Raw genomic sequence first — 144,179 nt, forward strand, 5'->3', positions numbered from 1 at the left:
GGAGAGCACATGTTGCGTGTCGAGGTCCCCAAGCCACCCCCCAAATAACTCATAATGCACACTTAATTTTTGTTTAAGGTTTTTGGCATAATTTTGGCCACAACTTTATTTAAATACAAAACCGTGAGTGGTTGTTTAGGCATTGGTTAAGACTATCTGTCCCCCCGCCTGGGGACAGAACTGACTTCCGGGCACCACCGAAAGACAGTGCAGGGGAAAGCAAGTCGGGGAGAAATGGAGCTGAGTCACAAACCCTCAATTCTCATCCGCATGCTCCCCGAAGGCTTGCCGGCCCTAGTCCCATTCCAGGGATTGGACGAAAAGATGGCAAGCCCCAGGATTCCTTTAACGGAATTCCCTTTCCGCATCAACCATGGAGGGGCAGGCCCAGCCTATCCTAACCCCTCCTCCACCAATTTATAACCAATGCCTAACCGCAACCTTGCAAGTTGTGATGATTTGCTACGCAGTAGGCAAAAACCAAATAGCCCAGCCAATCAGCCAGATGGACAAAATTCCTACCAAGCCCCTGCCCCAACGGCAGACGACCCCATGACAGGCATAGCAAGGTCAATGCAACAACCCCTTACTCAAGGGCGGGTGGGCGGGTGATCCGTTGCACGCAGCAAAGAGAAAGCTCCAGGCTGCGTGCAGAGTATTTAAACATTTTACCCCTCCCACCAAAATTGCAACATAACTTTTACCCCAGCAACCCAGTGAACCAATCACTGCCCCAGGCCATCTTTAGAGACCCTGCCTGGTAACAGAGGGGTGGCTCAGCAGACCCCACCGCAACACGTGCTCTCCATGAAGGAGAACACGCTTTGCGGTGGGGGCTGACAAGACACCTCACGGTTGCTGGGCAAAAGAGTTTGGCCATCTTTAAGCAGGGGTGGGCTGTTACTGGGGAGATTTATATGTTGCCATTTATTGATTGACAGCCCTGTTTGTTAAATACACTGCACGCAGTGACGAGCTTCCTCTTTCACTGCGTGCTTCGGATCACCCGCCCTCCCTTTCCTAATGTTAGGCTGTTTGCTTGACCTTGCTATGCCTGTCATGGGGTCGTCTGCTTTGGGGCAGGGGCCTGGTAGGAATTTTGTCCATTTGGCTGATTGGCTGGTGCCATTTGGTTTTTGCCTACTGCGTAGCAAATCGTCACAACTTGTAAGGTTGCGGTTAGGCATTGGTTTGGGAATTGGTTGGTGGAGGGGTACGGATTTGGCTGTGCCTGCCCCTCCAAAATGCTGCTGCTGCATGGGTATTCCGTTAAAGGAACCCAGGGGCTCGCCATGCTTTTGTCCGAACCCCCTGGCAAGGGGCTAGGGCCACGCAAGCCCCTGGGAGCATTCTGGGGAGAGGTGAGGCATGGTTCCCAGTCCCGTCTCTCTCCCCAGGTGAGAGACTTCGCGGGGGGTGCGAATGTCAGAGCTGTCCCCGGGCGGGGTCTGTTAGCCGCTACCAATGCCTAAGCAACCACTCACATTGCTGTATTTTTAATAAAGTTGTGGCCAAAATTATGCCAAAAACCTTAAACAAAAATCAAGTGTCATTGTGTTCTTATTTGGGGTGTCTTGGGGACCTCGACACGCAAAAGATGCGCAATCTTCAAACAACTTCCACATTTTCTTCTTTTTCTGCCCGCTGCTGATTGGTGGCATCTCAGCACACAATTTATGGAGAGTTCTTGATTCCATCCCCTGCTCCACTGTTGGAATTCCACATCAAATTTTGCAAGCAGAAGTCACAAATTGGAAGAGAACTTTGCGTCTGGATTTCTATGCTGTACGTCAGTCGCAGTTAAGGAATGCAAATCTCATCTTCAAACATTCTTCTGTGTTCTAAATACCTCCCCCTGCCACGCTAAAACTACAGGCAATTATTATGATCCTCATCTTTAATACCCAGAGCTTTCTTCCCCAAACCCATGGCACGTAGTTTGATTGTCTCATAAACAAGATTACAGATGAAACAGAAGCAAATATTCATCTATCACCTCCCGAGAGGAGATAGGGAAAAGCTGGCATTCAGATTCATTGTCAGTGGTTGATTGCTGAGATTTTATGAACTCATCTATCTCCTTCTCTCCATCTCTTACAGTACAATTGAAAATAATCTACAATGTAAAACTCATCCCTTGCAATCAGCTTGCTGATATGGCGTCACTAGGCAGAAGATCTTAAAGGTGTCATTCTCAGTTATATTTACTTATTCAAGCCTGCCTGAGGAATTTGATTCTTTGCAGATTCTGATACCTGGTATCCTCATCTAATGTGTGGGTTGTAACCTAGTTATCCATTAGCTTTCACACTTCCCAAATGTTCCACTGTAGTTGCAGGCTTTAAAAATATGTTTTGAAACGTATTTTGAAATGTGCATGTAAATGCTTTGTGTTGAAGGGGTTCTTGTTTTGCTGTTTCTGTTTCAACTACTTATTTGTGCTTTCATCTTGCATTTTTGTCTTGTGAACTGCCCTGAGATCTTTTGATGAGTGGTGGTGTATCAACCAACCAACCAACCAACCACTCAAACAACAGCAACAACAAAACAGATTAATGCAAGGAAGAAAAATAGTCTGATTTGACTATGCCTAGTCACAGTGAGCCTTTCAAAATCAAGGGAAATGGAGATTAGCCAAAAGGATGTTGTATAATAGGGGCATGACTGTACCACTTCAGAAAGAATTGGGAGGACTGTAAGTGTGAAGTCAGCCCCACATCAAAAGCCTGTCCCCAGCAGGTGGAAAACTTGCATATCAGAAAGAAAAGTAGACTAGAAGTCTTCTCTCTCCCCTTGTCTTTCTCTCTCCATCCAGAGCCACATCTAAAATGGACTGTCTGACATTTCTAACATGTTCTATATATATAAACTGAAGCATTGCTGCCTCCAACCATGGAGGCAGATTATAGCCATTGTAGCTAGTAGCCACCAATGCCTTTCTCCTCCATAGATTGGTCTAAGTCCTTTCTTTTCTCTGCCCTGAATCGTCTAACATTCAGCTTCCTTGCATGTCTATGGGTTTTCGCGTGATGAGAGAGGAAGAGAAGCTTTTGCGTGAGCAGGTGGCGACAGCCCCAGCCCCCAGGGATCATAAGGGAAGAATAAAGACTCTGACAACGTTATAAGGAATTAAATTAGGCCACAACTTTATTAAACTTCTGAATGTAGGAAGAGCTTGGCTTAGGCCTTGGGCGTGTATCCCTCCCAGCCCCCCAGCCGGCGGGAACTGGGGCTCATCAGGGTAAATGGGATATGGGTGTGCTCTGCGAGATGTAAGTGTAGCAGACAGCCAAGCCCATATCCTCACATGCAGGTAGTTCACTGACAACCTTTCAGTGTATGGCCAGTGACACTCATATATATAATCCTTTTAAGAGGAGGACCCTGGAATCGCAGCCAGAGAGGGGTGAGTCACCACTTCACGCTCCCCCCCCCATAGGGAAGAAAAGTCTAAAGGATTCCACCCAAGGCCATAACCGCCCAAGTTGTGACGAATTGCTATGGGGAAGACAAAACCTGCCAATGCAGGAAAATTTCTTCCCAGTCCTTCAACAGCAACCAGTCAAAGACCATAGCAGTGCCTGCTAAACAGGAAGAAAAAGTTAACCTTCAAACAAGAAAACATTAAACAAAGGGAGGGTAGGGAGGGTGAATCTCCAGAGCCGACTGCCTGGCTATTGTCGGCTCCACCTCCTATTTATAAATGGGGCTGGCCCCACCTCCCAGCAAGAAATTTGATTACTGAGGCTGGGCGTGAACCTCCAAAAATTAACACTGAGAGGCAGGCCAGTCCCTGTTTGCCAGTACGTTCCCTGGGAATTGTAGCACCATGTGTGATCCCGCAAAGGGCACCCACAATGGAAAGTGTGAGTGCTCCTTATCTACCCAGCTTCTCCCTGACATTCATCATTTCACACACTTCTATTTGTTTCTCTGTTGGTGAAATATACTCAGAGTCGAGTGCGGATTTCATGCTCTTTATTCAGCTCATAGTAGTGAGGAATGAACCCCCAAAATATCTGCTTTATATACATTATTTACACAGTGGGCCGCACGTGATTGGCTAATACTGGGATTCTCCCATGGGCCAATCAGGTTGAGGATTCATTTCTACCTGGAGCTGGATTGGATGGCTCCTGCGGACCAATCATACTGCTGTATTGTTCTAGGACCAATCAGACTGCTGCCTTTTGGATCCTATTCAACTCAGTACATAACAGATGATCATCTCAAAACAGGTTTTGCTTTGAACTCCTCTTTCCTCCAAGTCTTCTTGGTGTTTGATTTCTCCCGCTGTTTCCCATAGTCAACCTATAGTCAACCCAAGGCAAATCACTTTGTATCCATTTCTTCTGGGGACAAAGCTAATCCACAGAACAAGAAGATCTTCTCCCCCTTCCAATTCTATAAATTCCCTTCTCATATACAAGCTCAAAATAGCCAGGCTTTTGCACCTCATGGAGGTGTAGAGGGCCCCCAGATCTTGGGAAATTTGTGTGGGTGACTTGTAGGGTGCGACCATTAGGGGAAAAAACCCAAGTGCAGAAGTAGTATACAGTCTTGAAGATCTTTGGACCCAGGCCCAGCCAAGCATGTTTGGGAAAGATTGAGTGCTGTGCCAGCAGAGAAAATATGAACATCTTTGTCTGTTGACAGGAATAAAATGTAACTTGTCACACAGGCTGATATCCTGTATTGATGGCCCTTTGTAAGATACACAGATGCTACTGAGTCAGATACATAAATATTGATGGGATCACGGAGTGTTTCCTAGCTGTCTTATGATTCCTCCCCCCCCCTTTTTTGATAAAAAAAGAGGTAATTGTCTTCAGGGTTGAGAAATCTGAAAGCAGCTCTAGGTTCGCCACCTGGCAAACTGTGAGTGGAGAGTTTGTCAACACTTTTGTAGAACTTTAACTACAGACATCCTCTAGTCATACTGGGGTGGATTCAGCTAGCCTGGCACACTAGCAGAAGCCAGTGCCATGAGTGTAAGAGGACTTCCCCACCTTTTCTCCTAAATCTACTCGAGAGAAAACCCAGAACAGCATGTGTGAGGAGGGAAGGAGAGACTGTTCTATTTGGTAATAAAAAATGCTCACACCAACAGAATGATCAGAAGAGCACAACACTGATGTCTTCCCAAGTTTGTTTGTGTTTTTTGTTTTATTATTATTTTAGCTATTCAACAAGTTAGCTATTCAACAACAATTAGCTATTCAGCAAGTCATGGATTGTTGTTGTTTAGTCAATCAATTGTGTTCGACTCTTCGTGTCCCCATGGACCAGAGCATGCCAGGCACTCCTGTCTTCCACTGCCTCCCGCAATTTGGTCAAATTCATGTTGGTCGCTTCTATAACACTGTTCAACCATCTCGTCCTCTGTCGCCCCCTTCTCCTTGTGCCCTCAATCTTACCCAACATCAGAGTTTTTTTCTCAGAGTAGTCATGGATAAAGGTAAATGTAAAGGGACCCCTAACCATTAGGTCCAGTCGTGTCCGACGCTGGGGTTGCGGTGCTCATCTCAGTTTATTGGCCGAGGGAGCTGGCGTACAGCTTCCAGGTCATGTGGCCAGCATGACTAAGCTGCTTCTGGTGAACCAGAGCAGCGCATGGAAACACCATTTACCTTCCCGCCGGAGGGGTACCTATTTATCTACTTGCACTTTGACATGCTTTTGAACTGCTAGGTTGGCAGGAGCAGGGACCGAGCAACGGGAGCTCACCCGTCACGGGGATTCAAATCGCCAACCTTCTCATCGGCAACTCCTAGGCTCTGTGGTTTAACCCACCACGCCACCCTGTCATGGATACCTGATGATAAATATTCAGACTCATCTGAATATAAATGGGCTTTGATTTTCTGCCACAAAAGTGACTCTTTCTGCTGCATAGATTAGTGGTGGAGAGGCCAAAGACTGGACTCCCTTGTGGACAACCTTCCCCATGGCACTGGTGGGCGGGGACAGATGCAAATGTGGGTGGAGCCAGAGGTATGACTGTCATCCTTCCAGCCATGCAAATGCCAGAGGTTGAAACAAAGAGAACCTTTGCTCAATTTTGCACCTGGCTCTGCCCACCCTTGTGATGTGGCTCCCATAATATTTTCCAGAAGGGAATATGGCCCTTGCCCTGAAAAAAGCTGGTGGGAAGAACAGGGCATGTGAAGGGAGGCAGTGTAAGTATTAAGGAGAATTTGGTTTGGTCCACATTTTAAGCAAGCCAACCCACTACATGATTCCTCAACTTATATGTGGATCATGACACAGTTAATAATCAGATTGTGCACTTCTCCTAAATTCGAGAGAGAGCTTTGGTTTAAAAAATGGATGGAGATGTCTATTTTATTGGGGAAATGCATGCAAAAAATAATAATCAGATTTTAGGAGGAAACACATAGCGAAGTGGGTAAAAATCAGTATTTTGCAGGAGGGTGCATATAAAATGTGAGTTTTAGGGAACACTGCATACAAAATGTGTGCCACTTAAATGCATTTTTTGTGTTTTTTAAAAAGAAAAGTCCACAGAAAATAGGATGGGATTAGACATGTGGATGAAAACATACAAGACTGACATGGAACACAAATGTGTTGAAGATCTTCCCGTTCCTCCTACCCTGCTCCTTCCCCCATGCTTTCATGAGGTTACGTGGGATGTTAAGTATACAGTAACAAAGTTTGTGTTTCTCTACCATTTTACCCCAATCAAATGACCCACAGTATTTCCTTTCTGCTCATGCCATATGCATTTAAATACCTTTCATACTATCTTGGAAGCATCCTACCAGCTGGTTCTGGTTCTATTCCAGTGCATGTTTCCTTAGCGGCAGGTAAAAAGGACGCAATGAAAAATTAATATGCATACAGCAAGAAAATCCATTTAAATCAGGAATGACATGGGACCAGCAAAGCCATCTTTGTCGGTAGATGTAACGATCCAATTCTGTGTATATGTCTTGTAGTAGAAGTTAAGAGCTAGGGATAAGCTTGATAGCCCTGTCCTTTCCATGTTTGGTAGGACATAAGTACCACTGTACTCAACTGGATTTGCAGTGCAATCCTGTACCTGCCCGGAACATCATCCCAGTGGATTTTAACTACTATAACCTGGTCAGAAATACCCCCGTTTTTAGGAAGGCGATTCAGAGGGTCATGGTGGAACAACTGTAGTCATTCTTGGTTGGAAGTGATGATCTGAATCCATGCTAGTCTGGGTTCTGGTTTGGGGAGTGAATCAGTCTTGATTGCCTTCATTTATGACCTTTATAGAGAGAAGAAGAAGAAGAGTTTGGATTTGATATCCCGCTTTATCACTACCCGAAGCAGTCTCAAAGCAGCTTGCATTCTCCTTTCCCTTCCTCCACCACAACAAACACTCTGTGAGGTGAGTGGGGCTGAGAGGCTTCAGAGAAGTGTGACTAGCCCAAGGTCACCCAGCAGCTGCATGTGGAGGAGCGGAGACGCGAACCTGGTTCCCCAGATTACGAATCTACTGCTCTTAATCACTACACCACACTGGCTCTACTCATTTTTCTCAATATCCCATCTACTTTTGATACTATTGCCCGTGGTATCCTTCTGGGCTGTGTGTGTCATAGTCAGGGTTATAGGCAGTTGGAGTCCCAGCTTGGTACGTCGGGACCAGGGTAGAGGACAGGATGCAGGAATCAGCAGTCCAGGGGGCAGGAAGCCAAGAGTCCATGAATCAGGACACCAGGAGTCAGGAAGCCAAGAGTCCGAGCGTCAAGAAACCAGGAGTCAGGAAGCCAAAGCACAGCTAGGTGGGTAGCGTGTTGCGGTGGCAAAGAGCCAGAGGGAAATGCTGGTCTTATATACCCCTCCTGGCCCTTGCCACCAGGTTCTACGAGTCTTTTGTCAAGCCTCACCTGTGCGGCTGCGCCTTGCCCTTCCAGGCCAAACTCAGGAAGGCCCCAGTCCTGCGAGGCCCTACCAGTCACAGGGCCTGGCTCCTGCACGCACTCCTGACAGTGTGGAGTGGGCATTGGTGGCTCTGTGCTATAGTGACTCAGTTTCTACCTCCAGGTTTGTGTCCAAAGAGTAGTTTTCATGTTTATGGAGTGCCACAAGCTGCTATTTTGTCCTTAGTGCCATTCAGAAGCATTACTGCCTTCCGTTGTGAAGGAAGAGCATAGCCATCCTGGCTAGTAGCCATAGGTAGCCCTCTCCTCCAGGAATTTGTGTCACCCTCTTTTAATCCCTTCCAAATTGGTGGCCATCACTTCCTCCTCAGGGAGTAGGTTTCATAAACAGCCTCTGCCCAGTATACCTGAAGGAGTGTCTTCACCCCCATCGTTCAGCCTGGACACTGAGGTCCATCTCCGAGGGCCTTCTGGCTGTTCCCTCACTGCATGAAATGAGGTTGCAGGGAACCAGGCAGAGGGCCTTCTTGGTAGTGGCACCTGTCCTGTGGAACACCCTCCCATCAGATGTCAAGGAAATAAACAACTATCTGACTTTTAGAAGACATCTGAAGGCAGCCCTGAAGGGAAGTTTTTAATGTTCGATATTTTAGCCACTCAGAATGGCTAGGGAAACCCAGCCAGATGGGCGGGGTATAAATAAATAAATAAATAAATAAATAAATAAATAATAATAATAATAATAATAATAATAATAATAATTTGCTTTCTTCTTCTTCTTCTTCTTCTTCTTCTTCTTCTTCTTCTTCTTCTTCTTCTTCTTCTTCTTCTTCTTCTTCTTCTTCTTCTTCTTCTTCTGTTGGGAGCTGCCCAGAGTGGCTGGGGAAGCCCAGCTAGATGGGTGGGGTATAAATAACAAGTTGTTGTTGTTGTTGTTGTTGTTGTTGTTCCAATCCAGCATGTGAAATCCTTTCTTTCATCTGTCCTGACAATCTTCCAACAATCAGCTTCAGCATACTTCATTGCTCCCTTGGACAGCTCTCTCCGTCAGAACGTTCTTCCTGATGTTTAGTTAGAATCTATTTTCTTGTAACTTGAATATATTGGTTGGGTTCCTACCATTTGCAGTGGCAGAAAATAAGCTTGCTCCATCTTCCATGTGACAACCCTTCAGATGCTTGCAGACAGCTGATGTGTTTTGCTAACGTGTTTGACATTCATCCAGTAAGGCTTTCTCAGCTATTGCACCTACACGCTTAAAGAGCTTTCCCTGCTGAAGTTCTGCTTGTCTTGTAGCAGTTCAAGGCAACTTTAACAGCAAAAATGTGCTACACAACTGATTTGGGTACAAATCAAATCCAGGAGCCATCGCTTAAACCTACTCCTTGCAGTCTCCCTCATCACTTTGCACCACCTGTTTTTCCCCCAGATACAAATCAGATCCTTTTGTGTTCATTGTCTCTGCAGTTAGTTTAATTGCATAACATCCATCAAAATTTCCTCCCCCGCAACCTGTGGATGCAAGGATTTTGCCATGCTTGCCTCCCGTTCAGGACAGCTATCTGAGCCTTCTGCAGCAGCAGCAACAGCAAATATTCCATGTTCGTATAGGGCTCATTCAGACTGCCTTTTGTGCTGTGTTTTAAGACACAGGTCCGGGATGTAGAGTCAGTGTCCAAGCTTTTATTTTTTTGTCCTGCGCTTTCCTCATGAAAACCCTGTGTTTTACCACTGAATCAGAGCAAACAGCCACAGATTGCCATTTGCTTGGATTCAGCAGTAAAACACGGGTTTCCCCACGTAAAACGCCAGGACGAAACAAAAAACACACTCGGACATGGAGTTTTCAAGTGTGGACCTGTTTCTGGAAATTGTGGTGCAATTGTGGTACGTTTCCGAGCACAATTCAAAGTGCTGGTGCTGACCTTTAAAGCCCTAAACAGCCTCGGCCCAGTATACCTGAAGGAGCGTCTCCACCCCCATCTTTCAGCCACTGAGATCCAGCGCCGAGGACCTTCTGGTGGTTCCCTCATTGCGAGAAGTGAGGTTACAGGGAACCAGACAGAGTGCCTTCTCGGTAGTGGCGCCCACCTTGTGGAACACCCTCCCTTCAGATGTGAAGGAAATAAGCAGCTATCCTATCTTTAATAGGCATCTGAAGGCAGCCATGTTTAGGGAAGTTTGCAATATTTAATGCTGTACTGTTTTTAACACTTGATTGGGAACCGCCCAGATGGGCGGGGTATAAATAATAAATTATTTATTGTTATTGTTATTGTTATTATTATTATTGGAAGCCTGGTTGTGCCCTTCATGAGTAATAACCATGGATATTTGTAGCCTTAGACTGAGGCTGACAGAAGTGGCAATATTTTCATCCATTTACCAAGTTGTTGTTCAAGAAGCAGAGACAGGCATTTGAAGAAGCTGAAAAGTGTCTGCTTTGGGATGCTTGAAAGAGGGGGAAAGCCATTGCCTCTGTCACAAATCACAATGCACTTCTGTTCTGAATCCGTCCCTTTGAGAAACATATGGCCAGTTGGGAGTGTGGCAATTTGTGGCAGAAAGAAATCAGAGCAATTATTAGGATGGACAGAAAAAAAAGGTGTTGGCTTTGTGTGTATTATGTGCCATTCTTTCCAGCAGCCTTTTGAGTCCCTCTTGCTGATGTAAATTTGACAGCAGCGCAGTAGAGGTGCTTTATTATTCTCTCTGGATCATTTTTTCCTGTAAAGTGAAACAACAACAACAACCATCAGTTTTCTCCTCTGGAGGGATTGCAAGAAAGAAAGGCACCCACAGAAAAACACAAAGCCATAGAGAATTCAACCATCCCTGTGAATACTTCTGACCCTTCTTCTTTGCTTTCTCCATCTTAAGTCATATGTACTTCATGTTGTGATAGGCTCTCTGGCCCTGTGGCTCACATGCATGCATTAGAAGGCACACATTTCACTGTAGGAAGTTCCAAATCATTACTAGAAGGCTATGAGACTTTTTTAAATTCATCAGTTTATAAAATGTCTTTTAAATAATAAATACCAGTATACAAACCTAGACAGCATCTTAGAAAGCAGAGACATCACCTTGCCAACAAAAGTCCGTATAGTTAAAGTTATGGTTTTCCCAGTAGTGATGTATGGAAGTGAGAGCTGGGCCATAAAGAAGGCTGATCGGTGAAGAACTGATGCTTTTGAATTATGGTGCTGGAGGAGACTCTTGAGAGTCTGCAAGAAGTTCAAACCTATCCATTCTGAAGGAAATCAGCCCTCAGTGCTCACTGGAAGGACAGATCCTGAAGCTGAGGCTCCAATACTTTGGCCACCTCATGAGAAGAGAAGACTCCCTGGAAAAGACCCTGATGTTGGGAAAGATGGAGGGCACAAGGAGAACAGTGTTCTTGAAGCTACCAACATGAGTTTGACCAAACTGCAGGAGGCAGTGGAAGACAGGAGTGCCTGGCATGCTCTGGTCCATGGGGTCACAAAGAGTCAGACACGACTAAATGACTAAACAACAACAACATACAAGTGGGACTCATAGAATCAGGTCATCTACTCCAACCCTTTGTCTGCAATGCATGAATCACAGCTAAAGGATTCCCTGGGGTCCCTTCCAACACCACAACTCTTTGGGGTGCCGTAGGCTTGATAGGGAGGCCCCAGGGGCCACACCTGACTCCTGGGCTGGTGGTTCTCCACTCCTGTTCTAGGCTCTTAGCTCAGTTCAGGACTCAAGTTGAAACCCTTCACTTTTCTGCCGGGGAGACATGAGGGAATAGGAGTCACGACTCACAGAAAGGGCGCCTTGGCAAAAGCATGAACAACCTATAAAAAGAAATGGAGGTATTTGCTGGCCTTTCATCTTTGATATTTATAACTGGAGCCCTCTTAAAACATATTAGTGGCTGTGAATCTCCAAACGCCTTGTTCAGTTCTGATTTATTGACGGAGCAAGTCACAACAAAATCCCGCTATAAAAATAATGCCTGCTATATTTCATTGCTTTCTGTTCAGGCTTTCCTTTCCTTCTGCTTTATTTACCTCAATTTTTAAAATGAAGACCTGAAGGTGACTAATAATTTGAGCCAGGACATGCTGTGCTGACAACCGAAGATCAGGTCCCTGAGTCAGCATTCCGTCTGGAGGCAACAGAAGGTTTCATTTAAATATGTAGGAGAAGGGCAGCATTGGGGAATGACTGCTTCCATTGCGAGAACCACCTCTTCCCATCGTGGTCAAAACAGAACACATGACCACAAATAATTTGCGGCCCTATTTAGGGAAGTTTTTAATTTCTGATGCTGCATTGTTTTTAATATTTGGTTGGAAGCCACCCAGAGTGGCTGGGGAAACCCAGCCAGATTGGTGAGGTATAAATAATGAATAATAAATTATTGTTATTGTTATTGTTGTTATTGTTATTTGCATGCAGCCCTATATTTGCAGGAGGAGTGGGCAGGCTCAGTCTTTATTGACAGCAGAACTCCCACCCATGCCTGTGCCAGCCCATTGGCAAATTGCAATAACAAGGAACAACAGATATCAAACTTAAAGATTTTTCAGTAAACCCAAAGTATTTCAGTGACAGCAATAGATAGCAGTGCAATTTGATTAGTTTTGCAATATAGTGGGGATGGGGAACCAGGCACCTTCAGATACAGTGGTACCTCAGGTTAAGTACTTAATTCGTTCCGGAGGTCTGTACTTAACCTGAAACTGTTCTTAACCTGAAGCACCACTTTAGCTAATGGGGCCTCTTGCTGCTGCTGCGCCACCGGAGCACAATTTCTGTTCTCATCCTGAAGCAAAGTTCTTTACCTGAAGCACTGTTTCTGGGTTAGCGGAGTCTGTAACCTGAAGCATATGTAACCCGAGGTACCACTGTACTCCTGTAGTTCAACCTCCTAATTTTTCTTGGAGACTCCTAACACCAAGCTTGGCCTCATTGCATATGAATAAAACAGCCTGCATTGTGTGCCTGCTCGTTATTTCCTCCATGGAATAAACTAAAACCTAAATGTCTCTACAATATTTCCTCTTCCCCTTCCTCAATTTGAATGATTGGCCACACAGCTCCTTAACCATAGACTGAGACTCTGTGGTCCTCCAGGTGTCTCTCAGACTACAACTCCCATCACCCCTGACCATTGACTGTGCTGGGTGGGGCTTGTGGCAGCTGGAATCCAACACAACCTTGGGCCCGACATTGACAACCCATGATAAGGAAATACACGTATATTTAACATCCTTCACTTTGTAAACTTTTTTTTCCATTTCTGTTGTTGAAGTTTACAAATCTTTGTGGCTCCCAGATTTAAAGAGTGAGAGAGATGCAAGGAGAGAACAATAGATGAGGTATGAAACAATCTTAAGAAAGTACACCATTTGGATTAAGATGGAAGTTGTTCCTTTGATCACACAGTGTCACATGAAAATGTGAATTCACGATGGGAGGAAAGTGTTCCAGTGTGAGTGCTTCCCTCAGCAGAAGTGAGGCGAGGGTACCATGGACAGCTCCCTACAGGGTTGAGGCTAGAGATTTCACAAGAGCAGAGCTCAGATGTTGCTTCAGCAGCAGTTATTCTCAGGCTGAGCCTTAAGCAGGGGTTGCAACTCAGGGGCCAGATCTACCTTCACTGAGAGGAGTGTCTTTGTCTTAAAACCAGCAGTTGTTGACTTTGACAAGAGTAGGGGGGACTCTGGTTGCACTGAGGCTTCTGAGTTTGCTTCCTTGAGTTCAAAAGAGCACTTCTTATGGCTGGAAGGGTACTGGCACTGTGTGCTCTTATTGTGGAAGTTCTTCCAGCTGGTGAGATACTTTTGGGGCTACTCCTCATGCCACACAGAATTCCCAGCCTCATTCCCTGAAGAAGATAAAATCTGACATCAGGGTCATAACAAAAAGCTCTCATTACAGTGGTACCTCGGGTTAAGAATTTCATTCGTTCTGGAGGTCCGTTCTAGAGGTCCGTTCTTAACCTGAAACTGTTTTTAATCTGAGGTACCACTTTAGCTAATGGGACCTCCCACTGCTGCCACACCGCCATCGTGCGATTTCTGTTCTCATCCTGAAGCAAAGTTCTTAACCCAAGGTACTATTTCTGGGTTGGTGGCGTCTATAACCTGAAGAGTCTGTAACCTGAAGTGTCTTTAACCTGAGGTATCACTGTAGTGTCAGTGGGGGCTTTCCTTCCACTGTGAATGTTGTTGTTTAGTCATTTAGTCGTGTCCGACTCTTCGCAACCCCATGGACCCGAGCACGCCAGGCACTTCTGTCTTCCACTGCCTCCTGCAATTTGGTCAAACTCATGCTGGTAGCTTCGAGAACACTATCTAGCCATCTCATCCTCTGTCGTCCCCTTCTCCTTGTGCCCTCCATCTTTCCCAACATCAGGGTCTTTTCCAGGGAGTCTTCTCTTCTCATGAGGTGGCCAAAGTATTGGAGCCTCAGCTTTACGATCTGTCCTTCCACTGAGCACTCAGGGCTGATTTCCTTAAGAATGGATAGGTTTGATCTTCTTGCAGTCCATGGGACTCTCAAGAGTCTCCTCCAGCACCATAATTCAAATAATCCACTGTGAATAGCTATTTTTAAATTTATTCTGATCAGGGGGCAAAGGCTTAATGCCCTATGATGGTCCCTATACAGCTCACCACCTCCCCCACATTGACTTTCTAAAAAGTCCAGATGCTATGTGACAGCAGTCTCTTCACAATTGGTCCTGAACTAGTTTTGGACACAGGTACACAGGTACCTTACAGAGACAGGTAACCCTGAAAAGCAGCCCAAACAATTATGTACCTAAATATATAACGAAATACTTGCTTGGATTTCTGCCCTGCTTCCGGGCTCAGCTAGCTGCTTACCTGCAGCCAACCTGACAGGATCCAGGTCTTCTCATTCTGAATCTGACACCCAACCAGCTTCAAAACACTAGTTCTTCCAAATGAAGCAGATTGCTTCTAATTTGGAAACAATCAAAGCATACCTTCCCCAATACTTAGCAGCCACTCACTCTCCTCTGGCTCTCCATCCTTCATAATGATGGATAACCCATCTTCTGTTCTGTCACTCCTGACATTTGTTGCTCAGCAACTCAGAGAAGCGAAAACAAACACCGGGAATGGCCCTTCTCACTCATCATGTGGTGCATATTTAGTGATGTGCCAATTCCCAAGAGCATTATACAGAAATTAGCTTTCAGTGTGGAGAAGCTAATTGTCAGGGAGGGGAGTATACCTTGCTTTGCCTTCCATCCAAATTCTAAACTTGCTCATAGGGATGTTGAGCAAATTCTGGGCATAAGGTGTTGTGACAATGTGCATCCCCCTCCCCCAGGTTAGAGATGCTTTGAGGAATTCAGTTTTTGGCATTCCAGTACAAACTGACCCAATCCGCCCCTCCTGAACTAAAGTGCAGATTGGAACTTAATTGTTCTTCGGATTCTGCACTTCTGCGAATTTTGTAATACTGTTGTCAGCTCAGAAAAGCAGAACGCATGGAAAATTTATATTTAAGGATGAGATATTGGGAGGAACCCAGGAAGTTGTGGTTTTTATTATTATTATTATTATTATTATTATTATTATTATTATTACTACTACTAGTACTACTATTATTACTATTACTATTATTATTTCCAAAACCAAAAAAAGAAAAATTACAAACATCAAATTCAACATCCATATTCATTTTCTAACATAAACCTATTACATAATTAAATAAATTAAAGTATACCTAATTACTCTAAAGGAATGCGGGTGGCGCTGTGGGTTAAACCACAGAGCCTAGGACTTGCCGATCAGAAGGTCGGCGGTTCAAATCCCCGCGACGGGGTGAGCTCCCGTTGCTCGGTCCCAGCTCCTGCCAACCTAGCAGTTCGAAAGCACGTCAAAGTGCAAGTAGATAAATAGGTACCGCTCCAGTAGGAAGGTAAACGGCGTTTCCGTGCGCTGCTCTGGTTCGCCAGAAGCGGCTTAGTCATGCTGGCCACATGACCCGGAAGCTGTACGCCGGCTCCCTCAGCAAATAAAGCGAGATGAGCGCCGCAACCCCAGAGTCGGCCATGACTGGACCTAATGGTCAGGGGTCCCTTTACCTTTAATTACTCTAAACTTCTCTTTGCTGTATACAAATACAACACAGTTAAAAAAATTATGTTAAAGCTTTTATATTAGAAATAATATTTCAAATTCCCCTATACCCCCCGTTTCTGGGAGGAACCCAGGACGTTGTATTCCACTGTGTCAAACCATTGGCCCAACCATCTTAGTGCTGTCTACACCAGAGGTGGTTAACCTGTATCCTCCTTTGATATTCTTGGACTGCTATTCCCATAGTCCTTGATCGTTGCCCATGCTGTCTGAGACTGATGGGAGATGGTGTCCCAAAAATCTGGAGGACCACAGGTTAGACACCCTTCATCTACATTGTCTGGCATTGACTCTTCAGGGTTCCAGAGAAGGGACTTTTCCTTCCCAGCCATACCTGGAAATTGAACCTGCATGCAAGACACGTGCTCTATCACTGACCATTCCTAATATCCTCAGGCATGACTAAAAACACTTTGGATCCCTGCCCTAGAGTTTTTACTCATGATTCCAACCGGTCTCAGATTTATGACGATGTAGCAGAGTGCATTTTCAATGACCAACCCTGAGATGGCATCTTTGACCATCGAATGACCTCTTTAGCTATGGATACCTCTAGGGCTTCCTTTCCTTATGTGAGGGATTGCTTTTTAGGGGTGCATTTGTTTTCAGAGCAGCTACTGCCTTCAGGGATCTGTTATGCAAAGCAGTTGTTGCTCAGAAGAGAGACGGCAGACCTTTTGGCATCTGGGTTGTAACATGTCTGTCGCAAGAGGCAAGGGACATAATGGGAGGTGACAGATGACTGAGAGGTAAAGAATCCACTGTTGGGAGAAGAAATAAACTTGCTGTGGAAGAAACTCTATTTTTCCCCCAAGTTCCCATAAACAGTTGCTTACCACCATTGCTTCTCAGGGGACCTTCAGAACGTCTTCTGAACTGGACTGACAAGAGTCACAAATCTCCCACTGTAGGAGGATACAAAACAACAGGGTTTTGTTGTTGTTGTTTTTAATATAAGTATGTATTTATATCCCACCCTTCTTTCCAAAGGCGCCCGGGAAGGCAAACAGCAAGAGATAACATGATCAAAACATCTTTCCAATGCAGATGCAGACTGGGAAAGGTCCCAACTTAGAAGGCTTGTGAAAGAGGAAGGTCTTATGTAGGCACCAAAAGGACACTAAAATATTAGACTGTCTAATGTTGGGAAAGATGGAGGGCACAAGGAGAAGAGGATGACAGAGGACGAGATGGTTGGACAGTGTTCTCGAAGCTACCAGCATGAGTTTGACCAAACTGCGGGAGGCAGTGGAAAACAGGAGTGCCTGGCATGCTCTGGTCCATGGGGTCACAAAGAATCGGACATGACTAAACGACTAAACAACAACAACAACAATATTTAAGGAGAGGGAATTCCAAAGGAGAGGTAACACATCCCTGAAGGCTGGATTCTTATGCGGTGCATAATGAACCTCCTGATAAGGTGATGTCTGTAGCATTGTTTTATAAGTATTAATACAAGTATATTAATACTTATAAGTATTAATATAAGTATTGATACAAAAGTATTTATATATAGTTTTGTGCAGTGCTTAAGGTATCCGTTTATGTGCTGGTAGCTAATTGACAGCCAGTGTATACATACACCAGATGCAAAAACATCAGGTAGGACCTGTAACAAAACGTTGTAATATCAAGTGCTCTTGTATAGGTTTCTATCCATTCCATTCCTTCATGCAGTCCCTCCTCCCTCCTCCTCCCCGATCCCACTGTGCATGTTCAGTCATCAAAATGCTGCAGGCAAGTGTCTCCTAAAAGCAAAACATAATGTCTATAAGTTTATTAATTGGGGGGGAAACATGAGGATGTGTGGGGAAGGGGAGATGAGTCTTTGGCCTGATCCAGCGGGGTTCTTCTTATGCTTTAGACTGATCCATCCATCTCAAGTTTCAAGCAAGAGTGGTCTCTTCCCAACACCAGCTAAGAAGATACCCTGAATGCCAAAGTCACTGAAAGGTCACCGTAAGGGTGGGTGGGAAGCATGGATGTGAACGTAAAGTATTTTGCGTTCCTGTAATGGCTTTCTGAACTATAACCTCCAAGCTAGTGTGTTCCTCCTGTAGATCCCTCTCCAAATTGTTGTGATGTTAGGTTGGTTATCCAACATCTGAATAAATCCAATAAGAGCCAATGGCTAAAAAACTGTTGTGGAAGAAGTTGAAAAGCCTGGAGGCTGATGTCAATTTGTATCATTATCTCGTCCCCACTGTGAGACTGCTATGTAGGTTGTCCCTCTGGACAGTCCTCTGGCTTTGTTTTGTTCTTTCAGATGCACACATGGTCCTTCTTCTCTGAGCATACAGAGCCTGAGTTTTTCCTCTGACATCTTCACTATTCTGGCACTTGTCTGTTTGATGGCAACTTCAGCATATGCAGAAGAGTTCTGTGCTTTTCTTTCCCACCCTTCAATGTTTGCTTGCCTCAGTAGCCAGGGCGGTGCACTTGATCTGTTGTCACACTCCAACTCCCATCATCCCTGATCCTTGATCAGTCTGGTTGGTGAAGATGGTTGTTGTAGCTGTCTCCTTTTCTCATTATATTCCTTCCCTTCCCTGCCCTCTGTTCTCAAGTCCTCCTCATCTGTCTCTGAGTCTTCCAGTGTTGTCATCTGAGACACAATTCAAAGGAATTTTGACTTGGACATTTTTTAAAAGGAAGTTATTTTAAAATTGGGCAATAATTCAGTCCATGCTAAAACGCAGAAGCATGACTAATTTAAAGACATTTTCAGTGGTGGCCATTTCTAATAATTGGATCCAAGGATGGTCTGAAGGCACATGAAACCACCACCTTGGTGTAACCAAGCAGATCTGGGTCTCATCAGTTCCTGGAAACAGGCCATCAAGGAATAAGATTGTCAGATCAGAAGTATCCTAGACTCTGAGATTTCAGGGTCCAAACCTGAGACCTAGGAGCAGCCACTGGTTATGTCATGGGTGGTGGGCGCCGGTAGTTTTTCCTCTGTGGTCCCTCAAACCCCAGAGCCCTGGAGATGGAGGTTAATTGGGAGAGGGGAGGAGAAAGCAAAGTAAAGCAGATCTACTCCCTGAAATTCCATGCAATAATTTACAACAGGCTGCTGCCAGGCTGAAACTTGAGAGCTTCACACGTAGTCCATATATATCTGGCAATTTTATCCATATGTATGCTACTCTGAGTTCCATGATGGAAGCAAGGCAGGATTAAATATTGGAGGAATATATCTGATAGAATCCAGCCCCGCAAAACTGGAGAAAAGGAGGCAGCCATTAGCCTCGATATGTTTCAGAGCAGATTCTCTTGGAAATGTTGCTTGAGAGAGGAAATGCCGTGGAACTTTGGGTGTGTGTGTGTGTCAAAAGAAGATTAAACCTAGTTATTAGAACATTTAGGAACTGACACTCTCACTAGACATGTGTATATGTAATAAAGACTGGTGTTGATGCAGACTTGCTGCAATTATCTAGTTGATCCACTTATCAGCTTACATTTTGCAGTGCATTAAAGCGCATTAGTACACCAAGTGCTCCTTATCTAGAATACACTTATTATTGTTCCCAATGATGTGTGAAATTAGCCCCTGTCGGAAATAGTCTTCAGTATTTATGTATCGTTGGAGAGTGGGGGCAGCAAGGTGGGGGGATGGAGAAAGAATAAATACTGACAGCTTGAGTTTATAACTCTTAACTCTCCCATATAACTGATGTCCAGCCCTTCTGTGTTTATGGCCAATAATCCGATACACTAATATGTTTACGGGGGCCAGGTTCTTGTATTAAATTACAGTCATACCTCATGTTATGTTTGCTTCATGTTACGTTCTTTCAGGTTACGTCCTGCGGCGACCCGGAAGTACTGGAAAGGGTTACTTCTGGGTTTCGCTGCTCGCGCAAGCTCAGAAGCGCAAAATGACGTCATGCGCATGCGCAGAAGCGGTGAATCGCAACCCGCTGTGCGCAGACGTGCCACTGTGGGTTGCGCTCTTTTCATGTTGTGAACGGGCCTCCGGAAAGGATCCCGTTCGCAACCAGAGGTACCACTGTACAAGGTCCTTAACTTTGGTCCAGGATATTTAAGGACTTCCAGTTCACAGTTGTTGTTTTTTGACAAGATATGAAACTTCTCACGTGCACCAGACTTCTTAGGCCCATGAGCACATGTGGATTTTTGAGAGATTACTATTAGGTGCCACCCCTCTGCTCACTATTTCTCAGTCTCCCAGATCAGCCCTGCTGACCCAGAGAAACAGGAAGACAGCAAACAATTATGTGCACATGCCACTTTAAAATCCAGGAAACACTACCAGAGAAGAATGGCAAACTAAGCTATTGGACTACGCCAAAATGGCAAAACTAACCAGAAAGCTCAGGAACCAAGAAGACCAAACTTCAAGAAAGAATGGGGAAAATGTATAATTTATGTAGGAGACCACTGTAATCAGATGAAAGCATTAGCATGGTTTTAATAACACTTGTAATATATCAAACACTATGGACAATATGTGGAGATATAAAATATGGATGATGGAATAATATGCAGTTGAAAATGTTGACAATATGACCAGGGAGGTGATGGTGGGAAGTCTGGAGAGTCTGACAAATCTCTAAATACAGATATTTATTTGGTTTTGTTGTATCCTTACACTTGTAAAATCAAATAAAAAATGATATTTAAAAAATCCAGTAAACACAACCTAAGTTTTGGAAAGCACATAGAGATGAAAGTACATAGAGGTGAAAGAGGAAGTGGGGAAAGAGCCACTCCTCCAACTTCCTCCTTCAGCACTATGTACTTCGCAAGGGGGGGAAAGGTTAACCACCCTCACCACCTTGTGACCAAGGAAGCAGTAGTTGGATGAGGAGCTCAGAGGCTTTCTGGGAACCAGGTAAAGACGTCAAGGGCAGCATTGTATACATACGTCCCACACTGGTGACCCCAAAGATTCAGGCAATGTTATCTCTCTTCTTAGCTTCTTTCACAGAATACAATGGGATGAACCCTGTTCGTATTCTTGCAGGTTTCCCACAGGCAACTGGCTGGCCACTGTGAGAACCGAATGCTGAACTAGTCGAGCCATTGGCCGGATCCAGCTGGACTCTTCTTATGTATCTGATCTGAGCAACTTGGGAAAAGAATGAATGACAAAGAATTCCAGTAAGTTATTCTTCGAGTGAAGAAATACTTCTCTCTCTCTCTCTCTCTCTCTCTCTCTCTATCTGTATCTGTGGCCAGTTCATTTCGTTTGGCAACCCAGGTTCTAGTATTTTCAAGCACGCCTTTTCTTTCTCTCTTCATTTTCTCTGCAGCATTCAGGGTTTTCTCAAACTTTCTGTTGTAGCCCGCATCAACTCCAATGGAATGAAAGGCCTGGGGCAGACTGAGGTCACTTGCAAGGGAGATGCGATCCCAGTGCCATTGAAAACAAAACAAAAACAGTGGCTCTAGGTGGATCCAGTTAGTTTGCTGCTGACCTCAGGCAATCTCTTCACCTGCAGATGTTGGTTCTGAGCTCAGAGGCTGTTGAAGGTGAAGGCAATCTTGGTGATGTCAAATATATCCCTTCCCTGTGGGTGCTGTGGAAAAGAGGAGATGAAAGTGTGGAAATAACCAACGGAAGATCAATAGAAGAGTGAGCAACACACAGGGAGGGGATCAAAAGAGCACAAATCAAGGCAAAGCACTTGTTCCTTGGCTTCTCTTGGGTGGTTTACTTTATTACCACCTTCTGTGACTTGCTCTAGATTGACAGCCCAAGTGGCTTATCTTGAATTTTGTGCAGTTCTTCACTGGAAAGGAATATGGAATTAGATCTCTTTCTACTCTCCATAAGCGCCAAGTCAGTATCCTGCTATTTCCTAGGCTGGATTTTTGCATGATTTGCATTTAATCAGTATTCCATAAACTGTATTCTGTATTATGGACAATGCTATACATTTATTCATGCATTCAGATCAATAGCTAGCTAGCTAGCTAGCTAGAGAGATAGATATAGATGATAGATAGATAGATAGATAGATAGATAGATAGATAGATAGATGATAGATAGATAGATAGATGATAGATAGATAGACAGACAGACACTTATTCTGGGGTTTTTTTAAATCAATTTTTAAACTGAAATTTTATTAAAGAAAAAAAAGAGAAGAAAAAAAAAGAAGAGAAGAGGGAGTAAAAAAAAGAAAAACACCCCCAATCAGCTCACATTAACAATGCAGTAACCATCAATACAGCCATCTTGATTTACACATATCGCTCAATATATGCCATCCAAATGTTTGAATACCTACCCAAGATAAGTTGATGTTTATAATAAATGTGTTCCAGGTCATTAAGGTCTTCAGACCATTGCATAATAAACAGTGGGTGTTTATACTTCCAGGATCAAAGTATAAGTATAAGGGTCCAGCCCAATGATTGATGTACTGAGATGTAATGAATTTAGAGGTGCATGACAGCTTTTGTGTTACCAGAAACTCAAAGAGTGATTGTACTAACTTTTCCATTAGGAGTATAATTGAATAGTCTAAATTTGGTTCTCCTTTATAGTGTTAATTGTCTGACTTTGTTTTGGAAGCCTTGCTCATCTTGTGTGTGAACACTTACTATAGATTAGTGCTGCCTCTTAAACTCAACGTTAGTCCATTAGGAAGTTGTATATTGTATGTTGAGAATTTTCAAAAATCTAACCAGCCCTTACTTTGATCCAGCAAACTTTAATTTGGGGTAATTCAATCCGAGATTGATTATGAAATAATTAAATGTTCTACACATATGTGGACAAACCTAGACAGCATCTTAAAAAGCAGAGACAACACCTTGCCGACGAAGGTCCGTATAGTTAAAGCTATGGTTTACCCAGTAGTGATGTATGGAAGTGAAAGCTGGACCATAAAGAAGGCTGATCGCCGAAGAATTGATGCTTTTGAATTCTGGTGCTGGAAGAGACTCTTGAGAGTCCCATGGACTGCAAGAAGATCAAACCTCTCCATTCTGAAGGAAATCAGCCCTGAGTGCTCACTGGAAGGACACATCCTGAAGCTGAGGCTCCAGTACTTTGGCCACCTCATGAGAAGAGAAGACTCCCTGGAAAAGACCCAAATGCTGGGAAAGATTGAGGGCACAAGGAGAAGGGGACAACAGAGGACGAGATGGTTGGACAGGGTCTTTTCCAGGGAGTCTTCTCTTCTCAGGAGATATGATATCTATCTTCAAATATCTTGAGGGCTGTCACATGGAAGATGGAACAAGCTTGTTTTCTGCTGCTCTGGAGGGTAGGACTCGAAACAATGACTTCAAGTTACAAGAAAGGAGATTCTGACTAAACAAAAGGGGGAAATTCTGACATTAAGAGCTGTTTGACATTAGAATGGTCTCCCTCGGGAGGTGGTGGACTCTCCTTCCTTGGAGGTTTTTAAGTAGAGGTTGGATGGCCATCTGTCATGGATGCTTTAGCTGAGATTCCTGCATCACTGGGGGTTGGACTAGATGACCCTTGGGTCCCTTCCAACTCTACTGCTATCTCTATTCTACAGCCAAAATGATCAGGGGTATGGAGTGACTTCCCTATGAGGACAGGTTGCAACATTTGTACACAGGCAGTTTTTTCCCAAGGCTTCGGCTACAAGCAAGTAATTGATAGCATTGAATCAAGGGAAGTGCAAACAGCAGCCATACAGAGTTTGAAGAGGCAGATAATGTTTCTGTGAAATCTGTTGCTTGGGGCTGGCTGAGAAAATAGATCTGAGGAGCCAGCTTCATGTCCCTGTATCCAGGAAAAAAACAGACCCTGAGGAATTGTGTTAACACTTTTTCTTTTTTTCTTTTTGGTACTTACTGAATCCCTGGCAGGAATAATTGCTTGAACACAGAACTTAAGCCAGCAGGAAGTTCTGATAGCCAGCTGTATAACATAAACTCGCATGAAACTAATATTAAAAATAAAATAAAATAGATGGTTGAGCACTAAGGTTCGATTGCAGCCTATGCCTCAACGAACGCTCGTGCGCACACACACACACACACATATATAAAGGAGGAAGTGGGCATGAAATATAATGCTATGAATACGCCTTGCATTTACAGACCCAGATAAATATAGATTTGACCTTTGTTGCTGGAGTTGAACCTTGAATACCACACTCAGGCTACACATAATAGTCCAGCGTCATTAGCCCAACCTGCACATTTAGAATAATAAGCTGGAAATTGCATGCTATGTCTATGCGATAGCTGTGACAGGCCCATTGAAAGCCCCCGAAAATCCAGCTTGGGAGAAAGCTGCAGATTTCTGTCCATTATTTTGCTAAAAGCACCCGTATGCCTAATGAGATGTATCTCAGACTAATGAACATCTCTGCGCTCAAAATGATCAGAAGCTCTCAGAGAGCAATTCTTGATAGGATTTTTTAATAGGATATTTTGGGATGTTCCTTATGTTCATTGTGGTGCACAAGGGAAGATAGCCTGCACTTTTCAGGTTTTAATTCTGAGCGTCCGGGTCAAACATCAAGTTCATTGTGGAGCAGCTGTACATAACTTTTTCCGTGGGCAGGGCTCTATAGAGCATCTTGGTGGGGTTCCCAACACAGGCCAGCACATGGTTTCTTGCTTTCCAAGGGAAGAGAGGGATGGGGAAGTCTGGAGGCTGGTCACTACTGAAAGAAGCCGTGCACAATTAATTCCCTGTGCCTGATTATAGCACCCAATCCTACCCTTCCAATTTAAACCAGCAGTACCTGACTTCAGTGTTTCTGAGCCAATTAATAAGCTAATTGCAATCTCACACTTATTTCTTCTCCTTCCATACAATCCAGATCTTGCGAAAGCCTCGTTTACCCACCTAAATCTTGGTCGCCTGCAATGCAGCTGAAGCATTTAGGAGACAGATGGAGGATCTGTATGTCAGGAGCTCGTCCTACTCTCGAGTAGGACCCTGGCAGAGACACATGCCTAACTGGCATGTTCTCTCCCTCCTGGTCATTTGTTCGGGAGCTTCGAAAGCTTTCTTCTGCCCAAACATCACAGCGACCGATGCTAGCAGACATTGGCACACTTAGGGATCCGCAGAGTCTTCACAGGTTGCGTAACAGACCTCAGCAACTCAGCATTTTGGCTAATCTACTTTATTTACATATAAACATACACAGAGCACTGCAACATGGCTCCCTCTCTCTCTAGCATCAGACAGCAAAGAGAAAAAACAAAGGACAATAGTCTCACTTCACGGAACACAGTAATACAAACATCCTGTCTCCGTCACTTCCCACTTTGTGGAGTCAAAACATACACCATCATGTGAAAGACAACAATCCCATGACTGCAATCACGGAGCAGGAATTCTAACACTGTATTCAGCCTGGAGGTCACATTCCCTTCTGTTCTGCAGACCACTGGCCTGTCATGGGCAGGTCCAGAGGTTAAAGTGGGAGGAGCAAAAAAATTTACAGAAGGCTAAATTTGACATGCACTCACCCCCCCCTCCTCTACCCAGCCAAGATAGAGCCCTGGTTAGAATCCAAGTACACATTCCCACCAGACCTAGATACTCAGGGCAGGGGCAGTGAGGGGTGTGGCAGAATGGAAATCAATCTATGTCTGGCGCAGAAATGAATCCAGGAATCAGTGTCCGCTGTTGTTGCTTTCAGCTTGCAATTGATAAGAAATGGACTACACCCCCCCCCCCAATTTGCTTTGTGTTTCCTCTGAATGAGGTGGAATAGCATAATGTGAATGAGACATGTAATTTGCACAAATAATTGATTATGCAGTTAATTGCATCACTAGATAACTGTGTAAATTATGTGTTTTCTCCACACCTAGCAGCAAAAGAACAATGTAGTTTTGGGTGGAAGACAAACTGCAGCAGCAAGGAATCAGTGCTGTATGCGATGAATGAATGGTGGAAGGGAATATGATGTATTTTTATAGCCCAAATCGTTTAACGTGTGTGTGTGTGTGCACGCACACACACATTTGCACGTATGCATGCATGCACGCACGCACGCACGCGCACACACACACAATCCCTTGAGAACCATCTCTTAGACTGAACAATCTTGTCTTCACTTTTGCATAATTTCCCTGGGTGTCCTTAGGCAGGTCTCACTCCCTTAACACCCCCGGTTTGTAAAAAGGAATATTAATGATCTCAGGGCTATTGTGTGTAGGTGAATGGGATAATTATCAAGCCTTCACTGAGTAAAATATCAGCCTGAGGTAACTGTCCATCCACTTCCAAGGCCTTTAACAAATGCCTCCTGGTCTTAATAGCTCGTGATTAATTCTCTTGGACATCTTAAAATCCAAGACTAGATCGCTTTTTAAAAAAAAGAGCCTCTGAGACAGGATGATCTACAGAAGGTATGGGGGAAGGGCTGTTGGTTGGATATTTTAGCTGCTGTCATTTGTACTGAGATCGCTCTGAAAGGTGGTTGTGAGCAGAATGACAAAAAGGGCAGCAAATACCACTGAGCAGGCATTTGACAGGCAATAGTGGACTGATTAATGCGGTGAGCACTTGATGGATTTAAGACACATTGGGGTAAATTCTTCTTAGTATTGGGAATCCAGAGATAAGATCAATACTTTCAACACATCCAGTAAACTGTCGGTGGAAAATGCTTCCCCCAAAGAAGTGCCATTGTTTTAAAACACCAAATCTGAATTATTCCTATTTTGATTTACACCCCACTTTCTATTACCATGCATATTCAAAACTGCTTACAGACCCACAAAAGTAAACCAGTCAACCAATTAAAAGAAGCTCAGATGGACCCAAAGCTCCCAATTAGCAAGGCTAAGGTCACATTAACACAATGCATTCAAAGCATTATGACCACTCTGAACAGTCATGGCTTCTCCCAAAGAATTCTGGGAGCTGTAGTTTGTCAGTGAAGACATCCCAGTCCTTTCACAGAGCTACAATTTCCAGATTGGTTTTACAATCAATCCCTCTTCCCGGGGAGCTTTGGGAACAGTAGCTCAATCGGTTAGAACCTGGTGCTGATAATGCCAAGGTTGCACGTTCGATCCCCATAAGGGAAAACTGCATATTCCTGTATCACAGGGGGTTGGAATAGGTGGTCCTCAGGGTCCCTTCCAAATCCATGATTCTATTATTCAAGGAACAGGGACCCCCTCACAACTCTCATTAAAGGTAAAGGTACCCCTGACCATTAGGTCCAGACTCGGACGACTCTGGGGTTGCACGTTCATCTCGCTCTACAGGCCGAGGGAGCCGGTGTTTGTCCGTAGACAGCTTCCCGGTCATGTGGCCAGCATGACTAAGCCGCTTCTGGAGAACCAGAGCAGCACACGGAAACACCGTTTACCTTCCCGCTGGAGTGGTACCTATTTATCTACTTGCACTTTGATGTGCTATCGAAATGCTAGCTGGGCAGGAGCTGGGACCGAACAACAGGAGCTCACCCCGTCGTGGGGATTCAAACAGCTGACCTTCTGATCGGCAAGCCCTGTTAGTTTCTGTTATCACTGTGCAGCTGCGTGGAGTCACAGGACTCTGTTTACATTCCAGAGACCTTGCAGTCTCACGGGAAAGGGAGACGGGATGTGACGTTAGTGGTTTCCTGTTTCCTTTGTTCCTTTGTTCAGTTGCTCTCTGCTTTCATAGAGAGAGGATGTCTTTTCTGTTCTGCGTAGTTTAGAAATAAAACCCTTTACAATGTAGCCAAACCTCTCGTCTCTTCCCTGTGCTCGGAACCCTGCTGGATAGAATGTGCTTGAGGCCTTATCAAAGGCTCAGGTCATTAAACACGTCGGAGGCGATTTCAAAGGCTCGGTTCGGAGGAAGATGAGGCCTTATCGGCTTGGCCGAGCGGAGTTCCGACAAGCCCTAGGCTCTGTGGTTTAGACCACAGCACCACCCGCGTCCCTATCACAACTCTCATTACCCTTAGCCATCTACAGTTCCCAGAATTCTTTGGGGGAAGCCTTGAACGTTTAAAGTGGTACCATGTTGAATTAAATGTATGGTGTGAATGTGGCTTAAGTAACAGTAGCATTGCAATTGGGTAGCCTATGTAGTGCGCTTCAGTTGTTGTTGGATTGCAGTTCCCAACATCCCTGGCCTTGCAGTCAGGACCTGAATGCACCAGCACTCCTCCCACATGTGATTCGCAGCAGCAACGACTGATGCTCAGAGCCATCCTGCCTCCGACAGTGGAGGTGGTTACACAGCCATTGTGGCTCAGACTTTTTGACTGGAGATCCTGAGAACAGAACCTGGGACATTCTGCATGAAAAACGTGCTTTACCATTGAACCACTGGCCCTCTCTTAACTGGAATAGCTCTGTCAGTAGAGCATAAGACTCTTAATTTCAGGGTTTGAGCCCCACATTGGGCAAAAGGTTCTTGCACTGGATGAATCACATGGTCCCTTCCCACTCTACAACTCTATGATTCCATGATTGTATGGTTGGGGAATTTGCACACTTGTTATTTGTTCAGACGTGCATGGCTTGATGTAATAGCCAATGTGATCTGAACAGTCCCATGTTTGGGTGAAGAGCAACACACTAGGCACCTTGCATGACTTTGGCATTCCAGGTTGCTGATGATTCAGCATGTTGGTGGTTCCATCTAAAGTTCTCAATGGCTTACATCCAAGATACCTTGCAGACCACCTCCTCCCATATCCAGATGTCAGATTCTTAAGATCTGGTGAAGAAGCTTATTTCTGCTTTCTTTCTTTGGCAGGAGCACAATAGGTTGGGACTTGGCCTTACTTCTCCAGCTCAGAGATCACCCTCTCAGTGTAGCCCTCGCCTATTCCAGCTTTAGGAAATGACCCTTTATATTTACAGTGGTACCTCGGGTTACAGACGCTTCAGGTTACAGACGCTTCAGGTTACAGACTCCGCTAACCCAGAAATAGTACCTCGGGTTAAGAACTTTGCTTCAGGATGAGAACAGAAATTGTGCAGCGGCGGTGCGGTGGCAGCAGGAGGCCCCATTAGCTAAAGTGGTGCTTCAGGTTAAGAACAGTTTCAGGTTAAGAATGGACCTCCAGAATGAGTTAAGTTCTTAACCTGAGGTACCACTGTATAGGCTAGCCAGAGAGGCTGCAGAAAACCTCAGGATGCTGCTGTCCTGCCATGTGAGGAGCAGGGCATCTCTGTAATAAATTCCAAATAACTAGCATCTAGAAACTTGGAATTTTACAGCTGGTTGATAGTTTGTGCATTTGGGCAGCACAGAGGCACCATTCCTTTTCTCAGTGATGTTGCATTCATTACCTCAGTTGTATTGTACAGTGGAACCTCGGGTTACGTACTGTCCTTACGAATGCTTTGGGTAACGAGCTCTGCTAACCTGGAAGTAGATGCTCCTGGTTGCAAACTTTGCCCTGGGATGAGAGTGGAAGTCACGCGCCGGCAGCGGATACCACTGTATCACCTTATGGAGCACATAGGTAAAGGGACCCCTCACCATTAGGTCCAGTCGTGACCGACTCTGGGGTTGCAGCGCTCATCTCGCTTTATTGGCTGAGGGAGCCGGCATACAGCTTCCGGGTCATGTGGCCAGCATGACTAAGCTGCTCCTGGCGAACCAGAGCAGCGCACAGAAACACCGTTTACCTTCCTGCCAGAGTGGTACCTATTTATCTACTTGCACTTTGACATGCTTCCAAACTGCTAGGTTGGCAGGAGCAGGGACCGAGCAACAGGAGCTCACCCCGTCGTGGGGATTCGAACCGCCGACCTTCTGATTGGCAAGTCCTAGGCTCTGTGGTTTAACCCACAGCGACACCCGTGTCCCTTAAGGAGCACATACTGTTAGGCAAATACAGTCACAGCTGTATCAGTTTTAAAAATTTCAATTCTTCCCAGCTTGTCCTTAGGAAGGCAAATAGGAAAGGGAGAGGGTTTCAGACAATTTCATGTTATTTGGTAACATCAGTTACCAAAGGAGCACTGTAGCAAACATTGGCATTTGAGGGAGATAAGCTGCTCTTCAGAGCTTTTCTAAGCAAAGATGTGATAACATAATAGACTAGGCTATTATGGCCTCATTGCTTTCCAAGGGATAGCAAACAACCTTGGAAATCTCAGAACTGGAAATGTCTTTATTGCACTTTGAGGTTGATTGGGTTGTCAATCAAATGTTGACGCCTTACTCAATTTGCGTCATTTTTCACTTCAGAGGTGCTTTGACTCTCTTATTACTCTTTGAGTTATTTTTCAGCACCTCCTAACTAACTTTGGCAGAAGCAGCAGAAGAGGGAGAATGCAGACATAGATCTTTTTGCTGAGAGTTTTTCCATCATGGGTAGGGATGGGAAGAGGAATTAACTAAATCTGGGTTCTAAAGCAGACTCACCTCACTTGCACTTGCACCTAAAGTGCCAATTGGGACAGAGTTCTGCTCTGGAATATTGACCCAGGAAACTGGTGCTGCATGGGAAGAAGCTGCCTTAATTCCCCATCTATTTGCTATTTGCTATTTGGTGCACCTTGAAAATGGGTGGCAGCTGTCTAAAATGGGACTGCTAAAAGGCCTGGGGCAGAACTCTTGCTTGGTTCAAATTTAAAGGTGAACCAACCTATTTTACACTTTCCCCAAAAATAAGAGAACCGAGATGCAGCCATCCTTTGAAATTCATGCTTCTCTGAATTTTGCAATGCAATTCACCAGCCAAGTACAAAAACGTGCACCCTAAATGGTGCATAAAAATGCATGTGTTGGTGAAAGGGACATTAAAACGTGCTGTGCTGGGGAAAATGGCTTTGCAAAAAAGAAGAAATCAATAGGCAAAATTGCATATAAATATTTGTATGTTAGGAGACGTTTGCACTGAAATGCTGGTGAATTTTCACAAAGACTTAGTTTTTATTTTTGCAAACTGATGTGGAGATCTGAACTGAAGCTTGGGAAAATAAGAAACTGTGAGAAACGGGAGCTGACAGGTAGGCTTGTCTTTAGCTGCAAATGCTCCCTGGAAGCAGTGGGACAGGATGACATTGTGTCACTCACATTGACGGTGTCATTAGGACAGCCGGGATTGTAAAATAACCTTTCACTGGAGGCCTGATGAAGAGTAGGTGGGCCAGTGTAGGGTTCAGCAATGGTTAAGTTACAGTAAATTTGAGTTTTGCACGTTCTCTTTTCTGACTAGAGTTTAGTTTGGACTCGATGGCCCTTGTGGTCTCTTCCAACTCTTCTATGATTCTATGATTCTAGTTTACATTTCCATATTCAATTTTGTTTCCCATATAACCATTATTTGCATATACAGTTCCTTATTTCATGTCCTGCATAATGCACTACTGATTTCTTTTCAGCATTATCCTCACATCTTTTATAAACTGAAATGCTTTCGTTGATCTCCTGCTAATGTATTTAAAATAAATCTTTCTAAACAGAGGATATCTTCTTGAGTCTTGTTTGGCTACCAGCTTCTCACACACTGGTGCAAATGTAGGACCTCATTTTCAAGCAGTATAGCTAAACAGATGGGTGCCCCCATGGGCCTCTGGGGAGACCAATCTATTTTTGCTCTATAGTGGTCCTGAGAAGCTTACAGGGATATTGAATATCAAAAAAATGGCAGTCTCTATTGGGATCTTTTTTGCCCAGGTCATTGTATGTGTATTGGGAAGTCGAGAGGGTGGTGGAGAATATTTGGAGAACACTTGGAGAAAATTCTGCAAAAGTGGCTTCCGTTTGGGAGTGGCAGAGAGACAGACCTCTGAAATGTTCTCAGAAACCTATCAAAATTTGGCCATGCTCTTGCCACAATCTCTCACTGGATCCAGGAAGAATCCAAACAATGGGACAGATGGTTGTTCTCCTAGCAAGCCTGGCTTCCCCTCCCAGACCTTCCCACTAGCCAACTGCTTCCCTAAAACACACAATTGCAGCTGTCCCTAAGAAAACTTCATCTTACACCATCCTCTGGGATTTTGTTGCCTCATTTGCTGCTAATCGGTGTAAACTGCCGGTCCTGCCCCCGTTTCACTTAGAAAGGAAGGCAAGAGAAAGGAAGAGGTAAGTGTGCTTGACAGGCTGGTGGGAAGAGCTGGTGAGGATGATGGAGGCTGGTAGAGATGGATGTATAGAATCACAGATTTGGAGGAATCATCTAGTCCAATACTTGCAATGCAGGAATCACAGCTAAAGCATCCATGACAGATGGCCACCCAAGCTCTATTTAAGAACCTCCAACAATGAGGAGTCCACCACTTTCATTGCCTTGATAGAGTCTTTGAATCTCTTTTGTCGACCACCAGCATTGTTTGTTGTTGTTTAGTCATTTAGTCGTGTCCGACTCTTCATGACCCCATGGACCAGAGCATGCCAGGCACTCCTGTCTTCCACTGCCTCCCGCAGTTTGGTCAAACTCATGTTCGTAGCTTCGAGAACACTGTCCAACCATCTCGTCTTCTGTCGTCCCCTTCTCCTTGTGCCCTCCATCTTTCCCAACATCAGGGTCTTTTCTAGGGAGTCTTCTCTTCTCATGAGGTGGCCAAAGGATTGGAGCCTCAGCTTCACGATCTGTCCTTCCAGTGAGCACTCAGGGCTAATTTCCTTAAGAATGGATGCGTTTGATCTTCTTGCAGTCCATGGGACTCTCAAGAGTCTCCTTCAGCACCATAATTCAAAAGCATCAATTCTTCGGCAATCAGCCTTCTTTATGGTCCAGCTCTCACTTCCATACATCACTACTGGGAAAACCATAGCTTTAACTATACGGACCTTTGTTGGCAAGATGATGTCTCTGCTTTTTAAGATGCTGTCTAGGTTTGTCATTGCTTTTCTCCCAAGAAGCAGGTGTCTTTTAATTTCGTGACTGCTGTCACCATCTGCGGTGAACCACCAGCATTTTGCTTGCCATTTTAAAGTTTGGAGTAGAGTAGTTGTATTGGAAGACAATAATCAGGCATCCGCACAACATGACCAGTCCAACAAAGTTGATGTTGAATAATCATTGCTTCAACACTGGTAATCTTTGCTTCTCAAGGCAAATCTTTAAAAATGTAGTATAAACACCGATAACTGGGAAACACTGGTCTGCGAGAAAAGCCTTTACCAAAGGTGTCATGGACTTTGAAGACGCTTGAACTCAAGATGAAAGGGAGAAATGTGCTAAGAGGAAGGCACACTTGGCAAACCTTCACCATGATCAACTCCTGCCAATGTCCCAACTGTGAAAGGATGTGTGGGGTCCAGAATTGGCCTCACAGTCACTTACAGACTCACTTTTAAAACCGTGTTTATGGAAGACAATCTTACTTGGCTATGAGTGATCGCCAAAGAAGACGACCACCTTCCTAGGGAGTCTATTCTACTGTCAAACAGCTCTTACTCTCAGAAAGTTCTTTCTTGTGTTTAGTTAGAATCTCCTTTCTCATAATGTGAATCCATTGTTTTGGGAGGGTAGGATGCAGATGAGCTATCGCATTTGACTTTAGAAACTGTTCTGGGCTCTCCTGATTTGTGATAGAAGAGTATGGATCAGTCTCAAGTTAAAATGGGAATTTGCCCATCTATGGCACCAAATGCTGAAGCCACTTAATAATAGATATTTTTGAGATGCAGGATTCAGTCATGTTGATGATGTATTCTCATGACATATTAAAGAATTTAAATGGACAATAAACTGAACTTCCATGATACCTTATTTTCTCTGCAGCAAAGCTTTATGATATAGAGCTTTATGGTGTAAATATCTAATACAACTTATGCTATCAACTTCAGAGACAGGCATATATGATTAATGAGCACTAGAGGCGTGTGATGACATTACTATGCCCCTTAGACAGAAGATATGTCTGGCTCTTTTCTTTCATAAGCCCAGCAGCAGCAAAAGGGGGAGATAAATGAACCACAGTCACAGAGTATTGCGAAGATTGCTTCTCTTCCAAATCACCAGCTCACAGTGTAAATTGCAGCATTTCACATCAAATATTCCAGGCGTTAATTCTCCTTCCTTTTTTAATATTTAAGTTTAATTTGTGCAATTTGATCAAGACTTATACAAGGTAGAAAAATAGAACTGTGACATTTTGGGAAGTATTTGTGTAACCTTTAGGATTTTTGGAGGCAATGGGATGTTGCCGAAGCTTTGCAATGACAGAAATGTTGAGAGTTATAAGTGTGGTGAAGCAAGTGTAGAGAGAGAATTCTCTCTCGTAACGATAGAACTCAGGAAAGGGTGTAAAGAAAATCATCCAGGCATTGAAAGGATGTGAGTGAGGATTTCCTATTCTGCACAGACTATCCCCAATACCTGCCCCTGGTAAGAAAACAACAACAACAACAACAACAACAACAACTGTCTCTTATGCCTTGTTACACTGCCGTTTCTACAGGGATATATGCTCAGTATTTATTACCCCTGCTATGCAAAAATCTCCAAATGAATCCGTACTTCAATGTCTGAAATCCCTGGTAGAGGACCAGGTGTCGGAATTCAAGCCTTAGTCAGAGGAATTGGCCACTCTCCAGGTGCCCGGCTTGAGTTCCTTGTTGATCTCCCCCGTCAGCGGCTCCCGGCAAGACAAGGCGAGATCTCTATTGGCGATCCTCCTCAAACGTGAGAAGAACACACCATCCCTCCCCTGCCATCCCCAGGGAGGGGAGAGAGACAGACAGAAATGTATTTACATGCCTTTATTTCTGTCTTTCCAGCAGTACAGAGAAAACATGTCTGCACTCTCTCAACATCAACAGCAGAGAGAGAATAACTCCTCCCATATACTTCCAGTACAGGGTCATGTGACACTCTGAGCTAACATCCGGTGCTCAGTGCACAGAATAGACTGTTCCTTTGTTCCCACGGTACAGTCCCAAAACATCAACATCCTGTTTGTCTTTCAAGCCATCTGGAGCACTCAGCATTGCTCCTTTTTTGTAACATCCTCCCCCAAAAGAATCTATGCGTGTTGCGGCAAGTAAAGCGTGATCCAGAGAAGAAAACAAACAGTTGTTATACACATAACACTCCCCTGTTGTCTCAGTTCCACCCTTGGAACTACCCGCCACTGGTTTCCCCAGTGTACCTCTCTGGTTGTCTGGCTTCCAAGGAATGAGTGCATCTGTATTACCTTGGCTAGCAACTCTTTGTTGTGTCTTTGTCTCTGACTTAGACACAGCTCCAACCTGTCCTCGGTTGTTTACAACAGCAACACATGCAACAGCTGAGTTAGCAAACTCTTTTGAGTACCTTTTGGGTGGTTCACCCTTTGTAACTCTCTCAGACCTGCGTATGAGGTGCTGATCCTCTCTGCTCACTGGTTCAGTCTCAGGACTCTTAGGAGAACCAGTTCCAATAGTAAACAGTGGTTCATCCTTCACCTGTGAAGGTCTATTCATTGTGTGAGATTTCCTCTCAATGACTGTGACAACTGAGCTCTCTGAGCTATCACTGTCGCTCTCAGTACCACTGTAATCTGTAAAATCATCATCATCATCTGAATTGTCCTCTGTGGGAAATGTGTGTACTATCACTCTCTCCTGTTCAGGAGCACTCTCTAGAAATCTTGTGAGAATCACCTGACCAGATTCAGACAAAATTACTCTGTAGAGACCCTTTTCATATCCCACAAAAATGCCTCTGGCATTCTTTACTCCACCTGGAGCTTCTGTCCTCACATGAGACCCAAAAACCTTGAAATGGGCAACAGAAGGTTTTCTATGGAACAGTTTCTCAAAAGGAGAACTTCCCAACTCTTTTGAAACCTTTCTCACCCACGCATAACAAAACGACATTAGCGACTCCGCCCAGAACTCATGTGGCAGATGTGAACTAAGCAATTGCGCATTCATCCCCTTTTGCAATTCTTTGTTCACCCGTACACAGACACCCCTGTTCCACGCTTCCGCTGAAACAGCAACCTTGTGTCTTATCCCTTTCTTCTGCAGGAACTCCTGAAAATCCTGTAAAAGAAAAATTTGCTTCTCATCTGTTAAAAGACAATCAGTGTTAGCATCATGCATATCTTTAACCTTGTCACAAAACTCCTGAAACCTTTCCAAGGCTTCCTGTGGCCTCTGTAACACATAAATCCAGACAAAGTTAGAGAAATGATCCACACACACAAGATAAAATCTTGCATTGCCTCTAGATGGTTCTAGAGGACCAATCACATCAGCATACACCCGCTGAAACGCTCTGTCGACCCTGGCCATCTTCTCGGCGCTCGTTTTGGTCACACCTGCGAGAGAAATCAAGTTAGACTCAGAATTACATTCCATGTAATCACTTTGCTCATAAGTCAACAAATACAGTCCATCTTTCTCTCTGGCAGAAAGATACAACTCTCCATCTTTGAAGATCTTGCAGCTCTCAGCATCATAGGACAGTTTCAGTCCTTTCTTTGCAATCTGCGAAACAGCGTCTACGCAGCGTCTCACAAATCTCTCGCGCATACTGTAAATTCTGAATATGCACCAATTGGCTATCTGAGACACACAGAATTATAGCCGTCCTGGCCTTTAGATTCTGTGATTCCCAACCTCGCGTTGGTGCTGCAGGGATGGGGTTATCAATCACATCAAATATCCTCTGATTCTGCAGCAGGGCCTTCATCTTTACAGACCAAGATGAATAATTGTCATTAGTCAGGGGAGGGGGATAAGGTAAACCTCCCCCCTTCTTGGCATCCATTTTGAATCCAAGTCTCTGCTCTCACTTTCGAGCCAGTAAAGTCCAAAAGTCTGTTTTGGGCTGTTTACTGCCTTCGCTGGCAGGGTGACTGCAAGCTTTTTCAAAGTCCTTGCTAAGATAGTCAAAACAATTCAACTTCTCAGGCTTTCTGACTGAGCCAGTACCTTTCCACTGTACTGACTGTCGTTGCCTTCAGACAGGAAATCTTATCAACCACAAGAATTCCTGATATGCAAGCCTTTGCTCTCAGAGCTGTTTTTCCAAACGCAGCTCCTGTGAACCAGAGAATGAATCAATCTGCGTTCACACTTTTAGCCCGAAATTCAGCATACTTTTTGGGGCTCCGTTGCTCGGAAAACACCCCCTCTCGGTGTCCAGCCGTCTGTTCAGCTTCTGGCTGCAATGCAGACGTTATCTTCTTTCCTTGGTGCAGAGGATGGCACACGATCCATCAACCTCTCACCTCTCATGCTGATTCCCATGGATCAGATAACCAGTGGCTTCTGCTACCAGTTGTCGGAATTCAAGCCTTAGTCAGAGGAATTGGCCACTCTCCAGGTGCCCGGCTTGAGTTCCTTGTTGATCTCCCCCGTCAGCGGCTCCCGGCAAGACAAGGCGAGATCTCTATCGGCGATCCTCCTCAAACGTGAGAAGAACACACCATCCCTCCCCTGCCATCCCCAGGGAGGGGAGAGAGACAGACAGAAATGTATTTACATGCCTTTATTTCTGTCTTTCCAGCAGTACAGAGAAAACATGTCTGCACTCTCTCAACATCAACAGCAGAGAGAGAATAACTCCTCCCATATACTTCCAGTACAGGGTCATGTGACACTCTGAGCTAACAACCGGTGCTCAGTGCACAGAATAGACTGTTCCTTTGTTCCCACGGTACAGTCCCAAAACATCAACATCCTGTTTGGCTTTCCAGCCATCTGGAGCACTCAGCATTGCTCCTTTTTCGTAACACAAGGATCCTGAGATCATGTTAAGGAATTCCTGGGCCAGCCTATGTAAAATGACCTGGCCAAGCTAGGGCCATTCAGAAATAATACAGGGCCATTGAGAGCCATTGACAATGCCAGAGAACTCCTCCCCACCCCCTTGCCCTGAGGCGTGAACAGAGGATGGGGACTGGAAGGTTGCCAGGGTAACTGGGCGTGAGGTGACAGGAAAAAGAGAGTTTTTAGCAAGGTGTTCTGGGAAGAAAGAAGAAAAATGGACTGGGATCCATTTTGAGCAGGCTGGCTGAAGGCTGGCTGAGAGAGATTCCTTGGACTCAATCAATCTCCTTTATTGGCATAGTAAGAGAATGTTGTATACATGGATGGGAACACGACACAGGTAACAAAACATAGTAGGAGGCACTTTAAGATAATCTTTCACCTTGGACTCCATGGCTACACTGCTGTGGGGGACAAGCCCCTCTTGAAATGGCCCTGCTGTAAGACCTGGACTCCCTCCATATGGACTGAAGGAGATAATAGGTGAATAAACACCTACAACAGCTACAACAGATAGAGGGGGAAGCACCCAACTTTTCTAATAAAAATATTGGTCATGCTGCAGTTTGCATGGCTACCAGTAAGACAACACTCCACACCACATACAGTGGTGGTCAATAGCTCGAATTATTGTTAACAAGCAATTGATGTCATGGAAGAAAAATTGGTCTATCAATGAATATTAGTCATGAGGGCACAACAGAATGCTATACTTAGCATCATCTGAATTTGTGCTGTGCTGAAACCAGTCCAGCAGTTTCAGATGTTTTCTTCCATTTCCAAGGAGGCATCAGTTTTTCTGCCTCTTTCCAATGCCACTTTTGAATTTCTTTAGAAATGCTGCTTCTGTAATAGTGGTTTGTTATGATCTCCCATTGTTCATCCCCTCGCGGGAGATGAACCTGCACCCCACATTTGACATTGGTTACGTGTGGGAGGCATCCCATGTTTAACATCAGTTTCATGTAGAACCTCTAACTGTCTCCAAGCGTCGAGGGAAGAAAGGCATGAGAAACAGATCACAGACAGAAACTCACATATGCAGCTGCATTTGTGATACAACTAGATTTGAGGGTCTGTGTACCACAACATCATTCCAGTGTTCCGTAGAAAGTCATGAGCGCCATTCTAACGTCGAACCCAAGCTGAGCTACATAATGAAAGTAGTTGGGCTGAAATTAACTCTGCGTTCAATATCCTGTTTGTAATAAGCAAGCACCTCATTAAAACAGCCGCTGGAAATGAAATGTCGTGCAGGCAAGTGGCTTCTGTTCCCTTAAAGAAGATGTTGCAAGGGTCAGGGATTGAGAAATGAGGGATTAGCCTCTGGAGGAAATGCTGGAGTCAGCAGGAGAACTTCCTCAAGAACGGCTGCTTCTTCTCCTTTGCTTTTAACAGATTAACAAGATGACAGGCCCATGCACCAAATAGCTCACAATCTGAAATTAGGAACATAGGAAGTGACATTATGCAAATCAAACCATCCATCCATCCACGGATCAGCAGAGAATCTCCATAGTTCAGTGTAGTCTTTCTCAGCCTTATCCGGAGATGATTGTAACCTGATCGTCAACGATCAGTTGTGTATCTTAAGCTTTCTTCCTGATAGCACATGCAGCATTATTTATCTAATAGTTTAGTGGAGGCAGAGCACAGCCATCATGGCTAGTGGCCATTTTTAACCGTATCCTCCATGAATCCAATCCATGAAGGCATCAAGAAAGTCCCTGAAATAAATATAGAAATTGTATCGACCAAGTACACGGGCCCCACATAGCACTGCCCGGTTTTGTGATATTGGAACTCCAGAGGTGGTTGTGTGGGTGGATAGCCAGCAGGGGCATAGCGTGGGGGTGCCAGGAGCACGGTGGCCCCAAGGACACAATTTTTGAGGGGGCGTGAACTAGGCGCTGTGATGGCCTAGGAATCAGATTCAGAGGCTGGAGCTGAGGAACCCCAGCCTGCACAGGAGTCCCCGCCTCCGGGGCTGGCTGAGGTGGGGCTGGGGTTTGAACCTGAAGGGCCCTCACCTGTGCTGGATCCTCAGGAGCAGACACCAGCTGAATCCGCTCTGGCTCCGGAGGTGATGGAGGACCCATTACCTGCAGGTGCTCCACTATCAGCCCTGTCAGGGGAAGGTGAGGTTGCCTCTGGGTCCAGTAACCCTCCAGCCTCTCCTGAGCTGCAGAGGCTCAGGGCAGAGAGGCAGAGGGAACTAAGTTCCCTCAGGAGGAGTGCTCGCCTCCAGGCCAGGAGAGGCGAGTCACCTGTGGGCCGGGACCGCCCTATGCCTCAGAGGAGATAAAGGCCAGTCAGCCCAGTCCCAGGTTGCGGGAGCAACATCGTTGGTAACCTGTTCCTGCCAGACCCTGTCCTGCTCTTCCAGAGTTCCTGACCACACCCAGCTCCTTGCCTTGGACCCCGCTTCGCTCTTGACGGACAGCCTCCATACCCTCGACCTAGGACTGGACTCAGACCACGCCGCACGGTAACCCCCCCCCAGGACCAGCAGAGGCGCCCTCACACAGGTGACCCCAGCATGCCCTGGCCCTGGTGCTCCTCTCTACCTGCCAAGGGCTGCATAGGCCGACTGGGCTCCCCGCTGTGTGGGGTCAGTAGCCAGATGTATCAACTAGGCTGTTCGGAAGAGGAAGGAGTTACTGGGACCCAAGGAACAAAAATCCCATAAATGCTGGAGAAGATATTAGCAATTCAGGTGTGGGTAAAGGCACCATATGCTCCCCAGCCCTTTGGCTCCACCTTAATGATGCTACGAATAGCACACACCTTTGCTGAGGTAAAGAAGGACAGATGGCATCTCTCGCTCACCTCTCTCTTCTCATTTCCTTGCCCCCCCCAACTTTGCCTTTTATCCGAAAACCTTTTATATCCTTTTGAGGACTCCCTTTGCCATGCAACATTAATCACTTTCCCCCTTCTCTCTTTTTGTTTTCATTTTCCGAGCGGCGAATTGATACAGCATGATGTAACAAAGGAGGCGAGGAAAGCAATAAATTGGTTCGACGGCGTGTAGATTACACAAAACAGACATGCAATTCAATCAAAGAAGGGCACAAATCAGAAATTATATCGGTCTAGTTTTCTTATTTCACTCTCTCTAGTCTGCCTCGTAAGCCTTAATATATTTTCCCAAACATCCCTACTGAAGGTCTGATGTTAATCTTTCAGAAATGATAAGCCTCTGCCGTTCACTCTTGGATATTATGAACAGTAATACTTTGGGCCTCGGCGGTCCACATACATTATCTTAATAATATTAGTAACAACCCAGTAAGGTGGGTCAATATTGTTACTCCCTCCCCTTCTAGGGGTGTGGCCAGGAAATTTGGCATTCCGCAAGACCATCAAGTGATGTCACAGCAAAGGCATTATTTCAACCAGGGATTTTGCTATGTCACTATGGCCTCATCCACATAATATATTCATAGCAATATTACGCCAATGACAGCCATGGCTTCCCTCAAATAACCCAGGGAGCTGTGGTTTGTTAAGGGTACTGTGAGTTGCTAGGAGACCCCCATTTCCCCTCACAAATCTACAATTCCTAGGGTGGTTTAACAGTCCATCCTACTTCCTAGGAAGCTGTGGGAATTGTTGTCATGAGACAAAAGTTCTTAAGAGCAGAAGCAGTAAGGCAAGGCCTACACAATCATTTCAAGCCTGCTAGGTGTTATGTACTGAAGTTCTCACCCTGGGCCAGCAGGGGGATACTGTAGACAGTTTTCACTCAGGTCCACATATGCAAATAAGGGATTGAAAGTGACGTTCAGTGATTGGATAGTTACAGAAAATGGTTACAGTTGCGTTGTACTGGAGCTCTATATAAGCAGGCTGGCTGAACCCTTCAGCTCAGTTCTGCTCTGGCCTGTGAATAAACAAGAGCTGTTTGAAGAATCGCTGTGTCATCTGATATGTTCACCCACAACCTAACACTAGCAGTAATTGTTAGCAGCAAACTTCCACATCACTGTGACTTGTGACTCATCTTGGGTTCCCTATAAATGTAACCAGCCTCAGTCTGTCTTCAGTTCAGAGTCTGTCGTTCAGAGTGACAGTGTGTTCCTGTATTGTTGCAGACAGAGCAGCTCCAGGACTCCAGTTAGTCAGTAACTAAGATCTGTGCCTCTGTGAAGACTAAGAAAGCTGTTATGAGCACTCTATGTATGCTCTTTAACTATGCTGTTTATGAACAAGTTTATTTTCTCAAGGAAATGTTTTATTCTGTTTATAAAGAAGACTCTGCATTGAACAATTGTAGCTCTCTGAGGAGAATAGGGGGCACCCAACAGCTCTCAGACGCGGGTGGTGCTGTGGTCTAGACCACTGAGCCTAGGGCTTGCCGATCGGAAGGTCAGCGGTTCAAATCCCTGCGACGGGGTGAGCTCCCGTTGCTTGGTCCCTGCTCCTGCCAACCTAGCAGTTCGAAAGCACGTCAAAGTGCAAGTAGATAAATAGGTACCACTCCGGCGGGAAGGTAAACGGCATTTCCGTGCACTGCTCTGGTTTGCCAGAAGCGGCTTAGTCATACTGGCCACATGACCCGGAAAGCTATCTGCAGACAAACGCCGTCTCTCTCGGCCTATAGAGCGAGATGAGCGTGCAACCCCAGAGTCATTCGCGACTGGACCTAACTGTCAGGGGTACCTTTACCAGCTCTCAGCATTCCTCCTTTATTCCACAGCCTCCCTCCTAGTTGCTGGACCGATGATGTACAGTGGGAGGCATCTGGTTCTTCAGCGCAAGAGGAAGATGCTCATGAGTGTCCGGTCTCATAGGCCCTGGCAGTTTTGGGAGGTCCCTCTGGGAGTTCTTGCTGCTGTTTCCATATCAGAACATGGCATATATCCTGGGCCATTTTCTCCTCAGAACTGCACCCAACCCAAATAGACAGCCCATGACACTCAGAGGGAAATGGCATGAAAACAGTGGTGTGATCCGTTAAGAATCATTCACAAATGGCAGGGTTTTTTGTCATAGTATAAAATGCAGTTTCACGAGTACATTGTTCAGGAATAGCAGCTGAACAATTTTAAAATGGGGGGGGGGGCGTTAACTGGGTTGTTTTTGTTTTTATTTTGATTATGTATTTTGCTGTTTTATATAGTATTTTTTCCTGAGAACCGCACTGAAAACTGCGGGTATTGGGCAGTATACAAATTTAATAAGGAATAATAAGGTGTAAGCAATGAACAAAAGAGGGAGCAACAATATCAAAATAAAAGGTCCTTTGAGAGGGACAACCCATCTTTATATTGTTTGAAAATGAGGCCATTCCTTGATGCCTCCATTTTGATGGCTACATGGCGACACCAGAAAACTAATTAAGGTTAGCTTTGTAGTGTTGTCATAAAGCTAGTTCAGACAGAGGCCAAATAGCATTTCCCTCATTCTGGATTAGGTTGGTGAGACATCATCAGATGTACAAACCTGCATGTCTCTGTGGCACAGAGGTGACAAAATGCCATGGCTGACTGTCTGGATTTGAGCGAAGAGCAGAACAAGGTCAAAAGTCGGATCCAGTGGCCTTGGATATCTGAGATTAACAGAAGACCTTTCTCTTTGTCTTCCTTAAACAAAGGTCTTTTAAGTAGAATGTGATTCCAGGAGTTATACTGGGCAGATTATTAGCAGAAGAGGAAGAAACCACAAGCACTCAATCCACAGACCCATAAAATACCAGTTCTTTCAGTAACAGGCTTAAAAAAATTATTATTTTCACTCACTATCCTAGCTGCCCTCAGGAATAATAAATGCAACAGGAATTAATCTGGTGTGCATTCATGCAGGAGATATAGACTCTTAAAACATAATGCCGGCTTGTAACATTTATATAAAATACCAATAAAACACTTTTGGAAGTTTTTCTGCATTGCATTATATTTGAGGACAGAGCTTTGTTGCTTTGCTCGGCGCATAGTGTCAACAAAGATTTCTTTCAGCTAATAACCTCCTTTTGCAGGCATATTTTAATTCTTTAAAAGAAAAAATAAGCTGACATCCTTTGTTAAGACATTATATATATACACACACATATATAAACTGCAACAGGAACATATTGAATGGGTTCAGCTACTGTAAGTATGTAATAGCAATTGTTCACATGCTATCTGTCAGGGAACTGTCATCTGAGACGAAGGAGGTGAAAGGGCTCATGGAGGGTGAGAGAGACCACTCAGCGGAGGAGGGGACCAGCAGGGGGAGAAGTGGAGTTACAAGGGAAAGTGAGTCGGAGGGAGGGCTCAGAGATACTTCAAGCGAGAACAGTGGAGAGGTTTCAGGACCTCCCGTAGGGACACCCACTCCTCGGCGGAAACTGTCATGCCGAGAGTCCAGAAGACGCGTTTCCGTTAAGGAGCTTTTATGCTGGAAGAAGTTCCGTAAACGCCCACTGTCCGATTCAACGAGCGACTGATGGAGCCATGCTTAAGGAGCTCCATCACAGACAGAGGTTTGGGAACTTAGCCAAACTCTGAGGGATCAGGATTTTACGCACAAGCAGCTCACCATCCCATCACAGCAATCGGACAGTCCCTGAAAGCAGCTTGTGCAGAGAGGCATCATGAGCAACCCAGCCGGAGCCGGAGGAGCAGCAGGAGCTGGAGAAGGTCCAACTCTGGAAGAAAGGTACAGAGTTTTGGAACTCCAGCTAGCAATGCAAACGGCGAGGCTAGAAGAAAGGAGGGCGCAGGATGCAGAAAAGGCAAAAGGCGCTACACTAGCAAGAAAGATGCCAGGAATGGTGCAGAAGTTTGGGGGGGACCCCAGGAACTACCAAGCCTTTAGGACAGAGATGCAGTATGCTCTCGAACTGCAGTTTAACGACTTTCCCGATGAGGCATCGCGAGTGGCGTTTGTGATTGGCCATCTCGAAGGGGGGGCGAGAGACTGGGTCCGGCCCCTGATGGCAGGGAATAGTGACATGCTGAAGGACGCGAGGAAGTTTTTTCGCGCCATGGATTTGATGTTTTCCAGCAAGATTGAACAGGGGCTGGTGCGCAGACAATTGATGGCTTGCAAACAGGGGAGCCGATCGGTTCGTGAGTACTGGACTGAGTTTACAATGTTGATACATAAATTGGGGTGGGACCTATCGGCGGAACCCATTCAAATGCTCTTTGAAGAGGGGCTTTCTTCGGCGGTGAAAGACGAACTTTCCCGGGCGCCCAGGGCGGAGTCTATGGACCAGCTGACCAAATCAGCGCTGACCATTGGAGCGCGCCAGGAGGCAAGAGCCTTGGAGAAGCGGGAGGGGAAAGGAGAGCGTTGGAGGGATTTCCGCATTCCAGAGATTCCAGAACCCAGTTTCCCGCCCGGAGAGCCGATGGAAGTTGGAACAGCGCGCGCGCGCGCAGTTTCAAATCCCAGTGAAGGGAGGAAGAAGGAGGGAAAGAGCGCCAAGAAATGTTACCTCTGCCAGCAGCCAGGTCACTTTGCCAGAGTCTGCCCGCAAAGAAAGGAATGGCAAGGGATGGCGGGAGCTGTTGGGGGGAAGGAGGAGGAAGTCCAGGAGCCAGTAAAAGCCAACGCCTGTCTGCCTCTGTCAGGGCACTGCAGACAGGTCAAGGAGCAGTAAAAGTGCCCACTCCGGAACCTCCAAGACCAGCTCTAGTAATAGAGGTGCTGCTAGAGCTGGCAAACGGATACCCACTAAAGACCAAGGCGCTGTTGGACTCAGGCAGCTCCTGTAATTTTATGAGCAAGGAGTTTGCAGCTGAACACCAGATACAGACACTCCCTTTAAGCAACCCCCTGCAGGTCACCACGATCGATGGGAGGGAGCTGTTGGGGGGAGAAGTTAGCCTACAGACCGTCCCAATGGTTATGAGGGTGGCAAGGCACACTGAAAGGATAGCGTTCAATGTAGCCACCCTGGGAGGGGCGCCAGTCATTTTGGGAATGAGCTGGCTAGCGTTGCATGACCCGCTAGTGGGCTGGCATCAGAGAGTGGTCTCCTTTGGGTCAGCACATTGCCTGGAACACTGCAAAGAGGGAAAGGTGCCAGAAGGGGCAAAAGCCTCCCTAGCAGGGATGGAAGTGGCGGACAAAGGGAAGGTGCCCAAACAATACGCTGACCTGAGCAAGGTCTTCAGCGAAAGGGAAGCAGATAAACTACCACCGCATAGAGACTTTGACTGCCAAATTAACCTGGTCCCTGGGGCCCAGCTCCCCGTGGGCAAGCTGTACGCCATGTCAGACAGGGAAATGCAGGAGTTGAGGGAGTTTATTGACAAAAACCTGAAGAGAGGTTTCATCAGAGAGTCCAGAGCGGTGGGGGGCAGCCCAGTGTTTTTTGTGGACAAAAAAAACACGGATAAACCGAGATTGATCGTGGACTACCGGCGGCTAAATGCCGTGTCAGAACCAGTGACTTTCCCCATGCCCAGGATTGATGACATTTTGACCAGGGTGAGGAAGGGAAAGATATTCACGAAACTGGACCTGAGAGGAGCGTACAACCTGATACGAATAAAGAAGGGGGATGAATGGAAGACAACGATGTTCACCCCCCTAGGGGCTTTCGAATATCTCGTTATGCCCTTTGGATTACAAGCAGGCTCCGCCTGTTTTCAATCGCTCATGAACCATGTACTGGGACCTTTGCTCTACAAGAATTGCGTGGCCTTCCTCGATGACGTGCTGATATATTCAGAGAATGAGGAGCAGCATGTAAAGGATGTCAGGGAAGTGCTGAGCCAGCTGCAAGCAAACCAGTTGTGGGTGAAATTGGAGAAGTGTCAGTTCCACGCCAAGGAGGTGGAATTCCTGGGGTACCGCTTATCAGACAAGGGATTAGCCATGGATCCAGGCAAGGTACAGGCGGTGCTGGAATGGAAGACACCGAAAACGAAAAAAGATGTGCAAAGGTTCTTAGGGTTTGGGAACTTTTACCGTAAATTCATCAAGAACTTTGCCCACTTAACGGCTCCCATCACGGACTGTCTAAGCAGCAAGAAGAAATTCGTTTGGACGGCGGAGGCGGAGCACGCTTTTGAGGAATTGAAAAAGGCATTCGCTTCGGAAGAACAGCTCCTGCATGTGGATTTACAAAAACCCATGAGAGTGGAAACTGATGCCTCAGACCGGGCGGTGGGGGCGGTGCTGCTTCAGCCAGGGAGCAATAAGTCGGAATGGAGACCGTGTGCCTTCTTTTCGCGTAAGCTGAACAAATCCGAGAGGAATTACACGGTATATGACCGAGAACTACTCGCCATTCACGAAGCGTTCCGGAGATGGAGACACTTACTAATTGGCGCACAGCATAAGGTGCAAGTGTGTACGGACCACAAGAATTTGGAGTATTGGAGAACGGCACGAGTGCTCAACCAACGACAAGTGAGATGGGCCCAGGAGTTCTCCAAATTCCATTTTGAAATCTGCTATGTGCCAGGTCCAGAAAACATCAGAGCGGACGCTCTCTCTCGCAAACCTGAATATTTGGAGGGGGAGGGAGCGCCAGAAGAGAGACATATTATCCCAGAGGACCACTGGGTGTGTGGTGCGGCCTGGGTGGGGCAAAGAGAACTGGTAGAGGGAACGGTAAATGATGAGTACGCCCAGGAGAAGTTTAAGGAGAGAGGGAGAAGACCCCGGAGGTTTTGAAGAAAGAAACGGGGCATTGTATTACAAAGGGGCGCTATATATACCCGAAGGGGAATTGAGGGGGAGAGTACTCAAACAGCTGCACGACAATCCCACAGCGGGGCATTTTGGGCAACACAAGACCATGTGGTTGGTGACCAGGGAGTTTTGGTGGCCCAAGGTGAGGGAGGATGTACGGGAGTATGTGAGAAGGTGTGACCAATGCCAGAGAGCCAAAGGAGAAAGGCGGGCACCAGCGGGGTTATTAGAACCGTTACCCACACCAGAACGACCGTGGGAGGCGGTGTCGATAGATTTTATGACTGATCTGCCCAAATCCCAGGGGAAAACCGCCATACTAGTCGTGGTAGACCAGTTAACTAAGATGGGTCACTTTGTAGCTTGCTCACATGCAGTCACGGCGGAAGAGACAGCAAAATTGTTTGTAGAACATATTTTTAGGCTGCATGGCGCCCCCTTGAGGCTGGTTTCCAACAGAGGGAAACAGTTCACGTCCAGATTCTGGAGGAAGCTTATGAGCTTGTTGCACGTAGAGGTCAACTTTTCGACTGCCAGGCACCCTGAGACCAATGGGCAGGCGGAGAGGGCAAACGGTATCCTTCAACAATACCTGAGGTGTTATGTCAATGACAGAGAAAACGATTGGGTCGAAAAGTTGGCACTAGCGGAATTTGCTTACAATAATGCAGAGAATGTGTCCACAGGGATGAGCCCCTTTTTGGCTAATTATGGGTGCCACCCCAGGGCGTTTCCAGGGGAAGGAGGAGAGAGATGGAGTGTTCCGGCCGCTGAACTTTTTGTAGAAGAAATGGAAGCGATCCATCGTCAACTCCAACACAACTTAGAAAGGGCCAAAGAAGAATATAAGAGGCAGGCAGACAAGAGCAGAAGGGAAGGTGAAACAATTAGGGTGGGGAGTCGGGTCTGGCTATCAACCCAAGGGTTGCCGTTCAAGGGGAGTTGCAAGAAATTGAGACCCAAAAGATTGGGACCATTTGAGGTCATCCAACAGGTCAACCCAGTGGCTTTCAGACTCCGGTTACCGAACCACATGAAACTGCACCCAGTATTCCACAGGTCATTACTGTCACCATACAGGGGGGAAGGTGAAGGGGTGTCCACACGGGGGCCAGCCATAGAAGAAAGGGAAAGCCGCAACTATGTGGCGGAAATCATCGACTCCAGGTGGAAGGGTAATCAGGTGGAGTATTTGGTCGCGTGGGAAGGGGAACCGGAGTCAGAAAACACCTGGGTGAAGGCAGAGGAGGTCCATGACGAGGTCTTGATCGAAACGTTCCACCAAAGGTTCCCCAGGAAACCTCAGACAGTAGCGAGGTTCCGGAGGGAGTACTTTGGCACCACCGACGATGAGGAGGAACTGGAGGGATTCAGGGAATCGGAGTTGGAAGGGGGTACAGACTCCGAGGAGGAGGAGTACTTGGAAACCGGGAACAGCAAAAGGTGGAGGGAAGTGTTCGAAACTTCGGAAGATGAGGGAGGTTCCTTCAGGGGTTTTGCTCCCTCGCCTCCCGCAGAGGAGGGGAGGGAAGGGGGTGAAGGGGGCCCTAGAGGGGAGGTGGATGTCAGGGAACTGTCATCTGAGACGAAGGAGGTGAAAGGGCTCATGGAGGGTGAGAGAGACCACTCAGCGGAGGAGGGGACCAGCAGGGGGAGAAGTGGAGTTACAAGGGAAAGTGAGTCGGAGGGAGGGCTCAGAGATACTTCAAGCGAGAACAGTGGAGAGGTTTCAGGACCTCCCGTAGGGACACCCACTCCTCGGCGGAAACTGTCACGCCGAGAGTCCAGAAGACGCGTTTCCGTTAAGGAGCTTTTATGCTGGAAGAAGTTCCGTAAACGCCCACTGTCCGATTCAACGAGCGACTGATGGAGCCATGCTTAAGGAGCTCCATCACAGACAGAGGTTTGGGAACTTAGCCAAACTCTGAGGGATCAGGATTTTACGCACAAGCAGCTCACCATCCCATCACACTATCCTATGCCTTGTGGGATATTCTCAGGAGAAGAAAACGCTGAAGAGGCAAAACACTGAAGAGGCAACCCCAAACAAATCCGCAGTGGAGTCCCTAAGATGGTTGGATGGCATCTTGTACACCTTCTGGCAACTCCTGCAGCCAACTTGGTGCCAAATGCATTGCTCTGCTTTCCTTTGGACTAGGCTTGCACCCCAGAGAGTTCATTTCGGTGTTGCTAATGCAGCAAAAGCAACATGGGAGGCAGGAGTTACAAGTTACAAAACCATATAACACTGGTCCTGAAAGACCTACACAGGCTCCCAGTACGTTTCTGAGCACAATTCAAAGTGTTGGTGCTGACCTTGAAAGGCCTAAACGGCCTCTGCCCAGTGTACTTGAAGGTGCATCTCACCCCCATTGTTCTTCCTGGACATTGAGGTCCAGCTCCGAGGGTCTTCTGGTGGTTCTCTCCCTGTGAGAAGTGAGGTTACAGGGAACCAGGCAGAGGGCCTTCTTGGTAGTGGCACCCGCCCTGTGGAATGCCTTCCCATCAGATGTCAATGAAATAAACAACTATCTGACTTTTAGAAGACATCTGAAGGCAGCCCTGTTTAGGGAAGTTGTTAATGTTTGATGCATTGCGGTATTTTAATATTTGTTGAAAGCTGTTTTCTTGGCTCCCAATCTTCTGTTGGGAGCCGCCCATAGTGGCTGAGGAAACCCAGCCAGATGGGCAGGGTATGTATGTATGTATGTATGTATGTATGTATGTATAAACAAACAAACAAACAAACAAACAAACAAATATTTATGGTCTCTGCAGCCACAGCTTGCACTGTGATTTGTTGAATGGTCACTTTAAACTGTGAAGGTTCATTATTGTTTCACAAGTTGTGTATGTCTTTAAGGGCCAGGGCCAGGGCCAATAACGAGACCCAGTCTTACAGCTATGAAACATAGCAGGTGCTGCTGAGTTGTGTTAATCAAGCTGTGTCAGCAATTGGGTATAGTATATAAGGAGCAGCACCTAGCTCTCCCATTACCCTGGGGGATGGGTTGGTGGTTGGGTCTGGTTTGTTGTTGATGTATTTAGTGTATAAGGAGTTTTTGTTTTTGTTATTAAAACCTTGTTTAAGTTATTTTTGAGTCCCTTTTTAATGCATGGTCTTCCCAGCAAGCTCTCTGCAGCGCTACTAAACTGCAAATAGCGAACATCTTTGTCCAGCGATTTGACTTCACTCCCAGAGGCACACTCCCTTTTCTCTCGACGAGCTTTATTCCTCTGGTTTATCATGACCACCGTTATTAACATTGGGCTTCAGCAAAGCAAAGAATTTAATCAGACAGTGCTAAGTGGCTTCTGATTGGCACAACTGTTTGCATTTGGTAAGTGTTGGGAAGGCAATAATTTGCAGATTTGGTTGGTGCCGCAAGAGTGAGTGGCATTCTGCCACCCTATTTACTAGATCTGATGGACCAAGCAGTGTTGTTGTAAAGCCAGTTCAGAGGGAGGCCAGCAGCATTCCCCTCACTCTGTATAGGCTTTGTGAAACATCATCTGATAGCCAAACCTACATGGCTGTGGCATCCATCTGGGAGGATAGGTGCTGGTGGAATGTTCTCAGCGCCCTGCAGGTATCATTCTGCCCATCCTCAGCCGGTGAGGGTGGGGCAGGGGTCTCTCCCAGGCCTATTTCAAGATGAAGGAGATTGAATCTGGGACCATCTGCATGGAAGCAAGATGCCCTATGACTTTGCTACTTTGCTCAGCTTTCTGCTACTCTTTTGTTTGCATAGGAACGTCTGGATTTTACGTTAGGTGAAATTTGGAGGCAGCTCTATAAACAGGTTTCATTACAAAAATGCTGTCTATTAAAGCGAACTGCTGAATGAAGTCTGAATAAGGGATGCTCTTCTGAGCTCTGATGCGATTACCATGGTTACCAAAAGTGTCTAGAGCCTAGTACAATTTTTCACTTTATGTTCCTATTTTTTTAAAATATATAAAAAAAATAAACAACAAAAACAACATTTACTTTTTGTGAGCAAATGACAAGCATACTATAAGAGTCACTCTATGGGGAAATCTGTAGAGGTCATGCCCAGGGTTAAACTGTTGGTAGAAATCATTTTTAGTGTTTTAATTGAAAGAGAATATATTCAGTATATTTCCACCCACCACAACCATTATAGTCTTATCCTTGGCTGAGATGACACGACTTCCAACAATCATGTTTGCAAAGGATCAAATGGAAATGGGAACCTCTCATCTTCCCGTAGAGGAGAACTGCCTGTGTTAAAAGACTCATTTGGAACATGGGAGCAGTAGAAAAAAACACACAAGCCAAACAATTTTTGTTCTACCTGAGCTGCCGCTGCCACTTCCCCCAGGCACCACAGACGTTCTAGGATGTTTCTTCTCCTTCTTCTTCACTACTACATGGCTTCCCCACTGCCATATTTGCACCTCAAAATAACAAATGGCAAGGCAGAATATTGCAGATTATTTGTATCTCGGTGATGCAAGATAGAGACTCTTGAACAAAACCAATGGATGCTGGCCAGAGGACATTTGGCAATGTGTCATTTGCAGTGGTAAAGGTAAAGGGACCCCTGACCATTAGGTCCTGTCGTGACCGACTCTGGGGTTGCAGCGCTCATCTCACTTTATTGGCCGAGGGAGCTGGCGTACAGCTTCTGGGTCATGTGGCCAGCATGACTAAGCCGCTTCTGGCATACCAGAGCAGCGCACGGAAACGCTGTTTACCTTCCCGCCGGAGTGGTACCTATTTATCTACTTGCACTTTGATGTGCTTTCGAACTGCTAGGTGGGCAGGAGCAGGGACCGAGCAACGGGAGCTCACCCCGTTGCGGGGATTCGAACTGCCGACCTTCTGATCGGCAAGTCCTAGGCTCTGTGGTTTAACACAGTGGAGACTGGTCTATTTGGGTAAATGGGGCTCTGCCCCGCCAATCTCAGTCTGCCCTCAGTTAGGCCCCACCTACCTGCCTTCTTGAAACAGATCAAGCCAATGGCTCAGCTAGCCCAGCATCCTGAACTCCCAGTGGTTAGCCTATGGGAAGCCCACAAGTAGATCCTGAATGGAACAGCACTCTCCCCGCCTGATTACCTTGCCAAGCATCCTGCTGTCCTCGGAGGGCAAAGGGATGGTTACTGGAGGCAGGAGTTACAAGTTACGAAACCATATAACACCGTTCCTGAAAGACCTACATAGGCTCCCAGTATGTTTCCAAGCACAATTCAAAGTGTTGGTGCTGAACTTGAAAGCCCTAAACGGCCTCGGTCCAGTATACCTGAAGGAGCGTCTCCACCCCCATCATTCAGCCCAGACACTGAGGTCCAGCACCAAGGGCCTTCTGGCGGTTCCCTCACTGCGAGAAGCAAAGCTACAGGGAACCAGGCAGGGGGCCTTCTTGGTAGTGGCACCAGCCCTGTGGAAGGCCCTCCCACCAGATGTCAAAGAAAAAAGCAACTATCAGACTTTTAGAAGACATCTGAAGGCAGCCCCGTTTAGGAAAGCTTTTAATGTTTCATAGGTTATTGTATTTTAATATTCTGTTGGAAGCCGCCGAGAATGGCTGGGGAAACCCAGCCAGATAGGCGGGGAATGAATGAATGAATGAATGAATGAATGAATAAATAAATAAATAAATAAATAAATATCATTTAAGCCAGCTTTGCCTACAAAATGGCATTGCCTTTCTAGGAGACAGAACAGGGCTTTGCTTCTCTAGGTTTAGGAAGCTGCATTTGCATTGGAACATGTATGGAAGTGAAAGCTGGACCATAAAGAAGGCTGATCGCTGAAGAATTGATGCTTTTGAATTATGGTGCTGGAGGAGACTCTTGAGAGTCCCATGCACTGCAAGAAGATCAAACCTCTCCATTCTGAAGGAAATCAGCCCCGAGTGCTCACTGGAAGGACAGATCCTGAAGCTGAGGCTCCAATACTTTGGCCACCTCATGAGAAGAGAAGACTCCCTGGAAAAGACCCTGATGTTGCGAAAGATGGAGGGCACAAGGAGAAGGGGACGATGGAGGACGAGATGGTTGGACAGTGTTCTCGAAGCTACCAGCATGAGTTTGACCAAACTGTGGGAGGCAGTGGAAGACAGAAGTGCCTGGCGTGCTCTGGTCCAGGGAGTCATGAAGAGTCGGACACGACTAAACGACTAAACAACAACAACAACAATTTGCATTGGAAGGTCAACATTTATTTGTACATCACAGATCGTTACAGTTCAACAGAAGTTACAACCCTTAAATGCCACCAGTTTTGGTGCCAAGTTCTCAGTCTGGTGTGTGGGCAAGAAAGACCTTCTTTTCCCGACGTCTCCATTCAGAAAATTCCCAAGTCGTAAGCAAATAGATAAGTAAAACCCCTTGCAAAACACCCAGCCAATATACTTAAAATAAAATCAACAATTTATGCTAAGCACATTTCAAAAATTAAAGGAGACAACCTAATTATTTTGCCAGTGGGGAAACGACAGAGAAATGAGTCATGCTTTCATAACTCAATTGGGCTTTCTTAGTACTGGTTGTATAATTACTTTAAGAAACTGTGTTATTTGTTTTCATTAGCAGTAATTGAACAATAAGTATGATACGGAGGATTTCCCCCCATTTTGAATGAAGAAACCCAAGGAATAACATTCAAAAGGTGGATTCACTGCTCCGATAATGCATGAATACTAACATTAATGCTATTAGAACAATGACAATGAAGATGACTACTTGACATACTTCAAAGCTGCATTGGTTTTAATTGCAGCAAATAATGTGATGCTTCATTTGCTCATTAATGATAAGAACATAAGAAGATCCCTGCTGGATCAGGCCAAGGCTCAAGTATTCTAGCAGCCTTTCCTCACCAGATGCCGAGGGGATGCCTTGGCGGCCAACAATACATCCTAAAGGAGAGAATTTCATAGTCTGCACTCCATGAAGCACTTTCATTTGTCTGTTCTGAATCTTCTAACCTCCTTGGACGGTCCAAAGTTCTAGTATTAGGAAAGAAGGAGACAGACTTTTCTTCCTCCATACTATGGATAATGTTGTTCACCTCTACCATGTGCCCCCTGTTACTCACCTTTTTTTCTAAACCAGAAAAGCTCTGAATATTGCAACCTTTCCTAATAGGGAGTTTCTGAACCTTTTCTAATACAGTGATACCTTGGTTCTCAAACACCTTGGTATTCAAACAACTTGGAAACCAAACACTGCAAATCCGATTTACGAACTTTTTTCGGAATCCAAACATGCTCCCTTTTGAGTCTTACGCTTCCGATTTGGGTGCCACACTTCCATATTGAGTGTTACGCTGAGGTCTGTCTGTTTTTGCTATTTATTTTGTGGTTTTGTGACTCTCTCTTTTTTGTTTGTTTTTGTGACTGTGTGGAACCCAGTTCAGCTACTGATTGTGTGAACGCAGTACATTGTTTATTGCTTTCATTTTATGGATGAATGAGTAAAACTATGTTAAATTGCTGTTTTAGGGGTTGTTTTTAAACGTCTGGAACAGATTAATCCAGTTTGCATTACTTTCTATGGGAAAGCACACCTTGGTTTTGGAACGCTTTGGTTTTGGAACGGACTTCTGGAACGGATTAAGTTTGAGAACCAAGGTACCACTGTATCCTATTTAAGGTGAGATCAGGATCTTGAAGAACTTTTTGCCTCACTTCCTACCACAGCCTACTAATCCAGCTCTTATATAACTATCTGGAGTGACATTCATGAGGGGCTGCCTTTGGGAAGAGAAGATTGGCTTTCTCTGCCCTTCTCTCCACATGCAAGTACTGAGAGACTGACACGCCATACCCTCCAACGCGTCAAAGGCAATAACCGGGATGCAATTTTCTGGGACGCCATCTTCCCTTTTTCTCTCGCAAGAGGATGGTGGCCATTTTGGACACCTTGAAGTGATGTGATTTCATGCCACAACCCCCCCCCCCAAGTACTTTTTGGGAGGGAAATCATGATGTGAAATTGCGAGAGATTAAAGGTAACGGTAAAGGGACCCCTGACCATTAGGTCCAGTCGTGGCCGACTCTCAGGTTGTGGCGCTCATCTCACTTTATTGGCTGAGGGAGCCGGCGCACAGCTTCCGAGTCATGTGGCCAGCATGATTAAGCCGCTTCTCATGAACCAGAGCAGCGCACGGAAACGTTGTTTACCTTCCCGCTGGAGTGCTACCTATTTATCTACTTGCACTTTGACGTGCTTTTGAACTGCTAGGTTGGCAGGAGCAGGGACTGAGCAATAGGAGCTCATCCCGTTGCGGGGATTTGAACCGTCGACCTTCTGATCGGCAAGTCCTAGGCTCTGTGGTTTAACCCACAGCACCACCTGCGTCCCTGCGAGAGATTACAGCAACCAAAATGGCAGTTGTCCTCTCTCAAGAAAAAAATGGGGCATCCTGGTTTTTCTGGGACTCTTGCAGGATGTGACATGTGTTTGACAAAGCTGCACGTGATCAGTAGGAAAGTTGAAGCTGGTGGTGGTCACCATTATAGACAACAAGCTCATTACCTCAGAGCAGTTTGCATGATGCTTTGTTGTTGTCTCCTTTCTGTTAGGCCCTGGATTCTTCAAAACAGATTAGCAATGAGGTTCCCATTAAAGTTTAAAACAAGTTATTAATTTCCCCAGCCCTGTAAATTCTTTGTTGGTTGAAGCCTTTATGTTAAAAAAGGGTGTAAGTTTCAGTTTCTGAGTGCCAGTCCATTTGAGAGAACTGCTGTGGAGCTGAGGTAAATGAGATGAGGCCATTTCCCCTCCAGTCACCACACAGTTCAAGCTTCAGGAAGTCACAACCTGAAAGAGATAACTTTGGGGGGAAGGGTCTCTGTTTCTGTGATTTTATGACACTTATATAAGTTATATCATTTATGTAATATCCTCATTCAGGGAGCCCTGACTGATGGTTGCTACTGCACTCCCATTATAAAGTGGGCACAAAGTTCAAGGGCTGTATAGGCTTGATCTATAACAGGCATCCCCAAACTTGGCCCTCCAGCTGTTTGGGGACTACAATTCCCATCATCCATGACCGCTGGTTCTGTTAGCTAGGGATGATGGGAGATGTAGTCCCAAAACAGCTGGAGGGCTGAGTTTGGGGATGCCTGATCTATAATGAACCCTTGGTTTCTATAATAATAATAAAAAAGCAACCCTGAATAAAAATACGTCTCTCGCTCAAACTCCACTTTCATTCGTTAAGATGTTGGAGATTCTCTTTCTTTTCTTTCTTTTTTAAAAAAGTCTTTATTATTAAAATAATTCAGCATTAATACACATGTTACGAATATACAAACATACAAACATACATTTCATACAATCCTTAAAAATGTTCATACATACCCACACTCAATCCCACAGATACTTCCTTTTCCCATCACCATCACCATCCCTCACCCCTCACCCCACCTTTGGGTTAGACTTCCAATCTACTCAATTGCAATTTCTTTCCACTTCTATTACTTTCTTTCACACACCTTTAACCCAATTTTCTGCTTCTTTTTCTATTACACATTGTTATCCATCTTATTTAGTATTTCAGTATTTAAAACGGAACTTGTTTATTCTAATAGGAGTTCTGATTTTTCAATATGGTTTTGCAAGTATCCTTTAAACACCTTCCAGTCCCTGTCTATCTTCTCTTTTGAGATCCTTCCAATTTCTCCCATTGTTTTGGATATATTGTAATATTCCAATAATTTGGCAAGCCACTCTGTTTTTGTCGGTATAATACCACTTTTCCAATTTTTCGCAATCAATAGCCTTGCAGCTACTGTTGCGTATAAATATAATGTCTTGTCTTCTTCCTTTAGACTTCCTGGTACTATTCCCAATAGAAAACCTTCTGAAGGTTTTCAGATCAGAACATCAGGAGATTCTCTTTCATTACCAGGTGTCTCACAGAACTATTCCTGTTCTTAGTCAGCAGTAACAAAACAAAAACAGCTCTGACTTTTGAGGTTCGAGTAATGTGGCAATGACATTTGTTTGTGACACCAGCAATGCAGAGAGCAGAGGCAGATTTAGGTGACCGGGGACCAGAGCTTCAGGGGTGCCACAGAAAACACTTCAACCATGATTTAGAATGGATCGCAAGAGGTGGAAAGGCACCAAATTTTGGTGTTGCACAGGGCACCGCTGAAATGTGAGACCCAGAAGTCCACCACTGTAGAGGTCTGTTCAATGCCTCTACATGTGAGAGCTATCAAGTGTAAATCATGTTTAAATTAAAGGTACCTGTGAATGTCGCCTGTGACCAAATTTTCTCTAAAAACATGCCAACTGGCAACATTCAGTAAAGGTAATATCATGGACCATCTGCCTGATTCAATGGAAAGCTGCTGAAAGAATCCGATGTAATCAAAGTATACGCTCTAGAAGAAGAAAAGTGAAATGGATCAATATGAATAATTGTGTCCCCTGCTTTCTTTCCTCTCAGGAAAAATTCTCACTCTCCTTGACGCTGCGAGTGGAAGACAATGAGCAATTTTAGACTTGTCCACTCTCTGTTTTCTTTGCCACACTATTAACAGCACCGCTGACCCATTTGCAACAAATAAGTGTAACTTTCTCCAGCAAGCTGGAGGATCACGAAGATTCACACTCTGCCGGCAAGAAACCGTCCCTGTTTCTGGTTTCTTAGCACCTCTTTTAAGATCTTGCATAAATAACATATTGATTTCCGACGAAAGTAAGGACAAGAGCTCTTTTTCCAGTAGTGCCTCTAGGGTGTTTGAAGATGTCTGGATTATTTGGCTCTTAAGCATCCTCCTCATTGCAAATACGTCTCCGCCGCGAAATCTGTCTATAATCTCAACGTTATCAGGAGAGAATTAAATATTCCTCTAGTCCCTGATGGGCCCAAATGATCAGCTACCAGCAAAGGCAGCAAGTTAGCAAGGAAGATACTGTGGTTATAAAATGATTTTCATGCAACGGGTGATATAAATGATATAAATGATAAAAAGACCACAATGCACAACAAATGTTTGTGAGGTGAAGCTTGCAGGTGACCAGTGTAGGGGTTAAGAGAGCAACCTGTGGACTAACACCCAAAGACGACTTGCTAATTTTGAGAGTCTCTGTGTGATGGTGTTGGCTTCTGTATTCGCTGAAGGAAATTTGGGTCCAGATCCCTGTTCTGCCATAAAACTTACTGTTTTCTGTTTTTTTTTTTTTTTTTTGAGGGGGCATCACCAGGAGTGTACACATGGCCTCCATCACACATTTATTGGACATGTGACGGGATCAGATTTCTCTCAGACGGAGGACAGAAGGCAGATCCGGACCTGCCTTCCTCTTGACCTTGAGAGGCAGCCAGATAAGGCTGGAGCAGAGCCTGTGCTGGAATGCAACTGCGGCTCACAAGAGGCACAGAGAGGCACGAAAGAGAAGATTGACAGCCTGTCTTCTCAGGGAGAAGTTGGAGGGGATCCAATGAACCCACGAAGTCGTCGCCGGGGGAGGGTGTTTGACAGGAAACAAAATAAGAAGTGCAAGGGTCATAGGTTCAGTTTATTCTGCCAGAAATGGAAGGATTCTTTAGAAGGGTCAACTGAGTGATGATGCTGGAGGTTTGGCTAGAGTCATCTGGAGCTAATTGCTTGTTTTTGCAATAAATCCTCCTTTTTAATTACGTACGTTTACAGTGTTATCAAGCCAGGAACCTGGACTCCTAAAAATCAGGTAGCCCAACCACTGCCACGCCTGCTTGCCGCTACACCTGCTGCCATTGGCTTTCCATTTGGGAAGTGGCTGTGTACACAAGCCAACACATGTGCATATAGTGCATGTGTCTAATGAGGGAGAATCTCGACTACTTCAGAATTCCATTCCACATGTTGATGGTGCAGGAATACCACTACTATTGCTGCTATTATTGATACTTTCATTTGCTACAGCCACATTCAAGCACTTTGAGGCCCCATTCAGTTTAATGGGAGTAATTAAGGCTACAATCCTAAACACACTTGCTAGGGAGTAAGCACCACTGATCACAATGAGACTTACTTCCAAGTAAACATGGACAGACTTGCACTGAAATATATTGATTTGAAGGTTGGAATTGAGGCCTTCTACATCCCAACCGCCCCGGGGGGAAGGTAAATGGCATTTCCGTGCACTGCTCTGGTTTCACCAGAAGCGGCTTAGTCATGCTGGTCACATGACCCGGAAAAACTATCTGCGGACAAACATCAGCTCCATCGGCCAGTAAAGCGAGATGAGGGCCGCAACCCCAGAGTCATTCATAACTGGACTTAACTGTCAGGGGTCCTTTCCCTTTACCTCCCAATTTACTCGTCCCCCCCAAAAAAAATCACTATTCATGATTACATATCCTCCAACATTTCTCTGATGAAAATAGAGACATCCTATTCAATTATTATTATTATTATTATTATTATTATTATTATTATTATTACTATTTTCTATTTATACCCCATCTATCTGACTGAGTTGCCCCAACCACTCTTGGCTCCTTCCAACATATAAAAATAATATTAAAACATTAAACATTAAAAAAACCCTTCCCTATACAGGGATGCCTTCAGATGGCTCCGGTGTAAGTAAACTTGATACCTTCCAACATTTCTTAGATGAAAATAGGGACATCCTAGGGGAAAGCAGGACAAATCAGAGACCAGGACAACTTCTGTAAATCCAGAACTGTCCCTGGAGAAAGGGGGCACTTGGAGGGTCTGTGATTGAGATACCCTGCAGAGTGAAATTCATGAGAAGCCCCCTCTGTGAAAAATCTTCAAACACAGACAGACAATTTCTCCAGAATGCGCATATTTTGCTGGAGTTACAGCTGCAAACTGGTTTGATTTTCTTGAAGCCCCCCTGCAGATAACATGCCTAGAGGTAAATGTAAGATGTAATCCTGAAGCAGTGGGGGTACTCCAAAGCAAATGATCTCATGAAACCATAGTCTTCTCGGTTAAGATAACCACCTGGTGCAATATTTCACCGCCGGGTGGCCTTTGAATGAAATGCAGAGCAAGACTCTGAGTTAACTAATATCAGGCAAGCTTTGCATGAGGTCCAGTGATATGGTACCCATCCATCATTGTTCATCTTGCCAAACAGCTGTGATATTTCCACATAGATTTAATATCACAAATGGATGGAAGAGAAAATGCCTATCTCCTTTCATCTATCCTTCTGTTTGCAAAGTTTGGGGGTAAGTGGAGATCTTTATGCGGCCAAAATGAGGGAGGTGTCAGCAGGCTGGGAGGAACCCAAAGGTTTGTGGAAATGGTGCTTCTGGGAACATAGCAGAATATAGCACAGGTTTAGCATTCATTTCCATGGTGTTTGCTTCCATAAAAGAATTCTACTTCCAACTAACACAGCCTGCGCACTGTCTCACCAGAGTGATATATGGTATGGTTATCTCTTGCTTTGACCGCTGCAAAGTTCTGCATGTTGGGCTACCTTTGAAGGTGACTCGGAAACTACAACTAATCCAGAATGTGGCTGCCAGACTGGTGACTGGGAGTGGCTGCCTAGACCATATAACACCAGTCCTGAAAGACCTACATTGGCTCCCAGTACGTTTCTGGGCACAATTCAAAGTGTTGGTGCTGACCTTTAAAGCCCTAAACAGCTTTGGGTCTGCATACCTTGGATCCCTGAGAAAGCACTCCCGTCTGGTATTAGAGGGTGCATAATGGGTTTGGTGAGGGACCCGGGTGGCGCTGTGGGTTAAACCACAGAGCCTAGGACTTGCCGGTCAGAAGGTTGGTGGTTTGAATCCCCACGGCGGGGTGAGCTCCCGTTGCTCAGTCCCTGCTCCTGCCAACCTAACAGTTTGAAAGCACGTCAAAGTGCAAGTAGATAAATAGCTACTGCTCTGGCGGGAAGGTAAATGGTGTTTCCATGCGCTGCTCTGATTCGCCAGAAGCAGCTTAGTCATGCTGGCCACATGACCCGGAAGCTGTACACCGGCTCCCTCAGCCAATAAAGTGAGATGAGCACCGCAACCCCAGAGTTGGTCACGACTGGACCTAATGGTCAGGGGTCCCCTTTACCTTTACTTTTAATGGGTTTGGTGGCAACCTCTTTGATTGTGTCTGGCATGACTGGCCTACTCAAATTGGAATGAAGGGGGGGAATTATTTACCCACCCCCTGCCTTCCATTAAAATGGCAAGAATGAGGATGAGCAGGACAGAGAGGTTCTAGGGGTCAGCAGTGGACCCTTGCTGGATATGGGTAAGTCTCAACCTGTGCCGAACAATGTCAACCTCTGATGCTTGCCCTGGCAACCACACAAGTCCTGAAATGGGTAGTTCTTCCTTCCTTCCTTCCTTCCTTCCTTCCTTCCTTCCTTCCTTCCTTCCTTCCTTTCTTTCTTTCTTTCCCCCCCTCCCAGTTTGCTGATTTGATGCAAGGCCAGAATTAACTTCAAGGTCTCCATGAAAGTTTGAATTCACTAAAGTGAATGGACATTTTAAGACCAATGATTATGGCGAAGCCATTATTGATTTCCGTGGCGGAGAGATGTTGCCCCCTGTGTCTTAAACTCAGAGAGCACTCTTGTTCTCTATTAAAACCTTCAACCATCTCATTCCTTTTCTTTTCTCTTTAAAATGAACATACTAATGACAGATTTATCCCAGCCGGCGTTACCCGCTTGCTTGTTACATTGAACTAAACGTTGAAATTACAAGATGGGCTAAAAGTGGTGCTCTGTTCTTCTTAAAATTTGATACCAGGTCCCTTTGGCCACTTATAAATAAAGAAAAGTGAATTGCCATTGATTCACCTCACAGCTGGAATAGCTGGAATGAAATTTGCTAGTAGCTACAAATCAATAAAACATTTCTAACTGAGAATATAATATTGAAATCTATGGAGAAAAAGTAAGGGTTGTTACATTACAGAAAACATGCTTTGAAAGGGAACTGCCATGCTATTAATTTCTCAGCTCCTGAGAAAGATAAATTTTCAGATGTCATGTACAGAAGTCTAGAGTTGAATGAGCCTAAAAGTTATAAAACCTTGCCGACAAAGGTCTGTATAGTTAAAGCTGCAAGAAGATCAAACCTATCCATTCTGAAGGAAATCAGCCCTGAGTGCTCACTGGAAGGACAGATCCTGAAGCTGAGACTCCAATACTTTGGCCACCTCATGAGAAGAGAAGACTCCCTGGAAAAGACCCTGATGTTGGGAAAGATGGAGGGCACAAGGAGAAGGGGACGACAGAGGACGAGATGGTTGGACAATATTCTTGAAGCTACCAGCATGAGTTTGACCAAACTGTGGGAGGCAGTGGAAGATAGGAGTGCCTGGCGTGCTCTGGTCCATGGGGTCACGAAGAGTCAGACACGACTAAACGACTAAACGACTAAACGACTAAACAACAACAACAAAAGTTATAAAATCTCTGTATCAGCTGTATTAATCCACATAGATGGGCAGGAATAAATGAGAGCATAAGAACATAAGAAGAGCTTGCTGGACCATTCCAATGGTCCATCTTGTTCAGTATCCTGTAGAAAGCTTGAGGAAGGTGTTGACCCCATGTGCCGCAGCCATGAAAAAGGCAAATTCCATGCTAAGGATCACCAGCAAAGGAATGGAAAATAAAACTGCCAATATTATGATGCCATTATAAAAACTGATGGTGTGACCACTTTTGGAGTAGTGTGTACAGTTCTGGTCTCCTCACCTCAAACATGATATTGTAGAGTTGGAAAAGGTTCAGAAAAGGGCCACCAAAATGATAAAGGGGTGTCAGGCTGCTGCCAGCAACTCCCATGGTTGGTTGCCGAGGAACGTACAAAGACAAGGAATGTTCTTATCATCCACTTTTTATTCAGTATTTACAGAGAGAGGCTATAGAACCCAGTCTCTTGGACAACAATGTTGTCCCAAGTGAATCTCCACATCCCCGTCTCTCCCACTTCCTCATTCGTCATCCTCATCACCTCCTCTATGGGTGCTGCTATTTGCCCTCTGTCTTTGAGCTCTTTGCTCTCCTACTTTCAAGGCTCAGCGGGTTCTGGGACATGGAGGGTCTGGACACTGTGTCTGTTGGCTGTCACCTGTCAAGGGCTGGTCTGGATCGGAAGATTGGGGAATGGAATCGCAGGGAGATCAGCTCCCAACAGAAGAGGAGGGGAAATATTCACTCCCCCCACCCAAGCCCAGCGTTTCCAGAAGCAGAGAGACAGAAGCTGCAAAGTTGAGAGAGGAGCCACCCAGCTTTGATATAGTAGCTAAGCAACCAGAAGGGAGGGAACAGTTGGGGGACACATCACTCAAGAGTGGGGGAACCCCCTCCCTCCCCCCAAACTCAGAGGTCTGAGCGTGTCAGAGAACGAAGGAGACGCGGGGAGTAGGGACTTCCCATTGGCACGCTTCTTGCTGCAGAAGCAAAGAGGAGTAAGATATCCTTGCATAATGCTGAAATAAAAGGACTATAAATCTACCAAATAATAATAATAATAATAATAATAATAATAATAATAATAATAATTTATTTGTGCCCCACCCATCTGGCTGGGTTTCCCCAGCCACGCTGGGCGGCTTCCAACAAAGATTAAAAATACATCAAAATGTCACACATTAAAAACTTCCTTGAACAGGGCTGCCTTCAGATGTCTTCTAAATGTCAGGTAGTTGTTTATCTCTTTGACATCTGATGGGAGGGCATTCCACAGGGCAGGCGCCACTACCGAGAAGGCCCTCTGCCTGGTTCCCTGTAGCTTTGTTTCTCACAGTGAGGGAACCACCAGAAGGCCCTCGGCCCTGGACCTCAGCATACAGGCAGAATGATGGGGGGTGGAGAGGAAGGTTGTAAAGCAAAAGTTTATTGCTACTCAAACTTGCTTAATAATGTGAGTCAGACAAAGATATCTCACTCTTCATTGCTTTTTAAAACCTTTTTTAAAAAAGAAGAAGAAGAAGAAGACCTGTGCCGCTCTGTGTGATGCAGATCTCATGGTGCACCTTTCTGAAAGTTGCACTTCCTGATGTGCCTTGGGAGCGATGCTGCACAACACTACATCATTCACAATTTGCTCTGGTCCACAAATATTCAATAAGGTTTTTTTTTTTTTGGCAGCTTACCAAATGATACCACATTGACCAAGAGCCATAAACATTTTACATACTTTGCTGAGCGATTTGCAGGATAATTTTAAAGCTTAACATAACATTTTCCTGTGATTTTTATTGGCGCTTATGAGCAATCGCAAGACTCATAAAAAGAAGGGAGCTACTATCATTGATCTCAGATGTATGAATGAAGGTTCTGCACTTGGGGTTCTTGTGCGGGGGGGGGGGGAATTATGCCATTGCAAGCGGTTTGAATATCTTGGGCTGAGTGAAGAATGCACCCAGTTCCAATAAGAATGCACAAATGATTATAGAAGCACTAGTTCCCTATGTCCCAAGTGATATTTATGAAACTACTTCATTTTGGGTAAGTCTATCTAATATATCTAAAGGTCCGTATAGTTAAAGCTATGGTTTTCCCAGTAGTGATGTATGGAAGTGAGAGCTGGACCATAGAGAAGGCTGATCGCCGAAGAATTGATGCTTTTGAATTATGGTGCTGGAGGAGACTCTTGAGAGTCCCATGGACTGCAAGAAGATCAGACCTATCCATTCTGAAGGAAATCAGCCCTGAGTGCTCACTGGAAGGACAGATCCTGAAGCTGAGGCTCCAATACTTTGGCCACCTCATGAGAAGAGAAGACTCCCTGGAAAAGACCCTGATGCTGGGAAAGATTGAGGGCACAAGGAGAAGGGGACGACAGAGGACGAGATGGTTGGACAGTGTTCTCGAAGCTACCAGCATGAGTTTGACCAAACTGGGGGAGGCAGTGGAAGACAGAAGTGCCTGGCGTGCTCTGGTCCATGGGGTCACGAAGAGTCAGACACGACTAAATGACTAAACAACAACAACAACAACAACAACAACAATCTTAGTTTTAATCTTAGTGATTTAAGTAGAAATGTTGATGTCTGAACCTAGCACACTGAGCATGCAAGGAAACAGATTTGACTCTTATCCCTATTATTTAAAAGAGGGTATTCTAGCTAATCCTATATTTGTAAAAAGTAATTTGGCAGTGGCCAACATATGACAAACCATTTGTCCGTATTCCCCAACCCTTCTATGTAAATTAAGAGGGGGGAAACACTGGGTTAAGGGAGATTTCATACCCTAAGATTTCTGTTCATTTGACATTTATTTCTTTTGCAACACTGCTTTGTTTCATCACATGTGAAAGAAATCTCCTTTTTTGTTTCTGACACTTCCAACGTGTTGTTGGAAGCACCGTGGTTTTGCAATAAGATGAGATAATTTTGGTGGACACAGTAAAAGTTTATGGCTGAAAAAATTGTTGGTTTATAATGTTTTGAATGCATGTATAATGCTTAAAATGGGATGCGGGTGGCGCTGTGGGTTAAACCACAGAGCCTAGGACTTGCTGATCAGAAGGTCGGCGGTTCGAATCCCCGCAACAGGGTGAGCCCCCGTTGCTCAGTCCCTGCTCCTGCCAACCTAGCAGTTCGAAAGCACGTCAAAGTGCAAGTAGATAAATAGGTACTAAACATAAACATAGGAACACACTAAACATAAAATTGCAAATGCCATGTTTTCTCTCCAAGTGCACATTTAAAAATGATTTTATTTTTTCACTTTTTAAAAAGTATGTAACACTCTGGATAACTAACTTCTGATCTGCACATTAGTCTGGGGGGTGCAGATCAGGGTCTGTTCCTACTGGATCAATTACCTCAGACATCCTTAGGCTCTGCTCCCTTGCTGTCTGCTTATATGTTGCTGGATTGCCATTTGTTCTTTGATATTAAACAGTCCCAACTGGTTCCCAGCTGAAGTGCTCTTCCTCAGGGGATAACTTTAAGAACCAATTTATACCAATCACTCAACATGAGCTTCATTCTAAAATTATATTTGCAAAGACATACAGTTATGAAAAGAAAGTCTGTTATGGAAACAGGAAGCTTATACACACACACACACACACACACACACATACACACACAGAGATGTATTTGCGATCAAGTAGATGATTCAAGTAGATAAATAGGTACTGCTGTGGCGAGAAGGTAAACGGAGTTTCCATGCGCTTTTGCTTCTGTCATGGTGTTCCGTTGTGCCAGAAGCGGTTTAATCATGCTGGCCACATGATACGGAAAAGCTGTCTGTGGGCAAACACTGGCTCCCTTGGCCTGAAAGCGAGATGAGTGCTGCGTCCCATAGTCACCTTTGACTGGACTTAACCGTCCAGGGGTTCTTTACCTTTACCTTACTATTATGCAGTAGAAATCGGGTCATAACTGGTATTATGTGTACCTCAGAATGCCTAGACAGTCTCCCTCACACACTTCTCAAAGCATTTGGGAACTTTCTTCAACTTGAGGTAACATAAAAACAGAAAACTGTACCAACGGTTGCATGCTATTCCTGATTGATTCTTTCACCCAAGTACAGATGGGCAAATCTGTCAATGCCTTTTCTTCATTTCACATGTTAAGTTCAGTTTACCCCATTTGCACATCACTTTGCAATTTTTTAACATGACTTGCCATATTTTCCCCCCTTTATATGAGAGTCCTCAGTGTCGGAATCTCCGCTACGACCGAGCTACTCCTCCAGTCAAGCCTTCGGAATCTCCTCCTATGATGATTAATGGCCTGAGCCTTTGATAAGGCTCCAGGCACTTTCCCCATTCAGCAGAGTATCAAAGCGGCAGAAGAGATGAGAAGTTTGAGCTACATTGCTAGGTTTATTTCTAACTACACAGACAGAAAAGAAATATACATGCTCTCTCTGTGAAAGCAGAGAGCAACTGAAAAACAAAGGAACAGGAAACCAGTAACATCACATCCATTTCCTGTCTTCCGTGAGACTTCCAACAGTCTGGAATGTCTGGTATGCAAAAGAGAGTCTTGTGACTCCAATCACTGCACAGTGGCAAAATCAGAAACCAACACTCAGAACCCCAGAGGGTACTCTTACACCAGAGTTCACCTGGTGGGTCCCTACAGCCCCAAGAAGTAAGGCACACTTTTCATTGCAGGATCTCTAACTGGATCTTTAAATTATCTTCCTCCAGCCCCTTGCTTCCTATCTCTAGATCTCCACTTGGTGTTTGCACCAATAATTGACTTAGGCTCCCAGTCTCCCTTCTCAGTTCCTTACTCCAATATCACATTTATAGGGATACTGTCTGAACCCTATAGCCAATTATGACTTATATTCATCTCCCACCTTCCTTCTATTGTAGTATTCGTGGGTGGGTGGGGTGAATATCAATGCCATGGTATTCCTCTCCTGTCCTTATCATATTTACATCTGGTTGAGCTGCAAGAAAGAAACCTTGGAGATGAAAAGCTGCTCTCTCTGCTTTCTTCTCACAAGGACACACAAAAACGTGTTGTCATTTTCATGTGCATTACTCCTAATATGCACATTTTATACCAAATTTTAGCTAGTACATTTATTTCTGAAACCAATTTTCCTTAATTTAGTGCATGTCTGTGTGCTTATTGTACACTAATCTTGTATGCTTATTTCCCCCCCATGCAATGCATGCATTTTTATGCACACTTTAATATACCTTTAAAAAAAAAAGTATTTTGGGTGGGCTGGAAAACCGCACTGCAGATTTTTGAGAACTGGGAATAATGATGCACCTCTATATTTCAGTCTGCAGGTTAGGTTGACATTAAAATGTGAACTGGAGGGCGGGGGGAAATCTCTGTTTCTACGTTCAACTCACTAAAGCAGAACTTAGCTGAACACAAAGTGAACTTATATGAAGAGAAAAAGAGGAGTGAAAACCTGACAGCATAAAATGCTCTCACAAAAATGAGCAGAAGCATAAATAAGACATTTACTGTTAGGCAGAGATAGCCGAGCTGACCTTATACCTTGTCTGCAACTCTATGGCCTCTGGCTATCACTAACCTACGGAGGACCAAATCTGTGACATTTGTTTTATACAGGCTGTAAGAATGGGAAGAGGCAAAAGTGCATCACTCGAGGTCAGCCTGTGCTGGCAGGCCATAGCTCAGCGGAAGAGTTCATGCTTTGCATTTTTAAAGTCCTATGTACCTTCTTCTTCTTTGGCGATCACTCATAGGAAGATTGTCTTCCATAAACACGGTTTTAACAATGACTGTGGGGGCCAATTCTGGATCCACACGTCCTACCACAGTGGGGATATTCGTTCCCAGGTGGGAGTTGATCACGGTGTGAATTTGCCAAGCATGCCTTCCTCTTAGCACATTTCTCCCTTTTGTCCTGAGTTTGAGTGTCTTCAAAGCCCATGACACCTTTGGTAGAGGCTGTTCTCCAACTGGAGCACTCGCAGGCCAGTGTTTCCCAGTTGTCGGTGTTTATACTACATTTTTTTAAAGATTTGCCTTGAGAGGGTCTTTAAACCTCTTTTGTTGACCACCAACATTACGCTTTCCATTTTTAAGTACAGAATAGAGTAGTTGCTTTGGAAGACAATCATCAGGCATCTGCACAACATGACCAGTCCAACAAAGTTGATGTTGAAGAATCATTGCTTCGACGCTGGTGATCTTTGCTTCTTCTTCTAGTACACTGGTATTAGCTCACCTGTCTTCCCAAGTGATGTGTAAAATTTTTCGGAGACATCGTTGATGGAATCTTTTGAGGAGTTGGAGATGGCGTTTGTAAGTGGTCCATGTTTCACGAGCATACTGTATGATACTATGTACCACCCCTGACATCAGCAGTTAAAAAGGGCTCAGGCATCTGAGTGCTGGAAGACCTCCACTTGAGAGTTTGGGTAGTCCTCTGGGGACACTTGGCCTGTCTCCGTGTAGGTGGTTCTGCATATTTATCTTCCATAAGCATGGTAGAAAAAGCCAGAAGCTCGTCTCTGCCCTCGGCGGTCTTGGAAGGATCCTTTAAAAAAGTCCCATATGCCCAGAGACTTTGCGCCTGCCCATCGGGGGATATAGGAAGCTCTGAACACATATTTTTTAGATGTCTCTTTTACGATGAGGCACATAGAGAAACCATTGAACCCCTGCTGGTGAGGCTTGCTGACCTCCCGGTAAAGCAAAAATTTGATCTTCTCTTGTTAGGCAAAGATCACAAGATGATCTGTAGGGGCAGACCTTCCCCCAATTCAAACGAGTTTGTTAAGAAAATTCCCAAACTCGGTTCCACAGGCGACTCTGGGTCATTTCTCTATGTTAGTCTATCTTAAAGTTTTTACGTGTGGCGCTGTGGGTTAAACCACAGAGCCTAGGACTTGCCGATCGGAAGGTCGGCAGTTCAAATCCCCGCGACGGAGTGAGCTCCCGTTGCTCGGTCCCTGCTCCTGCCAACCTAGCAGTTTGAAAGCATGTCAAAAGTGCAAGTAGATAAATAGGTACAGCTCCGGCGGGAAGGTAAACGGCGTTTCCATGCGCTGCTCTGGTTCGCCAGAAGCGGCTTAGTCATGCTGGCCACATGACCCGGAAGCTGTATGCTGGCTCCCTTGGCCAACAAAGCAAGATGAGCGCCGCAACCCCAGAGTCGGTCATGATTGGACCTAATGGTCAGGGGTCCCTTTACCTTTACCTTTATGCCTACCACATTTTTAAACTTAAAATCCATTGTTGTATATTGTTTTAAATGTTTGCTTTGCTTTTGGGATTGTAGTTCCATTTGTATTTCACAATCTGGTATCCGACCGTAATAATAATAAATTATTATATTACTATTATTATTATTATTATTATTATTATTATTATTATTATTATTGAAAAACAGCAACCATGCAAGTTTGAATCTGCAGATGATTCTGGGTAGAGGAAAGAATGCATCATTTTCATTTTCTACCCTGTAATGGTACAACACTATTTCACTTCTGCTGCAGTTCATCTTCTGTCCCAAACTACATTATTTGGCTCGCTGTCCACTGTAGCAAAATTGCATAACTTACCTTATTTATCACATGGATTACATTCCTGTTACATTATTCTAACCCATTCATTTCAGTACAAAGGAACTGCAATGCAAATGGGAATGGGGAATGTGATCAGTTGAGTGTTGTCTGCAGACTGAAAGTAGCAACAGCAGATGCTGATCATATTTGCTGGGTTCATTTCTGTTCCACGTATGAGATGAATAAACAAAGATTAGCAATTTCTGCTTCTGTTCCTGTTTTCCTGAGAGATCTCCAACATCCGCATTGCTAGAGACTCTGAAATTCACCTCTTAGAGGAGTCTTTACTGATTCACAGAAAAGGGCTGAGGAAAATGATGCTGATATCCTTTCTCTTAGTCCTGATGAAATATACTCAGAGTCGCAAAGTGATTTCAGGCTCTTTATTCAGCTCATAGTGGTGAGGAGGAATGATCGAAGTCCCCTCAAAGTATCTGCTTTACATACATTATTTACACAATGGGCTGCACATGATTGGCTAATTCCGGAATTCTACTGTAAGCCAATCAGGTTGTGGATTCACTTCTATCTGGAGCATGATTGTGTGGTTCCTGCCAACCAATCATACTGCTGCATTGTTCTAGGACCAATCAGACTGCTGCATTCTGAATCCTATTGTTCTAGGACCAATCAGACTGCTGCCTTTTGGATCCTATTGTTCTAGGACCAATCAGACTGCTGCAGTTTGGATCCTATTCAACTCAGTACATAACACCTGACTTTAATATGTGTACATTCACGATTTGGTCTTCATTATTTTGCCCATGTATTCAGCAGTCATAATTGTGGGCACTCAGCGAATGTTGATCAATAAGTTGCTTTCAAAGCGACTTCTTAAAATGACTGGATGAGCCTGGTTGAAAGGAGTCTGAAACTACCCAGGTTTATTTGCCTGATGAACATCAAAGTAATCAAGGTTGCAAAATGTGAAAGTAATCAAGGACGATAGTAATCACACTTCAAAGTTCGGTTTCATTAACTAACACACTAGCCCCATTTAATGAACTAAGCATGTTAATAGAAATAAATGTCTTATGAAAATCACTACCAAAAAGACACTACTATGTACTGAGCTGAATCCTAGATCAATAGGATCCATAATGCAGCAGCCTGATTGGTCCACAGGAGCCACCCAATCCAGCTCCAAGTGGAAGTGAATCAGTGACCTGATTGGTGGGCAGGAGCAGCCAATCAGGCTCCTGGGTGAAGCGAATCAGCAACCTGATTGGCCTGCAGGAGGAGCCAATCAGGCTTCTGGAGGAGGTGAATCTGCAACCTGATTGGCCTACAGGAGCACCTCGGAATTAGCTAATCATGCGTGGCCCATTGTGTAAATAATGTATATATAGCTAGAAGTTTTGGGGAAAGTTTAATTCCTTGCTACTATGAGCTGAATAAAGAGCATGAAATTCACACTCGACTCCGAGTATATTTCAGACACCCTCCCTTTCTTGATCATAGAATCACAGATCTGTAGAGCTGGACGGTATCGCAAGAGCCATCTAGTCCAACCCCCTGCAATGCAGGAATCGCAGCTAAGAATTGGCTGAAAAATGGCAATCCAACCTCTGTTTAAAAACCTCTGCTGCTCTGCAAGATTATCCATTCCACTGCAGAATCGTAGATTTGGAAAGGACCCTGAAGATCATCTGATCCAACACAGTCCTGGATTATGCAGATGTCCCTTATGGGGAACAAACCTGCAACCTTGGCATTATTAACAGCATGCTCTAATCAACTGAGCTATCTAGCTTCTCAGGAAAATAATATCTTGATCTGGTACTAAAAAGATAACTAAGTTGGTGCCTGGGGGCCTTCAGTGAGAGAGGATTTCATAGATATGGGGCCACAACTAAAAAGGCCCCCTCCATCCCTCCCTCAAAGGGGTTACCAGAAGAGCCAGTATATGGCATAATGATTAGAGTGTTGGACTAGGACCTTGGAAGAGCAGTGTTTGAATCCCCACTCAGCCATGAAGCTCACTGGGTGACTTTGGGCCAGTCACTGTCTCTTAGTCTAACCTACCTCACAGGGTTGTTGTGAGGATGAAGTGGGGAAGATGGGGACCATGTACACCACCTTGATATCTTTGGAAGATGGCAAATAATTGTAATAAATAGATAAAGGTAAAGGGACCCCTGACCATTAGGTCCAGTCACGGACGACTCTGGGGTTGCAGCGGTCATCTCGCTCTATAGGCCAAGGGAGCCGGCGTTTGTCTGCAGACAGCTTCTGGGTCATGTGGCCAGCATGACTAAGCCGCTTCTGGAGAAACCACAGCAGCGCACGGAAATGCTGTTTACCAGAGTGGTACCTATTTATCCACTTTCACTTTGACGTGCTTTCGAACTGCTAGGTGGGCAGGAGCAGGGACCGAGCAAAGGGAGCTCACCCCATCGCGGGGATTTGAGCTGCCGACCTTCTGATCAGCAAGCCCTAGGCTCAGTGGTTTAGACCACAGCACCACCCGCGTCCGTTGATAGATGATATAGATAGATGATGACAGACAGATAGATAGATAGGTGTTAACCTAAGGATACAGGCAGGTTCATGGCAGGAGAGACATTCCATAAAATTTTGGAGCCCCAAGCCATGTAAGGTTTTACAGTTTAGAAGCAGCACTTCTGAACTGGGCCTGGAAACAAATAGGCAGGCAGTCTGGAACATTTAGTATATACAGTGGTACCTTGGGTTACATACACTTCAGGTTACATACGCTTCAGGTTACAGACTCCGCTAACCCAGAAATAGTACCTCGGGTTAAGAACTTTGCTTCAGGATGAGAACAGAAATCGTGCTCTGGCAGCGTGGCGGCAGCAGGAGGCCCCATTAGCTAAAGTGGTGCTTCAGGTTAAGAACAGTTTCCAGTTAAGAACGGACCTCCAGAACGAATTAAGTACTTAACCCGAGGTACCACTGTAATTTGAACTTCTGGTCCCAGTCATCAACTTGGTCACTGCCCCCTGCATCAAAATTCTGCATTTTCCGAATTCTGCAATTCAGTTCCATACCAGAACCCCAGTTTTTCATTGCTCAGTTTCCTTCTTCTGTGTTTGGGAGCTGACAAATGGATTTGGCACACAGACACAAACCACTTACCTCCTGGACCACGGCCTTTGGAAGCCTGCTCAGAAGAACCAGCCAGCTGTGGCATGAGAAATCCTTTAGAGAAGCTGCCAGGCAAATCATTTGGAATGAATCAATCAGCAATTGCCCTGTCTCACCCGAAAAGCCATTGTCAAATCAACAAATAGGTTGCTTTGGTGGAGCAAATGTGTTTGCTGTAGGTTAATCAAACAGCCCTGCTCTACGCCGACCCGTGTTTCGGTGAGGTTTCTGTGCATCAGATATGGTTTCCCGCAGCAAGAGTTTCCATAAATAAATAAACACAAGAACCAAAGAATACAATCATATTGAGGGTACAAGTATCACACATCGGAAGATAATGGAGTATGATCAAACAAGGCATTTCAATCAGTGTGGCCTTTGGAATGTGAATTAGATCTGCCGAATGCAGAAAGCTTTACAGAAATCATTCATTAGGGTCTGGGAAAGGGGTTAGAATGTCCCAGAATTACATATGTGCAGTTCATTGTTTTTTCTTTAATATATTTTTTGCTGCAGATAGGTCTACTGAATTGCACATTTCAGGAGAGGGAGGGAGGCTGGCTGTTAGGAATGAGAGAGGTGAATACTGAATAAAGTCTGACAGATTGGGAATTTGGACTGATAGGGAAGTTTTTAATGTCTGACATTTAATTGTGTTTTTAAGATTCTTCTGGGAGCTGCTCAGAGTGGCTGGGGAAAGCCAGCCAGATGGGCAGATGTTGTTGTTGTTACAGTCAAACCTCACCATCCGCTTGTGTCCATTCCGGTGAACATCCACAGCAAACCCAGAAGTACCGGAACGGATTACTTCCGGGTTTGCCACTCGCACATGTGCTGCAAAACAAGGTTCCACTGTATTTGGTGTGAATCTCTGTTCTTGAACTCCCAAGGAGGAATTTCCTTCCCACGTCCTTCTCAAATGACTTTTCATCTGATCCAACATGGCCACCATTATTTTATATTTAACATCCTATTATATTTAATTGCCTAATGATGACGGTGGCCTTCCCTGGCAACTGAATTTCATAATGTAGGAACCATTATAGTAAAAGTTCATTTCCCCCAGACACCAGACATTTGTATTCTCTCAGCCGTTTTTATGTTTTGTTTCAGACCCAAGGGGAAAGGGAGCACTATTTCAAACATTATAATTGAGTTATGCTTTCTGAACTGGTTCTGAAATTGTTTTGGGAAAACCCACTCATTTTAATTGTGGGTAATTGGAAGCGATGGCGTCGTATTCCAATTTGCGGAACAGCATCTTATTGCAAATTCCAAGCTACCCTGGGCATGCAAATACCTTAAGTGACAAACAAACCATTCACTGATATGAGAAGATAAAGAAAGAAATATTCTCAGGAATTTGAGAGAGGCGGAGGGAACTAAGTTCCCGCAGGAGGAGTGCTCGCCTCCAGGCCAGGAGAGGCCAGTCACCAGAGGATCGGGGCTGCCCCATGCCTCAGGGCAGATAAAAGCCAGCCAGCCCCAGTCCCAATTTGCAGGAGCAACATTGTTGGTTGCTAGTTCCTGCCTGAACCCTGTCCTGCTTTCCTGCCTGAGCTTCTGACCTGCCCTGGTTCCCTGCTTGCAAGCCTGTTCCTGACTTCACCCGGTTCCCTGCCCTGCACCCAGCTTCAGCTACTACGAACTGCCTCCACACTGCACCTTTGACCATGGACCGGACTTGGATCTTGCCTCACGGGTAACCCACAGGACCAGCACAGATAGATAGAAACACAGAGCTGCCTAGGATGTCAGCCTAGCTAACTAGATCACTGTCATGCATAACCGAGTAGACCTCTGCCAGCAAAGCATTGCAGGGAATTGGACCAGATGACCCTCAGGGTTCCTTCCGACTCTATAATTCTATGATTCTGTGAAAGCAATTTGAGAGCTTGAACTGACTTGACCAGAGATTCCAACAACCTTCTGTGACTTTTAGCAGCCAGAGCCAAATGTTAATTGATCTTTAAATAAATCACTGACTAAATATCACCAGGGCATCTTACAGATGGAGAGGAAGACTGTATAATTAAAGAAGGTGTTTGTGCATCAGTCATCTGCTGGGAAATATTTTTAGCTGTCCGGTGTATTTTCGGAGCCTGTTTAACCATCATCACATCAAACATGTGTCCGTGGTTCTCAGCAGTAAGGCCAATGCTATCAGTTATTATTACAGAGATAAAAGCTCAGCATCGCTCCCCCTTCAGCTGAAAGAGAGTACCTAATGAAAGGGGGTGTTCGCAATTGCTAGGCAGGGGTCAACGGTAAAGGTTGTAGCTATGGTGTAGAGAAGGAAATGCCATCAGAACCAGATGAAGTGTTTATTAGATCTGAAACAAAATGCCACACACTTGCAAAATCTGACAATTAATATTATTTGGCTGGGATAAACATTGAACCTAGGGGTGGGAGGCTCCAGCTGGAAGGCCCCCTAGGGCAGTTTCAGAAGAGGAAGGCTCAGAGTCAGGGCAGTGGTGGTGGGATACTGAAAAGTGGTCAGAGGACAAATGGGAGAGAGCCCAGAATGGCTGGTTGCTGAACAAGCAACAGGCTTGAGTGAGAGAGAGGAAGAAGAGGCAGAAAGCACTGCAGACGTAGGGCAGGGAGCTGAGGGGGAGGTGGCGGCTGAGACTGCAACAGATTCATAGGAGCTTTCTGGTCTTGCTGTATTCAGCTCCCCTCCTCCCACGGGCGTAGGAAGGGGGTGCGGCACGCCCTGGGTGTCATCCAGTGCAGCCAGTGTGGTGTAGTGGTTAAGAGCAGTGGACTCGTAATCTGGTGAACCGGGTTTGATTCCCCGCTCCTCCACATGCAGCTGCTGGGTGACCTTGGGCTAGTCACACTTCTCTCTGAACTCTCTCAGCCTCACTCACCTCACAGAGTGAGGGAAAGGAGATTGTTAGCTGCTTTGAGATTCCTTCGGGTAGTGATAAAGCGGGATATCAAAACCAAACTACTACTACTACTACTACTACTACTACTACTCTTCTTCTTCTTCTTCTTCTTCTTCTTCTTCTTCTTCTTCTTCTTCTTCTACCTCACAGGGTTGTTTTGAGGATTAATGAGGACGGGAAGAACCACCTTGAGCTGCTTGGAGAAAAGTGAGAGCAATAACAAACACACAAACAAACAAACAAATATTGGCTGAAAAAAAGGTATATGCGTTGTTCAGTCTCTAATAGCTCATTCCTGGTTCACACATTTGACTGATGAACATGAATGTAGGAGCTATATTTAAAGCATGTTCTATTTCTGAGATCTCTATTCCAGTCCTCCCTGCTCCCAGTAAAAGCCTCCTTCCCCTCCAGATAGGCTACTAGCCAGTTTCACTGATGGATATGCTTGCTTTTCATATTTATCCCCAGCCATCTGCTCCTTGCATGCTCTACATAAATACAGATTTCGGTTGTTTGGTGCTGCCGTCTGCCTTTCCATGGCATCTCTCTTCAAATTCTTTTCAGTTCTGCATAGAAAGTGCCTGCTAATTAGATAAGTTAGTTGCACAGATTTAAGTGGAAAGGAAACCGTGTGTGTGTGTGTGTGTGTGTGTGTGCGCGCGCTCTGGTCTTTCCTAATCATGCCAGTAGAGCAAGAGGGCAAATTCTTCCCAAACAGGTTTCAAAGCCATCACAGACCTTCAATATTGCAATTTCTGTTTCCTTCGGATGTGATGGGTAAACACCATTGTTTTAAAGGACACACTCTTCCTAAGAATCCTGGCAACTCGATTTTATCTCCTACAATTCCCAGCACCCATAACAAACTGCAATTCCCAGAATTCTTTGGGGGAAATAGTATCCGTTAAATATATGGTGTGTATGGAGCCATCAAATCATTAGATAAGGAAAGTGGTTGCTCCTTAGCCTTTGTCTGCCATCTGTGTTTCCACTAGGATATGGCATTGTGTCTATTTGACCAGTTGCAGGCCCAGGCGTCGTGCCCCTCAGCCCCCGCCCCAGAGAATTAGAGGGCAACTGAGACTGGTTTGGATCAAAACAAGCCACAACTTTATTGAATACAGATGAAAGAGGTTTGGCTTGGACACGGGGTGATCAAATACTTCTGGCCAGCCTGTAGGAAGTGACACCATAGGTCACAGGGGTTCCTAAGGCTTATATCAAACAGGGCAACCCCCGCAGGGACCACTGTCTGGGGGAGTTCCATTAGCATGATAGAGGTGCATAAAATTATCAGTGGTGTAGAGAAATGGTGCTGGATCATTCCAGCCCGTCCAGCATCAGGTTCTCACAGTGGCCAACCAGATGTCTGTGAGAAACCCTCAAGTAGGAGTCAAACACAACAGCATTCTCCTTGCTTGTAGTTTCCAGCAATTTATTTTAAGAAGCATTGTTACCTCCAAATGTTGAGGCACCATCCCTATTCATTTTCAGTGGCAATTTTGTAATCTGGTAAGATTTTTTTGGTGTGAGCTCAGTGTGTGTGTGTGCATGCGCACATACAAATATGTATCATTTTCAGTTCTGCTGTTAAAGACATGTCCTTTTCGCAGACATTTCTCTAAGACGTATCCGTAAGATGATGGACTGATTGTGGTCCTGCGTTTTCATTTTTCCACCCTAGTCACTCATGTGTTTCATTTAATGTGTCAGAGATGGGATCTTCTGCAGACTTCAAGGTGGGCTATCACTGACCATCTGACAGTGAGTGACAGATGGTATGACCTGATTCCGCCAACTGCCAATCACAGTCCACCAGGGCCTCGCCCGTAAATTGCATTCTGAACGCAAATCTGAACGCTTTGTATGATATGAGGCCCCCCTCATGCTTCTCATTTTATTGTGCCTAGGACTTTGCAGATATGCAGATGACACAACCTTGATGGCAGAAAGTGAGGAGGAATTAAAGAACCTTTTAATGAGGGTGAAAGAGGAGAGCGCAAAACATGGTCTGAAGCTCAACATCAAAAAAATGAAGATCATGGCCACTGGTCCCAGCACCTCCTGTCAAATAGAAGGGGAAGAAATGGAGGCAGTGAGAGATTTTACTTTCTTGGGCTCCATGATCACTGCAGATGGTGACAGCAGTCACGAAATTAAAAGACGCCTGCTTCTTGGGAGAAAAGCAATGGCAAACCTAGAAAGCATCTTAAAAAGCAGAGACAGTCAGATATTCCAAAATATTAATTATATTCCTTACATTATCTTTCATCTGTCTGCCAGGTAGGAAACCCGCTTGATCTTTATGTATAATGTCTTGCAATATTTTTTTTATCCTTTTTGCCAAAATACTTGCAAAAATTTTATAGTCTGTATTAAGTAGTGAAATAGTCCTATAGTTTTTTACTTGTGTTAAGTCAGAATCTTGTTTCGGAATAAATGTGATAAATGCTTCCTTCCATGTTTCCGGAATTTCTCTTTCCTTGAGGATATTGTCCATAACTTCTTTCAAAGGCAACGACAGGATGTGTTTCATCTCTTTGTAATATCTAGCTGTAAATCCACCAGGTCCTGGAGCTTTCCCTTTTTTAAGTTCTTTTATAGTCTCTTTTATTTCATCCATTTCAATTGGGGTATTCAGCCTATCTCTTTGTCGATAATATTTGTCGATGCAGAAAAGGCCTTTGACAACATATCTTGGGACTTTATGCTAAAAAGCTTAGAACATATGGAGGTGGGGAAGGAATTTCTCAATGGAATAAAAGCAATCTATACTGAGCAGAAAGCTAAATTAATTGTAAACAATGTGATCACGGAGGAAATAGGGATATCTAAAGGTACGCGACAGGGATGTCCACTTTCACCATTGTTATTCATCATGGTACTGGAGGTTTTTCTAAAATCACTAAGAGAAAATGAGGCAATAAAAGGGGTTGCAGTAGGCCGGAATGAATATAAGGTGAAAGCCTTTGCCGATGACCTGGTCATAACGGTGGAAGACCCTTTGGAAAGTATGAAAAATATACTTATGGAGGTAGAGAGATTTGGCCAAGTGGCAGGATTTATACTGAATAAGAAAAAGACTAAAATAATTGTTAAGAATATGGATCTAGATAAGATAGAAAATATACAGCAACAAGCTGGCATAGAAGTGGTGAAAAAGGTGAAATATTTAGGTATTTGGATAACCCCCAAGAATATAGATTTATATCAGAATAATTACATACCAGTGTGGAATGGGATAAAGAAAGATCTGGATTGTGGGGACGAATGAAATTGTCATTTTGGGGAAGGATCTCAACGATAAAGATGAGCGTGTTGCCAAAACTATTGTTTTTGTATCAAACGATTCCAATAATCAAGGGGACTGGGGTTTTTAAAGAATGGCAAAGAGTGATTTCAAGGTATATTTGGCAGGGAAAGAAGCCAAGAATTCAATTTAAGTTACTAACTGATGCAAAAGAAAGAGGAGGCTTCGCCTTGCCAGACTTGAAATTGTATTATGAAGCCTCATGTCTCTGTTGGTTAAAGGAATGGATAAAATTAGAAAATACAAAGTTGCTAGATTTGGAAGGATTTGATAATAGATTTGGATGGCACGCGTATTTATGGGCTGGAAAGAAGAAAATCCACAGAGGTTTTGAAAACCACATTTTCCGAGGATCGTTAATAGAAATATGGGAGAGGTACAAAAACCTACTGGAAGCAAAAATTCCACACTGGTTTTCTCCGTTAGAGGTCATGACTGTTAAAAAAATTAATATGAGAAAGAACTGGATTACATATGGAAATTTGATTACTAAAGAAGGGGGGAAATGGAAAATGAAACCTTATGAAGAAGTGAAAGAGTTTGTGTATGATTGGCTACATTATTTCCAAATAAATGAAATGTTTAAAAAAGATTTTAAAGAATATGGATATGCAGAGGATTCTAAATTTCAAATAGAAATAATAAATAATGAATATAAAATCCTATCCAAAATGTTTAAGATATTGTTGGAATGGCATACAAAGGATGAAGAAGTTAAATCAGTCATGATAAAATGGGCCAGAGATATTGGACATAATATACAATTTAAGGATTGGATAAAACTATGGAATGAAAGTATTAAATTTACTGCATGTACTGCATTAAAGGAAAATGTTATGAAAATGATATATAGATGGTATATTACACCAGTAAAACTTGCAAAAATGTACAAAACATGTAAGAAGTGTTGGAAATGTAAAGAAAAAGATGGTACATTTTTTCATATGTGGTGGGAATGTAAGAAAGTGAAAAGCTTCTGGGAGTCGATATATAATGAGTTGAAAAAAATGTTGAAATATACATTTGTTAAGAAACCAGAGGCCTTTCTCTTAGGAATTGTTGGTAATGAAATAAATAGAAAGGACCACAAAATTTTCCAATATGCAGTAACAGCGGCAAGAATACTACTGGCCCAGAAATGGAAATAAGAACAAATACCAACGTTGGAGGAATGGAGAACGAAGCTGATGGATTATGCAGAACTTGATAAACTGACTGGGAAGATTAGATATCAACGAGATCAAAAATTCATCGAGGACTGGGGAAAATTAGCAGAATACTGGGAATGTATAAGTGATAACGGAATAACGTTAGTGGCATTTAGAGAAGCTCTGTAACAGAATAAGAAATATTGTTAAAAAGCAAAATATAAGAGGGGGTACGTATAAAGGCAATACCAAAACTTGGAAATGTGTATTTAAAGAAACTAGAATTTGAATGATTGGCAGAGAAGCCGAAGGAAGTCAAAAACCGAAAAGTTTAATGTAAATTGTAACGTGGTATGAATGTATGGAAAACTAATAAAACATAATTATAAAAATAAAAATAAAAAGCAGAGACATCACATTGCCGACAAAGGTCCGTATAGTAAAAGCCATGGTTTTCCCAGTAGTGATGTATGGAAGTGAAAGCTGGACCATAAAGAAGGCTGATCACTGAAGAATCGATGCTTTTGAATTATGGTGCTGGAGGAGACTCTTGAGAGTCCCATGGACTGCAAGAAGATCAAACCTATCAATGCTGAAGGAAATCAGCCCTGAGTGCTCACTGGAAGGACAGATCCTGAAGCTGAGGCTCCAATACTTTGGCCAACTCATGAGAAGAGAAGATTCCCTGGAAAAGACCCTGATGTTGGGAAAGATGGAGGGCACAAGGAGAAGGGGACGGCAGAGGACAAGATGGTTGGACAGTGTTCTCGAAGCTACTAACCTGAGTTTGACCAAACTGCGGGAGGCAGTGGAAGACAGGAGTGCCTGACGTGCTCTGGTCCATGGGGTCATGAAGAGTCGGACACGACTAAACAACTAAACAACAACAAGGACTTTGCATTGTTCGGCAGTGTCCACCCCATGCATTTCAGTGGCTCTCTATGTGGGACCCAAAAGTTCCTAATTCGAATCCTGTCACCACTCCACTATTCTTCAAACTGTTTTCTTGGCGCATGCAGATTTTAGATCCTGTAACCGAGCATGGGCTGTGCATGATAAAACACTCCTGTTGGCGAGCACAGTCATTTGCCTGAGTCTCATCTGGAGGCACCGGACTTGGGATGCAAGTGGGTGACCTCTGTGAGTAAGGTACATCAGCTTGGACCTGCACAACTGTCCTTGGAAATGAAGACAGCCTCACCACTACCGGCTCAGTACTCAGCTGAGGCTCAGGCACCTCCTTGACAACAGGAGATGCTTTGTTCACAGGAGGTGGGACTGAGGTCAAATTTGATGACTCTCCCTCTTCACTTGGGACATCCACTGTCACTGAGGTGATGTCAGGTTTCAGGGAATCAGCTCCCCCCCACACACACTTTGGCAGTAGATAAGCAGGACGCTGGTGGCGCTGTGGTCTAAACCACTGAGCCTAGGGCTTGCCAATCAGAAGGTTCGAATCCCTGCGACAGGGTGAGCTCCCGTTGCTCGGTCCCTGCTCCTGCCAACCTAGCAGTTCGAAAGCACGTCAAAGTCAATTAGATAAATAGGTACCGCTCTGGCGGGAAGGTAAAAGGCGTTTCTGTGCGCTGCTCTGGTTCACCAGAAGTGGCTTAGTCTCAGCAGCTGAGAGGACCCAAAGAGGGAGATCCCGGGGCCATGCTTACCTTAAATGAGGCAAGCCACGCCCCCAGGGCCAGCCGATTGGCTGGCTCAGGGATGACGCAGCCTCGAGGATTCCCCTGTTTGCGCGGGGGCTGAAGCCAGCCTCCGCGTGTGTGTTGGGGGCGTGAGCCCGCAACACCACCTCATTCTTATGTCGGAAGTGGCTATATAGCTGATACGCAACATTATATATTGAGTATGTAACTTTTATCTGTATTTCGGTATCCTGCTTACATTGCTAAGATACAGCAAGAAAAGAAAGGGTGGGAAGCAATAAAAAGATTTTTCTAAGGTAGAAGAGTTAATTATATTTCACAGCGGATTCAGTCAGTATTAAGCTCTTCTGCATGCTGCGATTGCCACATTAGCCCTGTGTATAATTGAACTGGTCACTGGGTGGTAGAGACAAACAGGTAAGCACGTCTTTAACTAAAAATTACATTACAGCCTGTTTAAATCCCAACTTCATTGTTGCTGTTAACTGCTTTCACTTTACGTTGTCTGTCGCTGCAGGGAGGAGGACATTTGTTAGAAAGACCTGCTCCTGAAGGTGTGGAACATGCTGATAGGTGCAATCACACCCCCATTTCTTCCATTGTTAAAGGGACAGGCATCTGTTTAAAGCAATATCTTCTCCTCTTCTTCATCTTGTTTGGTGATCACTCATGGCTGAGTCAGATCATCTTCCGTATGTCTGGGTAAGATATAAGGACTTACTTGAAAATAAAACCCCAAGGTGGTTGTCACCGATGGAAGCAAAGGCTCAGAAAAAGCTCAATATGGAGGCCAAATGGCCGAAATATTGGGAAATTTTGGAACAAGAAGGAGACAAATTGAAATTGCAGAGTTTTGAGAAATTAAAAGATAAAGTGCGAGACTGGCTTCACTATTATCAAATAAGGGAGGCTTACAATTTGGACAAAAAAATTGGCTTCCAGGTGGAAAAATCAAAATTGGAAACAGAACTGTTAGAACCCAAAACTAAGATTTTGTCAAAGATGTATAACTTGCTGTTGAAATGGAATACTCAGGATGAAACGCTGAAATCTGCTCTGATTAAATGGGCACAAGATGTTGGACATAACATTATGTTTGCTGACTGGGAACAGTTGTGGACCACAGGTATGAAATTTACGGCATGCAATGCCTTAAGAGAGAATATTATGAAAATGATATACAGGTGGTACATGACACCAGTCAAGCTTGCAAAAATCTATCATTTGCCCGATAATAAATGTTGGAAATGTAAAGAAAATGAAGGTACATTCTTTCACCTTTGGTGGACGTGCCCAAGGATAAAGGCTTTCTGGGAGATGATATATAATGAAATGAAAAAGGTATTTAAATATACCTTCTTGAAGAAACCAGAGGCCTTTCTCCTGGGCATGGTCGGCCAATTGGTGTCAAAGAAGGATAGAACTTTCTTTATGTACGCTACAACAGCAGCAAGAATATTCATCGCAAGGTATTGGAAGACACAAGATTTACACACCCTGGAAGAATGGCAGATGAAAGTGATAGACTATATGGAACTGGCGGAAATGACTGGCAGAATCCGAGACCAGGGAGAAGAGTTGGTGGAAGAAGATTGGAAGAAATTTAAAGACTATTTGCAGAAACATTGTAAAATTAATGAATGTTAAAATGATGTTGGATTGAAATCAAGCGGCCTTAGCAACAAGGTTAATAAGAATATGTAAAAATGGATTGATAACGGATGAAAATATAAAGTTATAATATGTTGAGATATAGAGTTAAGATAAAAGGATTTGCTGAATTAATCATGTGAACGGGAATACAAAAAAGGGAGGTGTGAGGAGGTCAGGGAAATAAGCAAAGGAAATTTATGATATGAAAAATTGATTTGTTTTTAATTATTTTTTATCTACTTTTTCTGTATTTTTTATCTTTTTTCTATGTATTTTTGTATTTTTTGTATTTTTTCTTTTTTCTGCTTTCTTTTTACTTTATAATTTTCTTCTTTTTGTAAAACTTCAATAAATATCTTTTTTTTTAAAAAAAAAAGATCGTCTTCCGTAAACACAGTTTTAACAGTGAGTCTGTAAGTGACTGTGGAGGCCAATTCTGGATTCACACATCCTTCCACAGTGGGGACATAGGTTTCCGGGTGAGAGTTGATCACGGTGTGGATTTGCCAAGCGTGCCTTCCTCTTAGCATGTTTCTCCCTTGCGTCCTGAGTTCAAGTGTCTTCAAAGCCCATGACACCTTTGGTAAAGGCTGTTCTCCAACTGGAGTGCTCACAGGCAAGTGTTTCCCAATTGCTGCTGTATATACAACATCTTTTAAGATTTGCCTTGAGAGAGTCTTTAAACCTCTTTTGTTGACCATCAGCATAACGCTTTCCATTTTAAAGTTCAGAATAGAGTAGTTGCTTTGGAAGAAGATCATCAGGCATCCACACAACATGACCAGTCCAACGAAGTTGATGTTGAAGAATCATTGCTTTGACACCTGTGATCTTTGCTTCTTCCAGTCCACCAGCATTAGTTCGCCTGTCTTCCCAAGTGATGTGTAAAAATTTCCAGAGACGCCATTGATGGAATCTTTCTAGGAGTTGGAGATGGAGTTTAAAACACACTTAAAACATTATATTTGCAGCCGTATAGCTGAGTCCTTTCAAAGAATGGCTGCCTTCTGGTGTCATTTCAGGAAGCGTGAATCAGGTAGGTAAACTGAACTGAGTTCCTCCTCCATCCAGTGAGGAAGAGTTTGTTACACAGTTTCTCCCAGGAAAGTTTGCCTGCAAACTGTGAATGTTGGTCCATTGGATTGAAAGCCTCACCAACCTCAGCCTGCCTTTAGCCCACCTCCACTGGCCTTCCTGTAGGGCTTTGCAGGAGACAAAACCAGAATCGGTTGGATCTGCCTGTCATAGGCTCTGGCGCCACCTAATGTTGGGCTCCCTACCTTCTGCCCTACCGGCCTCAATGGGTACCAGCTATTGCAGCTTGCACATCCTTCTCCCAGTGGGCGTTCCGTATTGCGTCTCCGGTTATTTTCTAGCTCAGTTTCTTCTTTTTTTTTGAAATAATTTTTATTAATTTGCATCAAAAACAATAAACAAGTTAATTCACATCATTTGTTTCACAGTTTGCTCTTTTTCTAGACTTCCTTCAGTTTTTCCGTAAATCATTTGTAGCCGTCATTTTAGTTACGCATTTCTTAGTTTTATATTGACATTCTTTATATCTTTCAATTTGTTCCCTTTAGACAATATTTCTTAATTTTTCACAGTGCTTCTTTAAATCCCCTTAGCGTTATCTGACCATTACTTATACTTTCAAGATATTCCACGAATTTCCCCCAGTCCTCGATGAAATTTTGGTCTCTTAAATATCTAATCTTTCCTGTCAATTTGTCCAACTCAGCATAATCTAACAATTTTATTCTCCATTCTTCTACAGTCGGTATTTCCTGTTGTTTCCACTTCTGAGCCTTATTTTCTAGCTCAGTTTCAGCCAGAACAATTAACAAACTGATACGCTGGCGGAGCCATGAGGGACATATTTCGTTGGAGAGCTACACTGTTTGTTAGAATCATAGAATAGAATCATAGAGTTGGAAGAGACCACAAGGGCCATCGAGTCCAACCCCCTGCCAAGCAGGAAACACCATCAGAGCACTCCTGACATATGGTTGTCAAGCCTCTGCTTAAAGACCTCCAAAGAAGGAGACTCCACCACACTCCTTGGCAGCAAATTCCACTGTCGAACAGCTCTTACTGTCAGGAAGTTCTTCCTAATGTTTAGGTGGAATTTTCTTTCTTGTAGTTTGGATCCATTGCTCCGTGTCCGCTTCTCTGGAGCAGCAGAAAACAACCTTTCTCCCTCCTCTATGTGACATCCTTTTATATATTTGAACATGGCTATCATATCACCCCTTAACCTCCTCTTCTCCAGGCTAAACATGCCCAGCTCCCTTAGCCGTTCCTCATAAGGCATCGTTTCCAGGCCTTTGACCATTTTGGTTGCCCTCCTCTGGACACGTTCCAGTTTGTCAATGTCCTTCTTGAACTGTGGTGCCCAGAACTGGACACAGTACTCCAGGTGAGGTCTGACCAGAGCAGAATACAGTGGCACTATTACTTCCCTTGATCTAGATGCTATACTCCTATTGATGCAGCCCAGAATTGCATTGGCTTTTTTAGCTGCCGCGTCACACTGTTGGCTCATGTCAAGTTTGTGGTCAACCAAGACTCCTAGATCCTTTTCACATGTAGTGCTCTCAAGCCAGGTGTCACCCATCTTGTATTTGTGCCTCTCATTTTTTTTGCCCAAGTGCAATACTTTACATTTCTCCCTGTTAAAATTCATCTTGTTTGTTTTGGCCCAGTTCTCTAATCTGTTAAGGTCGTTTTGAAGTGTGATCCTGTCCTCTGGGGTGTTAGCCACCCCTCCCAGTTTGGTGTCATCTGCAAATTTGATCAGGATGCCCTTGAGTCCATCATCCAAGTCGTTGATAAAGATGTTGAATAAGACCGGGCCCAAGACAGAACCCTGTGGCACCCCACTAGTCACTCTTCTCCAGGATGAAGAGGAACCATTGATGAGCACCCTTTGGGTTCGGTCAGTCAGCCAGTTACAAATCCACTGAGTGGTAGCATAGTCAAGACCGCATTTTACCAGCTTCTTTACAAGAATATCATGGGGCACCTTGTCAAATGCCTTGCTGAAATCAAGGTAGGCTACATCCACTGCGTTCCCTTCATCTACCAGGCTTGTAATTCTGTCAAAAAACGAGATCAGGTTAGTCTGACATGACTTATTTTTCAGAAATCCATGCTGACTATTGGTGATCACAGCATTCCTTTCTAGGTGCTCACAGACTGTTTGCTTAATGATCTGCTCCAGAATCTTCCCTGGTATTGATGTCAGACTGACTGGGCGGTAATTATTTGGGTCCTCTCTTTTCTCCTTTTTGAAAATAGGGACAACATTTGCCCTCCTCCAGTCTGCCGGGACTTCGCCTGTTCTCCAGGAATTCTCAAAGATGACTGCCAGTGGTTCTGAAATCACATCTGCCAGTTCTTTTAATACTCTTGGATGCAGTTCATCTGGCCCTGGAGACTTGAATACATCTAGACTAGCCAAGTATTCTTGTACTATCTCCTTAGTTATTCTGGGCTGTGTTTCCTCTGCTGAATCATTTGCTCCAAATTCTTCAGGTCGGGCATTGTTTTCTTTATCGGAGAAGACTGAGGCAAAGAAGGCATTGAGGAGTTCAGCCCTTTCTGTGTCCCCTGTTTGCATTTCACCATCTTCTCCTCTGAGTGACCCCACTGTTTCTTTGTTCTTCCTTTTGCTACGAACATACCCATAAAAGCCTTTTTTGTTGCTTTTAACCTCTCTAGCAAGCCTGAGTTCATTCTGTGCTTTAGCTTTTCTGACTTTGTGTCTACACGTGCTGGCTATTTGTTTGAATTCCTCTTTGGTGGTTTCCCCCCTTTTCCATTTTTTGTACACATCCTTTTTTAATCTTAACTCAGTTAAAAGTTCTTTAGATAGCCACCCTGGCTTCTTTAGGCACCTTCCATGTTTCCGTCTCATTGGTATTGCCTGAAGTTGTGCTTTTACTATCTCCCTCTTAACAAACTCCCAGCCATCATGAACTCCCTTTCCTTTTAGTATTACTGTCCATGGGATCTCACCAAGCACTTCCCTAAGTTTTATGAAGTCGGCTTTCTTAAATGGTTGTTGTGTGATTCAGAATCAGGAGACGTACCAAATGGCGGTTGCTTGTTAGATCTCTCCCCGTAATTAGATGTGGCTGTTCCTTCAACATATTCAGTGTATTTACTCAAACTAAGACTAGTTAAAATTGCATTCCAAAGACTTGCCTAATGCCAGCACTATTGAATATATAGCAATTACCGAAATAGCTCTATATTTAGTTAATTGGCCATTTGGGCTGTATACACTCTCATAATTTTCTCCTTATCTCCCTTTCTTTCTCTTTAGCGGGGAAGTAATTTTCTTATCAGTGACAATGTTTTCTAGCGTTTTTTATTCACCTCCCCACTCCCTGCCATGTTCTGCAACCATGTTGTGCTTTAAAACCTCAGCTGCCATTTCTCCTCTGCAAACCAGCAATGGGGAGGGGGGGTTTGAAGGAAAGAAGCAGTGGGTGGGAGGGCATGCATTACCCTTTTCTCCTGAACTCGAGGGAAGCAGCAGTCCAACTCTCACAAAGTGGTCTGCACAGATCCAGCCGTAACGTGGCTCCTGATGTTGACATTTTTCACAGTCCATACAGCGTGCTTTTGAAGTTTATTTGTGAAATATACTTGGAGTCGAGAGTGGATTTCATGCTCTTTATTCAGCTCATAGTGGTGAGGAGGAATGAATGTTCTCCCCAAATATCTGCTTTATATACATTATTTACACAATGGGCCCCACGTGATTGGCTAATTCTGGGATTCTCCTGTAGGCCAATCAGGTTGTAGATTCGCTTCCACCTGGAGCTGGATTGGGTGGCTCCTGTGGACCAATCAGACTGCTGCATTCTGAATCCTATTGTTCTAGGACCAATCAGACTGCTGCATTCTGAATCCTATTGTTCTAGGACCAATCAGACTGCTGTATTTTGAATTCTATTCAACTCGGTACATAATAATTTGCATTCTAAGCAATTTCAGGATCGGGGCAAAGAGATTTCAGTAAGTGGGCAAGATTCACAGAATGGTTCCCCAGCCTACCATCTGATATTTTAACTTGTGGAAAGCAATATCTTTTAAGAGAGGTAGAGCATCTGGTTTGCATGAAGGGGGTCCCAGTTTCATTGCTCAGTATCTCTAGCTAGGGCTGCAAAGGAACCCTGTGTGGAATCATGGAGCACCACTGCCAGCCACTGCAGACAATATGAAGCTTCATGGGATAATGATCTGACTTAGTATGAGGCAGCTTCCTATTTTCCTAAGAGTTATTATGGACTGGTTGGACACAGAGGAATGGTGGGGGTAATCAGCTGGGGAACCACCAAGGGAAGACAGCTCAGAGCTCAGGGAGTGGAGGTGGGACCACGATGAGTGGTCAGAGGGAGAAGAGGACAAAGACTGGGACAAGGAGATGCCAGAAGCTGAAGGGGTAACAGGGTTTAGTGATCTAGGAGGGTCTGTGACAGGAAGAAGTCCAGAATGAGAGGCAGAAGCTGAAGGAGGGCAGGAGGAAGGAGGCCAAGAGGCAGATATGAATCAGGCTGGTGAAGAGTCACAGGTGTCTCCCCTCCCCACTGCAACAAGTTGCCCTCTCCTTGGTCTTACAGAACCAAAAGTGGTATGAAGAGGGTGGAGGAGAGGTTGATGGCACAGTCTCTGATTGCTTGGGAAAAACCCAGGAGATGGGGGGACTTAGACGGCTGTGGCGAGGCAGAGACTTTCAGTCTCAGCAACTCCTTCATGGGAGCAAGTCCCACTGGAGATGAGCTGCTGTACTCATTAGGCCTGATACTCTGCCAGGTCTGTGTGGAACATGTTTTCGCTAATACAGAGTTAAGTCCAACTTCCACAGTGTGATTTACTGTCAGCTTGCTCCTGACAAGAGCATTAGGTGTTGCTACTTCAGGGATGAAATGGAGGCTGTGAGAGATTTTACTTTCTTGGGCTCCATGATCACTGCAGATGGTGACAGCAGCCACGAAATTAAAAGACGTCTGCTTCTTGGGAGAAAAGCAATGACAAACTTAGACAGCATCTTAAAAAGCAGAGACATCACCTTGCCAACAAAGGTCCGTATAGGCTGGAGGGTTACTGGACCGAGGAGCAGCTTCACCTTCCCCTGACAGGGCTGGGAGAGGCGCACCTGCAGGCAATGGGTCCTCAATCACCTCCGGAACCAGAGTGGATCCATCTGGTGTCTGCTCCTGAGGATCCGGCACATGTGCAGGCCCTTCAGCTTCAAGCCCCTGCCCAGCTTAGCCGGCCCTGGAGGCGGAGACTCCTGTGCAGGCTGGGACTCCTCAGATTCAGCTTCTGAATCAGATTCCCAGGCCACCACACAAACACAAGTTGGAATTGGTTGATTGTTTTGCATTTGGTGAAAACCTCATCTCCTTCCGTCCTGAGAGATCTCTTGAAACTCATAATGTTGAGGCATGTTTCCTCCTTTATTGCTGCCTGGAAATTACAGATCCCAACACCAGCTGTGGTGGGAAACCACTTGGAATGCAACCACAGATCACACATGTGCCGACTCTCATTTCACAGTCTGAGCTGGAGCAGAACTACCTGGAGAAGAACCGCTTAGGGAAATAGGACTCAATTCAAGATACATTTGGGCATTACAAAGTGGATGAAGTGGGCACCACAATTTAAGGGTGTTGACAAGCTGGAACGTGTGCAGAGGAGAGCAACTAAGTTGATCAAGGGTTCTGATGTTTTGAAGTTATATTCTGTTTTTAGTGTTCTGTTGGAAGCTGCCCAGAATGGCTGGGGAAACCCAGCAAGCTGGGCGGGGCACAAATAATAAAATTATTATTAATATTATCATCTTATGAGGAATGGTTGAGGGAGTTGGGTATGTTTAGCCTGGAAAAGATGAGACTGAGAGGAGATATGATGTTATTGTTTAGTCGTTTAGTCTTGTCCGACTCTTTGTGACCCCATGGACCAGAGCACGCCAGGCACTCCTGTCTTCCACGGCCTCCCACAGTTTGGTCAAACTCATGCTGGTAGCTTCGAGAACACTGTCCAACCATCTTGTCCTCTGCCATCCCCTTCTCCTTTTGCCCTCCATCTTTCCCAACATCAGGGTCTTTTCCAGGGAGTCTTCTCTTCTCATGAGGTGGCCAAAGTATTGGAGCCTCAGCTTCAGGATCTGCCCTTCCAGTGAGCACTCAGGGCTGATTTCCTTCAGAATGGATAGGTTTGATCTTCTTGCAGTCCATGGGACTCTCAAGAGTCTCCTCCAGCACCAGAATTCAAAAGCATCAATTCTTCGGCGATCAGCCTTCTTTATGGTCCAGCTCTCACTTCCATACATCACTACTGGGAAAACCATAGCTTTAACTATACGGACTTTTGTTGGCAAGGTGATGTCTCTGCTTTTTAAGATGCTGTCTAGGTTTGTCATTGCTTTTCTCCCAAGAGGAGATATGATAGCCACCTTCAAATATATGAAGGGAACAAGCTTGTTTTCTTCTGCTCTGGAGGGCAGGAATTGTACCAATGGCTTCAAGTTACAAGAAAGGAGACTCTAACTAAACTTTAAGGAAGAACTTTCTGGTCAAAGGGTTGTTCAGCAGCGGAACAAACTGCCTCAGAACATGGTGGACTCTCATTCATTGAAAGTTTTTAAACAGAGGTTGCCTGGCCATCTGTGGGGGATTCTTTAGCTGCAATTCCTGCATCACAAGGGGTTGGACTAGATGATCCCTTCCAACTCAGCAATTTTTATCTTTCACAGCAATGTCAAACCAACCAGGGATTGAACAAAACACAAAAATCTATAGCATACATATTCAGCAGCTGTCAGGGCTGGAGTCAGACGCAGGTCAGCCAAAGAAGCAGAGCCAGTTGCCAGTCACTTCTTATTCAAGGCAACAAACATACACTCAGCAAGTCTTGTCCTATGGAGCAGTTACCAAGACTAATGGTTCCTGCCCTCTACCTCCTCTGAGATTCCTCCTCTGCTGGATGTTTCCCAAGCAGTTTCAAACTCTGTCTGGGCATCTTTAATCTCTGTTTCACTCTATGCATTGCTCTCCACATCCTTGGAGACAAGGGAGGAGGGGAGCTGGTCACAGTAGGTGAGGCAGGCTCCCTATATTCTTCTGCAGCCTCTTGCCCACCCCCTGCTTCACCTTCTGAGTCTGAACTGTTATCTGTCACAGGCTCTTCCTGCTCACTAAATCCTGTTGCCCCTTCAGCACCCACCAACTCCTCCTACTCTTCTCCCTCTAACTTCTTCTCACTGCCCTGCCAACAATCCCCTGGCTCTAAGTTTTCCACCTCTGGGGCTTCCCTTGGGGGTTTCCAGCTGGTGCCTCCCACCTTGTCATCCAGCCGGTCCCAGACAACAGCCTTCTCCATCGTGGTTCCCTCCAGATGTTTTGGACTATAATTCCCATCAACTATTGAGCATGCTGGGTGGGGCTGAGGGGAGCTGGAGCCTGGCAACATCTGGAGCTGCTAAATGCACAGGCAATTGTCAGGAGTGTCCTACTCTCGTGTAGACTGAAATATACTCAGAGTCAAGAGTGGATTTCATGCTCTTTATTCAGCTCATAGTGGTGAGGAGGAATGGAAGTTCCCCCAGAATGTCTGCTATATATACAATATTTATACAATGGGCCCCATGTGATTGGCTAATTCCGGGATTCTGCTGTAGGCCAATCAGGTTGCGGATTCACTTCCACCTGGATATGGATTGGGTGGCTCCTGTGGACCAATCAGATTGCTGCATTCTGGGTCCTATTGTTCTAGGACCAATCAGACTGCTGCATTCTGAATCCTATTGTTCTAGGACCAATCAGACTGCTGCATTCTGAGTCCTATTGTTGTAGGACCAATCAGACTGCTGCATTCTGAGTCCTATTGTTCTAGGACCAATCAGACTGCTGCATTCTGAGTCCTATTGTTCTAGGACCAATCAGACTGCTGCATTTTGGATCCTATTCAACTCAGTACATAACAAGGACCCTGGCAGAGACACATGCCCGACTGGCATGTTCTCTCCCTCCTGGTCGATCGTTCGGGAGCTTCAAAAGCTTTCTTCTGCCCAAACATCACAGCGACTGATGCCAAAAGGTATTAGCACACTTAGGGATCTGCAGAGTATTCACAGTTTGCGTAACAGAACTCAGTAGCTCAGCATTTGGCTTATCTATGTTTATTTACATATAATACACTCGGAGCATTCTGACTTAGCTCCCTCCTCTTTCTCTTCAGACAGCAAAGAGAGAAAAAACATAGGACAATAGTCCCATTTCACGGAACACAGTAATACAAACATCCTGTCTCCGTCACTTCCCACACTGTGGAATGAAAACATACACTGTCATGTGATAGAAAACAATCCCATGACTGCAAACACGGAGCAGGAATCCTTAACACCAATGTGGTTCTTTTAAGTGGAACTCTCTGAATTCTATGTTCCAGGTTTCTTGAAGGAAATTGCTTGTCTGTGTATTTATTTTAGCTAGAGTGACTGATGGGGGGGGGGAATCAGAGATCCCTCACTGAATTGTCATAAATGACATGTTCCAAATTGGACAGTATTTATCAGTTTGGCTGAACCATTTCCCATGTCTTTTCTGACAGCAATCTAGTCTGGGGAATTTTCAGTTTAAAGGAAATGCTATGAAAATCACCATGGAGCTGCTGTAAAAAGGGGGCACTTGTCTGGTCACAAGTAAATTATGAAAATATTCTGCAGCTGGCGAGTTCTTTTTTCTTTTCTCTTCTGTTTTTTGTTAACAGCAAGGAAAGGTGCCTGAAATATATGCTGCTTTTGGCTAGAGATTAAGGCCGTCAATTGCTTTAGTTTAACTCAATTAACTCATTGATTAAATGTGCATACAATATATAATGTGCATAAATCTGAATGTGCACATAACTGACATTTTTGAGTGGCCATTGGAAAGAGCAATTTAATTTATGAATATATAAAACAAGGTGGACTCCAAATGTGGAGGGGGCAAGTAGGAGAAGAAAACCTCCAGTGCTTAAAATGAAATTCCTCCCAGGGCAAACATGTTTTGGAACAAATCCTTCCATGGGAGGGCAGGTTTTTAGCAGCAATTCTCACCAAAGAGCACCCCTTATAAAGTTGTTGTTGTTGTTGTTTAGTCGTTTAGTCGTGTCCGACTCTTCGTGACCCCATGGACCAGAGCACACCAGGCCCTCCTGTCTTCCACTGCCTCCCGCAGTTTGGTCAAACTCATGCTGGTAGCTTCGAGAACACTGTCCAACCATCTCGTCCTCTGTCGTCCCCTTCTCCTTGTGCCCTCCATCTTTCCCAACATCAGGGTCTTTTCCAGGGAGTCTTCTCTTCTCATGAGGTGGCCAAAGTATTGGAGCCTCAGCTTCACGATCTGTCCTTTCAGTGAGCACTCAGGGCTGATTTCCTTCAGAATGGAGAGGTTTGATCTTCTTGCAGTCCATGGGACTCTCTGCCTTGCCATGGCGAAGGGGCTTGAATAACTCAGAGAAGCTATGAACTATGCTGAGCAGGGCACCCCTTATAAAGAATTTGTTGCAAAACATATTGAGCCTGGAACAGATATGGGGAAGAATTTGATCAGTTCACCTTTGAAGGTGAACCTACCTAATCCACACTTTCTGAAACTTTACAATAACTAAGACACTTCCCTCCTCCACAGTTCACGCCTCTCAAAAATTTGCATTAGAGTTCTCCAGCTGCGTAACGTGCATAAAAATGCATATAAAGCGTGCATTTAAAAATGAATGATTTAATGAAAATAGCATACAAAAATGCATTCTGCTCAGGGAAATTGCTTTGCCCAAATGTGCATATTAGGGGAAATTGCATACAAAGATTTGTCTTTGTACACGTCTGCTTGAAGGTTATCCTTTAGGGAGGATGACCATCGCTGATTACTCTTCAGGGCCACTAATATCTCAGCCAGTTCACTGGTTATACATGGGCTCAAGTACTAGGCACTTAAAAAAAAGGATTTTTTTGGAGCAGGGAAGTGAATGTAAGAGGAGCCCTGCCTGATCATATTAAAGATCCATCTAATAATAATAATAATAATAATAATAATAATAATAATAATAATAATTTTATTTATACCCAACCCTCCCCAGCCAAGACCAGGCTCAGGGCAGCTAACACCAGGTATAAAAGCAATTGATTAAAATACAACTTAAAAACAAGATTAAAATACAACATTAAAATGCAGCCTCATTTCAGTGGAAACTTAAATCAAAAACTTTTGGGGGATGAAAACGCCAAATCTTCACCAAGGCCAATTCTCTATGACTGATCCTCCATGGGCCAGAAAAAAGCCAGGGAAGTCCCTAAAGAGGAGTTCCATCACAGAAGGGGAAAGGAAAAAGGAAAGAGGGGAAGGGGATCAAGTTGATTCCAAGCCAAAGGCCAGGTGGAACAACTCTGTCTTACAGGCCCTGCAGAAAGAAATCAGATCCTGCTGGGACCTGGTCTCATAAGACAGAGCGTTCCACCAGGCCGGGGCCAGTGTTGAAAAGGCCCTGGCTCTGGTTGAGGCTAATCTGACTTCCTTAGGGCCCAGGACCTCTAGGGTGTTGCTATTTATGGACGTTAAGGTCCTCCGTGGGGCATACCAGGAGAGGCGGTCCCGTAGGTACGAGGGTCCTAGGCCGTGAATGGCTTTAAAGGTCAAAACCAGCACCTTTTATCTGACCCTGTACTCCACCGGGAGCCAGTGCAGCTGGAAAAGCACTGGGTGAATATGCTCCCATGGCAGGGACCCTGTGAGGAGGCCGGCTGCAGCATTCTGCACCCACTGGAGTTTCTAGTCTAGCAACTTGTTATCCATGATGGTCACTATCTCCAGAAATCCCACAAGCAAGCCATAAAGGCAATAGCCTTCCATCGTTGTCCCCACCTCTGATCATAGAGGGGCAAAATGACGTCAAGGCTGAACAGCCACTGAGAGACTCATCCTCCCAGAATTTCTCTTTGTTGTTGCTGTTTAGTCGTTTAGTCATGTCCGACTCTTTGTGACCCCATGGACCAGAGCACGCCAGGCACTCCTGTCTTCCACTGCCTCCCGCAGTTTGGTCAAACTCATGCTGGTAGCTTCAAGAACACTATCCAACCATCTCGTCCTCTGTCGTCCCCTTCTCCTTGTGCCCTCCATCTTTCCCAACATCAGGGTCTTTTCCAGGGAGTTTTCTCTTCTCATGAGGTGGCCAAAGTATTGGAGCCTCAGCTTCAGGATCTGTCTTTCCAGTGAGCACTCAGGGCTGATTTCCTTCAGAATGGAGAGGTTTGATCTTCTTGCAGTCCATGGGACTCTCAAGAGTCTCCTCCAGCACCATAGAGAATTTCTCTAATCCCTGTTTAAAACCATCCGTGCAGGACCCGATCCCTACTTTCTATAGCAGATGACTGCTTAACCTGTGCTGATAACGTTGCTATGGTTATTATGAGATCTTAAAAATAACCATGGCGGATATCTGGGATGAGGCCATTTGTTGCCTTCTCCCTTGACTGTCATGTGATTTGCTTTTGGAAAACACAGGTTCTATGAGACTAGATTTGATTTATGAGGCTTTGTGCTGCCCCCGTTCAATTATTTTGCTCACTCGGATCACAGAACCTGCATTGCTGGAAGGGTTGAGGTTTTTCCCCTCTTGTGAATCCACAATAGATTCCTATTAGCAATATTTGTAGCCTGCCGGTACGGTTTCACACAAATATGAGTTTATTCCTGTGTGTCTCATTGAACTATTTTGAACTTTGCTAGTTCAGGCAGAACAGAAAAGAAGGGGGGGTGGGAACCCACTACACACAATCAGCCAGCTATCAATGTTATTAATCAGAGAGTGGCAGGCTTTTATTTTATTTTCTATTTTCTCCCCTTCCCTAGGCATACATTCTTGCAGGGCCTTTAAAATCTCCCTTGCTCCAATATTTCAAGCTGACAGAGTCTGGCTCGCAATAGGAAACTCTTGCACGCTTGATTAATGCTTTGATAAATGATTCAAAGGGACTGTCCTCCTACCTTGGGTGCCGTCGCATCCTCTCCCGTAAGGTCTTCTTACAGAAGTCTCTCTCCCAGCAGTTTTACATGGGCTGTGGGAATTGTGGGATGCGTCTCTCCTCCTCTCACTGGTCTGGGTGCTTAAGTAATAAATCAAGGTCAAAGAGGTAAGTTGATGTTTCTAAATGATGGGTGAGGAACTGCAGGTGCTCCAGAAACACCATCTCTTTAATGCAACATTGCCTCATGGCTGTTGGAGTTGCTTTTCTGAAATGGATTTATGACAGGTTTATAAACGGGGAGGCGGCAAAAGCTGCAATTTTCATTTTATGGGGGAAGGAAAGCAGTATATTCACAGCTGTGTGCAGCTACCGGCATCAGGGCTGGACGGAGACATTTTGCTGCCAGAGGGACAAGAAGATAGCCTGTCCTGCCCCCTTCATTCCATGTGCAAAAGCCAAATGGAGCGGCAGTTCAGTCTGCTCTAAGAGGCTGTGATGGTCACCAACCTCAATGACGTCCAATGAAGATTAGGTAGATTCCTGGAGGAGAGGGTTATCAATGGCTGCTAGCCTGGATAGCTAGGCTCCACCTCTGCAGTTGGAGGAACCAATTCTTCTGAATATCAGTACGGTGTTACCTCGGGTTAAGAACTTAATTCGTTCTGGAGGTCTGTTTTTAACCTGAAACTGTTCTTAACCTCAGGTACCGCTTTAGCTAATGGGGCCTCCCGCTACTGCCGCATCGCCACCACACTATTTCTGTTCTCATCCTGAAGCAAAGTTCTTAACCCGAGGTACTATTTCTGGGTTAGCGGAATCTGTAACCTGAAGCATCTGTAACCTGAAGTGTCTGTAACCCGAGGTACCACTGTACAGTCATACCTCTTGTTACGTTCGGTTCAGGTTATGTTCTTTCAGGATACGTCCCGCGGTGACCCGGAAGTAACGGAACGGGTTACTTCCGCGTTTCGCCACACTCGCATGTGCAGACACTCAAAACGACATCATGCGCATGCGCAGAAGTGGCGAATCATGACCTGCGCACGCGCAGACGCAGGTTGCGTTCTTCTCATGTTGTGAACGGGGCTCCGGAACGGATCCCGTTCACAACCAGAGGTACCACTGTATCTGGAAATCACAAAATGAACACTCACACTTTACATTGTGGGTGCCCTTTGTGGGATCGTGCATGGTGCTACAATTCCCAGGAAACTTAATGGCAAACAGGGGCTGGCCTGCCTCTCAGTGTTATTATTTGGAGGTTCACACTCAGCCTCAGTAGGTGGGGCCAGCCCCATTTATAAATAGGGGGTGGAGCCGACAATAGCCAGGCAGTTGGCTCAGGAGCAGTGGCGTAGCGTGGGTTGTCAGCACCCGGGGCAAGGCAAGTAATTTGCACCCCCTAACCCGTGGATTTGCGCCCCCTAACTCGTGGATTTGCCCTAACCCCCAGATGTTGTGCCCGGTGCGGCCGCCCCCCCCTGCACCCCCCACGCTACGCCACTGCTCAGGAGAGCCACCCACCCTACCCTCCCTTGGTTTAATGTTTTCTTGTTTGCAGGTTAACTTTTTCTTCCTATTTAGCGGGCGCTGCCACGGTCTTTTACTGATTACTGTTGAAGGACCAGAAAGAAATTTTCCTGCATTGGCAGATTTCTGCATTGCAGAGGGTTGGACTAGATGACCCTCGGGATCTCTTCCAACTCTACATTTCTATGATGCTATGCATTTTTCCGTTCACTTTCCCCAGGTATATCCCCTAGTGTGGAGGACTCCCTGGTCCTGAATGGGGTAACTGTGCCCCTGAAGGACCAGGTGCGCAGCCTGAGAGTCATTTTGGACTCACAGCTGTCCATGGAGGCGCAGGTCAATTCTGTGTCCAAGGCAGCTGTCTACTAGCTCCATCTGGTATGCAGGCTAAGACCCTGCTTGCCTGCAGACTGTCTTGCCAGTGGTGCATGCTCTGGTTATCTCTTGCTTGGACTACTGCAATGTGCTCTCTGTGGGGCTACCTTTGAAGGTGACCCAGAAACTGCAACTAATCCAAAATGCGACAGCTGGACTGGTGACTGGGAGTGACTGCCGGGACCACATGACACCAGTCCTGAAAGACCTACATTGGCTCCCAGTATGTTTCCGAGCACAATTCAAAGTGTTGGTGCTGACCTTGAAAGCCCTAAACAGCCTCGGTCCTGTACACCTGAAGGAGCGTCTCCACCCCCATCATCCAGCCTGGACACTGAGGTCCAGCTTTGAGGGCCTTCTGGCGGTTCCCTTACTGTGATAAGTGAGGTTACAGGGAACCAGGCAGAGGGCCTTCTCGGTAGTGGCGCCTGCCCTGTGGAATGCCCACCCATTAGATGTCAAGGAAATAAGCAACTATCTGACTTTTAGAAGACATCTGAAGGCAGCCCTAATTAGGGAAGTTTTTAATGTTTGATCTTTTATCACTATTTATTATTATTATTATTATTATTATTATTATTATTTATTATTATTCTGTTGGGAGCTGCCCAGAGTGGCTGGTGAAACCCAGCCAGATGGGTGGGGTATAAATAATAAATTGTTGTTGTTGTTGCTGTTGTTGTTGTTGTAAATGGACCCCTGACCATTAAGTCCAGTCACAGACGACTCTGGGGTTGCAGCAGTCATCTCGCTCTATAGGCCGAGGGAGCTTCCAGGTCATGTGGCCAGCATGACTAAGCCGCTTCTGGCAAACCAGAGCAGCACATGGAAATGCCGTTTACCTTCCTGCCAGAGCGGTACCTATTTATGTACTTGCACTTTGATGTGCTTTCGAACTGCTAGGTTGGCAGGAGCAGGGACCAAGCAACGGGAACTCACCCTGTCTCGGGGATACGAACCACCAACCTTCTGATTGGCAAGCCCAAGGCTCTGTGGTTTAGACCACAGCGCCACCCACGTCCCTTATTAATATACAACTTTGCATATATTACTTTGACAGAGAACTGTATTGCAAAATTCGAAAAAGGAAGGGTTTCGAAGGATAGCTACGCTTGGGGTTTGTGTATCATTTCAGAAAGCATGCATCAGGTACATTTGCCTTGAAATGTGAACGGAAGGCAATTTCTCCCCCACCTCTGACCGCACCCTTCACTATGACATGACGTAGGTCCCTGGTGCTGAAACCATTGTGATGCTGCAAGGCTGTTACATCTCTTTGAAGTGAAACACCTGCTTCCAGGAGCTACCTGGTGCTTCGAAAGATATCCTGTTCCCTTGCCAGCTCGGAGCTGACATTTTTTCCGCATCTCATTGGCAGTCTGGGAATGGATTTCCATGCCAACAGTGAAAATGAGTACATTTTCTTTAACAGCTGAACAATTCTTAGGCCCACTGGGACACTGCTGCTAGACTGAACAATTATGAGATTAGTGGTGTTTCATAGCAATATTTCCATCTTAAAAAAATTGCAAGGATCAAAACAGGCAACACGGGTGGCAAGAAGTAAATGGGGAAACCTAAAGAGGAACCAGGATATGGGGAAAGAGGGAAGAAGAGGAAACAGTTGTGCAACCGGAGGATTTTCATTCATTCATTTTTTAGAATTTACATACTGCTGAATTGTAAAATGAGCAAACTTCAAAGCAATTTGCAAAGACAATAAAACAATGTTAAAATCAAAACACAATATTTTTTAATAATAATAATAATAATAATAATAATAATAATAATAATAATAATAATACAGTGGACGCTCGGTTTGCGAACGTGAGCCATGCGGGATGCACGTTCGCAACCCACAGCGTTCGCAACCTGTGTCTGCGCATCTGCACACATGCAGGTTGCAATTCAGTGCTTCTGCGCATGCGCAGAGTGCGATTTAGCGCTTCTGCACATGCATGACCGCCAAAACCCAGAAGTAACCCGTTCCGGTACTTCTGGGTTTTGGCAGTCCACAACCCAAAAAAAGGCAACCTGAAGCGGCTGTAACCCGAGGTATGACTGTAATAATAATTAAAATGAATGATAAGCCAAAAACCAGATTAAAACACAACAGTCTACATGGCTTGCCTAAACAGGAATGATTTTATTAGGCATTGAAAAGAGCACAGGGAAGGCACCTGTCTGATGTCCATAGGCGGACAGTTCCAAAGTGTAGGCGATGCCATACTAAAAGGTTGAGGTGATACATAGAATCATAGAATTGCAGAGTTGGAAGGGATCCCAATGGTCATCTAGTCTGAACCCCTTGCAATGCAGAAATCTCAATGAAAGCATCCATGACAAATGGCCATCCAACCTCTGCTTAAGAACCTCGAAGGAGGTTGAGTCCAGCACTTTCCGAGGGAGCCTGTTCCACTGTCAAACAGCTCTTAGCGTCAGAAAGTTCTGCCCAACTTTTAGCTGGAATCTCCTTCCTTGTAAGGAACAGTGCCAGTTCTGCAGATTGAAGCAGCTGAGTGGGCATATCTCGCAAGAAAACTAGTCCTAAGCTGTTAAGAGCCCTAATATTAGTATACCTTGAACTTGGCCCAGTAGCAAGTCAGCAACCAGTGTGGCTCTTGGAGCACAGGTGTCGTATGCTGAAAGGCCTTGCTCCTGTCAGCAATCGTGCTGCAGCATTCTGCACCAACCGAAGCTTCTGGATCGAGGGGAATCTTCTAGATCTATGCATTCCTATGTAAGTGCATCTTTGCATTTTTTTTAAAAAATACTGAATATGTACGGTTCTGTTATCGTATGCATGGTTATGTGTTAGTTTGTGCATCTCCTTGTGATGAATTAATAAAAAATTAGTAAAAAAAAAAAGGAAAGGAAATACAGTATTTTAGGGGTTGGCACTTAGGTAAGGGTTGGGGTGAACTGAACTGCAGGGGGACTAGCGAGGGGGTGATGGGTTAGGTTTAAAGGGAGTGGAGTTGGTCAGGTGTGGGGGAATGGCAAAGGGATATGCAGGATTGGTTCATGGAGTGAGTAGAGGCAACAGCCCCTAAATTATTATTATTATTATTATTATTATTATTATTATTATTATTATTATTACATTTCTATATTTATTTATATCCCCCCTTTTCCCCTGATAGGGACGCAAGGTGGCTAACAGATAAAGATAAGAACAGCTAAAAACATAGAAGAAAAAGTAAAAAGACAATTAAATATTGATAGAATTAAAACTAGAATCTATTAAAAACAAACAGGCAATTACAATAAAAACAGGGAGTTTCAAAATCTTGGAGCAATGCACAGGTATTAAAAAAAGACTTTTTCTCCAATGAGGCATTTAAGTGCCAACTACTAACCAGGACAAACTGTGAAGTCAAAATTTCAGGATCCAGAATGCAACATTGATTGTTTTCTCCACTTTCTTGCCATCCACGACTAATAAAGGAGAATGAGGTGCTACGCTGTAAATAACAAACTGCGTTTCATTTCTTGGGAGCAGTTGTGGCGCCCACTGTCCGATGGCCACAGAATTGAGTGCAAAGCAGAATTTCTTCTCCAAATCATTGATCTCCGGAACTGCATAGTCCATGGGTTAAATTGCAAGGCACTAAGTTAAAAGGTTCTTTGACCCGGTGTCAGACAGATCCCATTAATTTCTCCTGCCCTGGTTACTGGGAATTATCATAATTGGCAACTATCCTCTCGCCGTGTTCCCAAGCAAAATGCAGAGCAACGGAGCAATAGATTGTTAGTGAACTGGGGATTTGACCCGCATATAATTAGATTCTCGTCTCTAATTGTTGCAGACATGATGGGAGCCTGGTGCAACTGTCTTCCTGAATCAGACCAAGATCCTTATCAATTATATTTGCACCTCACCTTTCTTGCAAGGAGAGCAAAGTATAGGAGCAGAGAGAGCAGTCTTGTGCTTCCCACAGGCATATGGTTGGCCACTGTGAGAACAGGATGCTGGACTAGATGGGCTGCTGGCCTGATCCAGCAGGCTATTTTTATGTGGGCTGGGCCCAGGGGTAACCCGAGTAACACGGTCCAGGTCCGGTCCCAAATCCAAGGGTTCCACGAGGGGTCAGTGTGACAAGGCCAAGGCAGGACACGAGGCAGGAAACCAGGCAAGGTCAGGCACAGGATCACAGGCAGGTTCTGGCAAACAGCAACGTTGCTCACGCAACCTGGTGCGGGGTCCAGCAGCCTTCTATGTCTGCCGGGGTCACACAGCAGCTGCATGTGGAGGAGCGGGGAAGCAAACCTGGTTCACCAGATTACGAGTCTACCACTCTTAACCACTACACTACACTGGCTCTCTGATGTCAAGTATAGGAGTTCTCCTCTCCCTTCTGGTGGCTCACTGATGAGAATTAACAAGCATTTGGTAGATTTATAGTCCTTTTATTTCAGCATTATGCAAGGATATCTTACTCCTCCTTACTTCCGCAGCAAGAAGTGCGCCAATGGGAAGTCCCTACTCCCCGCGTCTCCTTCGTTCTCTGACACACTCAGACCTGCGAGTTCGGGGGGAGGGAAGGGGTTCCCCCACTCTTGATTGATGTGTCGCCCAACTGTTCCCTCCCTTCTGGTTGCTTAGCTACTGTATCAAAGCTGGGCAGCTCCTCTCTCAACTGTGCAGCTTCTGTGTTTGCCTGTCTCTCTCCTTCTGGAAACGCTGTGCTCGGGGAAGGGAGCTGTGCTGGGCCTGGGGGTTAACCCGGTCCGGTCCCGAATCCAAGGATTTTGCGAGGAGTCAGTCCGACAGGGCCAAAGCAGGACACAAGGCAAGAAACCAGGCTAGGTCAGGTCCAGGGTGTCAGGCAGGTTCTTGCAAACAGCAATGTTGCTCCCACAACCTGGGGCGGGGTCCGACAGTCTTTTATCTTTGTCGGGGTGACGGCCGGTCCTAATCCCCTGGTGACTCACCTCCCTGTCTCACCCAAAGGCGAGCACTCCTCCTGCGAGTACTCAGGTCTCTCCTTCTCTCAGACCTCAGTCTCTGCAGCTCGGGAGATGTCATGGGTTCCTAGACCCAGAGGCCGCCTCAGCCTCCCCTGACCCAACCGGTAGTGGAGCAGCTGTAAGTGATGGCCCAGCTGAAGGCAACGAGGTGATCCCCGCATCTGGAGCCAGGGCAGGCTCAGGCCTCTGACTCGGCCCAGCTGGTGCTTGTTGCAGGGGAACCTGTGCAGACTGGGGCTCTCCAGAATCAGGCTCCAGACTTGGTTCAGATGCCGCCTGAGGCAAAGGGTCCGGTGCGGACTGAGACTCCTCTGGCTCCGAGCCCAAGCCCGAGCCCCAGGCCAACACATTATGTACACAGCTCTCCCCGGAACTGTATCCAAGTGAGAGTGACTTGTATCCAGGTGAGAGCCATGCCTGAATGAGGATTTGAAGCTGCATTTCGCCAGTCTGAGTCCATTCATCCATGCTGTTTCCATTCACCGAAGTCTCACATTCTGTATTCCACACAGATTAGCAGTTGTAAAAAACAGCTTTCACCTCACTGTTTTAACAGATAGGGCCAATAAGCTGCTGTGAATCAAACTGGCAACACAGATTAGGTGGGCAAACTTCTATTATGTCATAGGTCTTCATTACCATAAAAAGGTAAAGGGCCCGTGACGGTTAAGTCCAATCACGAATGACTGTGGGGTTGTGGCGCTCATCTCGCTTTACTGGCTGAGGGAGCTGGCATTTGTCTGCAGACAGTTTTTCCAGGTCATGTGGCCAGCATGATGAAGCCGCTTCTGGTGAACCTGAGCAGCGCACGGAAACAAGGTTTACCTTCCTGACGGAGCGGTACCTATTGATCTACTTGCACTTTGATGTGCTTTCAAACTGCTAGGTTGGTAGGAGCTGGAACTGACCAATGGGAGCTCACCCTGTCGCAGGGATTCGTACTACCGACCTTCCAACTGGCAAACCCAAGGCTCAGTGGTTTACACCACAGCGCCACCCACATCCCATACCATAGCTGATATTAATAACACAGTGTCTTTGCATTGATCAAATATTTCACATAGGTAAAGGTAAAGGGACCCCTGACTATTACGTCCAGTCTGGGGACTCTGGGGTTGCGGCGCTCATCTTGCTTTATTGGCCAAGGGAGCCGGCGTACAGCTTCCAGGTCATGTGGCCAGCATGACTAAGCCGCTTCCGACGAACCAGAGCAGCCCACGGGAACGGTGTTTACCTTCCTGCTGGAGTGGTACCTATTTATCTACTTGCACTTTGATGTGCTTTTGAACTGCTAGGTTGGCAGGAGCAGGGACCGAGCAACAGGAGCTCACCCCATTGCAGGGATTCAAACCGCCGACCTAGGCTCTGTGGTTTAACCCACAGCACCACCCACATCTCTAATACTTCACATATATTGTCTAAATATATGAATGTGTGAATTTTTCCTCTTCCCTTCCCTTCTCATTTCTTTTTCCTTTTGTGTCATGTCTTTCAGATGATAGGCCTGCAGGTAGGGACTGTTGAATTTTAAAGGATTATGCATAAACTGCTCCAAATTTATCAATCTATCTTATCTATCTGTTTGGGTCATTTTGTAGCCTGCTGTTTTTGGCTGAAGCAAGGTACAAATGCTGCAAATAAATTAGGCCCAGGCAGGGTGCCGTGGTAAGACGAACAGGCAACAGTTACTTCTAGCAAACCTGTCTCCTTTTAGTAAAAATGAACTTGTTAACACATTATATACTTAAGTTGATCTTATTTCTTAAAGGCAAATACTTATTTTTCTGGTACCTGTCTCTGATAAAGGGATTTCTATTCCCACTTTGCCTTTGGAGGGTGCCTTACTCAAATTTTATTAGTGTTAATTTCTCAGGGTAACACTTAGGTGAGACTGTAGCAGGAGGGTATCCCATCGTTGAAAAGCAGCCACCAAGCTCACCTTTACATTACCATAATGACTCCACACAGAATCCTCAGAGTGGCTTAACAATCTGTCTCTTCCCAAGGAACTCTGGGAATTGTGGCTCTGTGAGGGGAATCAGGGCCTCCTAACATCAGTCAGCACCCTTGACAAACTACAGTTCCCAGGATTCCTTGGGGGAAGGAAGCCAGGACTGTTAAAGCAGTAAAGGAGTGTCTTAAAAGTATGGTGCGGATATAGCCTGCATTTCCATGAATGAAAAACTAGCACTTGCTGAATTTCTGTCTTTCATGAAGACATAGGAGTCTTATCAGGCGGAACAAAAGATGGTAACCCCTTTATGGCAGCAAGACTTGGTCGTTCTGAATTCTGACAAGCCAGTTGGGCAAAAAAAAAGCAACCTAGTTGAGTGTAACATAACCCAGAAGATTTGTAAGCATTTTTACAAGGGGAGCTAAGAGCTTAACAAGGCCTTTGAAGGTATAGTTAAATCTAGTGACGTTTTTACAATCCCCCAGTATGCATAAAGCGGGAGGGAGGGAGGAAAGGTTATCCAACAATCTCTCGCTTTGCGATAATGATATGCAACTGCATGATGAATGACAATGAGAGGAAAATTGTGATCTGTAAGCATTTCCAGCTGGGAGAGAGAGCCTGTGGGGATTCAGCCAGGCTTAACAGGGCAGTACATATACACAGGTCTTCATCATATCCTTATTAATGATCCATCATATACGAGACCTGTCTCCTTCCCTATTGCTATGTTGTGCTTTTTGGCACTGAGCTGTATGGCCTTTTTAGTATACAGTAAGGATCTTGGCTCCCATGGTTTAGAACACTGAAGCTCTGCTCCGATTGGCTAGCTTAAGATGCCAAAGTTACATCACAGGAAGAAGGTTAAAGGTAAAGGGTAAAGGGAGCCCTGACCATTAAGGTCCAGTCGTGGCCGACTCTGGGGTTGCGGCGCTCATCTTGCTTTATTGGCCGAGGGAGCTGGCGTTTGTCCACAGACAGCTTCCGGGACATGTGGCCAGCATGACTAAGCCGCTTCTGGCAAACCAGAGCAGCGCACGGAAACACTGTTTACCTTCCCGCTGGAGCGGTACCTATTTATCTACTTGCACTTTGACGTGCTTTCAAACTGCTAGGTTGGCAGGAGCTAGGACCGAGCAACGGGAGCTCACCCTGTCGCGGGGATTCAAACCACTGACCTTCTGATTGGCAAGTCCTAGGCTCTGTGGTTTAACCCACAGCGCCACCCGTGTCCCTAGGAAGAAGGTTAGGGAGAAGTTAATGCAGAGAGAGGTCGTTGGCGTATCTGTGCAAGAGGAAACGTGAGAGCGATAGGCCACAGCAACTGCTAGTCAGAGGCACACTGCCTCCAGTGCTGGTGGTCAGTGGTTCTGACTTAAATAAAAAGTGGGGGTGGTGAAAGATCGCCAGAAGGACAGATGGAGGGCTGTCTAAGTCAAGCCCCACATAAAGAACCATAAAGATGGAAAATAGGGCTCCTTGACATTGCCCATGAACAGCAACCTCCTGGACAACAACTTAGCAGACCTCTAGGTCAGTTGGTTGAAGTCTTTTCCCCTTATGAGGGAATTGTTATAGGATTGGGCATGAGAGTTAGTATGAACGTCATCCTTGGAGTCCCCTCACTATGCCTGGTTTTTTTTTTTGGGGGGGGGGGAAGAAGCCCTTAGAAACTTAAGGGGCGATCACGATTGATGGGAATGGTGCCACGAGCCCTTCATTCTTTTGTATTCTTTTTGTATTGGCCTCGGTCCAGTATATCTGAAGGAGCGTCTCCACCCCCATCGTTCTGCCCGGACACTGAGGTCCAGCGCAGAGGGCCTTCTGGCAGTTCCCTCACTGCGAGAAGCCAAGTTACAGGGAACCAGGCAGAGGGCCTTCTCGGTAGTGGCACCTGCCCTGTGGAACGCCCTCCCACCAGATGTCAAAGAGAACAACAACTACCAGACTTTTAGAAGACATCTGAAGGCAGCCCTGTTTAGGGAAGCTTTTGATGTTTGATGCATTACTGTATTTTAATATTTTGTTGGAAGCCGCCCAGAGTGGCTGGGGTATGAATGAATGAATGAATGAATGAATGAATGAATGAATGAATGAATTAATTAATTAATTAATATTTCACATCCTGCTTGATTGTAGAAAACCTCATCTGATGATCAAGCTGTATATGTGTGCGAAAAAGCTACATATCACAAAGGAACAACCATGTAAAGTGACCTAAGGATTTGTAAGGAACCCCAACATGAATTGTGGACTGGGACCCCTGAAATCTCTCACTGTTCAGAGACTGGTCTGCACATAGCAGTCTTACTGTTTTAAATTGATTGTGTAGCGAGGCCTCGTGACCACCCTGTTCCCTAAGGTGCAAATAACTAGGCAACACACAGCACATTGGTTTGGAATCAAAGAAGGCCACAGCTTTATTGGTTACAGATGTGAAGGTTTGGCCATAGGCATTGTGGGAAGCAACTGCATATGTCATTCGTCTGCTGGGAGTGTTTCTAAGAGTGAAGCCATTTGGGGAGGACCCCCTATGTAATGATTTCAGGCAGGCAAGCACGCCTTGATAAGAATTAATGACCCTTTGGCAGTTTTATGGTATATTTATTTACAAATAACATCCAGACAGCAGCTCCCAGCTCACCACCATTGCAATGAGTTGGTCACTCTGCCTTTGTCACAGCAGAAAGGACGCCAAAGCCCAGCCTTCCCCCTTCTGCACTTCCGTTGTATTCTGACTTTTTCAACTCTCCAAGAACGGGGGCTAGGAGGGTGGAAATCCTCCTTGCTCTCAAAAGACTCACTCGCTGTCTGCTGTCTCTGCTGGTTGCCTAGCAACTCTCCCACTGCCGTCTATCTCTACCCCTTCTTGCAAGCTGCCCGTGTCTGCTCTATCTGAGTCAGGGAACTCTTGGTAAAGGGGATTCAAGCCCATCTCCTCCTGCTCTGTCTGCAATCTATCATTTCCAGAGCCAGACTCTGTCTCTCTTTGTCCTGGCAATCTTTCATCTTCTGCGTCTGACTCTTTGCCGGCACTCAATTCAACCACGTCCCTGACACACTATGACCTATGTCAAATTGGGGCATTCCCCAAGCAGTCGCCGTTGGAGTGGTATAGCCCTAGCCCCTGTCTTGGCATCGAACAGGAGCCACTCCTTCCAGATCCTTTTACAGGATACCTTTATGCATGGAGGGGCAGGTGGAGGCTAAAACCTTTCCTCCAATCAAGACTAGGCTTACCCAATGCCTATCCGCCTTACAAAGTTGTGACAATTGCTATGAGGTGGGCAAGAACCCAAATGGTGGTGCCAATTTTCCAGAAGGGAAAAATTCCTGCCCGGCCCCTAAAACAGGTGACTGACATTGTCCATAGCAAGGTCGTATCATCTGTGAAAAAAACCTTAATCTGAGGGAGGATGGGTAGGAGAACCGGCGCAGTGTGAGAGAGGGCCAAAGGCCCTGTGGGCTGGTGTTTTATCCTTGCCCTGGGCATGGAGCCAAGCACTGCTATTGGTCAGTTGTTCCTGGGTCCAGGGCAATGCCCCCAAATGCCTGCCGCCATTGGCTGATTTGACAGCAGGAGGACGATCTAGCCTGCAATAGGCCAGTTCATAATGGAGGCCCAGGGCCCGCCCACCCAAGAAGGGGCGAATGGACTTATTGAAGTGATAATTTCTAAATTCCCATCCATATGAATAAATTAACACATGCACATTTTATGCATATGGTGTCCTCTTTTTTTGTGTGTGTGATCATTAGCTGATCACCCTGCAGGTAAAGGTAAAGGTAAAGGGACCCCTGACCATTAGGTCCAGTCGTGACCGACTCTGGGGTTGCGGCGCTCATCTCGCTTTATTGGCCGAGGGAGCTGGGATACAGCTTCTGGGTCATGTGGCCAGCATGACTAAGCCACTTCTGGAGAACCAGAGCAGCGCACGGAAACATCGTTTACCTTCCCACCGGAGCGGTACCTATTTATCTACTTGCACTTTGACATGCTTTCAAACTGCTAGGTGGGCAGGAGCAGAGACTGAGCAACGGGAGCTCAGCCTGTCGCGGGGATTCGAACTGCCGACCTTCTGATCGGCAAGTCCTAGGCTCTGTGGTTTAACCCACAGCGCCACCCGCGGCAGGCCACCCTAAAAGTCTGATCAACTTACATTTGGCTTCATGTGTCACAAGGTGTGTGGAGGCACACAAAAGAGTTTTAAAAGGTGTGTAATGCAAAGTGTTTTTCATGTATAATTATAGCTACCAGGACCCTGTTCCAATAAATTAACCCAAATCTTATTTTCTATAACACAGTGTTATGCGAGGGGGAAAAATACCTCCCAGAAATTAGAAAATGACAGAACATTAATAATCATTAAGCCCTGTTGTGTTCTTTGAAGTTGGCCTCCACTCTGAGGAATGTATCCACTTCTTTTTGCTTTAAGTTTACACAGAGTTTATTTTTTGCAGGAAATTCTTTTTATTAGACAACTGGGCTTTGCACCAATGCCCCGATGTGTATATATGATCCTGACATTCCCCTCATCCCCACTGGTGCAATGAGTAAGATATAGTGCCTGGGTTGCGCAGTAATTAATCTGTGTTCAGCTGGCACAGCACACCCTGCATAATGAGATGGGTCAGAGATGAGGAGGACCTAAAGGTAGTGTTCATCTGCAGAGCAGTTGCTGTGAAACACAGGGTGGGGGTGGAGAGTGCTGTTGCTTCCCATAAGGCACCTGGCTTCCCATAAGGCAACTGGCTGGCCATTGTGAGAACAGGATGCTTGACTAGCCAAGCTTTTAACCGGATCCAGCAAACAATAAACACACAAGACGTATCCGGCTGTACATTTGTAAAAATAATATATGCTATTCATTGTATTGAATTGTAGATTTCAACAGAAGTAGCTCATAAAGTTGGGCTACACCACGCTGGCTCCCAACAAGGTTGTTGCAGTTCCACAGGATCCTTTCACAGAGTCTAAGACAAGGATTTCCGGAATATTAGCCTTGTTTCACTGTCCTAGGCTTCAGCGGTAGCACACTCATATACGATACTATGTGGAACTGCAACAACCTTTCGTGTGGATTGTTGGACTCTATGAACAGACAGGTGGAATAGACACTTTCACATATATGGACCTTATGCATAAACAGATTAGAGAATGAACTGATCCACTGGGTCTTCTACTTTTTTCGTTGAACTTTATGAGCTACTTCTGTTGAAATCTACAATTCAATACAATGAATAGTATATATTCTTTTTTCAAATGTATAGCCGGTTACGTCTTGCGTGTTTATTGGATCCAGCAAACAGGCTCTTCTGGCAGAGGTTGACCAAATACACATCCCACCCAAACATGAGGCAAGGTGAGGCAATTGCCTTGGGCAGCAGGATCCCATGCCCTCCAACATTTCTCCGATGAAAATAGGGAAATCCCATTCCATAATGACAATTTTACTATTTATACCACACACATCTTACTGAGTTGCCCCAGCCACTCTGGGCAGCTTCCAACATATATCAAAACATAATAAAACATTTAAAAGAACTTTCCCATGCAAAACAAAAAAATTTTTTAATTTTTTTTCCCCTTCCAGTAGCACCTTAAAGACCAACTAAGTTAGTTCTTGGTATGAGCTTTCGTGTGCATGCACACTTCTTCAGATACACTGAAACAGAAGTTGCCAGATCCTTCTATATAGTGAGAAGGTGGGGAGGGGTATTACTCAGAAGGGTGGTGGGAATGGGTGGTTGGCAGATAGCTGTGATGAGCCTGTTGACGACTCTTAACGACTGCAATAGGTCTTACAGGAAAAAGCAAGGGGTGAGAAGGTGAAAAATGGCTTTGTCATGTATAATGAGATAAGAATCCAATGTCTTTGTTCAGACCAGGTCTCTCCATGGTTTTAAGTTTGGTAATGAGTTGCAATTCAGCAGCTTCTCTTTCCAGTCTATTTCTGAAATTCCTTTGTAGTAATACAGCTACTTTGAGATCTTGTATAGAATGTCCTGGGAGATTGAAGTGTTCTCCTACTGGTTTCTCTGTCTTGTGATTCTTGATGTCCGATTTATGTCCGTTTATTCTTTGGCGTAAGTTCTCATACCAAGAACTAACTTAGTTGGTCTTTAAGGTGCTACTGGAAGGAAAAATTTTTTTTTGTTGTTTTGACTATGGCAGACCAACACGGCTACCTATCTGTAACTTTCCCATGCAAGATTGCCTTCAGACAGCTCAGGGGTTGGATAACTCCATATCCTCCTAGAAGAAGAAGAAGAGTTTGGAATTGATATCCCGCCTTCACTCCCCTTAAGGCAGTGGTTCGCAATCTGTGGGTCCCCAGATGTTGTTGGACTACAACTCCCATCATCCCTGAGCTCTGGCCTTGCTAGCTAGGGGTGATGGGAGTTGTATTGGGACTAACAGGTTGAGAAAGGCTGCCTTAAGGAGTCTCAAAGCGGCTAACAATTGCCTTTCCCTTCCTCCCCCACAACAAACACTTTGTGAGGTGAGTGAGGCTGAGAGACTTGAGAGAAGTGTGACTGGCCCAAGGTCACCCAGCAGCTGCATGTGGAGGAGCGGGGAAGTGAACCCGGTTCACCAGATTTCGAGTCCACTGCTCTTAACCACTACACCAGGCTGGCTCCCAACATTTCTCCAGTGAAAACAGGGACATCCCAAGGGAAGGCGGGACATTCCAGGATCAAATCAGAAACCGGGACGGCTTCTGTAAATCAGAGACATCCCTGGAAAATAGGGACACTTGGTGGGTCTGGAATCCACAGGTTCAACCTTCTATGATGCAGAAATCACAGCTGAAGAATTCCTGGCAGGTGGCCGTCCAACCTGTTTAACCATCTCCAATGAAGGAGAGTCCACCACCTTCTGAGGTCATCTGTTCTAGTAGAAGAGCTCTTGCTGCCAGAAGGTTAAGTTGTTAATTTTCCTGGGCAACTGATAAATCAGATAGGAGAAAACTGGGGGTGTTATTTGGAGCATTTAGCCCTTGTATTCAATAAATAACTTTCCCTTTTTTGAACAACATAAATTCCACAGCCACGTTTTGGGCTTTCCCCCCTTACTCGCAGACACATTTTGCTCTATTTCCTACTGGCAACCTGAACAAGAATAAATCGTTCAACTTTGTCTTGGTTAATTAACTCAAATGTAATTTGACTTTGCAGGAAAGAATAATGATTTCTGTGTGTATGTGTGCACAGAATATTCTACTCAAGGAAGCAGTTGGGAGCAGATCAAACTAAATTGCCAAAGAAATGGCTGGTTTCTACCCTAAAAGCTAAAGCAGATGGTCTTCATTTCTGTTCAAAGATTAACTGGATATATAACACACCAGCTTCTTGGTTTGTACCGACACAACTATATCTCTAATGAACAACTCCAGCAATCTCAAAATCTGGTGGTTTCTATTTTGAACTTAAAAATCAACATTTCTCTTTTGGTCCACGTGCCAATGCTGGCCCTGCAGAGATGGTTTAGATACATGTCCACATGGGACATGTCCGAAGATTAAGGCTTTCTGGGAAATGATCTATAATGAAATGAAAAAGGTGCTTAAATGCACATTTGTGAAGAAACCAGAGGCCTTTCTCCTAGGCATAGTTGGCCAATTGGTGTCAAAGAAGGACAGAACTTTATGTACGCGACAGTAGCAGCAAGAATACTTATTGCGAAGCATTGGAAGACGCAAGATCTACCCACCTTGGAAGAATGGCAGATGCAAGTAATTGACTATATGGAAATGGCCGAGATGACTGGCAGAATCCGAGACCAGGGAGAAGAGTTGGTGGAAGAAGACTGGAGGAAATTTAAAACTTATTTACAGAAGCACTGTAAAATGTATGAATGTGGATGATATTGAAATAAAAAGAAGAAGTTCTAGTAACAAGGGATAAAAATTGGAAATTATAAATTTGGGAGGTAAACATTTAAGGACAAAGTAGTACGATATGAATTTGCTGAGCTAATTGTTAAAGAGGGATACAAAAAAGGGAGGTGTGAGGAAGTCAGGAAAATAAGTTAACTAAAGATGAATAATTAGAAAAGAGTGATTTGTGTTTGTTTTAGGTTATTTATGTTACTTGTGATGTTTTTGATTGTTTTTTTTCCTTTTTTTGTGAAAGATTGTATTGTTGTTTCTGTGTGTTTTATGTATCTTTTTATTGTTAAACTTAATAAAATATTATTATAAAAAAAAGATACATGTCCACATGTCCACTCAGAAGCAAATCCCACTGAATTCAAGGGGGCATTTCTAGGCAGACAAAATAAAATACTTCTTCACACAGCACATAGTTTGATTATAGTATTTGCTGCCACAAGATGCCATTATCACCTTGGGATAGTAGTGAACAGCTTAATGAAGATGTTGACCCACTGGAAAGCCTGTCGGAACAAAAGTGAATTCAGTTGTTTCCAGAAAGTGCAGATAGTGGGCTCCTGCTGTATAGAATAATAGAAATATAGAGTTGGAAGGGGGTCAAAGGGTCATCTGGACTTAACCCCTGCAAGGCAAGGAATGTGATTCCACAAAACAGGGGCAGCCATATTGAAAGCCCTGCTCCAGGTCTGAGTGCATCAAAGCAACATTAAACGCTAATAGAATTATTGCATACCTGATTACTATAGTGGTACCTTGGGTTAAGAACTTAATTCATTCTGGAGGTCCGCTCTTAAGCTGAAACTGTTCTTAACCTGAGGTACCACTTTACCTCAGCTGCGCCGCCACTGCACAATTTCTGTTCTCATCCTGAAGCAAAGTTCTTAACCCGAGGTACTATTTCTGGGTTAGTGGAGTCTGTAATCTGAAGCATCTGTAACCTGAAGTGTCTGTAACCCGAGGCACCACTGTACATTCTTAGTTTTTTCTACCCAAACCAGAAACTGCTCCAATTACCGCTATCCTATCCTAGTCTTTGGGATGTTATGGATGTTAGAGGAAGGGTAGTACCTCTGGCGGGGGACATGTCATGCTCCTTCTGGGGTAGTTTCCTCACCTTTGGTCCTCACCCTGCGCTCAGTTCTCACCCATGGCTCCTAGAAGCTCAGCATGCGACAGCAGTTACACCCAGGGAAACTGCTCCGATTGGCCGGCTAAACCAGGGGGAGATAGCCCATGGGTCTCAAACCCTCAGTGAGGAACTTCCCCTGCATGTGAAGACATCGATTGAGCGGATGAGACCAACAGTAGGTTCAATGGTCATTTTCACACAAGAGGGAAATGATGGGCAGATGGGGTTTGCCAACCTGGGAAGGTTGGGAGAAGAAAAACTCTGATCCTAAACTTCTGCTGCCTTGTGGGAGATCTTTATGAGAAGAAAAGGCTAAGGAGTAGACCCTACACAAATTCAAAGTGGAGTCTCTAAGATGGTTGGATTGCGCCTTGTACGCCTCCTTCCAGAAACTTCTGCAGCCAAGCTGGTGCTAAATGTATTGCTCTGCTTTCCTTTGGACCACATCAGGGAGGCTGAGAGGGGGGGCTTGTTTAGGCCATTCCAGGACCTCCATATGCATTGTCCAGGCTTGTCCCCCAGTGAGTAAAGGTAAATGTCAAGGACCCCTGGATGGTTAAGTCCAGTGAAAGGTGACTATGGGGTGCAGCGCTCATCTCGCTTTCAGGCCGAGGGAGCCAGTGTTTGTCCACAGACAGCTTTCCGGTCATGTGGTCGGCATGACTAAACCGCTTCTGGTGCAATGGAATACTGTAATGGAAGCCAGAGTGCGCAGAAATGCCATTTAACTTCCCACCGCAGCGGTACTTATTTATTTACCTGCACTGGTGTGCTTTAAAACTGCTAGGTTGGCAGGAGCTAGGACAGAGCAATGGGAGCTCACCCCATCACGGGGATTTGAATCACCAACCTTCCTTATGGGACGCAGGTGGTTGCCCAGTGAGTACTGCTAACACAGCAGTTTGACTTCACCCCTGGAGGTACACTCCATTGTCTCTCAAGACAGACAGCTGTCAACAAATCCTAGTCTTCACTAACCTGGCATCCTTCAGTAAAAGGTAAAGGGACCCCTGACCATTAGGTCCAGTCGCGGAAGACTCTGGGGTTGCGGCACTCATCTCGCTTTATTGGCCGAGGGCGTCGGCGTACAGCTTCCAGGTCATGTGGCCAGCATGACTAAGCCGCTTCTGGCGAACCAGAGCAGCTCACGGAAACGCCATTTACCTTCCCGCCAAAGCGGTACCTATTTATCTACTTGCACTTTGCTGTGCTTTCGAACTGCTAGGTTGGCAGGAGCAGGGACTGAGCAACGGGAGCTCACCCCGTCGTGGGGACTCGAACCGCCGACATTCTGATCAGCAAGCCCTAGGCACCTTCAGTACTAGACTACAACTCCCTTCAGCCCCAGTCAGTATGGCTGATGTGAGTTCTCCTCCGGGACATGTGGAGGTTTTTGTACCCTAACAGGCATATAAACACAAAGCTTATCTTTGAAATCTGTTCTGCAAAAGAAAAACCGCTGGCACGTTTCAAACAAGACTAAAACAATACAGAATAGATACTCATGGCGAAGACCCATTCAGCTAGCTGAGAATGGATAGGCTTGTTGGAGCAAATATGTATTCAGTTGTTTTGAGAAAGAACAGATAGGGGGCGCCAGTTGTATCTTGGCAGGAATGTTGTTCCATGAAACAGGGGCGGCCATAATGAAGGCCCTGCTTTGAGTTACTGTGGAGTGAGTTTTTGAACACGTTGAGAAAAACTATCCCACAGACTGTGATGGCCTATAAGGGATAATACAGTCTTTCAAGTATAAATTGCAATGTATTAGGGAAATTATCCCAGTAGTGATGTATGGAAGTGAGAGCTGGACCATAAAGAAGGCTGATCGCCGAAGAATTGATGCCTTTGAATTATGGTGCTGGAGGAAACTCTTGAGAGTCCCATGGACTGCAAGAAGATCAAACCTCTCCATTCGGAAGGAAATCAGCCCTGAGTGCTCCCAGGAAGGACAGATTGTGAAGCTGAGGCTCCAATACTTTGGCCACCTGATGAATAGAGAAGACTCTCTGGAAAAGACCCTGATGTTGGGAAAGATGGAGGGCACAAGAAGAAGGGGACGACAGAGGACGAGATGGTTGGACAGTGTTCTCGAAGCTACCAGCATGAGTTTGACCAAACTGCGGGAGGCAGTGGAAGACAGGAGTGCCTGGCGTGCTCTGGTCCATGAGGTCATGAAGAGTCGGACACAACTAAACGACTAAACAACAACAACAACATTATTATTATTATTGATGCATATCAAAAGTTGATGCATTTGATTCTATTGGAATCATTTTAAATATGCTTTAATTGTTTTATCACTTGTTGCTTGCCTGCATCGGTCCCTTTGGAAAGAAGGGGGGTATACATTTAATAAACAAAGTAATAAATAGTTTGTGATGAATTCAGTTTAGAAACTTGTACGTTGAGATAAAATGCATATTAGGAGGCAAGCTTAAATATAGAGATTCCATACCCTCCAACATTTCTCTGATGAAAATAGGGAAGTCCCATTCCATAATGATAATTTTACTATTTATACCCCACACATATTACTTGGTTGCCCCAACACTCTGGAAATTTTAAGGAAATTTAATGTAAAATGCATTTTATTAGGAACACTCGCTTGCACAAATGTGTATATTAGGAAAAAATCATACTGAAATGCTGGCGAATTTTCACGAGGGTACGTCACAAATTGCTGCAGAAATATGGAGAACTGACGACAACGAGAAATCGAGATCAACCATGATCATCTGTCCCTAGTGACACTGCAGTGAGGCTATAAAACAGTGGTAAAAGAGCCCAGGGATAGGGTACTGTATCCTTCTCTATGACAGGAGGTTACCAGTTTTCTCAAAGTGTAGGAATAAACAAGGATCAGATGAACAATCTCCGGATCGTTTGGGTTCTGGAAAGCACAGGAGGCACTTCATGAATAAGTCATTAATACCTTGTCACTTGCCAGCAGCTGTCATTGGGGTGATTTAAGAACAATCAATGGACTGGAGCTGTACTTAAAAGTTGCTGCATTTCGAATATTGCGGTCTTAAATAACCAGGAAAATTAAAGCGGGAACAGATTGCGTCGCAGACATACATAATCAGATGATCAACAAACCGCCCGCTCAATGAGCAACGAATAAATTTGGTTGATGGGGAAAGGGAAAGTGCTGAAAGAAGCAAAAAAAGGAGAGGACCTTTTATGCTTTCCTCGCTCACAGCAATGCAAAAGTCAAATGAGGATGTGTGGAAGCCCTTGGAGAAAGGGGACTGAATTTCTCCCCTGACTTTCAAATGGAAAAGATCTGCCTCCTCCCAGCTATAAACTCCAAGAGTTTGAAACCAATATTCCAGCCATGGTGAACTTCATCCGTTAAGTTATCCTAGCTCATCTTGGAAATTTATGTTCACCAGTCATATAGACTGATAGCGAACTTAGTTCTTGAAGTGCAGGTCCTTATGTAGACAAAACAGCACCATTCATGTACATGGAGGAGGTATTAGTACAGTGGTACCTCAGGTTAAGTAGTTAATTCGTTCCGGAGGTCTGTTCTTAACTTGGAACTGTTCTTAACAGTTAAAGCTATGGTTTTCCCAGTAGTGATGTATGGAAGTGAGAGCTGGACCATAAAGAAGGCCGATCGCTAAAGAATTAATGCTTTTGAATTATGGTGCTGGAGGAGACTCTGGACAGTCCCATGGACTGCAAGAAGATCAAACCTCTCCATTCTGAAGGAAATCAGCCCTGAGTGCTCACTGGAAGGACAGGTCCTGAAGCTGAGGCTCCAATCCTTTGGCCACCTCATGAGAAGAGAAGACTCCCTGGAAAAGACCCTAATGTTGGGAAAAATGGAGGGCACAAGGAGAAGGGGACGACAGAGGACGAGATGGCTGGACAGTGTTCTCGAAGCTACCAGCATGAATTTGACCAAACAGCGGGAGGCAGTGGAAGACAGGAGTGCCTGGCGTGCTCTGGTCCATGGGGTCACAAAGAGTTGGTTGGACACGACTAAACAACAACATCCATAGATATGTCACCTAGAAAGTTTAGAGCAAATCTTCCTAGTTTTGGGCTCCTGCCTTGCCTGTTTTTATTTGCTTCGGAGAAGCTCCAGCATATTGAACAGGAAGAGTCAGGGATAATGACCCCTGGAGCTATCTATAGCCAGAGCATCTTGTCTGTGCGCCAGAGCATGATCTGCTGATTACAGAAGCTTTGAAGGCAAACACCCAGGGAAAGGGGTTGTTGATCAGAGTCTAATTGGGAGACTCGAAAGGGGAGGAATCAATGAGCAAGGACACTAACTTATTGAGTTCTTGCTTGGAGACGCAGACTACCCTTGTGAGAGACTTTATTGCACAGCTGTAGCAGAATAAAATACACCCGGGAACCCTCCATGGTGGAAGTACCAGAGCCGGCGGTGAAATTCTATAAGAGAAGCAGCTTTCTTACGTCCGGCATGGGGTACAGAGCTGATGTTTCTGCTGCTGCTGCTGAGTCAAGTATTTGGCTCTTAAAACATGAATCGACCCAAATTCACAAGCCCAGCATCGAAATAATAATAATAATAATAATAATAATAATAATAATAATACATAAATAAATAAAATATTATTTATATCCCGCCCTCCCCAGCAGAAGCTGGGCTCACAGCGGCTAACAACAATAAAAGTAACACAGCATTCTAAAATCAATTTATTTTAAATTCAAATCAGAATCAAATTAATGGCAACCATTGGGCTAGAGTTCTGTGAGGATTACCAAAGGAGGGGGTCAGGCTGTGCCTTGGTCAAAGGCCTGGTGGAACAGCTCTGTCTTGTAGGCCCTGCGGAAAGATGTCAAGTCCCGCAGGGCCCTACTCTCTTGTGACAGAGCATTCCACCAGATCGGGGCCACAGCCGGAAAAGCCGTGGCTCTGGTTGAGGCCAGCCTAACCTCCCTGTGGCCCGGGACCTCCAAGATGCTTTTGTTTGAAGACCGCAAGGTCCTCTGTGGGACATACCAGGAGAGGTGGTCCCGTAGGTACAAGGTCCTAGGCCGTATAGGGCTTTAAAGGTTAAAACCAGCACCTTGAACCTGATCCTGTATTCCACCGGGAGCCAGTGCAGCTGGTATAGCACCAGGTGAATGTGATCCTGCGGCGAGGACCCCGTAAGGAGTCTCGCTGCGGCATTCTGTACCCACTGGAGTTTCTGGGTCAGTCTCAAGGGCAGCCCCACGTAGAGTTGGGCTCTAAGGCAGGGGTGGGGAATCTAAATCCCAGGTGGGGGGGGGGAGATACAGCCCTCCAGGTCTTTTAATCTGGCCCTTGAGACTCTGCCTAGGCTACACCAGCCATGCTCCATACTCTCCTTCCTTGGAGGTTTCTAAGTAGAGGCTGGATGGCCACATGTCATGAATGTTTTAGTTGAGATTCCTGCATTGCAGGGGGTTGGACTAGATGACCCTTGGGGTCCCTCCCAACTCTACAATTCTATGATTCTATATCAGAATAGGCTTCAGTGTTCACTTTGATGCCTCCCCCCTCCCATTGATTGGTCTGAGTGGGCTTTCCTGGTGGTGGCAGAAGTAGTGACAGCATCAGAATTTATGTGCCAACGTGTGATTTACCCCCAAGTAAACACCATCTTCAGAAGAAGGTTCCACGCTCTCCTCTTTTCCTGGCTGAAATGTATTCTTGTTCTGTGATAAGGCATATTGCTTGTCTGGATGGAGGGGGTTTATGAGTTTGTGCATAGAAACATCTGGATGTATTGGCTGCGCTGACTGGCAGTCTCCAAGCCCTAAAAGTAGAGAGAGGTGGGCGGGTGTTCCGAATGCACACGCTGAAAGAGGAAGCTCTGGGTCACGCGCATGGGCATAAATAGGTCCCGTGAACCATTTGAACTGCGTTCCATTGGCCAGATTGCACCCAGCTTTGAGGGACCTACCAATCGGGTGTTGTGGCTGACCAATTGTACCCACCCACAACACAGGGTGTCGGTTTTCCAGGTGTCACTGCAATACATGCCCTCTTTAAGGGAGGACCTGATTACTCCAATGAAATTGTCCAATGTTAAACTGTTAGCAATATCCATACAGACATTCTCCATTTTAAACAATTCTTCTTTACACTTGCTGTGCCACAGAAATCAGGTCCGTTAAAGTTTCTGTTTAGTAATAGCAATGGTAGAAAGTAAAGTGTTGTTTTCTGCTTCCGTATCATTTTATTATTTTTCTAGCCTTTCATGTTTTTCAAGTAATCTTGGACATCTGCTAAGGTATTGTTTCATCCTTGGAAACAGCTCCAGCTGTTTAAGAGTGACCAAGTCTGGATATTAAAACTGTGCTATCAGTCCACCTTTGTAGATTAATGCCAAACATCCTCCACTGAGTGGAGAAGACTAGCAATTAAGCCAGGGTTTCAAAGGTATCTGATGGGGGAAAGAAGAAAAAGGATGAATATCACCCCTGTTGCTGCTATCAAAGCATCCTCACTTGAAAGAGCCGACCAAAGCACATGTACAAAACTGAAGAAGACATGAACCAGTAGGATTCTTAATGTGTATTAAAAGATCCAGGGGTCTTACACAAAATGAATTGCTCCTTGGTCAATTACGTAATACCTAATCTGCTTTGGCGAGGGCTGGAGTTTTAATCAGTAGCCAATGTCTGTGTTCCTTAAATGTGGTAGGGTTGATTAGCACGGTGCAAGATTTAATTTGTGCAGAGGAGAGAAGGGGGCTTTTTATACAGTTCTGGTCTCCTCCCATCAAAATGGATGTTTTAGAGTAGGGGTGGTAGTGGGGGAAATCCGGAAAGCCCCACACATTTTAAATCTGGGCACCAACTGGTTTTCTCCCAGTGTTCACCAAGGCATGTTGTTTAGTCATTTAGTCGTGTCTGACTCTTTGTGACCCCATGGACCAGAGCACGCCAGGCACTCCTGTCTTCCACGGCCTCCCGCAGTTTGATCAAACTCATGTTCGTAGCTTTGAGAACACTGTCCAACCATCTTGTCCTCTGTCATCCCCTTCTCCTTGTGCCCTCCATCTTTCCCAACATCAGGGTCTTTTCCAGGGAATCTTCTCTTCTCATGAGGTGGCCAAAGTATTGGAGCCTCAGCTTCAGGATCTGTCCTTCCAGTGAGCACTCAGGGCTGATTTCCTCAAGAATGGTTAGGTTTGATATTCCTGCAGTCCATGGGACTCTCAAGAATCTCCTCCAGCACCATAATTCAAAAGCATCAATTCTTTGGCGATCAGCCTTCTTTATGGTCCAGCTCTCACTTCCATACATCACTACTGGGAAAACCATAGCTTTTACTATATGGACCTTTATCAGCAAGGCGATGTCTCTGCTTTTTAAGATGCTATCTAGGTTTGTCATCACTTTTCTCCCAAGAAGCAGGCATCTTTTATTTTCGTGACTGCTGTCACCATCTGCAGTGATCACGAAGCCCAAGAAAGTAAAATCTCTCACTGCCTCCATTTCTTCCCCTTCTATTGGCACAAGGAGAAGGGGACGACAGAGGACGAGATGGTTGGATAGTGTTCTCGAAGCTACCAGCATGAATTTGACTAAACTGTGGGAGGCAGTGGAAGACAGATGTGCCTGGTGTGCTCTGGTCCATGGGGTCACGAAGAGTCGGACACGACTAAACGACTAAACAACAACAACAGTCTCTAAAGGATTAAATATGATTAACATTTCCTTTTACTGTTTCCCATCAAAGAGAACTCTCCCCCTCCTGTGGGATATTTAGAAGCTTTATACTGTTTCTGAGCATGGAGGAATGGCCTAGCTATAATGGTTAGTTACTATTGACTGTCCTCTCCAACATGAATTTGTCCAATCGTTTTTGAAGCCATCCACATTGCTGGCTGTCACTGCCTCTTGCCAGAGCGATTTCCACGTCATTTTTATAGGAAGCCCTCCAGAAAATGCAGCCCAAATTGTAGGCAACCACCTGAGCATGGTTAATTGTGGCTAAGGGATCTGCTTCCAAGTTTGGTCACAGCTGGCACATCCATTGAAACTGATGAGAATCGCTTTAAGCCACAGAAACTACTTGAGCATCAAATGACCATGCTGGCTCCAAAAGCAGCCCCAGAGAGAGGATTTACTGTGGGATCTCCCCCCCCCCAAAAGCAAATCAATCACAAGGATGAGCTGTTTTTCTCTTATTCTTAAAAAAGACCCTTTTAAATCTGAAACAACCAGTGAAACTTAGCTTGACTATTACATATGCATTTGTCTTTTGAGAATGGCTTTGAACTGCACACTTGCCTCTGTTGCTCTTCCTGATAACAATATTTGACGTAAAATATATTTAGGCCCACAAAAACTTTTTATATAAAAAAAAACAAAAACCTTTGGCTCATCTGTATGCGGTTGAGTTTGTAATACTGATGATACAATCCTGGAAGTGGAAAAGCCATTTGGAAGAATTGCTTTGTCAGCGAGTGTGTTGTTTGCTTGTTTGTGTGTGTGTGTGTGTGTGTGTGTGTGTGTGTTTGGGCATTCAATAATGAATGAATCCACTTAAAGCTTCAGGCATCCAGTTTGCTCTTTCTTCCCTACGCTCAGCTTTGGCTTTTTATCCTATTTCTATACCTCGTAACTATTTGGGGGAGATACATTTTGAGGGGAAATTAGAGAGTGGAAAACACAGAAGGCTACCTTCGCTTGAGAAAAAGCAAATAGTGTTTTATAAAACTTGGGTGAGGAGAACTCATTTGTGTGCCCTCAGGATCAGGGCTGGATTTCAGTTTGATGAGGCCCTAAGCTACTGAATGTTATGGGGCCCTTTATATGTCCAGCTGTCCTTTGTCAACAACGAATGGTCGCTGTTTTTCTGTGTTGAATTCAAAAGCATCAATTCTTCGGCGATCAGCCTTTTTTATGGTCCAGCTCTCACTTCCATACATCACTACTGGGAAAACCATAGCTTTTACTATACAGACCTTTGTTGGCAAGGTGATGTCTCTACTTTTTAGGATGCTGTCTAGGTTCTTTTTAAGATGCTGTCTAGGTTCTTTTTAAGGTTCTTTTTAAGATTTAGGTCTTTTTAAGATGCTGTCCCCTTCATGGATCACTGCCTTGCCGTGGCGAAGGGGCTTGAATAACTCAGAGAAGCTATGAACTATGCCGAGCAGGGCACCCAAGATGAACAGGTCATAGTGGAGAGTTTTGACCAAATGTGATCCACCTGGAGGAGGAACCGGCAAGCCACTCCAGTATCCCTGCCAAGAAAACTCCATGGACAAAGACAACAGACATGCAGAATGTAGGCACCCTATATATAGAAATGAGCAAACCAGTGAGATTTGAAGGAGCAGGTTAGCAGGCGGGGCCCATTACTTACATCATAGGAGCCTACACAACACAAAACACTGTTGCTGTATGTAGCTTTTATTTGATTCGTTTTTAATCTTTATTTTTTTAATCTTATTTTTTTGGAAATGTACATCCAGGTTTTTTTTTTCCTTTATTTTTTTGCGGTGCCCTCAAGAGAGTGGGACCCTAAGCTATAGCTTGTTTAAAGGTAAAGGTACCCCTGCCCGTATGGGCCAGTCGTGTCCGACTCTAGGGTTGTGCACCCATCTCACTTAAGAGGCCGGGGGCCAGCGCTGTCCGGAGACACTTCCGGGTCACGTGGCCAGCATGACGAAGCTGCTCTGGTGAGCCAGCACCAGCGCAGCACACGGAAACGCCGTTTACCTTCCCGCTATAAGGCGGTACCTATTTATCTACTTGCACTTAGGGGTGCTTTCGAACTGCTAGGTGGGCAGGAGCTGGGACCGAAAGACGGGAGCTCACCCCGCCGTGGGGATTCGAACCACTGGCCATACGATCGGCAAGTCCTAGGAACTGAGGTTTTACCCACAGCGCCACCCGCGTCCCTGCTATAGCTTGTTTAGGAAACTGCAATTAATCCAGAATGCGGCAGCTAGACTGGTGACTGGGAGTGGCCACTGGGACCACTTAACACCGGTCCTGAGAGATCTGCATCGACTCCCAGTACGTTTCCAGGCACAATTCAAGGTGTTGGTGCTGACCTTTAAAGCCCCAAACGGCCTTGGCCCAGTATACCTGAAGGAGCATCTCCACCCCCACCGTTCAGCCTGGACACTGAAGTCCAATGCTGAGGGCCTTCTGGTGGTTCCCTCACTGCAAGAAGCCAAGTTACAGAGAACCAGGCAGGGGGCCTTCTTGGTAGTGGCACCCGCCCTGTGGAACGCCCTCCCACCAGATGCCAAGGAAATAAGCAGCTGTCTTATTTTTAAAAGACATCTGAAGGCAGCCCTATGTAGGGAAGTTTTTAATATTTAATGCTATATTGTTTTTAACACTCAATTGGGTGCCACCCAGAGTGGCTAGGGAAACTCAGCCAGATGGGCGGGGTCTAAATGATAAATAATAATAATAATAATAATTATTATTATTATTATTATTATTATTATTATTATTATTATTATTAAATCTGGGACTGCTCAAGATGCACCAGCAGATTACCTTCTTCCATGGGGGAATGTGAGCCTGTGTTGCTCCTGTTGGATTTCTCAGTAGTATTTGATACTACTGACAATGGTATCCTCCTGGACCTAAACTGAACCATGGAACAGTGATGGCCACTAGCTTGGATGGTTTTAAAAGAGGATTGGACAAATTCATGGAGAGGGCAATGGATGGCGACTAGACATGATAGCTATAGGGATGTGGGTGACGCTGTGGGTTAAACCACAGAGCCTAGGACTTGCCGATCAGAAGGTTGGTGGTTCGAATCCCTGCAATGGGGTGAGCTCCCATTGCTCAGTCTCAGCTTCTGCCAACCTAGCAGTTCAAAAGCACACCAGTGCAAGTAGATAAATAGGTACCGCTCTGGGGGGAAGATAAACAGCGTTTCTGTGCACTCTGGCATTTGTCATGGTCCTTTGTGCACCAGAAGTGGTTTAGTCCTTCATGATCAAGGTGTCTCCCCTGCCAGGTAAGTATTCTCTGTCAACAGTTTCTATGTATTCCAACATGAAAACCAGAGACTGAGGTTAAGTAAAGGTAAAGGGACCCCTGACCATTAGGTCCAGTCGTGACCGACTCTGGGGTTGCGGCGCTCATCTCGCTTTATTGGCTGAGGGAGCAGGCGTACAGCTTCCGGGTCATGTGGCCAGCATGACTAAGCCGCTTCTGGAGAGCCAGAGCAGCACACGGAAACGCCGTTTACCTTCCCACTGGAGCGGTACCTATTTATCTACTTTGACGTGCTTTTGAACTGTTAGGTTGGCAGGAGCAGGGACCGAGCAACGGGAGCTCACGCCATTGTGGGGATTCAAACCGCAACCTTCTTATTGGCAAGTCCTAGGCTCTGTGGTGATACCCACAGTGCCAGGTTACGCGCTTCTTATTACAGGGGAGAGACCAGGAAATCACCAAGACAGTAGCTAAGTTCCTCTATCTGAGTCAAAGTATGCTACAGGATTCTGCCCTTGCTGGAAACCCACAGAGATGAGGCAGATTTATTGCCTCTATTGTCCTTTGGCGGGTGACTGTGCCATTGGGGTGGTGACGAGATTGCACTGGCCTATCTATTCTGAATGTATTCTGAATGTTCTTATGTGATGCCAATAAAGGTTACTTGACTTGGTTTAGTCCTGCTGGCCACATGACCCGGAAAGTTGTCTGTGGACAAACGCCGGCCCCCTCGGCCTGAAAGCAAGATGAGCGCCGCAACCCCATAGTCGCCTTTGACTGGACTTAACCGTCCAGAGGTCCTTTACCTTTATCTTTACCTAAGACCATTGTTCCAGCTAGCTTAATATTGCCAACACTGGGATATTTTACAGCTTTACCTGGAGGAACTTTTGGCATTCAAAGCATGTGCTCCACCACTGAACTACAGCCCTTCCTCGATTGATAAGCCCTGACACTCTTCTGAAAATCTACATAATACAAGTAGTCCTTTTAGAAAAAATAAAAATGTACCTGCCTGTCAGGTTGAATGCTATCAAAAGAGATCTGCAACATAGTATCAACCGCTGGCTGTCAGATATGTCTGATATAGTTTTGCATTTTAATTGTAAATCAAAATGTTACTCGTTTCCCCCCGCACAGCAGCAAATCTGGAATTATTCAAGACAAGGATTGTTTGAAAGATCTGATGGCATCTTAGCCCACTGAGAATGACTTGAAAGAGATTTTTTATTTAAAAAAAAAGAGAGAAGGAGAAGGGGGGAAAGTGGGAAGACCCTTAACAGATGAAAAACGTTATGATTTGGTGTGGGGTTTTTTTGGGTTGTTTTTTTTTACAGTCAAGGATACTCATTATCATTTAAAAATAGTTTTCCACTCTAAAACGGGAGAATTAAAATTGCGCAATGAAATATGCATGGGGTTAATGCCGGATACGTTTTGCAAAGCTGTTTTCGATGTGTGCTTCAACAAAAAAGGAACAGCAACAGCAGAAAGATTAGCGCTTGTTATGAGAAAAAACTGTTCCTTTTCCCGTATGGGGTACCCAAGAGCCCATATAGAGTCCTTTTGTAGGTTCTCTATTGGTAGGAGAAAATAACAGAAGCCAACCAGAGAATATTGAGAAGCAAGGCAGCTAGTAAGCCTGATCTTTATTAAAGCTGTTGCAACAGGGTGCTCCCCCCCACACACACAAGGGGGGGGGGACGCCGAGCCATGTGTGCAAGCCCTTCTATAGACATTTTAAATTGCCTGCCCTAGAGTCCAAGACCACCTCCAGAAACATCATACATACATCACAGAAGGGGCAGACTACAACAGAAATCTGAGTGCGTTGTTTATTTCTCTTGTCTGCTAGGCAGCTTTACTGGATTACCTGGGCATCCTGGTCACTCTTTTGTGACTCAATGCCTAAATACACGTCGCAGGTCACAGGCTCACACCCTATTCATATCTTAAATGTGTCCTTAAGACAGGATTTGTGAACACAGAGACAATGGGGAGATTTCCCATTTCCTTCGACCTTGCAGAGAAATATTTGAGGTCATTTTGGGAGAGAGAAAACAGTTTCAGGACTTTCCTGTGGCTTTCAGACCTGTGGTTTACATATTTGTAGGTGTTTGCTTGGTACATTTATGAACATCTATTATATATATATATATGAATGAATTTTATTATTTCGGTCACAGACCAGTTCCAGCCCACATACAATATCAAGAAAGTCATAAAACACAATAGGGATACATTTGAATTTGCAATTAGGTATAACAGGGACAATACAGATATAGCAACAGTTAAAAATATATATAAATTAAAACTTAGTCACTAACATATAACCTAAAATTATCATTTGAAACCTTAATCATTATGATAGCACAGCTTGTTCCCTAAGTTTTATGGCAATCGCACAGAATTTGGCTACCCTTAAAGTGATCTCATTTTATATATATATATAAGACCTTAAAATTCTTATTACAGCGGTGATACGTAGAGCAGCATAAACTTTCAGGGACTGGAGAAGGGTTTGCGAATGTGGTACCCATGGGTGCCTGTGGCAGCTGCAAACAATATCACTGAATATTCCAAACAAAAATGTAGAATTCGCAGCAGGCAGTTCCTGTTTGCTGTGGCTCTCCATCGCCTGTACTGAGCACACTGGAACTCTTAAACGTTCTCACGTTTCATGGGATGCCAGGATTGGAACACTTATCTCTCTCTGTGAGTGAGGCTGATGGTGGCTGACGTAGCTGCCTTTTCCCATTGAGAGGGAGGACTGTGGGTAGCGATTGCAGTAATTTGGAGACACTTCCTTCCTCTTTGCTTTTCAGTATTGTTTTGGATGATGAACCTAGACAGCATCTTAAAAAGCAGACATCACCTTGCCAACAAAGGTCCGTATAGTTAAAGCTATGGTTTTCCCAGTAGTGATGTATGGAAGTGAGAGCTGGACCATAAAGAATGCTGATCGCCGAAGAATTGATGCTTTTGAATTATGGTGCTGGAGGAGACTCTTGAGAGTCCCATGGACTGCAGGAAGATCAAACCTCTCCATTCTGAAGGAAATCAGCCCTGAGTGCTCACTGGAAGGACAGATCCTGAAGCTGAGGCTCCAATACTTTGGCCACCTCATGAAAAGAGAAGACTCCCTGGAAAAGACCTTGATGTTGGGAAAGATGGAGGGCCCAAGGAGAAGGGGACGACAAAGGTCGAGATGGTTGGATAGTGTTCTCGAAGCTACCAGCATGAGTTTGACCAAACTGCGGGAGGCAGTGGAAGACAGGAGTGCCTGGCGTGCTCTGGTCCATGGGGTCACAAAGAGTCGGACACGACTAAACGACTAAACAACAACAACAGCAATGCTTAATGTTTCTATATATGTTGGAAGCTGCCCAAAGTGTTGGGGCAACTGAGTAATATGTAATATGGAATGAGACGTCCCTATTTTCATCAGAGAAATGCTGGAGGGTATGGAATCTCTACATTTAAGCTTGCCTCCAAATATGCATTTTATCTCAACTTACAAGTTTCTAAACTGAATTCATCACAAACTATTTATTTCTTTGTTTATTAAATATATACCCCCCCTTCTTTCCAAAGGAACACATGCAGGCAAGCAACAAGTGATAAAACAATTAAAACATTTTAAAAATGATTCCAATAGAATCAAATGCATCAACTTTTGATATGCATCAATAATAATAATAATAATAATAATAATAATAATAATAATAATAATAATACCTTTATTGTCAATGTACAACCTGTGTACAATGAAATTAACCAAGTCTCCCTCCCTGCCCCACAAACACTCAATCTCATTGCACTCTGTGTGCTTGTCTCACAACACACCAACCCCAAAAGTCAGTTGCACTATATTATTTTCCGTTCAGCAGCCTAACAGCCCACGGAGAGAAACTGTTTTTTAAATACCAGATAGGCTTAGGATTTAAATTTGCAACGTGATGAATTTATATGTTTAATGTCGGACCGGAAAGAAAGAAAGATGTTAAGTGGTTAAGTTAATTTTCTTAAGAATTCAGGATTGGGAAAACCGTTAAAATGATATAGATTGAAATTCAACCAGGGGGACACGAGGAAGTCACTTAACAATGTAATTAAGTTTGATTTAATAAGGTGAAGATTTATGCTTGTTTATTTGTTTGTTCGTTTAAAAACTTGTTGGAAAATTAATAAAAAAATTGGGGGGGGGGAACTGTTTTTTAGCCTGTTGGTACGACTGGTTATACTTCTATATCTCCTGCCCAAGTGTAGAAGATTAAAGAGGTGCTGGCCAGGGCGTGAATCGTCCCTGAGAATTTTTCTCGCTCTCCTAAGGCAACGATCCCTTGCGATGTCATCTAGCAGGCTCAGGGGACAGCCCATGGTAGCATGTGCTGTGTTCACCACCCTCGATATGCATTTGGGGTATCTCCCCCCCCCCCCACGAACCCAGACTTCAACTGGAGAAATGCAAAATCAAAGGATTGTTACATCCTGTTATGTATAACTATTCTGGAGGTTGTGACCAGCTCAGGTCACACTGGAGTTCAGCAAAATTGAGTTGTGCCTTTTAAAGCCTGCCCCCCGGGGGGGGGGTTCATTTCACCCACCCCCTCCAGCATCACTGATGTTTATTAGTTGTTGTGGGCAGAAGGACTTTTTCTTGGCTGCCAATCAATTTGGTTGACTCTCAGTTCTTGTTTAGTGAGCAAGGGAGAAATAGTTCTCTCCATCCGCTGCTTCCACTAATCAACTCTGAGCAGGCATCATGACAGCAAAATGAATTTTCGCAAGGTCAAACGGGCTTAACAAAGCTGTACCTACTTTTTTTTTCTTTAAAAAAAATGATACATAAAAACAAATATAAATTCTACTAATGGGCAAAGGCCAAGATTAATACCCATTTGTGGAATAGTTAGAGGCAATGCTGTCATAGTTAAAATCCCTTGAAATACAATTATATCTCGTGCTAATAGGTTTTTCATTGCTGAAAAGCTCCAGAATAATTTACTGAAGGAGCATTTATGCCAGGAGAACTCTTTTAACATTTACACTCTTACCAAAGATTACTAAGTGGTTGGATATAATGGAGGGAAGAAAAGGTTTGGCTTGGTGTGTAATTATTTTTAACGGAGGTTGTATTTGAAGCGTCCAAAAGCGAATTGCAGGGAGATCAGGAGCATTATGCTACAAGTGTCTGCAGAAAAGGAGAGTGAGATACAGTCATACCCCATGTTACGTCCGCTTCATGTTACGTTCTTTCAGGTTACGTACCGCGGCGACCCAGAAGTACCGGACACATTCTCCAGAAGCGCAAAATTATGTCATGCGCATGCGCAGAAGCGGCCAATTGCAAGCCGTGCGTGCTCAGACGCACTGCTGCAGGTTGCATTCTTTTCATGTTGTGAACGGGCCTCCAGAATGGATCCTGTTCGCAATCAGAGGTACCACTGTATAGACAGAGGTGGATTTAAGGTAGTATGACTGGACAGTGGAATGGTCTCCCTCAGGAGTTAGTAGACTCTCCTTCTTTGGAGGTTTTTAATCAAAGGAAGTGAGAGCTGGACCATAAAGAAGACTGATCGCCGAATAATTGATGCTTTTGAATTATGGTGCTGGAGGAGACTCTTGAGAGTCCCATGGACTGCAAGAAGATCAAACCTCTCCATTCTGAAGGAAATCAGCCCTGGAAGGACAGATCCTGAAGCTGAGACTCCAATACTTTGGCCACCTCATGAGAAGAGAAGACTCCCTGGAAAAGACCCTGATGTTGGGAAAGATGGAGGGCACAAGGAGAAGGGGACGACAGAGGACGAGATGGTTGGACAGTGTTCTTGAAGCTACCAGCATGCGTTTGACCAAACTGCGGGAGGCAGTGGAAGACAGGAGGGCCTGGCGTGCTCTGGTCCATGGGGTCACGAAGAGTTGGACATAACTAAACGACTAAACAACAACAACAATCAAAGGTTGGGTGGCGACCTGTCATGAATGCTTTAGCAGAAATTCCTGCATTTCAGGGAGATGGAGTAAATAGCCCTCAGGACCCTCTCAGTTTCTCAATTCTATGATTCTATGAAAATTCCTGCTTTCATCTGTTCTTTCCCAATCCAAGGGCTGCCCAAATCAAATCAACTCACCATACTGCATGACAGCACTGGTCCTGGTGGTTAATGTCCAGACCAGGAAAGTCCAAAGTAGGAAGAAGAGGAGTCCATACAAATCTACATTTGGCGTGAAAGCCTGATCTATCTACTTCTGCTGAGAAAGTCTTCAGCAACCATTTATTTCATTTACATAATAATAACTTTGGAGTGAATACTGGCCTTCGGTTTCCAAAAAGCAGAGGAAGGAAATTCTAATATTGCAGTACTGACTGCAGAGAGTAATGAGGGATCCTACAAGCCCTCTGGTCACATTTGCAAGTACTTCTACTAGGCTTCTACCAGGCGGCATGATTGATTTGGAAAGTGCCCGCCTATCGGTTACAGGCAACGCAAATGTTTCTGGGAGCAAGAAGATTGATTTCAGTCTCAAACTTCTCCAGGATAATAGCAATAATAGCCAAATACAGTGGGAAAATATGAAAACCTTCCCCTTTCCCAGCAGACATGCTAATGGGGCTGTATTAAATTAACTCTTCTAGGGAACAAGGCATGATCAAGACTAATAGGCAGTTTGATTTTTGTCAGGGAGGAAGGAGCTGTATTTTAATATCTTGGGGTCAATCACAGCATTATAGGAGAGCAGCGAATTGATGCTGCAGATCATACAAACCATATACAGTGGTACCTCTCTTTAAGAACAGTCCTGTTTATGAATGATTTGGTTTACGAACTCTGCAAAAACTTTACCTTGCTCTAAGAACGGAATCCGAACAGTGGAAGGGCACCGGCAGCGGGAGGCCTCATTAGGGAAAGTGTGCCTCGGTTTAAGAATGGTTTTGGTTTAAGAACGGACTTCTGGAACGGATTAAGTTCATAAACCGAGGTACCACTGTGCTGTGCCTCTTTGCATCCCAACCAGCCAATGAAGCAAGGCAGGAGGCAGGGAAACAACTTGCACAATGATGTCACATGACACATCATCAATCCATTAGTTCAGTCATGGTATTTGCATTCAAGTGGGGTTGGGCGACATTCCCTCGAAACCATGGGTTCTCCAGGATTTGAAGCAAGGCATTTCTCCCCAATAAGGGGCCAAAGGCTGGGATTTGGGGTGGGGGTGGGCTAGGTCAATGAGAAGTGACACTCTCATTGGGGTATGGTAATGGAGGAGACTTTTATATGCCTGTTGTCTTTGTCCACGGAGTTTTCTTGGCAGAGATACTGGAGTGGCTTGCCGGTTCCTGCTCCAGGTGATCACGTTTGGTCAAAACTCTCCACTATGACCTGTCTATCTTGGGTGGCCCTGCACGGCATAGCTCATAGCTTCTCTGAGTTATTCAAGCCCCTTCGCCACAACAAGGCAGTGATCCATGAAGGGATTCCATGTCTCTTTGACATCTTGCAGTGAGGGAACCACCAGAAGACCCTCGGTGCTGGACCTCAGTGTCCGGGTAGAACGATGGGGGTGGAGACGCTCCTTCATGCAAGATATTGCTTGATGATCTGGTCCTCGTTGGCTGCTCAACCATGCCCATTGGGAAAGGTAGAGTGTAAGGCAGAGCCAATGGCAAACAGCTAATTAATTCTAGTTTTGTCCCCCCCGCCCTGCTCTCTGCAGAGTTCTACAAGTGCAACAGTGAGACTGAGGTGGAAGAGGTTGGGCCACCTCCTTGGTTGGTTGGTTGTAAGTAAGAAGGCAGGCATGCAGGTGAGGACTGACTGAAGACAGACTGTGGTTGATGGACCAGTCTCCAATTTCATCAACATGCAGGTGTGAACCTGGCCTTTCCCCCCTCTGGAAAGCTGGGAGACATTCCTAGAAGAACATTACAGTCAAGGTTGTGTGTCAAAGGTAGCCATGCTTCTGAATACCAGTTGCATGTTGAAGTCCCCAGGCTACCCCCTAGATAATTCACAATTCACACAGAATTTTTGTTTAAGGTTTTTGGCATAATTTTGGCCACAACTTTATTAAAATACACAATGTGAGTGGTTGCTTAGGCATTGGTTACGACTATCTGTCTCTGCCCTGGGACAGAACTGACTTCCGGATTCCAGCGAAAGCCAGTAAGGGAAAACAATATTGGGGAGAGAATGGGGCTGGGCACCAGACCCTCACCTCTCCCCGCATGCTCCCAGGGGCTTGCGCGGCCCAAGCCCTTTGCCAGGGATTCGGACAAAAGCATGGCAAACCCCTGGATTCCTTTAAAGGAATTCCCTTGCAGCAGCAGCATTGGAGGGGCAGGCACTGCCATCCACATCCCTCCACCAACCAAATTTTTACCAATGCCTAACCGCAACCTTACAAGTGACGATTTGCTATGCAGTAGGCAAAAACCAAATGGCACCAGCCAATCTGCCAAATGGACAGCATTCCTACCAGGCCCCTGCCCCAAAGCAGACGACCCCATGACAGGCATAGCAATGTCAAACGCAACAGCCCTAAATTAGGGAGGGTGGGCGGCAATCCATTGCACGCAGCAAAAGAGACTGTACCAAGCTGCATGCCAAGAATATATAACCTTCAGGCCAACCCTCTAAACTGTAACATCAAAATCTCCCCAAAAACCCAAAATGGCCCAATCACAGTCATGGCCATCCAAACGGTCCAGCCCAGCAACCAAGAGGGGGTGTCTTGCTAGACCCCACTGCAACACGTGCTCTCCATGAAGGAGAACACGCTTTGCAGGATGGGAGAATGCTCTTGTGTTCAGGCTTATGGGTTTCCACAAACCTTTCTGGTTGCCACTGTAAAAACAGGATGGTTGAATTAGACGTGCCGCTGGCCTTATCCACCAGGCTCTTCCTATATTCTTAAGGTACTCAACCTTATCAGTCATGTAGACTAAAGTTCTAAATAGTTTAAGTGGCTCATCTGGCTTCCATAAACATCTGCATGTTGCTTTAAGTCTCCATTATCTGTGTTTTCAGAAAACATTAATATTGGGATGCATCCATCTGAAATCTGCAGTGCAAAAAGGAATCCTTTCAGAGGCACGGATTACGGCAGAACAACAACACTGTTTATTCTGAAGTGGCCTTGAGCATAATAAAATTAACAAATAATGCACTATTTTCAGGAGATGAGCAACTGTAAGTATACTTTTAACAAAATTAGGGGTTGAGGCATTATGCACTTATACATGCAGATGAAATTAATATGCAATATCGGAGCCAGGAAACAGCAAGTTGGCTTCTCATTACAACGCAGATGGGTGCTGATGTAGCAAAATAAGATTATCCTTCACATTTTTTTATTGGACACCCCTTTCATGTTTTTTTTTGGGGGGGGGAAGCAAGCTAGTCTTTGATGTCTCTCATCAAAGGTTAAAAATCCACTCTAATTGTACATCTCTGCCGACATTTTCAGCCTTTAATTTATCCTTCGTAAGTATCATTTACCAAACTTTTAACTGAGGAAATGACCGACCTAAGAAGCCTCTGGAATTGTAGAAGGTCAGCAAGCATGTTTGTGATGGCCTCTGCACATTTTGGAAACAGACTGTCAGTAACTACTAGCCATAGCTGTCAAGCGTCCCTTATTTGGCGGGACAGTCCCTTATCCCAGCACCATGTCCCGCTGCTGTCCCTTATTGATGATGTCCCTTAAATAAACTACTGAAGGTAATGGGGCCCTTTCTATTTCCAGCTGTGCTTTGTCAACAACAAATTGTTGCTTTTTTGTGTGTTGAATATATGCTATATGGTAATTTATGGACCTAATAGGTATCTAAAGCCATTTGCACGCAACAAAATATGTATTTTATCAAAGTAATTGTTGATCCCTTATTTTGGCTGCTGATCCCTTATTTTCGAGGCTGCTGGTCCCTTATTTTCAAATCAGCTATGCTACTAGCCACAATGGCTATGTTTTCCCTTCCTCTGCTGCAGACAGCATGTCTCTGACTTCTGGTTTGGGGGCAGCAGTCCTCTCCTCACTTACGATTCCTGAAATCTGCCCTGAACCACCAGGGCTTTTAATGCTCTTATGTATTTCAGATTTTTTCCTGAACTTAAACTGCTGTAACTCAGCCTCCTCTCACATCATTAAATATGTATTTACTCTGTAGATGCTTAACAGCTTCACTGATGCCTGTATGGATTACTGCTCCAGCTAAACAATTTGCATATTAAAAATGAGCACAAACACTCGCAAAACGGTAAGGGCCATTTGCATCGATAATCCATGGGCAATGCGGCAACCCTGTTTATGAACATTTGGATCTATTTGCTTCTCATTTGCGGCAGCAGCGCAGCTCCACTTCATGGTTTCGGTGGTTCAAACACTTTAGTCTGTCATGTCAATAATGTCTCTTTCAGCAATTAACATTTGGGAGAGCAAGGGAAATCTTTGCTCGGTTAATAAGCTTATTAAAATAGAGTGCAAAACGACGCCTCCGGAATATATTTGATACGTGGGCACCCCATTTGTTTTCCCGGCACAAAATATTTTGTTTCCTGCTGTTAAATAATGCTGAGATGAAAGTTGTCTGGAGAAATGGGACTTGTTCTCCAGTATGTGTAAGCAGAAGAGGACTCAGCAGAGAACTTTGATTCAAGATGGAGGTGGGGGTGAGGGAAAGCCACTTCTGCCCTGCAGAGGAGGTGGGGTTGCAGGCTGCACCCCCCCATGTGATTGGAGGAATCCATGGCCGTGTCACCCCCTGGCCAGCCAATCAGCTGGCTCTGGGGGCACGGCCTGCCCTATTTAATGCAGGTGCGGCTGGGGCTCTCCCTCTTTTCCTGCCTACCAGCTGTTCACTGACCACCCCAACATCCAGTTCAGCAAAGTGGCCCTCTACTGATGCTGGAAATGATGTTTGGTTGGATGATATAACTTCTGGGATTAGGGATTGGTTGCAGGTCTGAGAGTATTGGCGGCGAGCTTTTGCTCGAGTGGCGGTTAGTCGTTGATATTGGTATTGTTTTGTAGATGGAAGAGGGGAGGAAGCACCATCACCTGCCCCACATATTGAAGGGTAGTCCGTTAAAGGATTCCGGGGGGCGTGGCCCTGTCTGAAGCCTATGGAGGTGAGGGCCTAAGGCACGCCCCCGAGCGGTGACCCCAGGGGAGTTCCTAGTTGATGTGCATCAGCAGGACTCCCCCTACTGGTGGTTAACCCTTCCCGGACTTCAAGCGGACGGGCTGAAGCTGGATATAGTCGGTTAGGGCCAGTGCCTAAGCCAATACCGCTCATCACCTGTAACCAATAAAGTTGTGGACTTATTTAGCCCATTAACCTTAATAATTAATTGTGTCATGTGTCTTTATTTCCACTGGGGGGGGGCGGGAACTCACCACACAATCAAATTTCTTTTAGGAACATAGGGAGACAGGAAGCTGCCTTGTCAAACCATTGGTCCATTGTCTACTGTGACTGACAGCTCCTTCTCAAGGGTTTCCAACCAGGGATATTCTCAGTCCTAATTAGTGATGATGGGGATTGAACCAAGAAACTTCTGCTGTGACATCTGTCGCCTTCGCAGTGCTCATAGGTTCTCCCACAAGGATGATACTGTGTTGTACAAAAGTTCTCCATGTGGGGAAAATTCAAGGAGGTCACAGCTAGGAGTGGGTACTAGCCGCAATGACTATACCCTACAACCAGGTATCAATACTCTTTCTGGCCCCATTCCTGACAATTGTGAAAACACACACACACAAACCTTTGCCACCTTTCCTTTTTTTTATAAATATTTATTCAATTTTCCAATTTTATACAAACACAAAAAGAAAAAGAAAAAGAAAAATATTAAAAACAAATCAATTTCAGTATCAATTTTTCAATAACATGTTTCTTTGACTTCCTCATACCTCCCCTTCTTGTTTTCTAGTTCAAATTGTTAATCCAGCAAATCCTAATCTCTTAACATTCCTTTTAACTAACACCTTTTTTTTCCCAATCAACTTTTTTTTAAAAAAGTTATAACTTAAACAATATTAATCCCAGTTCTTTTTATCATAACAGCTAGAGACCACATAAATTCAATCCAGCATCTTTCAAAGTTCATTAATTTTGCAATATTTCTGTAAATAGTCCTTAAATTTCTTCCAATCTTCTTCTGCCGACTCTTCTCCCTGGTCGCGGATTCTGCCGGTCATTTCTGCCAGTCCCATACAGTCAATCAACTTCATCTGCCATTCTTCCAGAGTGGGTAGATCTTGCGTCTTCCAGTGCTTTGCTATAAGTATTCTTGCTGCCGTTGTAGCACCTTTGCCACCTTTCCTTCCTGCATTGGAACTTTTTGAAACAAGGAGGAGAAAAAAAACTCCAGCAAAGTTATACTGAATAAGTGTCCTTTTGTTCCAGTCCAGATTCTATGAGCTAGTGCTCTATAACGTAGTTGACCAAAGTGACCCATGTTCTCAGACCTGGAAAACAGCCATGCTGTCACAGAGCAAGACAAATGAGCCGTACTTCCAAGACTGACTCGTGCAGATACTGTCTACAGTCTGACATTAGGAGGTCAAGTTTAGCATTTGGGCAGGGTTCTTTGGCCAAATTAAATCATCATGCTTCCAGCTGAAAGGCAAACTGCCGCTATGACTTGCTGGCTTTCCAAACGAATCCAAGGCCCCTTCATCTTCCTTCAGTATCACAGAGACAGAACATGACTCAACTCCACCAAGCCCTGAAAGTTGGAATGACAGCTTTATTAAAGATTACATTTTATAGCTGACTGGAAGCAGATATAAAATATCACGTATTATTCACTCTCTGGAGAGCAACAAACACAGAACTCAAAATGTCAGGAGTCACCATTAAGAAAGACTCTTTTATAACGTTTTTAAACAAAATAATCAGAACATCAGGAACACTTCATCCAAGGACATTCTACATTTTATTTTCTGTTCTGAGAGGCTCTGGTCTGTACAGATCGTATGACTATTAGCATAAGCATAATTTATTGCTTTCCAAAAATACAAATAGAATACCTTACAACTATATAGATTGTCCCTCTGGATCTGCTTTGTGTTCCAGCTCTTCTGAATTCCAGCGAAACTAAAGTGTTCTTCAGTTGTTTTATCCTCCCACCAATCCCGGTTCTACTCTGTTTCCACCTGAAGACAAAAGTATTGCAGTATTCAATAGAAAATCAAAATGGGTAAGAAGCAAATTTCAAATCCAAGGAAGCGTTGAATATCCTAGCCTGTGGAGATCATATATTTTCAGTGGTAAAGGTAAAGGGGTAACATAACAGAACACAGCATAAATCATATGAAATAACTGACAAATCATCAATAAAACAGTTAGAACCTATGGTAAAGGACCCCTGGATGGTTAAACCCAGTCAAAGGTGACTATGGGGTTGTGGCACTCATCTCGCTTTCAGGTCGAGGGAGCTGGCATTTGTCCGCAGACAGCTTTCTGGGTGATGTGGCCACCATGACTAAGCCGCTTCTGGCGCAAGGGAACACCATGACAGACGCCAGAGTGCACGGAAACACTGTTTAATCTCCCGCCACAGTGGTACCTATTTATCTATTTGCACTGGTGTGCTTTTGAACTGCTAGGTTGGCAGGAGCTGGGACAGAGCAACTGGCGGGAAGGTAAACAGCGTTTCCATGCGCTGCTCTGGTTCGCCAGAAGCGGCTTGGTCATGCTGGCCACATGACCAGCTGTACGCCGGCTCCCTTGGCCAACCAATAAAGCAAGATGAGCGCCGCACCCTCAGAATCGGCCACGACTGGAACTAATGGTCAGGGGTCCCTTTACCTTTTACTATCCTCCAATACAATATTACCTACAATATTATTGAATTTGTGATGTGTCCTATTGTTTTTTTTTGAAGTTAGTCTGTACTGTGCTGATAGTCTCCAGGCCCATGCAAAGGGGATGGGGAGCCAGGTATACTTTCCCCAGGCCTTGGAGGGTTAAGCTGGCCAGGGGTTCCCACCAGGGACCAGCTGCTTTTTTGGTTGAGTTTATAACTTTATTCTAGGGATGCAGGTGGTGCTGTGGGTTAAACCACAGAGCCTAGGACTTGCCGACTTGGTCAGGGGTCCCTTTACCTTTAGAACTTTATTCTAACAAGACTCCTGACTCAGGCCTCAGACAAGCTTTGCATGGGGCCTGGTAGGGCCCAAAGTCTCATCCTGCACTCTCCTCTCCTCATCCAAGGCTTGAATACCTGAAGAGGCTTCATACTGAGTGGGAATCCTGTGGCCCGTCAGATCTTGTTGCACAATAGCTTTCATCAGCCCCAGCCGGGATGGCCAATGGTTGGGGATGATTTATTTATTAAATTGATAGACCATCCTTCACCAGAAGACCAGAGTTCAGTTTGCAACACAGAGCTCAAACGTCCCTGCAAAATATTTAGACAATATAAAACATCTAAACAATTATATAAACAATTATAGTAAGTATTACGTTGTAACATGCATATTTTCTTAACAGCAACAGCTTAAAAATAAGGGAGACAAATAAATAAATAAACACAGGGTATCTAAAATACACTGTATTTTTTTTTTCAAAGGTAGCTTTTAATTCTGGCCACCCACAGAAAATGATAGACCTTCCCAGTTCTCACCTGGGATCTTTCCTTTCCTCTCTCAGTCTCTCACCCTGGGAGATCTTACCTGCCTTTCACTCAGGGTCCTTAAACCGTCTATCTGCCATTTTCATCTAGGTTCAACCCTTGACCCCTAATGATATCCCAGAAAGGCGGGGGTCTTCCCCTTGAGGTGAAGGTAGTTGTAAACCAACAACATCGGGTTAGAAATTCTTCTAAGATAGGGTTAGGGCTAGGGGGCACTGGTGGCATTGTGGTCTAAACCACAGAGCCTAGGGATTGCTGAGCAGAAGGTTAGCGGTTCGAATCCCCTCGACGGGACGAGCTCCCATTGCTCAGTCCCAGCTCCTGCCCACCTACCAGTTCCGAAGCACGTCAAAGTGCAAGTAGATAAATAGGTACCACTCCGGTGGGAAGGTAAATGGCGTTTCTGTGCGCTGCTCTGGTTCACCAGAAGCGGCCTAGTCATGCTGGCCACATGACACAGAAGCTGTCTGCGGATGAACGCTGGCTCTCTCGGCCTATAGAGCGAGATGAGCGCACAACCCCAGAGTCGTCCGTGACTGGACCTAATGGTCAGGGGTAAAGGTAAAAGTAAAGGGACCCCTGACCATTAGGTCCAGTCTTGGCCAACTCTGGGGTTGTGGCGCTCATCTCGCTTTATTGGCCGAGGGAGCCAGCGTACAGCTTCAGGGTCATGTGGCCAGCATGACTAAGCCGCTTCTGGCGAACCAGAGCAGCACACGGAGACACCGGAGTGGTACCTATTTATCTACTAGCACTTTGACGTTCTTTCAAACTGCTAGGTTGGCAGGAGCAAGGACCGAGCAATGGGAGCTCACCCCGTTGCGTGGATTCGAACTGCCGACCTTCTGATCGGCAAGTCCTAGGCTCTGTGGTTTAACCCACAGTGCCACCCGCATACCTTTACCTTTACCTAGGGTTAGGGCTAAAATTAACTCTGTAACAGGGGCATGCAAAATTTATCTCAATCTATTACTAAGTACAAGTTCCTGGAGAAGAACAGTAGAAGAGGCCTGTTGCTACCACATGGTGCTTGTGGACTTCCTGAAGGCATCTGACTGGCCGCTCCAGCAGGGCTCCTTTTAAATTAACATAAATTGTGTATATGGCTTGTGTAGTAGGAAATCAGAATGAACACTTCATAGGTTTCTATTTATCCAAGACAGCCTGCAAAGAAAAATGCATGTTGCAAGAGTGTTTTGTCAATGATAAAATGTTCTCTTTGCAGGCATTTTAGTTGTTAATGGAGTCATTTTCCATAACGTTTTGTTCATTAATGTCGTTTTCCATGGTCTTCTAATCCCTCTGTTATTTTTGTATCAATTAAGAAATAAGGATTTACCATAAACTGGTTTTTTTTTTTTTAATTGGGACATTGCTCTGCAATAACAATTACGCTACTCAGAAACATAATTTTTAATCCGAGTCCAGAAGGATTATTTCACAGTGATTTAAGAGCGTAATGTTAATTAATTCCCATTAATGCTACACAGAGAAATAGTAAAATACAAAGCTGTCTTGCACTGAGTTAGACCACTGATCATGAGAACATGAGAAGAACCCTGTTGGAACAGGTCAAAGACCCCTCCGGTCCAACATCCTATTCTCACAGTGGCCAGTAGGAAGCTCACATCTGTAACCAATAAAGTCGTGACCTATTTTATCCCATAAACCTAAACACTCGTGTCCATGTGTTTATTAACAAAGGGAACTCTAGGGCCCGGGGCCTTTGCATGCAAATAGTTCTAATGCTATCAGTGTTTAATTATCTTTTTTCTGTTTTAAGATGTCCAGTTCTGAGAGCTGTCCAATGCCTTATGGACAGATTTGAGGGTAAACCATACACAGCACGGGTCTGCCCTTGTGGGTCGTTGGAAGTTGAAACTGCTTCACATGTACTATTACGTTGTCGTTTCTATGAGGATATACGTCTGACTTTTATTACACCTGTTTTGCAAAAGTCCAGGAAAGAATCGGAACACCATAGTTTAAAACTACTGCTAGAGGACAAGAATCCCAAGACTACATTAAATGTAGCTAAATTCTGTGCGTCTGCAATCAATCGCAGGAAGCAAGTGGTATTCCATAGTGACTAAACCCCTAAACAGGGGGCACGCTAATAATTAATTTTAATTTTTATATTTAAATCCTTGTTATATTCATATTGTCTTTTGTATTTCTGATATATATTTTTATGATCTGTGATATTGTGTGTGTTGACGCTGGTCTGTGACCGTATTAATAAATTCATTCATTCATTCAATGCCTTATGAAGAATGGATTTTGGACCATACCAGTCCTGACTGAAGTTGAAGGGGGAGTTATATTTGTCCTAGTAAAACACATTTACTAACATCCTTAGTAAAAGGAGTAAACAAGCGCATCTGTTATAAAGATTAATGGGATGAATTACACAAATGGGGCGAGCTACTCAAATCTGATGCCTTTTATTAACTGTTGGAGAATAAAGCTCGTACATTTACAAATATGATCTATATGCTTAATTAGTTCAAAACACCTTATCAAATATTTTTATATGGGAAAACAGAAGGGGATTATCAAGATTCATTTGCACAATCAGCAAACCATTCTTAGAAGCCAAAATGATCCCTTTGAGAGAATAAGAATAAGAGCCTCAAGTCACCTGATCTATAATTTTCAACAATTCTGTACATACGTAATGCCAAAGATCTCCAATACAGTGCAGATGTCCCTACTGCACATTCTTGATATATGTCTAATATAATGATGTATGTGGCAGAATGCACCTGGATTCAACTAACCCAACATGCTAGGTCCATGCTAGTGCAACAGGGTTTCCCCTTTCTCCTCCCCCACATGAGCCTTGTACCTCCCCCAAATCCACTCTGTGAGGATAGGAAAACCCCCAGAACAGCACACAGGGGAGGAGACGGGGGAGATTTGTTCCATCTGGCAAGAAAAAATCAGAAGAGGGTTCAGATGAATCCCTCTTATATGGTCAGATGACACAACCTTGATGGCAGAAAGTGAGGAGGAATTAAAGAACCTTTTAATGAGGGTGAAAGAGTACAAAATATGGTCTGAAGCTCAACATCAAAAAAACTAAGATCATGGCCACTGGTCCCATCACCTCCTGGCAAAAAGAAGGGGAAGAAATGGAGGCAGTGAGAGATTTTACTTTCTTGGGCTCCATGATCACTGCAGATGGTGACAGCAGTCACGAAATTTAAAGACGCCTACTTCTTGGGAGAAAAGCAACGACAAACCTAGACAGCATCTTAAAAAGCAGAGACATCACCTTGCCAACAAAGGTCCGTACAGTTAAAGCCATGGTTTTCCCAGTAGTGATGTATGGAAGTGAGAACTGGACCATAAAGAAGGCTCTACGTGACCCCATGGACCAGAGCACGCCAGGCATTCCTGTCTCTCATTGCCTTCTGCAGTTTGGTCAAACTCAGGTTAGTAGCTTCGAGAACACTGTCCAACCATCTTGTCCTCTGTCGTCCGCTTTTCCTTGTGTCGTCAATCTTTCCCAACATCAGGCTCTTTTCCAGGGAGTCTTCTCTTCTCATGAGGTGACCAAAGTATTGGAGCCTCAGCTTCAGGCTCTGTCCTTCCAGTGAGCACTCAGGGCTGATTTCCATCAGAATGGAGAGGTTTGATCTTCTTGCAGTCCATGGGACTCTCAAGACCATAATTCAAAAGCATCAATTCTTTGGCGATCAG

Source organism: Podarcis filfolensis (genome assembly GCF_964270895.1).
Source record: "Podarcis filfolensis genome assembly, chromosome: 3".
NCBI classification, from domain to species: Eukaryota; Metazoa; Chordata; class Lepidosauria; order Squamata; family Lacertidae; genus Podarcis; species Podarcis filfolensis.